Source organism: Engystomops pustulosus, chromosome 9 (genome assembly GCF_040894005.1).
Source record: "Engystomops pustulosus chromosome 9, aEngPut4.maternal, whole genome shotgun sequence".
In the NCBI taxonomy this organism is placed as follows: Eukaryota; Metazoa; Chordata; class Amphibia; order Anura; family Leptodactylidae; genus Engystomops; species Engystomops pustulosus.
Window position 1 is genome coordinate 94,635,183 of NC_092419.1, and position 112,523 is coordinate 94,747,705.

At 44.1% G+C, this 112,523-nt stretch overlaps 4 protein-coding genes and 1 long non-coding RNA gene across 8 annotated transcripts; 3 read left to right on the plus strand and 2 right to left on the minus strand.

Moving 5' to 3' along the window:
* Window positions 1–344: 344 nt before the first annotated feature.
* On the plus strand, window positions 345–30,584 carry STXBP1 (syntaxin binding protein 1). 2 transcript variants are annotated; one of them, XM_072123879.1, is made up of 20 exons: window positions 345–503; window positions 7,187–7,236; window positions 7,336–7,417; window positions 8,476–8,552; window positions 10,949–11,027; window positions 11,143–11,246; window positions 16,166–16,314; window positions 16,892–16,976; window positions 17,615–17,745; window positions 18,344–18,451; window positions 18,537–18,597; window positions 18,693–18,758; window positions 19,318–19,398; window positions 19,785–19,923; window positions 20,177–20,286; window positions 20,451–20,552; window positions 21,229–21,314; window positions 21,412–21,566; window positions 24,625–24,757; window positions 29,302–30,584. In XM_072123879.1, the coding sequence occupies exons 1-19, from the start codon at window positions 467–469 to the stop codon at window positions 24,732–24,734; spliced, it is 1,812 nt and encodes a 603-aa protein (XP_071979980.1). In that variant the 5' UTR covers window positions 345–466; the 3' UTR covers window positions 24,735–24,757; window positions 29,302–30,584. The 2 variants fall into 2 exon arrangements, with proteins under 2 accessions (XP_071979980.1, XP_071979981.1); XM_072123880.1 differs by lacking the exon at window positions 24,625–24,757.
* Window positions 30,585–31,431: 847 nt separating this feature from the next.
* PRICKLE3 (prickle planar cell polarity protein 3) lies at window positions 31,432–49,488 on the minus strand. Its single transcript, XM_072123885.1, has 8 exons — window positions 49,324–49,488; window positions 38,329–38,414; window positions 36,059–36,239; window positions 35,860–35,973; window positions 34,751–34,891; window positions 33,596–33,799; window positions 33,319–33,505; window positions 31,432–33,209 (listed from the first exon to the last, which is right to left on the minus strand). The coding sequence occupies exons 1-8, from the start codon at window positions 49,354–49,356 to the stop codon at window positions 32,521–32,523; spliced, it is 1,635 nt and encodes a 544-aa protein (XP_071979986.1). The 5' UTR covers window positions 49,357–49,488; the 3' UTR covers window positions 31,432–32,520.
* A 6,429-nt stretch (window positions 49,489–55,917) lies between these two features.
* Window positions 55,918–69,178, plus strand: SMC1A (structural maintenance of chromosomes 1A). Its single transcript, XM_072123888.1, has 25 exons — window positions 55,918–56,157; window positions 58,710–58,898; window positions 59,018–59,130; window positions 59,262–59,465; window positions 60,111–60,349; window positions 60,448–60,706; window positions 60,800–60,940; window positions 61,042–61,124; window positions 62,504–62,711; window positions 62,812–62,997; window positions 63,141–63,320; window positions 63,868–64,014; window positions 64,120–64,257; window positions 64,346–64,462; window positions 64,553–64,659; window positions 64,817–64,958; window positions 65,190–65,335; window positions 65,540–65,693; window positions 66,113–66,223; window positions 66,318–66,474; window positions 67,168–67,322; window positions 67,404–67,555; window positions 67,641–67,710; window positions 67,798–67,908; window positions 68,653–69,178. The coding sequence occupies exons 1-25, from the start codon at window positions 56,049–56,051 to the stop codon at window positions 68,734–68,736; spliced, it is 3,702 nt and encodes a 1,233-aa protein (XP_071979989.1). The 5' UTR covers window positions 55,918–56,048; the 3' UTR covers window positions 68,737–69,178.
* A 24,122-nt stretch (window positions 69,179–93,300) lies between these two features.
* LOC140077047 (protein Wnt-7a-like) lies at window positions 93,301–106,201 on the plus strand. 2 transcript variants are annotated; one of them, XM_072123901.1, is made up of 5 exons: window positions 93,301–93,660; window positions 93,934–94,086; window positions 98,733–98,959; window positions 102,989–103,260; window positions 103,416–106,201. In XM_072123901.1, the coding sequence occupies exons 2-5, from the start codon at window positions 94,013–94,015 to the stop codon at window positions 103,893–103,895; spliced, it is 1,053 nt and encodes a 350-aa protein (XP_071980002.1). In that variant the 5' UTR covers window positions 93,301–93,660; window positions 93,934–94,012; the 3' UTR covers window positions 103,896–106,201. The 2 variants fall into 2 exon arrangements, with proteins under 2 accessions (XP_071980002.1, XP_071980001.1); XM_072123900.1 differs by having other exon boundaries at window positions 93,303–93,660; window positions 93,930–94,086.
* LOC140077048 (uncharacterized) lies at window positions 97,884–101,163 on the minus strand. 2 transcript variants are annotated; one of them, XR_011849692.1, is made up of 3 exons: window positions 100,515–101,163; window positions 98,674–98,975; window positions 97,884–98,582 (listed from the first exon to the last, which is right to left on the minus strand). It is a non-coding gene; the product is annotated as an uncharacterized lncRNA (long non-coding RNA). The 2 variants fall into 2 exon arrangements; XR_011849691.1 differs by having other exon boundaries at window positions 100,452–101,163.
* Window positions 106,202–112,523: the final 6,322 nt, after the last annotated feature.

The window sequence follows — 112,523 nt, forward strand, 5'->3', positions numbered from 1 at the left end:
AGATATGAGATAGATACATAGATAATACAGAGATGGATAGATATGAGATAGATACATAGACAATACAGAGATGGATAGATATGAGATAGATACATAGACAATACATAGATGGATAGATACATAGACAATATATACATAGATGGATAGATAATTAGATACATAACAGACAGATGGCTAGATATGAAATACACAGATAATTAGATAGAAGTGAGGAGGCTAGATCTAGATGGCTATGAGATGCATCCTCCATGCTAGCACTGTACATGTAGGTGATGGTACAGCTGTCACCCCCTCCCCTCCCTGTGCTGCAGCCCCCCTCCCCGGGTCAGCTGATAGCAGCCTCCTCCCTCCTCCTGCTCCATCCTCACCCCCCTCCCTCCTCCTGGACCTCCAGCTCTCTCCTCCCTCTCCCCTGCAGTCGGTTCTCTCTCTCTTGGATCGGGTCTGACGCTTGGATCGGGTCAGGATGGCACCCAGCGGGCTGAAGGCAGTGGTGGGAGAAAGTGAGTGTGGTCGGGGGAGGGTGGGCACAGGTGCAGGGATGCTATGGCTGGGTGTGCAGGTCTGTGCATGGAGACCCCTCCCTGTGTCCTGCGGATGTGCCTGCATCTTGCAGCAGCCCTTGTCTTCTGCCTCCATCTCCTCTCCTGTATACCCTGTGTAGCCTGTATACCCCATCCACCCTCCTGGTACCTGCATCTCCATGCCATGCACTTGTCACCATCATCCCCTGTAATGGCTGCAGCATCAGTCATCCATCCATGCCATCCCCTCCCTCCTCCACCAGTCTCCCCATCATCCATGGCTCATCCCATACTCCATCTTATCCTGCAGTCCTGTGCCATAGATGATGCCAGGATCCCCCCTAGTAATAGTAGAATATCATAGTGCCACCACCACCATCATCAATCATGAGACCTGACTCCTCCTCATCCCCTCCCCATTCCTGTCCATATATCTCCTCATTCCCATTATCCCTCTTCACACATCACTGGTCCACCTCCCACCCCTGCCCCTCACCCTACATCTCCAGGAGGTGCTCTATTGGGGAACTGTCACCCATATACTATTATAATGTTTATCTCCCCTACTATATCCCCCATGTATAACATTATTACATGAGACAGTAGAAATGCACAGGCCACAGGGTCCTAATTAAGGTCACACTGTCCAAGGTGACTTTAAAGGCAGTCAATGATGTATTCTAATGTATCTTTGGATGCTGCAGAACCTCTTTGATGAGAGGATGTTTGTACATTGTACCAAATACTAATTGATTGATGTGATATTCAATTGAACCTGTAATTGAACCTTAATATGTAAATACTTCACAAAGTATCTGATATGAGGTTCTGCAGCAGTTGGAATAGCAACATTGAATCATTCTGGGTGTGATTTGGGTATTTTTAGTTTCTATTTTATTTGTATTTCTTTTCTTGGGTCAAGTCTTAAAGGGATAACGAGTTTTGTAGGAAGATTGTTGGGTGCGATGTTGTTGGCACAGTATGGCCGTGGAGGAGCATTGATGGGTATTTTGTATTGATGTATACTATGACTCTGTCTCTGGATATATAGGAACGGTCATACTCCCCGCACATCCTGAGGAAGGTCTGAGCAGATGTTCTGCTTCTCCATAATTTATAACATGGAAAGCGTCATACAGCTGGCCCTATGTGTCACATGCTCCGCAGTCAGTGCGTCACTATTATTGATCGGACCTCCAAAATCTCAATTAGTGAGACATAAGAAATTGGCTTAAAGGGGAGTTCTTCACAGTTATTATCCGTTGACAGGGTAGCTTATTAAGACTCAATTGCTGGAGTCCTTGCTGCTTGGACCCCAGTCCCAAGCCCAAGCCCCTCATTTTGAAGTAATCAGGAGGCTGAATAATGCAGTGGTCAGACATATTCAGTACTGCCCCATTCAGTGACTCATGGCTGGCCAAAAACATTGTTTGGCTGTTATGTTCTAGTTTATGGTAGTACACGTGCAAGACCACTGCCCAATGCAGGCCTTACCTTTGGTGGCCCTATTCTAGTGTACAGTGGAGGCCATTGGGCCAGATCTATTAAACTGGCTGTGCCAGTTTTTTGTCGGACTGTGCACTGGAAAAAAAGTCTTTGGAGCTTGCACATGTATTTAAGAAGTGTTTGGGCCAATTTTGTGTTGCGGCTGCACTGTGCCAACAAGAAAGAAAAAATAAGAAGGGGATGTTAGAGCTTAGTCAGAGTTTGCGACACATTTAAAACAGTCTCGACTGAATTGTGTTGCACGTTGTATGTTAAAGGTGCACCCAAAAAAAATATGATGCACATTCCAGAACAGTGCAGGGTGCACATTCATGAGGCAGACGGCACTTAGTCACTTTTTATAAATCTGGCCCATGGTGTTTAATTTCCTTAAGAATCACAGAATTTTTGCATAAAAGTGGCAAATCTTATTTTGTGATAGTTTTGCTTCCATCGGCAAATTGTGCCATAGCTTGTGAATTTTCAGTCAAGAGAGTGCGCAGGCATGGGGTATGAACGCCCTGCGTAAGGCCCACTTACCTGCTGACCTCGCCACGTCTACTTGATGTGGTAGTGGTGTAAAAGGGGATATCATTGCATTTACTGGTGGTTTGCTAGTAAATGTGATTATTTCACTCAGATTATTTGCAATCAGAAATTTTCTGCAGATTTTCCCATTGAAGTCCCTCAAGGGCAGCCATTGATTTCTCACAGGAGAAATGAGGTATTACATAGTTCCCATTCATATAAATGGGTTACCTTGTAATATGTGGTTACAGTAAGTCCCTCGGAAAGAAAAATACTTTTTAGAATGATTTAAAATAGCTTTTTTTTTTCACTGATCTAGTTACTTAAGTGGGTCATAATAGCCCATAGGTCAAATATGCGAAAAATTGTGCAAAAAATACAGTTTTGACAGTGTTCAGGGGGCGTAACTCTATGGGGTGCAGTGGTATCGATTGTAGTGTTTTAGATGACTAGGGGCCAAGGGGTTTCTTGTTACTGTTGTCTATGTGAACTCTAAGTGTAAACGACAACAATGTTGTGGTCACTGGAAAAATGGATGCCTTGTGAATTCTCTAATTTTACTAGAAGAGAAATATGACGAAAGCTGGAATGTGATGTTCACGTGTGAAATAATATTATCACGGTGTAGAAGACTTCAAGGGCGATGCATGAGCTGTAGCTACTATTATAGCGGCGCTATTAGGCCAGAACTACACCGTACTGGGGTAGCAGTTCTGCTTGACTATTGAGTGGCAGTCTTTTAATGTATCATAAAGGCAGACATATATATATATATATATATACCAGTCAGCAAAAGTAGCCCCACTACACAAAAGTAGCCCCATAAACCCATTTTAATAAGCCAATGGGGGAAGCAGGATCCAGCGTCCACACCTCTGATTACATATGTGCCTGAGACATAACTGCATGGTGCAGTACAACATTGCTGTCTCGGCGCATTATTTTATATATTTTTTTTAATAGGTGTACAAACCGCAGTCTATCATAGTAAAATTTTTTAAAAAGAAATAGAAACTGGTCTGTGTGAAAAACATTGACAGAACACAAAATCAGTGATAGAAATTGGAATAAGCCCTACGGTGGGGTTTTCATGTGTTTGATTTTTAATACAATATTCCGACAGTTTTGTTTGATGTTTTTGGGTTTGTTGGGTTATACTTGCTGTAGACGGGATGGAACAGCTGTGTCAGTCTCCTCTCCACAACACAATCATATTACCCTCTATCAACCCCATTAATGACGGATTGTAAGCGGTTAATCAGCTTGAGCTCAGAGGACACAGCCATTAATCACCTATATAGGGCCTCTTCCGTCATTGCTCTTCCTCCATTCTGTAATCATGGCCACCACAGATAACACTGGGCCATGACAGCACATATCACAGGGCCTTGCTGTTTGTATGCAGTGGGTGAATAAACAGTATTGTTATATGGTCTGCTTTGTACACATTACAGGGCGAGCTGTGTTATCCAGAGCAGGTGTTCATCTCTATTCATCCTCCTCAGATCAAACAAAATGGCTGACACAGATGACACAGACAGGCCCTGTCCTTGTTTACATATTTTAGGGTGACTTTACATGCACCTTACAGAAACACCACTACAAAATGGTGGCCTGAGGTGGTTTTATCTATTATTTACTTGTAAAGAATACAAGCATTTTTCCATGTAATACCTTAAACTCACAGAAGGTATTACTTGACTTAAATTAACAAATCAATGAATATTTACCTCGGAGAAGTTGGGATGCGTCAGTAGGACAGTGCACTGTTTACTTAGGGAGCAGGGACCCCTAAATAAAACTTTAACTTAAAGAGTTGCCTTAAATACACATCATATTAATGGTGTGACTACCTGGTAATAACTGCAGGGATCATACATGATAATAGACAACTCTTACTCTGGAAATGGCTGGGTACGTGACCGTCACTCACAATGCCAATTAATAGCTTTGCCCAGGACCGCTGAGTTGGATAATGTGGCGCACTACGCCTAAATTTAGTTCAGATTAACTTCTAAAAGAATTAACATGGTGTTATCACGGTAATTTAATTGTGGCTTTCAATTGGCAAAGTCTTCATTCTTGATGCGGGAAGATCTGTTGATTTTACAGTTCTTTTTGTATTTTTTTTTGTATTGCTGATGGTTTCCTTCAGGTTTTAACATATGCCATTGTATAGGCCTCCAAACCCCCCATTGTATAGGCATACTGTGGTATAGGTTGCCCCCAAAGGCTCCCATGATAATGCAGGTCAAACAAAATGGCTGACACAGACAATGTCCTTGTTTAGGTTTTTGAAACAGTTTACTATACAATAAAATCACTGCAAAATGGTGTCCTAAGGCAACTGTTTCCATATGCATATATCACCTCCTTCAAAATCCTTATGTTTTTGCTATTTTTACTGGTGATGTTTTTTATACCCCCAAACTCACAGAAGGCATTCCTTTACATAAATAATCAAATTACTTCATGCCAGGAGTATTGCCTGACATATAAAATATTTTGGCATATGTGACATATGTTGACAGTGGCGTTGGTAATGCCCCAAAGACTCCTCTTTTAATACAGATGAATTAAAGGGGATGCAAAGGAGAATGCACGCCCCCTCAGGTTCTGCCTTGCGACTTCAAATTGGGATAACGTCTTATTACCATAATAACCCTTAAAGGTAAAAATATCTAAGTTTCAGACACCTCCTTTAAGTAAACAAGGACCAACACTGTGTTGCTTATTCACATTGCACGATCTGGACCGACCCATATTGCCGGGCGTGTGGTACCATTTTTAATACGTGGGTGGATTTGCTTCTTAATAAATAAAATCTCCCCCGTGACATCCCCAGCTGCAGTGTAAATTGTAGAGTACAGATATTTTTATGTCATTTCTTGTTTGTGTAGGAGGGACATGGAGTCGGGATGAGAAAGAATGAGGTCACATATTAGCATAGCTGGAGCGCGTGTTACCGGAGCTAAGCGCCTCTGCCAGAAATGTGACATTCCCCATACTATGCTATCTATTAGGGTGGGATGATGAAGCTTATGGCTGACGTACCATAGTGCGGCTTCTCATCGCACCTCGTTCTCAATCCTTTCCCCTCCAAATCTATTCTTATGATTTGTGCGCTATCATGATAATAGGGGCCTGCAGGTGCTTCATATGAATAACTACATGCCTTACCATTCACTTCTATAGGAGTCTGATGCATGCTAACCAGATCAACATTCATATGGGCACTCATAGGCCTCTGTTCTGGGGGTCCCAGTGGCTGGCCCCCAAGCTGTCAAACACACGTTCCCCATCTTGTGCATAGGAAATAAATACACTTAGCGAAGAAAATACTAAGCGTTTTTTTTATTTCTTTTTTAAGCATGCAGTTTTTGACTGTTTTTGTCAGTTTTTTCCAGTTATCTTTATAGATAAACAGGTTGTAATCAGCCAAACGCATGGTAAACAGTCAAAAACGGATGCATTTTTAAAAAGCATGTGGTTTTAAAATGGACTGAGAACACATGTTTAAAAAAGGACCAAAAACGGCAAGCGTGGCATCACTCTAAGGGTTGGGGGCACATGTATCACAGTTTTTTGGCTGCCACTTTTTCAAGTTTCCTGAACTTGGCCTACTTAATCATTGCAATGTATCTTAAGTTTTTCCCTTTGTGACACATGTGATGAGTTGTTGTTTAGTCTCACTTTTGCGACTTTTTGGGCTGTGCGACTTTTTAGTCCCAAATAATAACTGCGGAAGTAAGATTGGGTCTAGCATGCTCTGTTTTGCAACTTTAGAGCCCAAAATCGCACAAGTTGAACAAACATCTGGGCCACTGCATTCAATCCTGGAGGCAGCTAACTTTGGTACGCTACTTCATTCTGCGCCTAAAAAGTCTCAAACTGTGAAAAGTCTTACAAAAATTTTTAAAAAAAAAAGGAAGAAGAAAGCAATGTTAGTGATACATGTTCCCCATAGAAATAAATGCTTGAGTGTCCCACCCTGATGAACAGGAATAACAAAAAAAGAAAAATAGATTGTAACCACTTCCATAACTCCCATGAGCATTACAGAAGCGGCATATCCTATTAAATTAGTAATGGGAACTGCATACATGTGTATACTGTTTGCTTCCCCCTTGTGGTTGGAGCATGCATCCAGAATATTATCCTTGGGTTAGCCATACTGTAATATTCCAGAAAAAACCTCAGTTGTGTCACATTGCTTTTTTTTTTTAAAACATAATGGTGCCGTAGATGGGTTAATGCCACCATTAAGTTTTTAAAGTTGTTTCTATAGCAATGTTTTAATCTTCCTAGAGAATATTTACATTTTAAAAATATTTCTTATATTTTTGCCTGGATGCTGGACACATCACTGACCCTAGCTTAGAAGTATGTGCACCGGCAGCAGCTTTGCGTGGAACCAGATGAGCTGAATCATCAAAAATACTTATTTGTTACATTAACATTACCTTGCATTGGTCATACTGTTCTGGGGGTCCCCATACCCTCAGCTAGTATATGAAAGTATATGGGACCTCATTCTTGTGACTATTAGGAAGCTACTGATTATTAGACCCTGTCTTTAGAGGTTGGTTTCATGTCAACTGCAGCATTTTTGAGAGATTTAACCAAAAAATTTTTTCTTTTTCTTGCAGAGATCATGCACGATGTAATACGGAAGGTTAAGAAGAAAGGAGAATGGAAGGTACTGATGAAGGGGTTTCATGTATTACAGAATGGGGATGTTATAGCCATCCCTTTTGGACTGTAGGGTACTGATATTTGCTGTGGTTTGTTCCCGCAGGTGCTGGTGGTGGATCAGCTCAGCACACGCATGTTGTCTTCCTGCTGTAAGATGACAGACATCATGACTGAAGGAATTACAAGTAAGCGGTGACATCAGAGGATTGTTCCATAAGCCGACAGGGACTTATATAACTGTAAACACACTAAACCTAATGTCTGCCTCATCGTAATTTTCTGGGCAAACAACTGCTCCCTTTTTCTACTTTATCAGCCTTTTCATGTAGGGTGATGACTTGCACACTCAGTTTTTTGATTAAATAGCATCTGTCTTTTATATGTTAGCAGGCAAATATTTGAACAACCGTTTATAGGGCTGTTGTTGTGGTTAAAGGGCTTTATAGGGTTTTTTCCTGTAAATACACTTCCTATCCTCTATCTGGGAAATAAGTGGTTAATGGGGGTACAATCGCTAGGAACCCCCTGGATCAACAGATCATGTGTCTGCAAGGACTTCTCATTTGCGCTGTACTCACTTCTATTGTCCCTAAAGTACCATAAATATAAATTAAGCATTCTTAAGGCAAGCAAACAAGTCATTTATTCTTATGGTACACTAAGGGACAATCGTGGTCGACCAAATTGGGGGTCACAGTATTTGGATCCCCCTGCAGACACTTATAAGCGGACATATTAGGGAGACCCATATAATAACTTGAGTATAAGCCAACCCGAGTATAAGCCAAGGCACCTCATTTTCACGAAAAACTAGGAAAACGTATTGACTCGGGTGTAAGCCTTGGGTGGGAAATGCAGCCACTAGTCTATAATAAAATGTCCAGTAGTTTCCCCTTCATGAATAAATGCCCACAGCAGCCACTCCAATTAATAAAATGTCCATCAGAGTACCCCCATTAATAAAATGTCCAGCAGAGTACCCCCATTAATAAAACATCCAGCAGAGTGCCTCTATTAATAAAATGTCCACTAAAGAGCCCCCTTAACAAATAAACTTATTTTTAATAATAACTTTATTTTTTTATATACCTGAGTATAAGCCAAGTGGGGCATTTTCAGCACAAAAATTGTGCTTAAAATCTCGGCTTATACTTGAGTATATACGGTAAATCACAGTCATCATGTGTAAGATCATCATAGCAATTAGCAAACACTTTAGTCATCTCAATAATTTGTTTTTCAGTTGTCGAAGACATTAATAAGCGGAGGGAGCCGCTTCCTAGCCTGGAGGCCGTGTATTTGATCACACCCTCTGAAAAGGTAATATTACCACTGTCTATGATGCCATGCTATTAACGGATCTAATGACTGTGCCCCTGCATTAATGAGGAAGGGTCCTCCGGGTGCGGTCACACGTTGCAGTTAAAACTGCATCGCAATCAGCTTTGAGGTGGTTTTAGGTGCAGTTTTGTCAATTTCACAGGTGAAAGACATGAACTGAAGGAGTGAATTTGATTTTGAAGGGGAAACCTGCTCCACAAATGTCATTCACCTGTTCAAAAACTTTCACCTGTTAAACTGACAAAACTGCACCTAAAACCACCTCAAAGCCGATTGCGATGCAGTTTTAACTGCAACGTGTGAACGCACCTACATAGTTCTGCTGTGCCAGTAAGGACATGCAACTCTTCAATCATTTGTATGACTGCTATACACTCACCGGCCACTTTATTAGGTACACCATGCTAGTAACGGGTTGGACCCCCTTTTGCCTTCAGAACTGCCTCAATTCTTCGTGGCATAGATTCAACAAGGTGCTGGAAGCATTCCTCAGAGATTTTGGTCCATATTGACATGATGGCATCACACAGTTGCCGCAGATTTGTCGGCTGCACATCCATGATGCGAATCTCCCGTTCCACCACATCCCAAAGATGCTCTATTGGATTGAGATCTGGTGACTGTGGAGGCCATTTGAGTACAGTGACCTCATTGTCATGTTCAAGAAACCAGTCTGAGATGATTCCAGCTTTATGACATGGCGCATTATCCTGCTGAAAGTAGCCATCAGATGTTGGGTACATTGTGGTCATAAAGGGATGGACATGGTCAGCAACAATACTCAGGTAGGCTGTGGCATTGCAACGATGCTCAATTGGTACCAAGGGGCCCAAAGAGTGCCAAGAAAATATTCCCCACACCATGACACCACCACCACCTGCCTGAACCGTTGATACAAGGCAGGATGGATCCATGCTTTCATGTTGTTGATGCCAAATTCTGACCCTACCATCCGAATGTCGCAGCAGAAATCGAGACTCATCAGACCAGGCAACGTTTTTCCAATCTTCAACTGTCCAATTTCGATGAGCTTGTGCAAATTGTAGCCTCAGTTTCCTGTTCTTAGCTGAAAGGAGTGGCACCCGGTGTGGTCTTCTGCTGCTGTAGCCCATCTGCCTCAAAGTTCGACGTACTGTGCATTCAGAGATGCTTTTCTGCCTACCTTGGTTGTAACGGGTGGCGATTTGAGTCACTGTTGCCTTTCTATCAGTTCGAACCAGTCTGCCCATTCTCCTCTGACCTCTGGCATCAACAAGGCATTTCCGCCCACAGAACCGCCGGTCACTGGATGTTTTTTCTTTTTCGGACCATTCTCTGTAAACCCTAGAGATGGTTGTGCGTGAAAATCCCAGTAGATCAGCAGTTTCTGAAATACTCAGACCAGCCCTTCTGGCACCAACAACCATGCCACGTTCAAAGGCCTCAAATCACCTTTCTTCCCCATACTGATGCTCGGTTTGAACTGCAGGAGATTGTTTTGACCATGTCTACATGCCTAAATGCACTGAGTTGCCGCCATGTGATTGGCTGATTAGAAATTAAGTGTTAACGAGCAGTTGGACAGGTGTACCTAATAAAGTGGCCATTGAGTGTATATCTACTTATTGGGAACAGCTATTCCTGAGTCACACTGGGGTGTGGTGGATGCCTCATTTGATCAGATCCTTGCTTTAATAAGCTATTGGTATGACCAAAGAGTAAAGCATGTTTGATGCTATATATTAGGAACACGGTTTTGCAGGTAAGAGAGAGGTACAGCACAGACTTACCTGCAAATCCGCAAGGCCACTGCCAAACATTTGTCCATAAGGGTCCCCCCAGGGAAGGCCATATGTAGTATGCACTAGTTGCAAGACGTACCTATAGTTTCCATTTGTAATAATAGCAATTAGAGCTAAGGCCCCACAATTATTTCATGCCAAGTATGTCTATATCGCACATAGAATGGGCTCCCTTATATGTTATATGTTACTCTGTTGTGTCTTTTCATTCGTGTCTGTGCTCAGATTAACCCTTTACTTATACACTGCCTCTTTACTAACTTTCACTTCACACTTTCACAATTTGAAGAGATTGTATATCCTATATGTTTTACTAATTCATACCAAATTGTGAATATACTGTATAATCTAGGCAGTGATGATGATTTAGCTACTCCCTCCCTCATGTCATCTTAATTCCCCGATATCCTTATACATTTCTGGAAAAAATACTAGGCTATGGAAATAAAGATTGTAGCCTATGGTCATTTGAAGAATAAAAAACAAAAGATTCTTCAGCAGTGCTCAGCATCTTCCCCCGAAACCCCATATTTTTGCCCATTTGACATGCACTTTCCTGGCCCCTGTCTCTTACACTGCTTCATTCTCTTGCAGTCTGTTCATTCTCTCATCAATGACTTCAAAGATCCTCCATCAGCTAAGTACAAAGCCGCACACGTCTTCTTTACTGACTGTAAGTGTATCACTAACACCAACCTTCCTTCAGTCTCCCTCCATGTATTGTGTCTCCATCATCCCACTCTCTATCTTTTCCACGGTTGACTTTTGGGTAACATATCTCTCCGCAGCTTGTCCAGACAGTCTATTTAATGAGCTGGTGAAGTCACGAGCATCCAAAGTTATCAAGACCTTAACTGAGATCAACATCGCATTTCTTCCGTATGAGTCTCAGGTGAGTCGTGCTTCATTCTGTGCAACTTTCTGTTACGTGATCATCTCCTTAAAAGCAATTTTAGGCTCTACACGTGATCGTAAAGAGGGTCAAGCATGCTTACCCTCCCTCTGTTAGAGTATATGAAACAAAGTTTAAAAGTAAATGAAAAAACTATTGGTTTACCCACAGCTAGGTAGGTAGATTTGTTTAGATCTTCTGGTCCAACACTAGAGGACTGAGGCAGGTCACCGGTTAACCACTGATGGCTTAGCGACCTGATTTAGAGTCTCCTATGCTGGAGACTTGCTTTCGAAACAGCAGAAAGTAATAACAATCTTTATTTATATAGCGCCATCATTTTCAGTATCGCTTTACAAATCATAGGGGACATATACAAATATAATATTACATTACAGAGTACAAACAGTCATATGGTACAATAGGAGTGATGGCCCTGCTCACAAGAGCTTACAGTCTATGAGGATGAGGGGTGACACAAGAGCTTACAGTCTATGAGGATGAGGGGGGACACAAGAGCTTACAGTCTATGAGGATGAGGGGGTGACACAAGAGCTTACAGTCTATGAGGATGAGGGGGTGACACAAGAGCTTACAGTCTATGAGGATGAGGGGTGACACAAGAGCTTACAGTCTATGAGGATGAGGGGGGACACAAGAGCTTACAGTCTATGAGGATGAGGGGGTGACACAAGAGCTTACAATCTATGAGGATTGGGGGGGGGGCACAAGAGCTTACAGTCTATGAGGATGAGGGGGTGACACAAGAGCTTACAGTCTATGAGGATGAGGGGGGACACAAGAGCTTACAGTCTATGAGGATGAGGGGTGACACAAGAGCTTACAGTCTATGAGGATGAGGGGTGACACAATAGCTTACAGTCTATGAGGATGAGGGGTGACACAAGAGCTTACAGTCTATGAGGATGAGGGGGTGACACAAGAGCTTACAGTCTATGAGGATGAGGGGGTGACACAAGAGCTTACAGTCTATGAGGATGAGGGGGTGACACAAGAGCTTACAGTCTATGAGGATGAAGGGGTGACACAAGAGCTTACAGTCTATGAGGATGAGAGTGTGACAGAAGAGCTTACAGTCTATGAGGATGAGGGGTGACACAAGAGCTTACAGTCTATGAGGATGAGGAGGTGACACAAGAGCTTACAGTCTATGAGGATGAGGGGGGTGACACAAGAGCTTACAGTCTATGAGGATGAGGGGGTGACACAAGAGCTTACAGTCTATGAGGATGAGGAGGGACACAAGAGCTTACAGTCTATGAGGATAAGGGGGCGACACAAGAGCTTACAGTTTATGAGGATGAGGGGGTGACACAAGAGCTTACAGTCTATGAGGATGAGGGGGTGACACAAGAGCTTACAGTCTATGAGGATGAGGGGGTGACACAAGAGCTTACAGTCTATGAGGATGAGGGGGTGACACAAGAGCTTACATTCTATGAGGATGAGGGGGTGACACAAGAGCTTATAGTCTGAGGATGAGGGGGTGACACAAGAGCTTACAGTCTATGAGGATGAGGGGGTGACACAAGAGCTTACAGTCTATGAGGATGAGGGGTGACACAAGAGCTTATAGTCTATGAAGATGAGGAGGTGACACAAGAGCTTACAGACTATGAGGATGAGGGGGTGACACAAGAGCTTACAGTCTATGAGAATGAGGGGGGACACAAGAGCTTACAGTCTATGAGGATGAGGGGGGACACAAGAGCTTACAGTCTATGAGGATGAGGGTGTGACACAAGAGCTTACAGTCTATGAGAATGAGGGGGGACACAAGAGCTTACAGTCTATGAGGATGAGGGGGGACACAAGAGCTTACAGTCTATGAGGATGAGGGGTGACACAAGAGCTTACAGTCTATGAGGATGAGGGGTGACACAATAGCTTACAGTCTATGAGGGGTGACACAAGAGCTTACAGTCTATGAGGATGAGGGGGTGACACAAGAGCTTACAGTCTATGAGGATGAGGGGGTGACACAAGAGCTTACAGTCTATGAGGATGAGGGGGTGACACAAGAGCTTACAGTCTATGAGGATGAAGGGGTGACACAAGAGCTTACAGTCTATGAGGATGAGAGTGTGACAGAAGAGCTTACAGTCTATGAGGATGAGGGGTGACACAAGAGCTTACAGTCTATGAGGATGAGGAGGTGACACAAGAGCTTACAGTCTATGAGGATGAGGGGGGTGACACAAGAGCTTACAGTCTATGAGGATGAGGAGGTGACACAAGAGCTTACAGTCTATGAGGATAAGGGGGCGACACAAGAGCTTACAGTTTATGAGGATGAGGGGGTGACACAAGAGCTTACAGTCTATGAGGATGAGGGGGTGACACAAGAGCTTACAGTCTATGAGGATGAGGGGGTGACACAAGAGCTTACAGTCTATGAGGATGAGGGGGTGACACAAGAGCTTACATTCTATGAGGATGAGGGGGTGACACAAGAGCTTATAGTCTGAGGATGAGGGGGTGACACAAGAGCTTACAGTCTATGAGGATGAGGGGGTGACACAAGAGCTTACAGTCTATGAGGATGAGGAGATGACACAAGAGCTTACAGTCTATGAGGATGAGGGGTGACACAAGAGCTTATAGTCTATGAAGATGAGGAGGTGACACAAGAGCTTACAGACTATGAGGATGAGGGGGTGACACAAGAGCTTACAGTCTATGAGGATGAGGGTGTGACACAAGAGCTTACAGTCTATGAGAATGAGGGTGTGACACAAGAGCTTACAGTCTATGAGGATGAGGGTGTGACACAAGAGCTTACAGTCTATGAGAATGAGGGGGGACACAAGAGCTTACAGTCTATGAGGATGAGGGGTGACACAAGAGCTTACAGTCTATGAGGATGAGGGGGTGACACAAGAGCTTACAGTCTATGAGGATTGGGGGGGGACACAAGAGCTTACAGTCTATGAGGATGAGGGGGTGACACAAGAGCTTACAGTCTATGAGAATGAGGGGGGACACAAGAGCTTACAGTCTATGAGGATGAGGGGTGACACAAGAGCTTACAGTCTATGAGGATGAGGGGTGACACAATAGCTTACAGTCTATGAGGATGAGGGGTGACACAAGAGCTTACAGTCTATGAGGATGAGGGGGTGACACAAGAGCTTACAGTCTATGAGGATGAGGGGGTGACACAAGAGCTTACAGTCTATGAGGATGAGGGGGTGACACAAGAGCTTACAGTCTATGAGGATGAAGGGGTGACACAAGAGCTTACAGTTTATGAGGATGAGAGTGTGACAGAAGAGCTTACAGTCTATGAGGATGAGGGGTGACACAAGAGCTTACAGTCTATGAGGATGAGGAGGTGACACAAGAGCTTACAGTCTATGAGGATTAGGGGGTGACACAAGAGCTTACAGTCTATGAGGATGAGGAGGTGACACAAGAGCTTACAGTCTATGAGGATAAGGGGGCGACACAAGAGCTTACAGTTTATGAGGATGAGGGGGTGACACAAGAGCTTACAGTCTATGAGGATGAGGGGGTGACACAAGAGCTTACAGTCTATGAGGATGAGGGGGTGACACAAGAGCTTACAGTCTATGAGGATGAGGGGGTGACACAAGAGCTTACATTCTATGAGGATGAGGGGGTGACACAAGAGCTTATAGTCTGAGGATGAGGGGGTGACACAAGAGCTTACAGTCTATGAGGATGAGGGGGTGACACAAGAGCTTACAGTCTATGAGGATGAGGAGATGACACAAGAGCTTACAGTCTATGAGGATGAGGGGTGACACAAGAGCTTATAGTCTATGAAGATGAGGAGGTGACACAAGAGCTTACAGACTATGAGGATGAGGGGTAGACACAAGGGCTTACAGTTTATGAGGATGAGGGTGTGACACAAGAGCTTACAGTCTATGAGAATGAGGGTGTGACACAAGAGCTTACAGTCTATGAGGATGAGGGTGTGACACAAGAGCTTACAGTCTATGAGAATGAGGGTGTGACACAAGAGCTTACAGTCTATGAGGATGAGGGGGTGACACAAGGGGTATAAGAGCCTGTATAATAGTTTAGCCATTCTTTATAAGGGAACAGATAAAATAATTTAGTAAATAAACATTCTGCTGCTTGGACCAGCTATCAGCCGCCATCTTATATACAATGTCCAAGGTCAATGGGACTACAGAGAAGCCTGGAGCTTGGTATATATCTAGTGTATGCCAGATAACAGGTGGGTGGATGACACAGATTGGGTAAGTAAAGAGAGAGTTGCAGTTAGCAAGTGTGATAGGCTTGCCTAAAGAGATGGGTTTTAAAAACACCATTGAAACTTTGGAGGTTGGGCATTACAGAGAATTGGTGCAGCTGTGGAGAAGTCCTAGAGACGTGAGTGAAAGGTTCGAACTAAAGTAGATAATAATCTAATATCACTGGCAGATTGAAGAGCATGGGTTGGGCGATAGACTGAGATAAGAGAGGAGAGATAGGGAGGTGCAGCATTATGCAGAGCTTTGTGGATGAGGGTTATTATTTTAAACTATATTTGGAAGAAGACAGACAATTAGTGCAGTGATTGGCACAAACTGAAGGCATCCATGTAGCGTTCGGTCTGAAAGACAAGCCTGTTTTATTATACTACTCTCCCCAAGCTGACCCTCTTTTGGGCCTCATTCACACACCATGTTTGAATTGCGTTTTCAAATGGGAAAAACTTCTCCTGATTGTAGATTGGTTTGAACCTAAACACTTAGGATTGGGAACAAATGACACATGCTTTTTTATGTTTACCAGCAAAACATGCGTTGCTGGTTACAGTTGTTTAGGTCGTGTCTGGCCTCAGAACATGGCCACAGTATTATTTTACTGAAATTAATTTTGAGAATAGTTTTTTCTTTTACATTTTTTTTTACATATTCTAGGTTTTCTCCTTGGATTACCCTGACTCCTTCCACAGTTTTTACAGCCCCCATAAGGCTCAGATGAAGAACCCCATTCTGGAACGTCTTGCGGAGCAGCTTGCCACCTTGTGTGCTACTTTGAAGGAGTATCCAGCTGTACGCTACCGTGGGTGAGCAACGGCAGGACTCTTAATAGTATTTTATAGCAAGCAGTTTATATTCCCTAGATGAACAGAAAGATTCAATCATGGTCATCCATTTGGCTTCCCATGATGCATACATCTATATAACATAGTTAAGGAGTTTTGGTTCGCACACCATACACTAACCCAATTCAGGACAAGAAAAAATTACTATATTAAGCAGCAGGATAATCCGTTGTCAAACCTTTGCAATCCTTTTGAATAGGAATTGCCTTAATCATAGGGATTATTAATACCCCCTATCCACAGTACTCCTGCTCTTATAAACTGCCTGGGTCCGTTCCTGTGACTAGGTAGGGGTTCCAGCATTGGATGCCCACCAATCAGATATGGTATCTACTATCCTGGGAATAGAGGATTAAAATATAACTAGGGGCAACCTCTTAAAGTTCTCATCATCCATGGCATTTGCATAAGATGACTATAGCACATATGTTCTAGTATAAGGCACGGGTCCTAAGAGGGGTGGAGGGGGCTATCTGTGTGATTTGTTACCTGCATTGGTTATATAAGTGTATTAATTACCCGCTGTGTATCTCCGCAGAGATTACAAGGATAATGCAATGCTTGCACAGTTGATCCAAGATAAGCTTGATGCATACAAGGCTGACGATCCAACTATGGGGGAGGTGAGGCACAGACTAAATGATATTTGTTGAAAAACAGGTTTTGCTTAAATACTGTGAATTTTGCAAAACAAATCTAAAAAGAAAAAATCAGGTACAGATTTGGCCCATGGGGCCCCCAGTTGCCCTACTTGCCTGTTACGTAACTGGTAGTCATCAACATTGTTTTTGATAAGAGCGATACAATTACTGGCTTATCATTCCACAAGAACTAAAGTCCAGAATGGGGGATCCCCTCTCGCACCTCCACCTGTCAGGACAGGCTTGTAACTCCATTTGACTTCATTGGACACACATACATGTACAATCTCTTCTCTAATGCATCTTCTCCTGTAAGCGGCTGTCTCTGGCCATCTTTGTCTGTCTAACCAGGATTAAGGAATCTCCCATTCTTCCAATAGATGTGATCCATGAGGTATCTGCCCAAAAAAGACACAAAAAGTGGCTTTCATATGAACCCAGATATGGATATGCCCTCTACAGAGCCCCCAAATATACGACCTGCCACAAGACCCCCATAACAGAGCTATAAATCCTACAACAGGGCTCCCTTTATAACAACAAAGCCCCTATTACCGGTTGTTCCCTGGTGGTGGTGCTTCCATGGGGCTAGTTTTGATTGATCTCTTCTCTTTGCACAGGGTCCTGACAAGGCGCGCTCACAGCTCATCATCTTGGATCGTGGGTTTGATCCGGCCTCTCCAGTCCTGCATGAGTTAACATTCCAGGCTATGAGCTACGATCTTCTTCCAGTGGAGAATGATGTCTATAAGTAAGAACGGATGCCATTTTGCCTTTGTATTTAATATACTACATGAAGTTGTGGTCTCTAAATTTGTTTTCTCTATAGTAAAATATTTGCCCCCACATTAATGCACCCTGCTCTCCATTCATTGAAGTTGGGACTGCCGGAGTTGTCCAAGTGATGTACTCTGTGATAGGTGTCAGTCCCATAGACTGTGAATGGAACAGCAGTGCACCTTCCTGTGTTAGATGGGTGAATAGGACCCCATTTTCATGATTAATGGGGGTCCCAGTTGTCGGACACCCACCATCCTTTAGTCTATGGATAATGTGAAAAACTTAAAATCTTGTGGCAACCCTTTTAAATGCCGTGTGGAACAATGGTATCGTATAATACACTGCAGCTGCTGAAGAACCCCTTTAAACAAAGAACTTTCTGCTAAAGCTGCCTGTGATTGCTCCTGCAGGAGATAAGCATCTTCTATGTAGCGCCACTTATCTCCTCATAATAAGCATCTTCTATGTAGCGCCACTTATCTCTTTATAATCACAAGACAATGTTTATACACATATTTACTCTCTATACTGTCACACTATAACCACTATGTTGTGAAACCTTCTCCTAGGTATGAGACCAGTGGTATCGGGGAGCAGCGTGTCAAGGAGGTCCTGTTAGATGAAGACGATGATCTCTGGGTGACCCTGCGTCACAAGCACATTGCTGAAGTGTCCCAGTGAGTATTTTGGCCTTGTTTCCAGAAAAAAAAACATGAAGATCTATCACATGTGATCTAATGATATTTTTGCACTGCTATCCAGAGAAGTGACTCGCTCTCTAAAGGATTTCTCATCTAGCAAGCGGATGAACACAGGAGATAAGGTAAGGGGATGTATTATAGCTGTGCATGGGGTTACCACCGAGAGGGGTCATGTTGTGCCTCCTGGTAATGGACGTTCTTCTACCTCTTCCCATAGACCACCATGAGAGACCTTTCCCAAATGCTGAAAAAGATGCCCCAGTACCAGAAGGAGCTGAGCAAGGTGAGCGCATCATACATGAAATAAAGGTGTATACACATACATGCAGTATATGAGCCCATACATACATGAAATATAGGTGTATACACATACATGCAGTATAGGAGCCCATACATACATGAAATAAAGGTGTATACACATACATGCAGTATATGAGCCCATACATACATGAAATATAGGTGTATACACATACATGCAGTATAGGAGCCCATACATACATGAAATAAAGGTGTATACACATACATGCAGTATATGAGCCCATACATACATGAAATATAGGTGTATACACATACATGCAGTATAGGAGCCCATACATACATGAAATATAGGTGTATACACGTACATGTAGTTTAAGAACCCATACATACATGTAACATAGGAGTATACACAAACATGCAGTATACGTATATTACATACATGTAATACACATGCAGAATATTAGCATATACTGTACATACATCACACTCACAATATATATATATATATATATATATATATATACTGCATTTATTTTGCTTATATATGTCAATGTACAATTGTCAATCCATTGATTTCTCTGCAGTATTCCACTCACCTACATCTGGCGGAGGATTGCATGAAGCACTACCAGGGAACCGTGGATAAGCTGTGCCGCGTGGAACAGGTGAAATATACCTGGAGGGTATAAAGTGTGGGACACTTCTATGTATAGATCATAACGATCAGGTCTGCAGCCTCCAGCAGAGATGGTAACACGAACAACAGATATGGAAAAACAGCTCCGTTCTCTGTGTAGTGACTGGACCCTAGAACTGCAGCTCAGGTCTTATTCGAGTGAGCTATAGTTGCTTAGCACTTCCACTACACAGAGACTGGAGCTGTGATTTTCCTCCATTCTCTGTATTGCAGCATCCTATCCTATGTGAATAAGTTTCCTCTCCATAGAATGCGCTAAAAGCCACACACTGATGACCTCCCAGAAATCTCCATGTGAACGTACCCTTATATTTGTGTCAGTGTGCAGAGCTAAAGCATGTCATCATTCCCTAGGACCTTGCCATGGGCACAGACGCAGAGGGGGAGAAGATTAAGGATCCCATGAGGGCCATTGTCCCTATTTTGTTGGATGGAAATGTCACCACATACGATAAGATCCGCATCATTCTTCTCTACATCTTCCTCAAGAATGGTAAGGTGCAGCTCTGTGCTTCTTGGCAGACACTTGGCCATGTTTCTTAAGACCTATAACAGATAAATGAAACTTTGTACTTATTGCAGAATTATGCGTCCTCCTCCTCTTGTTAGGCTTCTTTCCTCTCCTTCATGGGAGCCTCATACAACCACATAGAAGAATTTAGAATCTTTTATATATGACAAAGATTCTAAAATTCCCCTCAACTATATAGCTGGAGGTAAACTTTATGTTTTTTTCCTTCTTTCAGGGATCACTGAGGAGAATCTGAACAAGTTGATCCAACATGCACAGATTCCACCAGAAGACAGCGAGATCATTACCAACATGGGGCATCTGGGTGTTCCCATCATCACTGATGTATGTACATTTCTGACTGGTGGGGGTTATAGAACTTTCTATACTTGAATGGAGTGAGGTTAGCCGGTGTGGTTAGTCAGGATGGATATGTGCAAATGTGGATGGTTCAGTAAATCTTGCTGAATGGCACTTTGGCAAATGTTAACAATGTATTCAATCTTTAGTCCACACTTCGTCGCAGGAGCAAGCCGGACCGCAAGGAGAGGATTAGTGAACAGACCTATCAGCTGTCTCGATGGACACCAGTTGTCAAAGACATCATGGAGGTATGTGAGCAGACCGAGAAAGGACAATGTCTCCACCATCCTTTATGGGGCCTCTAGGCGGTCTTGAGTGTGGGAGTCTCTTGTGACCTCGTATGAATGGAGTGGGTGGTTGTACATACCCGCACACTCTATTCATTTCTATGGGATCGTTGGAGATTGCAGAAGCCTAGAGAGTGAATGAAGCCACTACTGGACGCACACTGACTATAAATCCTTTATTATGATGGTCTCTACAGACAGACCTCCAGAGAACAGGGAATAGGTGGTAAAATCATCTTTTTGTAAATTGGAGTTCAAAACTGAAGTCAAGCTCTCCTGTCTCAGAATGCTGTCTTCACTGTAATTATAGTCCTGAGTTCAGGGACATCATTGATCAGATTTCCTGAAGTCCAGCGCTTGATATCAATCACATGGGACTGGGCGTTCAGAAGAAGGGAGAGTTTAACTTTGGTGATAAACTCTCCGCCTCCCTGACTTTGTACATCCAACTTAAATCTCACTTCAAAGTTGATTTTCTGGATAATGCCACCACCCAGGGCCATGAAAGAAACATGATATAAAACCTGCTCAGCTGCTTGACAAGATACTGGTTGTGGTTTATTTCTGATAAATCAATCTCTTTCCCATTTTCTTACAAAACCCTTTCTTATTTTGCAAAAATATCCCATGAATCTAGGACACCATTGACGACAAGCTGGACACCAAACACTACCCCTACATCTCCACACGCTCCTCTGCTTCTTTTAGTACAACAGCTGTAAGGTAAGGTCTATTTCTGAAGACTTAAGTCTAAGAATAACATAAGTAGAATATATGTCATCTGATGAAAGGGTAAACTTTTCATTATCTTCCCCTGCAGTGCCCGCTATGGACACTGGCACAAGAACAAGGCTCCAGGGGAGTACCGGGCTGGCCCGCGTCTGATCATCTTCATCCTGGGAGGAGTGGCTCTCAGCGAAATGCGTTGTGCATATGAGGTATCACAGGCCAGCGGTAAATGGGAAGTTCTCATAGGTGAGTGGCGGACATACCTCTGTCTACAGGGCCGTTTACTGGGATCATGAAATGTTTTATGACAAAAATCTCCCTATATTGTGTGTATGTTATTAAGTATGTTTGCCTATTACAATATATACACTTGCCGTTATTCACCATGTAAGTATATGTGTGCGTCATTCTGCTTGTGTGTCTGCAATATTCTATGTGATTCTGTGTATATTATATGTATGTATGTTGTCTGTATTTAGCATGTGTGTCTTATGTTATGGATGGCTACTAATATATTAACAGTCTTGCTGCACCTAAGACGTAGTAAAAACTGTCCACCTCTATATCTTACATCTAGTATTGCACAAATACAATCACATTTACGTAAGAAATTATTATCAGGCATCTGACCCCCAATGGCTGCCAGCGAATAGGTCACTTGGCTACCTATTTGAGGTTATAGTAACATGGCTGACAGCTCACATCGCAGTGCTACAGGGGATTAGCATTCCCTACCTTTCATACAAATTGTAGTCTACAGCAGTCTGTATTCTGCATACAGCGGACAGAATTATATCACTATATCCCTTAGGGTACATTCAGACAAACGTAATGGGGACCAACATTTGGCCGCACCATTTGCAGCCAGATATTGTTCCCAATTGACGCCTATGGTGCAAAGAGAAATAGAGGACATATATATGCCCGGGCGAGCATACATTCGTCTGAATGAACCCTTATCTGTATTGGAGTCACAAGTCTGCTTACTGTATACATTTCTAGCAACCTGCTGAGGCTAGGTTACCACTCTTGTCCATAAGCAGTATCAGGAATTGCAACTCAGCTTCAATAACTGAAATGGCTTATAACTTTCCCCCACACAGAGGGTATCTGTTTCAGTCCATTCACATAGATGTGCCATAAATGCCTGCGTGCCTACAGATGTAGGGAGAGAATGAATGTGTTTGTTGGAGTGTATGTCCGGCTGTGTGTACTGTACAGGTCGTCCCGGCCTCTATGTCCGTCTCTTCCTTACTGAAATTCCTGTCTAAAGTCTGTCTGTTCTTTAACTGTCCTTTTGCAGTCTCAGGAGGTGCAAAAACTGTAGTATTAGTGACCTATAATTCACGTGTCATAGTAAAGCAATGGGATGTAGAGTGTCCAAAGTATTTGGTGTGGATATATACCAAAATGTAGCTCTACAGTGACTATAATGATAATATTACACTCCAAATAAAAGTAACTGTGACTGCTCCGCGGGGGTGGGGCTTCTTGAATCCCTCTGCCAAGTTCAACCCCCTCGGGTTTCACATTAGCTGCTTTCTTCGTTGTGTTTTTATAGAGTTTTTATAATATAAAATCTTCATCTCTATAAATAGTAGCACAGTTTTTGCGCCTCTAGAGAAATGTCTTAGTAGTGTCTTATATGACCCTTGTTCTTGTCTGTCAAGAGTTTTGTCCTTTGCTGTCCTTTGTCCGCTTCTGTCTGTCCCACTTACAATGTCTCCCCTCTTTTCTTACTAACCTTTTAATCCACTAACCATCTACTCGCCATCTAGCTGTGGTTTACATATTCTTTTCTTTTTGACTTTCTAGCAGTTTATTTTATGTTGAACTCTTACTTTGAGACCTTATTTTCTGAGTCTATTCTCAGTGGCTTAATCTCACTTGCACCTTTACTACTCTAGAGCTTTATGTACATGTGAATTAAGCAGGACATACAATTTAGGTAGCTCTTGGTGAAAGACAACCCCCCAATCTCCCACATAGACATAGACACTGGGCTCTGCTGAGCATGACTGTGAAGTAAACAAACAGTGGACAACTTTGAAGGGATGAATTTCAGCATGTCCGATCCTTCTTTCCCCAATATCCTGATAAATGGTTGGTCAATCCGGCCAAAGTTGGTAGGTGTAGCCGACATTCTTCTTTGTATGACCACGCTTTGATGTGCGCATAGGACTGGCTGCCTCTGCTCCGTCCTATTTTACAGGCAAGTTTTGAGAACCTTTATGTCCAGAGCTTAATGACCAGTGCATCAAAGTAGATGATCCTGCGCTGGACATTCACAGTAGTTGTCATTCTGGATACTACTCCTTTAATACCTGTACTTAGCTCCAGACATCTGCTTTTCCTAGAGGATTCTAGACGTATGTATCCCCAGTCCCTCGCCATTTCTCCTACATGGAGGTCATTTAGGTGAATGGACAACCCTCTAGTACAGTGATGGCTAACCTATGGCACTAGTGCCAGAGGTGGCACTCAGAGCCCTTTCTGTGGGCACTCAGGCCATCACCAGAGATGACTCCAGGTAACTTCCTGCAGTCCCAGACTTGCTGAGCACAGAGCTATTTTAAAGTGACAGCTCCACCTGGGACTATTTTCTGCTTTATTTGTGTCCTCAGGTGCTGGTATCAATTAAACTGTGACAGAGAAGGAAGTATAAATCACAAAATAAATTATTGTGTTGGCACTTCGCGATAAATAAGTGGGTCTTTGTTGTAGTTTGGGCACTCGGCCTCTAAAAGGTTCGCCATCACTGCTCTAGTACATGAGATGCTTCCAGGTGCATAATCCAGAGAATAAGACCCCCACATCCTCTTTAAAGCAGTTTATTGTGAGACAACCCCTTTCACCAGTAATAGCATGAGATCCCTATGTAGAGTGGTTTGTAGTCTGCATAGGGATCCCAGAACATCATTGAGTCCATACACACAAACTCCAGGTATCTCATTCTCATTGGTGCCCTGCTGTATTTAGAGGCCAAGTTCCATAAAATAGATCTAAAGGTAATGAGGCACGTCAAGTTAGAATTTTTTAATTACTATTATTTTTGCATAGTGTTTTTCTTCGTGCTGCTTGTCCTTTTCTATCCACCTTTCCGTTTCCTACAGCCTCTCACGGTCTCATCATCTGGATCTTCTTCTGCGTTCATTCTTCTCATCTTCTCTGCTTTTCGCCTCTGCCCCCCCCCCCCCCATAATCTTCTATCTGTGTTCTTTCTTCTACAGACCCCTTTCTCCTCCCCCCCTGCTCCCTCCTATCCGTGTTAGGCCTTTGTCAGCCCCCCTCTCTTCTCTCACAGGTTCCACTCACATATTAACACCCATCAAATTTCTTCAAGACCTCAGACACCCAGACTTCCGAGACAGCAGTCGGGTGTCATTCGAGGACCCGGCTCCCATCATGGAGTGAGGTCTAGCGAGCTGGGACAAAAAGTAAAGAGAGACTTTAATACCCCCAAACACCTCCCCCACCCTTCCTGGATTTCTCTGCCCCACTCACCCTCAGCTCGGACATCACCAATTTATTTCACTTTGTTACGATAAGAAAATGCTTGCTGGTTTTTAATTTTTTGTTGGAAATGTCATTATAGTAACTGTTGAAAATGTGTCCTGTCACCTTTCGCTGATCATGACGTGTCATGATTGATCTGTGCCTTTCCATTGAGCTTGTTGTATCATGATGTCATAACGCTTGCCCCTGCTCTGCTTTCAGGTTACTATGACTTCTCTTGTTTCCATCCTCATCATATGATCTTTCCATTGCCATAAAAAATTCATCTTCCTTCCACCTCTATCAGGAGAACACAGAGGTGGTCAAAGACCGACCCCACCATTAACATTAAAGGAGAGGTTTTCTTTCTCTATTGAAATCAATAGGAGGTCCTAATAATGTATTACTCAAGTGTATAGTATTTAAAGGGATTCTCTATACCCTGATCAATGCTTGATACTGATGATCTCTCCACATGATAGCTCCTCAATATCTGGTTAATGGGGGTACAAAACCTATACACCGCACTGATCAAAACCTATACACTGATCAAAACATATACACTGATCAAAACATATACACTGATCAAAACATTTACACCAATCAGAAGCTATACAACAATTGGAACGTATACACTGATCAGAACCTATACACCAGTCAGAACCTATACAACGATCAGAACCTATACACTTATCTGAACCTAACGAATAATCTGAACCTATACATTGATGAGAACCTTTACAGTGATCATAATCTACAGACGATCTAAACCTATACACTGATCTAAACCTATATACCTATCTGATTCTATACACTGATCAGAATCTTTTCATTACTTGGAACCTATACACTGACCAGAACCTTTACATAGATTGGAACCTATACACTGATCAGAACCTATAAATAGATTGGAACCTATACACTGATCAGAACCCATGACCTGATCAGAACCTATACATAGATTGCAACCTATACACTGATCAGAACCTATACATTGATCTGAACCTATACACTGATCAGAATTTTTACACTGATCAGAATCTATACATAGATTGGTACCTATACGCTGATCGTAACCTATACACTGTATAAAGTATAGTGGTGGCCCAACAGGGGCGTAACTAGGAGAGGCAGGGCCCCATAGCAGATGTTTGAATGGGGCCCCATACACCCTTACAAAATATACACATTTGTATACTCAAACATTTATAACATTTATACGCTCTAAGGCTACATTCAAACACATGTATGGGGGACGTATGTACGGCCGATATACATCCCCCATACACTTCTATGGGCTCACGGCCCTGTACAGGAGCGGTACGGTGCAGCACACGTGCGGCACCGTACCGCTCCGTAGCCCGGGAAAAGATAGGACATGTCCTATCTTTTCCCGTGATAGGGCGCCGTGCGCTGTATCTTCCTATGGAGAGGGGCCGATGTACGGTACGGCAGGCATACATAGTGTGAATGTAGCCTTACACACATTTATGCACTGATAAATATGCTGTACAATGTGCTGCATAAAATGTATATAATGGTGCCCATCTTCCATTCATCAATGTGTCACATCAGATGCCAGGGCCCCCTGACACTGTGGGCCCCATGGCGGCTGCTATGGCTGCTACCGCTGTAGTTACGCCCCTGTGGCCCAAGGAACTGTAGCACATCTCCCTCTAAAATGAAGCTGTCCTACAATAAGCCCACAAGCCCCAGTGTATCTTGTAGAGTGGTCTCCTCTTACAGCACCTGTGCCAATCCCACCTATAGATAGGATATTAGTGTCAATTATTTATCAAGAACCAGAAAACCTTAAGGCAATGCATAGTCATTTTGTATCATATAATCAGAGTGGAATATAAGGGATACATTGTGAATCAGGAGAGCTTTGACCATATCATATATAATACATATTTAGTGCTGCTCTATTCAGATGGGGGTAAAAGAGACCCCCCTATGATCATGGTTGGTGGGGTCCCTTGCTCTCCCATGAGCCTGGGATATGGGGGAGAGAATCTAATCTCTTACATGTATTTGCTCAGGACACTGATAGAAGTCACTTCCCTCCCTAATTCCATTACTTTCCCTTCTCCATCTTTCATCCATACATCCCTGTGTCATCTTTTTTTCCATGGGACAAACATTTTCAAGCATTTTGCTCAGCCAGCGGTTCACTTGTCAGCCCCGACAACAATCTTTGTAAGTTTGATGTACAGAGGGGCGGATGCAGCTCACCCCCCGGCAAAAACATAAAAAATCTAAAACATTGCCACTGGTTTGCATGAAGTCATGTTTCACCGATCAAAGGCAAGGAACGCTCGCTCTTAACCTGCTGTGGTAGAGAAAGGGTTAAGGTCGTAGTAGTCAATGTGAGACCGATTTAACCTGCGCCTGTCACCTGCGCGGAAAAAAAGGCACCAAATTCTATGGAGGATTCCTGGGGTGAAGACATGAGTACTTAGTAAATTAGCAGTGTGACCATTGTCTCTACAGCGCGCAGGTGACAGACATGTGTGTGAATTGGTCCCTGTTACTGCAAACCAGGCCGAATGTCACCTTTTTCCGATACCCCATGTATGTATCATAATTGGCTACCATCCCAATTCACTAAATTGTAATGAGGGTAAGTCATCGCCACGTATGCTATAAAGGTGCCAGTCTCCTGGTTTGGACTACCATCTCCTCATTGATCCAGTGATATCTGTTCCGTTAACCCCTTCTCTCCATGGGGAGGTGGCAGGTATCGGGCTATAGCTCACGCAAGTCACTTTTTAAGTTATCGCTCGTTCACGGGATCTGTGCATGTCATGGATTCCACGTCAGCAAGCATTGAATATGGGGGGGTGGGGGTGGTTGGTATGACACAAAATGTTATTTTCTTATGGGGGAGTTGGGAGGGATATCCAAAAGGGACATTGCATGCTGGAGTCTACCAATGTGTATGATGCTCACTATGTCAGCCACACTTAGAACACACAAAATCCTACAAAAAAAACTTGTCCTGCTTCCAGGCCTCAGTAAAAGTTTGGGTCTCTGTGGGATATGCATTAAAGATGCTACCAATATTTTTCGGAAGCTACTTGTCCCAGTGCCATTCTTCTTTAAGGCCGCATGCACATACCCATAATTCTGTATGGCAACTCATAGATCCCCTATAGACCTGCATTATAAAACCTTTGTGCCGCCATACGGTGTCTTCAAACTTCTGGCCCAGAATAACGCAGCATCATCTGGGCGTGATGCATTGGGAGACACATAGAAGTATAGTATTGCCATGGGGTTTTATATATATATATATATGTGCATGAGTCCTTAGAAGAAGCTTTTTCCGCACTTGATATAAATTTGAGGAAACAATCATCTGGAGATGAATAACTGTAGGATGTGAATCTAAGTGAGTCTGATACCTTGTATACTGTAATACACTGACTAGTAATTCCTTCTGGAGGGAATAAAGTGATGGCGAAAGCAATGTAGTAAAGTAGTAAAAAGGAAACCTTACTAAACGTGATCTTAATTTATATGCAGGTTAGGGTCTAATAGGGTCCAGTGCACCCATTCTAGCCCAATTTCCATAGGGAGCAGGGTGCTGTCAATCAAGTCTAAGTGGGAACCATCAGACATAACAAGAGGGGGTGCACCGGACCTAATAGCCAAGCCCAATATATAATACATATAAATATGTAAATCTCTTCATTCAGACCACATGTTCTCAAAGAGCATGCCTATCATGCAGGGCACTTAGAATTTATGTAAAGATACTAGACCTCATTTACCCAAGCCTATTTGGTTCCTGATCTAAATTTGCTCGCCCTACGAAGACTATTCGACATTTACTGCAGAAGTGGAGTTATCCAAAGCGACCTGTTAGATGCATCTTTTATTGTTGTAGTACAGATTGAAAATTGCTGTAATTTGTTAATCCATAGCTATGACAATGGTCCAACCAGCTACTCACAGTGCAGCCAGGTATCACATCAAGCAGACATTGACCCGACCACAGACTAAGTTCTCTGTGAGTCTGTATATTCAGCTGGTGTGAAATGAACGCCAAATCTAGAAATACATGATAGACGCAAGCAGTAGAGGATCCTTCCCGCAGGTTTTCTGCATGAACCAGGAACAAACTCGTCTTGTAGAAATCCTGGTCCTGCAGGCGGGTGGGACTTATCTCCTGCAGACAAGGCAATGGAGGTACAGAACTCCCGCTGCAGCCAGATGCCTTACAGAAAGAGAGAGGAAAGGAATTTTCTTCTATTGTTACACTTTTTGTATCTTTTTTCAGCATTTAGTGTTCCTAAATCTGCCTGCACTGTGTCTAGGTCATGTTGGCACAGAGGCATGTAACTTTTCTGGATCATAGTAGTAGATTAGGTAGCCAGTCCCTCCACCACCACAGTCTAGTATGTTGTTCAGAAGCCGTCTCTCTCTTGCTTTATACTTACTTGTGTTTCCTTCTCTTTCTTCTCACTTTATTCCGTTGCAGGCTCTACCCATGTCCTCACCCCTCAGAAACTCCTGGACACTCTGAAGAGACTGAATAAGACAGATGATGAAATCAGCAGTTAGGTTTCCCCTAGACTCCCCAAACTGTTCTAGCTTTCCCCCAATATCATCTTCTTCCCGTTCCTGCCCCATCCAGCTGTTGAGGACCGGTCTTCTTCTGTTCTTTGCCCCACCAGCAGTTAAGGAGTGCCCCCTCCATACCCTTCCCCACTTCTAAACCAATGCTAAATACTGGCCTTCAATCGAGGCTTCCTATCATTAAGGCATGGATGTATTTTTGGCCATTTTGTACGACCCCCGTCCTTCCCTATTGCACCTTGCATTGTGGAGATTGTATCTATCTGTTCGTCCTGGAAGTGTAATGACACCAGTGAATTCTGGATCTTGTATTTTGGATTATTGCTGAATTTTCATGCGTTACATCCTGGGTCAGGCACACGTGTACACACGTTGCGCTGGGATTTTCTTTGTTGCACAGACCCTTCTTAATGTGTAAACACAATGGAAGTCCGACATTGCTTCTCTTTATGTCTTTTTATGCGGTTTCCCAAAATGCACTTTTATGTTTTCGCTAGACAGGCAGAGGAGCATTGCAGAGCGTTTCGGCCTGCAGCGGCCCCATATGTGATAACACGGACACATATAACAGGGGGGTAATTATCCGGTGATGCCATGTATCTCCATCACAGTCTAGAACATGCTGCACCCAGTGGCCATATACTGATAAAGTATATGTTTACATAGCAGAAAATACCATTCGCAAACCTTCCCGACCCTCAACCCACCAACCGATTTGTTATCTGTTCAGGAAATGCGTGTTTCTGTATTTGAGTGAGCTTGTCCTACCCCACTACTTGGAAACGAATGCTTGCATCCTTATTGTGTGTAGCAACCTAAATGTATGAGTTTGGTTCCGTCCTATATATAATATATAAAGAGATATTTATGTTTCTAGATAGAAGGGGTGAGGCTAAGGCCTTGGCTGCGCCAGACTGCAACTTTAACTTATTATTATCACTATTTTGTGTATTTCATGTAAATAATATCCGGAAATGAATCGCTTACGAGATGCCGTCTGGAATGAGTGATATTACACCAAGTTTTATTCCTTATGGATAGATTATAGACTGACGGCTTATATAGAGAAAAGGGGATACATCTAGGACAGGACCCTCAGCCTCACTCCTCACTTTCCTGTAATATTTGTTCTGTGATACAGTTTGTCATTTTTGCCTGCAAATAATAAAGAGATTTTAAAAAGCATGATAAAAAAGGCTTCATTTATACGTAAAATGACTAAATATTGTTACTGGGTTATGTAGATGGAATTGAATCACTCTTATTGTAAAGATTAGAACAGGGACACCCCTGTTACACGGCCTCCAATCCATCAATATGTCCTGGTCCTGCGGGGCGCACTCAACACCGGGCCTGAAGTTAAAGTCCTGACAGTGCAGTATAGGTAACAGCATGTATAAGTGTTGTCTGTACAATCACTGTATTATACGTGAACAGTCAGATCATACACATACTTGTGATACAGTGATCTGTACACGTAGAACACCAAGTTTGTTCACTTATTTCTCTGCAATGACATAACAAGTGACCTGTCAAGACTTGTCAATTGGGCCTCATGCACACAAACATGTGTATTTTGCGGCCTGTTGCTTGCAGCCTTTCTGACAACGATGGATGGAGTCCTCTCCCCCCATAGGAAGTGACTGCTGGCTCCGCAAACTCGGGCAGGAATAGGACCTACCATATGTTTTGTGGTGTGGGCAGTGGGAACGTTCACAGGCAGTGGTACACAGTTCCTTGCTGTTTATGCAACGTACCATAGACATGCCCAGTAGAAGGCAATGGGGTAGAGAGTAAGCCACAGTTAGTGCGTTTACCTTACCTTTGTGCATGAGACCTTAACCCCACAAATTTTCTTGGAGCTCAAAGAGAAGAGCAAGGACTGGGGCAATGTGAAATACAATACTGGGACACTATTGCATCCATTTTAGTTGGGCAGTAACCAGACATGGTGGTGGGGAACTGTACTGGTTATATACCTCTTCTACTTTCGCTTACCCTTTCATGCTTCCAATAACGGGTGCATTTTATGGTCACCTTTTCTACTGTATTTCAAATTCTTCAGGAGTTCCTGTTGGTCTCTACTTCCTGTTTCCTCTTTAAATACAGGAAATGACTCATCAGCCAATCACTGGTTGAAGCCGCGACCAATGAGCTGGCAGAGAAGTTATCGAGGGGAACGAAAGGATCAATGTTATTTTTTATTGCCCATGACAACACATTGCGACAATAAACAGTATGACATCATATCCTAGTGCAAACCGGAACACATGAAGATAAAAGGCACCATAAAAATGAAATGGAAGGATGCAGCACATTCACATTGTAGCACATGGTCACCAACGCAGCACACTATAACCATAACATATTCTGGATTAGGAGTACACATTCAAAGTTACCATGATATATCTTGGACTGATGGCTGTGATGTCAAAGTCCTAGAACAGTGATGGCAAACCTTTTAGTGACAGAGTGCCCAAATTACAACCAAAACCCAAATATTTTTCGCAAAGTGCCAATGCGTCAATTTAAGCAGTAACGTTATTACTCCCTGCTCTTTCACAGGATTAAAGTATATAGGCACCTGAGGACACCAATACAGTAGAAAGAAGAAGACGTTTGGATTATCATTGTAGCTGTCTTCTAGGGTCCTGGGCTCTCTGGGACTGCAAGAGGCCTTGAGTCCTGTCTGGCGAACTCTGTGCTGGGGTGATGGCTCGGGTGCCCATAGAGAGGGCTTTGAGTGCCACCTCTGGCACCCGTGCCATAGGTTCGCCATCACTGTCCTAGAAGGTGCTACTTGACCTAGAAGGATATACGTTAAATCTTGAAAATGGTGAGGAATTACAAACTATGTCCATATGATATATAAGCGTTCTATATCTGGAGGTTATAGAAGCCCCATATAGATAATACTTGTAATGGCCCTGGTGGACCTCTCCCACCTACACAGAGCATAAACAGGTTGCATCAATATAACTGATGAGAGCACCCAAATAAATAATTTTCGGCCACACATCTGGATCCCAGAGGTGACACTGAAGTTCTAAAAAAAAGTCTGAGATGAGAATGTAACATTGGTGACATTTAATGGTCTCTGGGTCCCTGAGCTATAAATGGTTCAGGACAGGTTACAATTCTTGTCTTTCTTCTTTGCTTTTGGGGGAGGATTGGGAGGAGCAGGATATCCCTGAGGTCTCATAAAAGCAGGCAAAGGAATGGGTTCTCCTAAGAAGTAACCATCCTCCTCATCATCGGAAGACGAAGACGATGTGGAGGAGAACGATGGATAGGTGAACTGGATGGGTTCCTTCAATTCTGTGCTAAGAGGAATTTTAAAGGTGACTCGAGGGCCTGTCCGATTCTGACTCCTGAGGTCAGGCAGAGAGCGTCTTTGGGAACAGTCACGGGAGAAGTCACGTGGCGCTCCTCTTAAACTGGAGTGTATGGATCTTACAGGAGTTATGAACGAGTTGCCGTTTTGGGGTGTCCCGGAGTGATCTATCATAGACATAGCTCTTCTTCCACCTCCCATTCGTCGATCTTCAAAACGTTCCCCTTGGGGCTCTGTGTTGGTAGATGTGCCAATGTCTCTTGTTTCCTTGCGTGGAGATACCTCTGAGAGGACCGGACTGATGGACCGCTCACTGTTAGCCCGTGGCAGACTACATGCCCTGGAGCAGTAAATTTGCCCATGACGAGGTAGAAATGGCCTGCCCAGAAGAGATGACCCACACCTTCCACAACAGAAGCAGCTTTCAGATGCATGCCAGTGCTGCCCCCCATGAGATAGCTGTCCTTCATCTACACCTGGGGACAAGGAGAATATTGAATGATCCATAAGTTCAATGCCCCCTTAACTTTCAAGTGCAATCTCCTACAGTCCCATTTACTTTAATGGACTGCATAGTTTACTTACCTATTATCTCACCGCAGCTGTCACAGTACTGTGCATAGAGCCTCTCATAGCATGAGGGACAGTACGAGCGCTTGTCTTTCATGATATAGCGCTGATTTACAAGGGTGCATTCACACTCAAAGCAGCAGAAGTGCCTGGTGTGCCAATGGTGACCCTCAGCCTGCGTGCACTCCACCGAGAAGATAATCTGAAAAAGCCAGAGAATAGAAAAACACATCAAGTTTATCAGCAATTCATAGTAAAAAATAATATGTAGGAAGGGGAGGGGGGCACGTACCTCATCACAGGCCAAGCACCTTGGTCGCTGAAGTTCGGCATGGTGACGTCCACAGTACACTTGTCCTCCATGATAGAAGTAGACCAGGTCACAGAGTAGCTCCGAGCACTTGCTACAGGTGAAGCACTGAGGGTGCCAGCACGAGCCTAACCCTGCTCTCGATGCAAATACGGCCACATCACCCCCGCTGATCTGGTGTCCACACTACACAATGATATGTACAAGTGTTATAGGATATGATTTTTATTATGTGACACTTTCTAGATAAAACAACAAGGAGTTCTGGTGGATGCTACCATTCCCAACAAACACCTCCCTGGATTTCGGCCTATCCTCCAGCGTATGCACATGACCTCTCTTCCGGCCCATTTTATGACTTATGTTCTACATTTCCCAGCAGCTCCCCCCTCTGTGATATGTATCTTTAGTTTATAGTTCTCTCTGTGCATTTGGATGGAGAGCTAGCTGCTGTGATTCACAGCCTCCACCTTTTGTTTACAGTCCTTTCTGTGGTTTTGATTGGAGATCTAGCTGCTGTGACTCACTGCTCCCACCTTTAGTTTACAGTCCTCTCTGTGCTTCTGGATGAGATCTAGCTGCCGTGACTCACTGCTCCCACCTTTAGTTTACAGTCCTCTCTGTGCTTTTGCATAATGATCTAGCTACTGTGACTCACTGTTCCCACCTTTAGTTTACAGTCCTTTCTGTGCTTCTGGATGGAGATTTAACTGTGACTCACTGCTCCCACCTTTTGTTTATAGTTCTCTCTGTGATTTTGGAGATCTAGCTGCTGTGACTCACTGCTCCCACCTTTAGTTTACAGTCCTCTCTGTGCTTTTGCATAATGATCTAGCTACTGTGACTCACTGTTCCCACCTTTAGTTTACAGTCCTTTCTGTGCTTCTGGATGGAGATTTAACTGTGACTCACTGCTCCCACCTTTTGTTTATAGTTCTCTCTGTGCTTTTGGAGATCTAGCTGCTGTGACTCACTGCTCCCACCTTTAGTTTACAGTCCTCTCTGTGCTTCTGGATAATGATTTAGCTGCTGTGACTCACTGCTCCCTCCTTTTGTTTACAGTCCTTTCTGTGGTTTTGATGGGAGATCTAGCTGCTGTGTCTTGCTGATCCCACTAGTTTAAGTGTTTTCTCTTACCTTTTGGCAAACGGTTCCACTCATGGTTCTGGAGACAGGTCGAACAGATCCACGGCCCAAATTTTCAAGTCTCCGTTTCTGGCTGAAGAGCGTTAGCAATTCCTCTTCTTCCTCTCCCTGCAAAGAGCAGCAGTACCGGGCCTGGGACAGGTCCGGGCTTACAACTAACAGCGGTACTGGGCCTAGCATAGAACAAACAGCAGCACTGGGTCTGCCACAGAACCATGCAAAGAGTAACGCAAAGAGTAGAGAAGAAAGGAGCAAGGACACTTGGCCTAGCTGACATCTACAGCCTAAGGTGGAGCTTAAGAATCTATATAATGGGCTAAAATAAAACAAAAAATGGGTCTCGGAGCCAAATTTAGGCTAACATGGCCATATTTTGAGAGTCCATATAACGTTGATCACACAGATCTTTGATTAACCCAGCAATGGACACTAAAGTACGGTAAGTTATCTATGGTACCGTAGCATCAAAGAAGCCCTGAAGTGCAAAGGAAGGAGGAAATTATCCTAATTCTTTCTGCCACATCTTTCTTGTGTTGTAGACCTCAGCTCATGTGTGCATTCACAACCATCAGGTTGGGTTCACATCCCATTTTTTGCATACGGCTGCTGGACATTTTTTTCACTGAAAAAAAAACCTAAAAAAAAAAAACGTGTACTATGGCGAATCCACTCATGTCTGTGGGCATGACGGATGCACAGTCTACGTTTGCATTGGATACATCTAATAGATGCACAAAATAAAATGTGAACCCAGCCTAAGGCAAAATCGTGTCTATGGAAGCCATTGTCCTAATTTGCACCTCCTATTGTCTATCTCTTCCCTACAATTCTCCCGGTTATGTTATGATGTCCACACTACAATCCTATGGAATGGAACTATGCCAAAATGTTTAATATGGTGAGAATACATGAGGCTTATATAAGGTCCTAGTTGAACACCATCACACATAAGCCCCTTGGGTAACTGGTATTTCTACCCTTCCAAATCCTCAGTTGTCTGGATGACCACCCTGTCTACCTCACTTGTGTGCCATATTTTGTCAGCAAATAATAAGAAGGTAAGATTAAGATATAGTATAACCCTCCATTATCCTCCTTACCTCGCAGTCATGCGGTGGTAGTTGTCGGAGAAACTGTCTCAGCCTGTATTTTTCTCCTATACTTTGCACATATGGGACCTTCTCCTCGGGAAGACATCGGAAATATTGATGTACCTGAGACATAATTCCATGACACACATTTTATTGACTGTCATGACATATTGGACGACCAATTGGCAAGATGGATGACAAAAAATACCTGCTCCGGGGTGAGGCCAGGGGGTACCCATGCATATTTCTCAAAGGCAGAGTCAGAGCTGCTTTCACCCGAGGACAGGCGTTGTGCCCCTACCATTTGGCACAGAGATCTCTGTAGATCCTGAGGAGACGCCGCGCTCCCATGATCTTCCCATGGACAGTGACAATGCTGGCAGATCTTCCTGGAATGCATTATTATAGAAGAATTTGAACTCTGAGGTAAGATATTGGGGTTTGTCAACTTCTGAACTCAGTTGGAATAACACAATATGGTTTGGCAAAACCATGATACATCTATTTCAGGGATGAGACGTAATGGGCTAGATATGGCTGGGCGCTGGTTATTGAGGGGTAGACTGGTTAGGGTGGGAGCTATTGGGGTAAAAGTGATCCTATTGATTGTATAGACTGGGCATTTGGTTTAGACTATGGTTCAAGGCTGGTAAAAACATGGACAGAGGTTGGTGTTGGTCTTCTTTATATTACTATAGGGTCCACAATGTAGACCCCTGAATATATTGCCACCTTTTGGTACAATACTCAATATTCCACAATTATCAAGCAATCAGCGCCAGAATTTTGGAGTAGGTTGCACATAAATATATGTACAAACAGCTTGCACATGTATTTATGAAGTGTTTGCACCATTATTGCGTTGTAACACAATACTGTGCACCTTAAGGGGCATTCCCATGCGTCAGAAATCCAACATAATTGTGGCCCATGCCCCTTAAACTGGTGCACTCAGTCCATGTACCTTGAGCGCACGCAGGGTGGGCCATATTCGTGAAGACCATGCTCCGTCGGGCGCACCCTCCACAATAGTGAGGAAAACTACACATAGTGCACTTTGCCTCACTATCAATAAATGTGGGCCAATTTTACATACAGGGGCTCATTTACTAAGGGTTTGAACGCTGCACTTTCGTCGGGTTTCCTGAATATTTCTCTTTTGCCCTGAATTGCCCCAGGTTTTTGGAGCACGCAATCGGATTGTGGCGCATCGGCGGACAACCCGATGGATTCAGACATACCGCACCGGGAAGAAGAAGGTGAACTCCGGCGGACCTCAGCGCAGAAGCGACACAGGCAAGAACTCGGACGCACGATCTTAGTGAATCGCGCCGGACCCGAATCCTCGTCAGACATTCTGGATCGGTGGCGTCAACGGAACGGTTAAGTAAATGTGCCCCACAGTCTCTGGACTCTGGAGCTGGGACTAAAGTTATGTCAACCATTATGTAATTTGTGGCATTGGGCAGCATTGAGAGTATAAAACGGCTGCACCAGAAGATACAACTATGCCCTGGGTACCCAAAATAGCTCATTTGCATTAAAAGAAATTTCTGAAAATGTCAGACAGCTAAGAAATGTCTACAAACCTATAAACGTGCCCTACAATTACATATGAGCCCCTTCCCCCTAACCAGCAGATCTTTTCAATGATAAGATGTGCCAGAAGAGTTGGCAAATATAAAAGTCTTGTTATTATAGTAAATGAGCTGCAGAGAAAGAGCCCATTCAAGAGTAAAATATGATGTGCTTGTAAATTCGCTTTATGACCCACTTACACCTTATTTTGGGTTTATAGGCAATGTAGATTTATGGAACGTCAGTCAGTGAACAGTAAGTTATTTTAGTTCCTGGGAGGAATGTGGCACATCAATGACACTGCCTGACGTGAGATTAGCCCGGTATTGTCACCATGGCTAGAGATGAAGATGAGGATGATGTCTCTGACATAGGAAGAATATATTCAGTTTTATATACAGCATATAGTATCTTCCTATGGAACATGTTCATCTGACAAAGGACCTAACTCGAGGAGGTGCAGATGGAACAGTTGTACCCGGTCTCAGAAGCCTTAGGTGACCCATAATTTGTATGTTCCCAATACGGGAAGACCTGGGTCTCTTCCCATGATTGGTCAGGGCCTCGGCTGTCCAACCCCCAACTGCTGTAGATAGGGTTAACCCCTTTAAAGTAAAACATTGGAAAAAAAGTTACTTTGACATTGACTCCTAGTAGGTGGCAGCCCAGTTCGTAGTCAGAGAGCAACAAGTTCTCCCTAAGCCTGGGCTTAGTATTACAATGACCCCCGTAGGTCTTCTAAGAGTTGGGCAAAGTTATTGGAAGACCCATCACCTTTCAGAGAGGCTCAGGAACCTTGAGTAGTTTTTTTTTTTTGCAGCACTAAGATGAAAGAGAGTCCAATTTCAAAAGACAAAAAGTACATTAATGGACCGGGAACATAAAGAAGTGTTTACATACCTCCACCTGTGTGCAAGGAATCCGGGGCAACGTTCTCTGCAGGAGTAACATGGTTGACCTTGACCTGTGACATTAACCTCCACTCCCTGATACAGAAATAAAAATGATTAAAATGATTTACTTGTTTTTTCAGGTTAATATTATTGATGATGTATCCATAGGATAAGTTATCAAAATCCAAACAATGGATTGAGAAGATTCAAAATTCCCAATAATTCTTCTGCACTGGTTAAAGGAAACCTACCACTGCTGGCATGATAAAATCATGCGAGCAGACCACCTGTTAGGCTATTTAATACTGATGCCGGCACATACTTTAGTTAGGCACGGCGATCGTTAGTTTAGATAAAAAAATGTTTTACTTACCTATGAAAATATTCCTCCGGTGCTACCCCTACGTCATCTTCGGAAGGGAGATGTCTTCCGATCTTTAATTATTCACGCCTCCTTCATTGTAGCCGTTTCCTTCGGGTGCCGAGAGCCGTGACGTCACCAAGCTCTCGGCACCTATCGCTGTCCGGCTGTGTGAGAGTTAGTATCTGCGCATGCGCGATAGGTGCCGAGAGCTTGGTGACGTCACGGCTCTCGGCACCCGAAGGAAACGGCTACAATGAAGAAGGCGTGAATAATTAAAGATCGGAAGACATCTCCCTTCCGAAGATGACGTAGGGGTAGCACCGGAGGAATATTTTCATAGGTAAGTAAAAATTTTTTTATCTAAACTAACGATCGCCGTGCCTAACTAAAGAATGTGCCGGCATCAGTATTAAATAGCCTACCAGGTGGTCTGCTCGCATGATTTTATCATGCCAGCAGTGGTAGGTTTCCTTTAAGGGAGAGTCGCTTATAGTCCCATTATACCAAAACTATATGTGGATATACTATTGCCGAAACTCCCATCGATAAAATGTATGTAATGTGTATAATAATTACCCTTACAGAAATCTTATCTGTGACCATCTTTTCAAAACCCCAACTTTGTATATCTACAACGTATATAAAGACAGCAAGAAGAAATCCCCGGAGAATTAGAAATCACCATGACACCCTATATCTCCTGCTTGTGCAATTCCCTGATGTATAATATAAGATTCGGTTCACTAAAGGTGAATCTATGGTTTCTAAAATGTTTGGGCTTGAATGTTCACAGAGGAGCAATGATTAGGAAAGAGATGAGGGGCGAAAATGTCTAAACTTGAAGAGCATAACACCATACCTGAGGTAGGAGGAGGATGATATAGGTGCGGAGGTAACACAAACCACAAGAATGATACAGTTTGAGAAAAACATTCTCAGCATCAAAAGCAAAACTACAACTCATGTATAATTGAGTGCGCCATACAAGGCATAATGAGGACGGCTCAAAAGAAGTACATGCGTGCCCCCTGGCCGTAACATCTGCCACAGCTAGTGGCCTAGAATTATAAAAGGATACATATTTCCCGGATGATGCTGCAAAAATGCCTAAATACTATCATAAAGTAGTGTAAGTATAGCCCACGTTCTGACACATTATAATGGGCCCAGTGTCAGACTGACTCACCAGAGAATCGGAGGATCCATTTTCACATGGCTTTGGAAGAGATTTTTTTGTATGGATAAACAGGTGAGATTTCACAAATAAGAGAGAATTCTAGAATGGACATTTCACATTCTCTAATTCACTGTTATTAACAAAAATACAGCATTTCACAGATATAATTCCAACCTGTCTATCTGTCCTGGTGTTTACAATTTTGGTTGCCCCTTGATCCTACTGTAAATCTTCTGACTATGGTTGGATTCTTCTCATGAATAGCTTCTCTTGTCTGCCCACTGCAGTGCTCTCTACCTCATGCCCCTACACCCTGCATTACAAGACCAGGTCAGACACTAGCACTTCCTGCCAGCAAGCAGTATGCAGAGACTAAGGCCTCTTCCACACTAGCGTTGCGTTTCACGTCAGAGTGCAATGCGTGAAAAACTGACGTTTTTGGCTGCATTTTTGTTCCATTTTTACTTGGAGTAATTAGCGTTTTTGCGTTTTTCACGCGCGTGTTGTTAGCGTTTTTTCGCGTTTTCGGCGCATTTTTCACGCGCGATTCAATGGGAGACTCGAGCATTTTTCAAAGGGACCATGGTTTGGGATTAAAATGTGTTATTTAATTGAAAAATAATGTCTTCTGATAAATTGCAAACATCTGCGATCTATTCTTCACTGTTCCGCGCGTATATTATCTCCCGACAATTTAGCAGATGTGAAGAACAGTGAAGAATAGAATAAAATCATTGTACACAGTGAACACAGTGAACACAGGATCATTTAAGATAAAAACACAGTGCAGAACACAGTGCAGAATAGATTACAGATGTTCGGCACATCTGCTTACTTGTCGGGAGATACGCGCGGAACGGCGCGAACAAAATAGCGTGTGAAGAACAATATATGTGTGTGTGAAGAACACATTGCAGATGTTTAAATACATCTGCAATGTGTTCTTCACACATATATATTGTTCTTCACATGCTCTTTTGGGCGCACTGTTCCGTGCGCATCTCCCGACAAGTAAGCAGATGTGCCGAACATCTGTAATCTATTCTGCACTGTGTTCTGCACTGTGTTTTTATCTTAAATGATCCTGTGTTCACTGTGTTCACTGTGTACAATGTTTTTATTCTATTCTTCACTGTTCTTCATTGTGTTTTTTTAATTAAATGATCGATCGCGAGCAGGGGAAATAATGTTATTCTGGTCACCTAGCAACCCTTACGTTTAAAACGCATTGCACTCGCATTGCATTTGCAATGATTGCGAGTGCAATGCGTTCTTGATGCATCTCCATAGACTTGAATGGGGCGTGAAAAACGCGCGTGACCCGCAAAAATAGAGCATGCTGCGATTTTGACGCGCGTGTAAACGAACGCAAGCACGCGCGTTAAAAACAACGCTAATGGAGAAAGACCCATTGAATACAATGGGACAGAGTGCAATGCGAGTTCTGCGCGTCAAATGCACGCGCAGAACTCGCGCGTGAAAAACGCCAGTGTAGAAGGGGCTTAACTCTACAAGCTACAAACAGATAAGGTCTTTGTATGGGAGCGAGGCATATAGCAGAACTGACTCTGTGTGTTTTATATCCATCTCTCTTTTTTATGTGTTAGGTACTAGTAGAATGTTCAGAAACTAAATGAAAGTGTAGATAAACCCTGTACCCTGATAATCTAAACACATTGTCAGCACACAGCATCTCATAGCACAGAGGGATCATGAAGTGTCTTCTTAGAGAGTCCCCGCCCACACTCTGGAATATTACACTGACCTTCACTGAGAAAGATTGTAACGCAAGGTGTTAAGCATCACTAGGGGGTTGAGATTTGAGAATTTTTTTTCAAGGGCAAACCCCTTTAAGGATAAGTATGTGGAGCAACTTCCTTGCTAGTTGTGGCAGAATTGTATATTGCTGCCCTGCACAGTCTGGTATTGCACACAGTATCCCCTCCAAATGATTACACCCAGTTGGCAAATTACTCATTGATTGATTCTACTGTAGCAGGAATAACAGAGAAGCGACATAACATACAGAAGAGGTTAGAGGTCCTTTGCTTCATCAAGCAAAGAAAGTAAGAAACACTAAAAAAACTGCGCCACCTAGTGTTTAAATAGTCATGAAAATCAGATGCAGTAAATTTTAACTATTATGCTATTTCGAAAAGAGTACACCTGTCCTTCATATAATATAATATAATAATATGATGCTTTACTATACAGACAAGCAGCAGCATATTCAGGATTATTTGGACAAGCTCGACCTTGAACAGATAGAAAGCCTCATAGACAAAACATCAGACACTCTGGATTCAAGATGACCTTATTTTGGTACATCTATATAAATCACGAATACAATTTAACCCTTACTCCACTTTAACCCCTTACCAGGCCTCCCTCCCTACAAGACATTGCTGCTACTACTAATGTCATTGTTCCTTCTGCCTGTAGAACCGCTGCCAGAAATTGCTTGTAAATGTGTAAAGCAGTATATTACATTCCCCTAAAATAGTAGAAATCACACATGTACACCATCTTGCCCCAGGCACATCATGTTGGCACAAGTCCCCCCTCCATACCCCAAATACACACCACAGCAGGAACGGCGGGGTAGATTTATCAAGCTGCCTAAAAGTAAGAATGTTCTTAGTTGCCCATGACATGACCAATGACAGCTCCCCTTTAAAATATTCATGTGCACTGCCAAAATGAAACCTGAGTTGTAATCGGTTGCCATTCGCAACTAAGAACATTCTCACTTTTAGACAGCTTGATAAATCTACCCCACTGTGTCCTATAAGGAGTCCCTAGAAACAGAGGCCCATCATAGAAGTCGGTAGCACAAATATCAGATGATGTGCTATGAAGAGATACTATTTTTCATTGTGGAGATCCATGCTATGAGCAATGCTTTATGGGAAAGAAAATGCAATTAAGCTCTCAATCAGAAGAGCGAAAAAGCTAAAGTGCCACCAATAAGATACCTTGTGAGGCCCCTGTCACATTAGTAGGTGGCGCTATGCTAGGATACGGCGGCCACAGAAGTGCATTGTGCGTGGCCCGGTATGGTGAGCACACATGCCACCGTACTGTGCCATCACCAGAATTTTGAAACAATTTTCCAAATTTTTAGATAGGTTTCAATACAAGATTTTTTTATATTTAGCATGTTATAGAGCAGGAGGAGCTGATCAGATTGTGCATTCTGTCCTATCTGCAGACAACATGTTATAGAGCAGGAGAGCAGATTGTACAGTGTCCTATCTGCAGGCAGCATGTTATAGAGCAGAAGGCTCTGAGCAGATTATACATAGTATCCTATCTGCAGGCAGCATGTTATAGAGCAGGAGGAGCTGAGCAGATTGTACATAGTGTCCTATCTGCAGGCGGCATGTTATAGAGCAGGAGGAGCTGAGCAGATTGTACATAGTGTCCTATCTGCAGGCAGCATGTTATAGAGCAGGAGGAGCTGAGCAGATTGTACATAGTGTTCTATCTGCAGGCAGCATGTTATAGAGCAGGGGGATCTGAGCAGATTGTACAGTGTCCTATCTGCAAGCAGCATGTTATAGAGCAGGAAGACCTGAGCAGATTGTATATAGTGTCCTATCTGCAGGCAGCAGTTTATAGAGCAGGGGGATCCGAGCAGAATGTACATAGTGTCCTATCTGCAGGCAGCATGTTATATAGCAGGAAAAGCTGCACAGATTGTACATAGTGTCCTATCTGCAGGCAGCTTGTTATACAGCAGGAGGAGCTGAGCAGATTGTACATAGTGTCCTATCTGCAGGCAGCATGTTATAGAGCAGGAGGAGCTGAGTAGATTGTACATAGTGTCCTATCTGCAGGCAGCATGTTATAGAGCAGGAGGAGCTGAGCACATTGCATATTGGGGTACATTTACTTTCCTGTCCAAGGAGTTCACCCGAAGTGCATTGCTCCAACAATAATGCATTGTGCCGCGATTCACTAAGATCGTGCGCCTGATATCCTGCATGTGTCGCTTCCCCGCTCAGGTCCTCCGGAGTTCACCTTCTTCTTCACGGTGTATGTAAATGCATTGTCTTGCGACACAATTTTAAAGTTAAATCCCACGCTCAGTCCGAATCCGCGTCTGACACAATCCCCTTCTAAATACCTGTCCCAGCTGTGCAATCCCCGAAAACGTTGTGAAGTCCGGCGGAAATGCGATCCGTGGACCCTTAGTAAATAAGCCCCATTGGGGCAGATTTACTTACCCGGTCCGTTCGTGATCCAGCGGCGCGTTCTCTGCGCTGGATTCGGGTCCGGCCGGGATTCATCAAAGCAGTTCCTCCGAAGTCCACCAGGTGGCGCTGCTGCGCTGAAGTCCGCTGGAATGCCTCGAAATACACCGGCCTATCCAGGATGAAGGTGAGTGAAATTTTTTTAAAATGCAGCGTTTTTTCCGAATCCGTCGGGTTTTCGTTCGGCCACGCCCCCCCCCCGATTTCCATCGCGCGCATGCCGGCACCGATGCGCCACAATCCGATTGCGTGCGCCAAAATCCCGGGGCAATTCAGGTACAATCGGCGCAAATCGGAAATATTCGGGTAACACGTTGGGAAAACGCGAATCGGGCCCTTAGTAAATGACCCCCATTGTGTCTTATTTGCAGGCAGCATGTTATAGAGCAGGAGGATCTGAGCAGATTGTACATAGTGTCCTATTTGCAGGCAGCATGTTACAGAGAAGGAGGATCTGAGCAGATTGTACATAGTGTCCTATCTGCAGGCAGCATGTTATAGAGCAGGAGGAGCTGAGCAGATTGTACATAGTGTCCTATCTGCAGGCAGCATGTTATAGAGCAGGAGGAGCTGAGCAGATTGTACATAGTGTCCTATTTGCAGGCAGCATGTTACAGAGAAGGAGAATCTGAGCAGATTGTACATAGTGTCCTATCTGCAGGCAGCATGTTATAGAGCAGGAGGAGCTGAGCAGATTGTACATGTAAATTAATATATAGTTATTTACTACATATTTTCCTAAAAAAATGTATATCATTCTGCTCTGCTCCTTGTGCTCTGTAACATTCTACATGAGCCTTCTGATAGGTTCCCTTTAATAAGAGGATCACTTTTAGGATAATGTGAGTACCTGCACTATATTCCTCGGGTGACTGTGTGCAGAGGCAGATATGAGGTGTAATGGCCACAACACACCAGTAATTCCGGTCGTGTGAATCTCCTGAGGGCACATTCCCTGTTATCAGATCTCACCAGACATCAAAGCGGAATAATGTGAACAAGTCACAGGAAAATTCTGCTTAACTAAATACTTAAAAAAAAAAAGAGGGAAAAATGAAAAGGGCAATTGTAAGTAGCAGACGTACTAGGGGGCACCGCACATATAATGGAGGGGGGGACATGTCAGGAGTTGTTACTATGTTACTAACAGGAAATGGAATTTACAAATGATGTGGAATAATTAATAGTTAACTGCGTCATTAACAAGTCACCAGATGATACATTTCCAACATGGGAACTATAAAGGCCATACATGTGCGTCACCCTGACTGCATGGGCATAGGTGATGCACCTGTATGATCACTGTGGGAGCCCGGATTATGCCACATCATCAGAGGGCAGCCATAACTACAACTATTTAACCCCTTCCATGCTGTGGTCAATAACACTACAGCTGCTAAAAGATTTGTCACAGGAGCTTACACCCCAATAATCCCTCTTCCCTTTGCATGTAGCACAATCACTAGGGACCAATGGATGAGTATGACCCTCTTGGCAATTTCTGACACTCCCATACTATTAAATGGAGGGAGAGGACGCATGCCCAACCTGCTTCTCCACCCTTTAGTGAGAACAGGATCCCAGATTGCTAGGGGTCCCATTCTTGTCATTGCTAGGGGTCCCAGCAGTCGGACCCTCACCGATCAGCTTGTTATCCTTTCGACAGGGGAGAAATTGTACAATCCCTTTAAAGTATCTATATAATCTTAAGGCTCATGCACTGAGGGTCACAAGAAGGAAGGGGGATGTCGCCCATTGGAATGAGGTCTTAAAGTCACAAAGTCATGGAAGTGTGTCCATGGGGGCCGCTGTGTTAATGAATGATCGAGCCATTCCATCTACGCTGCTACTTATTATCTTGCAGGCTCTGGATCCGTGTGGGAACCTGAGGACAAGTCTGTGGATATCTGTGGACTGGGTTGGGCTGAGCTAATATCTTGATAAGGTTTCCTAGGACCTGCATTGCTAGCGCTAGTAGGTGCAAGGGAGTCTGAGGGCGCGTTCACACGTTCAGTTTTTCAGATGCAGTTTTTGAAGTAAAAAGCAGGTGTGGGTCACAATGGGGGAGAACACCTGCTTTTGGGCTACTCCTCCTCTTTTTTTGACTCCACTCCTGGTTTGGACATCAAAAGCTGCATCTAAAAAAACTGAACGTGTGAACACACCTGTAAGGTGCTGAGTTTTTCCGTTCAGGTTTTCAGATGCAGTTGTATGTCCAAACCAGGAAGAGGGAGTAGCACGTCTCAATGATATGTTCTCACCCATTATGATCCACACCTGCTTTTGGCTTTGAAAACTGCTTCTGAAAAACTGAACGTGTGAATGCACCCTTACTACTTGCGTTCTGCAGATGCTGGATGATGTCCTTGCTCCAGATGACTAGCTGCACAATGTGAGAAACTAGGATTTCTCACATTATGGTGCACTATTGTGCCATTGGAAAATACTTATCCAACATAAAAAAGCAAGCCTTTATACAGCATACAATAATGAAAGAAACAAACTTATGGTAATATAAGTCTGATTTTTCTTATGACGCACCGATTAACATTGTGTCGGGATAGGAGGGAGACCTCACTTCACACAATATCAGCCCATTGGACTACTGCTTTGATGTGGCCTTCATCAGACTATAAAGTCTTCTGCACCAGCAGCACATAGTGAAGGGTCTCATTGATGATTATCTGATGTGTACTTACTGGTACCTGCATATCCTGCCGGGATTGTTACCTCTGAGTATGTAAGAGATGAGCATGATACAGTAACAAGTCCAAACAGATCATCTGTACATACCCTATGCTGCCTTCCACACCATGTTATGACCTCATGTCTTATTAGCTGCCATCACTGTCTATAATTATGTCACTAGAGCTGATACTACACATGATCTAATGATAGCTCCAGACAGCTGCAGTGTACTGGTACTTACCCACTGAGCCACATGAAGGTGGGAACCCCAGACATAACTGGCCAAGGCTTCTGGTCCCATTGGTTGTGTTGGACTGTTGTGTAGATAACCACCTAGATTTGTGAAATCACATACCTAACATTTCAAGGCTTGGATCTACACGATGGCGAAGCTGTGACTTGTACTGCCTGATGGAAGAAGTTTGGCAGGTTGCGGGTGTTCATTGTTTATTGTGGATTAACTACAATAATGTCTTTATTGCAAAAAATGCAGGATCATAGCGTGTGGGCTAATAGGGCGAGGGGGATAAGGAAAATCCAGTTTTACTCACTAGAGACATATAAGTAAGAGTTCTTATGGAGAGTTTGCCAATTAAGGTCACCTTATAGCCATCAATGCTCCACTAGGGGATTCTGGAAAATATGCAAATATGTTTTCCACATTGGGAAAAGGAAAACAATGCCTCTTTTTGCTACCGTTAAAAGGCACCCCCCTTCAAGCATGACTTACAAGAAGCCTAATGACATGTAAGCCATCTTTTACTTATGTCATACAATTCCCTCAGGGCACCTTCCAATAATGGGCCCAACAAGCGAGCCTAAAAACCCAATCACTGAGCATGTATAACGTCATGCTTCCTTACATCATTAATATGGACCAAAAAGGTCATCGTTGTCAAGTGCGATCAATGCTGAGTTCTGTAGATCAGCTCCCATTCAAGTAAATTAGTCATCAATAAAGCTGAAAACTTCCTTTAAATGAGATACACCTCCAACCAAGGCTTGATACATTAAGAAATCTTACTCTTAGGGTGCAGCCACACGTTCAGTTTTCAGATGCAGTTTCATCAGATGCAGTTTCATGGTCATCCCACGATCATACATCTCCGATACTGATCAAGGCTACTTACATTCAGCAATCATCTCCCCTGTCCAATCAGCCAGTAGCTACAAAGAGAATCTATAGAGAACCCAGTACATCCATGGACATCCCAGGATCATACAATGCAACGGTGTCATCCATGGACATTATCATCCATTGTCATCCCAGAATGATACATCTCCAACCATTACTTGTTACAATCAGAAACCATCCCCTGAAAAAGGTCCCTAAGTCTAAGCAGTGAGTAGCTGCAAAGAGAATCTGTAGAGCTCCCAGTACATCCATGGTCACCCCAGGATCATACAATCCGGCTTGGTTATCCATGGACATGATCATCCATGGTCATCTTAGGATCATATATCTCTGACCAAGGTTTGTTAGATGTAGAAATCGTCCCCTGTAAAAGAACCTTCTGTATAAACAAAAATAAAGTGACTACAAAGAGAATCTACAGAGCAGCCCGTACATCCATTGTTATCCCAGGACCATACATCTCAGACCAAGGCTTGTTACATTCCCTGTCTAATCAGCCAGTAGCTACAAAGAGAATCTATGGAGGACCCAGTACCTCCATGGTCATCCCAGGATCATACAATGGAACGTGGTCATCCATGGATGTTATGATCCATAGGCATCCCCGAATCATACATTTCTGACCAAGGCTTGTTACATTTCCTGTCTAATCAGCCAGTAGCTAAGAATCCATGGTCATCCCAGGATCATACAATGGAACGTGGTCATCCATGGATGTTATGATCCATGGGCATCCCAGAATCATATATCTCAGACAAAGCTTGTTACATAGTGTAAGCAGTAAGTAGACATGAAGAATATCTCTGGAGGATCCAGCACATCCACAGTCATTCCAGGATATTGTGTGACCTGAGTTTCAGTAGAACTGTGTTACGGTACAGGGTTCCTCAGTCTGCAGAAGTTATTGGTGAGGGCTCCTGATTATTTTGGAATACGGCATTTATTAAGCAATCATCAAACCTCACAATCTATTCTTACAAACTAAATTATGATAAACACAATCATTCCAAAAATATTCTACAGTCGATCGGAGAATACACAGTCCTTCACCAGAGGAAGGAGACAGATGTCACAACATCTTATGATGGACATTTTGGATCTTTTTGAGATCTTGTTGCATTCCTAATACTCCGCCATGTAGATGGCTGTATATCTATGACGATATAACTAATACCTTATAAATGAATCATATTTCTGATACATCTTAAACAACACTACCAAAAAAATAGCAAAAACTTATGATGGCGAGAGAGGCTTTTAGGTGATGTGTCCAAGGCGAAACAGTGGCACATGTCTGTGCTTACCATAGTCACATAGACAAAGAACATGAGTCAGACTATAGGAAACACAGTATATGGACCCGCATGAGCTGTCCATCTCACCTGAGACCGGCGCCTCCTGGAACTGCGGAACATCCTGACCCTTCGGATGCCTACTGAAGACTCTAACAGTAACTCTTTCCTGGTCTTCAGTTCCGTTCACCTGAAACCAGTCCACACCCCTACACATCACTCAGGACCTCCCCAGGGGCCAAACAGCCCTACCTGCAAGAGGAGAGGACACTCCTAGGCTGGGAAGTGTCACCACCCCCGGAAGCTGCATTCATATTACAGCACACAGTTCTCTCTTTAACCCTTTTGTGCCCGGGGTTAGGCATTTACAAAAAATAAAAATTTTAAATAAATGCAAGTCATGATCTATCCATTCGGAAAACAGCTGGATAACTTCTTCCATCTATTGTTCTCTATTTGCACATTAGATTTTTGTAAAATGGCATCAATTTATTTTCTATCATTTGAATCAGCTCATGTTGGCAGAGACTGCATACGGTAAAAAGACGTCCTTACTACAATCTGTGCGCAGATAGGTAGGTTACATACGTATTTACTCGTAGATTGTAGAGATTATCTAGATGCCTAATTGAGTTCCAAATCTGCACTGTGTGTCAAAAATCTCGCAGTGCGAACAGAAGATTTTTAAAATCGTATAGGTTTAAAACCATGTAACAGATTTTCTAAAAAACCACATATAGGGGCACTTTTACTAAGGTGCTTGCGCCTGTTTTCTGTCAGACTTTGCACGTTCTCTCATGTGCAAACTGGTTGCACATGTATTTAAGAAGTGTCCGTGCTGAAGGGGTGTTCCTGTCGGACCGTGTGCCACATTTATCATGCACAGTTCGACAGAAGTGTGTTGCACCATGTTAACCATGTTAAAGGTGCACCAAACTAATGTTGGTGCACTCTGTCAGAGCAGAGAATCTGGCGCCCCCTGCACAGTACACAGGACACTGCACATATTACAGACTGCATTGTTATTAGTAAATGTGCCCCATTGGTCCAAATATATGAAAACTAGTACACTCTGCTTAGTGCAGTTTTCGCCAGATAATCCAGTAGTGTCGCCCACTCTTAGTTTATCTGGTCAGTTTTCAGAATGCGACACAGTTGTATCTTTTTTTTCTTGGTGCACTTTGCTTCATGCTGTTGCGAAAAAACGCCTGCAAAAATCTGTGAGGACCCACAAAAAAAGTAGCGTTATCATTATTTTATTTTCCGCATTGGGCAACAATTTCACAGAAAAAAATGCATTGTCTACATTACTTTTTCCAAATCACATTCACTTTAATACTACTGTATTCCGCTGGGGATTTTCCACACCAAAATCCGCACAGAATCCGCAACGTGTGCAGATAGCCTCTGGGTGCATTTTTAGATGCATAGCAAAATGCATACATTATAAAACAAGTGCGTTTTTGCATGTTTACCATTTTGTTTGGTTAGAATCCGTTTTTTTTCATTTCTGGAAGTGTAAGCGGCTGTGTTAACATTTTCACAGCTGCTTACAATTCCAGAAATGAAGAAAAATAGATTCAACCAAGCCAAATGCATGGTAAACATGCAAAAATGAATGCATTTTAAAACATGCACCAAAAACGCACCCTCTAAGTAAGGTGAGAAGTGGCAGCAAGCAGAAGTGGTCAGAACCCTGCACATGTAGTTGCCTGTATAGGCATCTGGTGCAGGGGTTTTAATAAATGTGGCCTCAGCCGTGATTAATTCGTCAAATGTTCTTTTTGCAAAACATGGCACAACTGAAGTGTCACTGCAAAGTGTGAATACAACCCAAAAAGACGACATTGTGGTAAATGGTCTGTGCTACAAGTAAAAGGAATAAATCGGGGGCGTAACTCAAGCGAAAGGTAAGATGCTAAAACACAATGGCCTTTTACTTCTACACAATGAGGCAACAATTCCAGTAACACACCCACCTACATGTAACCTACAAGACAGAGAAAACCTCACTATTCTCCCGTGTCTTTCTTATGAATGTTCCCTTTTGTTAGATTGTGTAAAAACCCGGCAGCAAAATCCTTACAAGAAAGTGAATGGATGTAACCTCTGTGTATGCGGGGCATGTCTTAGTGCCGGAGCTTGTTGTAGCTCGCTTGTAGGCCCTTCAGTACATAACAATTGTCTACCACCCATGCAAACATACTCAACCAACAACTAAAAGTGCAATGTGTGTATGTGTATGTTTGTGTGTGTATGTATGTGTGTATATGTTTGAGTTTGTGTGTGTATGTGTGTATGTTTGTGTGTGTATGTTTGTATGTGTATGTTTGTGTGTGTATGTATGTGTGTGTATGTTTGTGGGTGTGTGTATGTATGTGTGTGTATGTTTGTGGGTGTGTGTATGTTTTTGTGTGTATGTTTGTGTGTGTATGTATGTGTGTGTATGTTTGTGTGTATGTATGTGTGTGTATGTTTGTGTGTGTATGTATGTGTGTGTATGTTTGTGTGTATGTATGTGTGTGTATGTTTGTGTGTGTATGTTTGTGTGTGTATGTATGTATGTGTGTGTATCTACGTGTGTGTATCTACGTGTGTGTGTGTATGTTTGTGTGTGTACGTATGTGTATTTATGTGTGTATGTTTGTGTGTGTGGTTGGGGTGCCTGGGTCTTTGCAAAGAAGATGATAGTTAGGCCCCTTATGCACAGGGGATGAGAGACCCACCAGAGTGAAACAGGTAGAGGTGTATTTCATGTTGAAACTTCCTGGCCCCATTGCAAAATCTGTACCAGGCCCCCAACTATAATGTACAATTTGTCGTCTCCTGCTATAGGAAGAAGATGTCTCTAAGGGCCATGTCACATGAGTGTTTGTCATGCACGTGTCTGTGATGTGCAGGAGATCCTCCCACACTCCAAAACATACTGGTAGGTTGATTATATTGTGAGCCCCATTGGGGACATGGACTTATTTGGGAAGATCTGTGCAGCGCTGCGTAATCTGTGTGTGCTATATAAATAAAGGATTATTATTTATCGCTTGTGAAGCCTCGCACCTCCAGCACCGCTGACTACATTAAGAGGTTTGGGTCTCCTGATGTATCCCGTGGGTGGCTCTGGTGATGCCAGCTAACATCTGGCGTAGTTTTGCGTAAAAACCGTGCAAGTGTTCTAGGTCTAGGTAGTCTACATAAGTGCACAAAAAAAAGAGCTGTCACGGGTGCGCTGGTGGTGTACTTCTCCCAAAAATTCAATTACTTCAACAAGCCTGAAGATGATGGATTTATTAAAAAAAGTAAAATTTCATAAAAAATTATTACATAAAAGACAAAAAACTTAAGCAGTCCTTCGTAACGTGTTTCGGGTTTTCAACCCTTTATCAAACATAGGACAATCTGACAGAAAACTGATTAATTTTTTGGGGGGATGGATCTTTTTAAGAGATTATAGTAAATGCAGTGTGTCACAGAGAACTGGCAACGTTACAATAGACTGCATTAGGTTCAAATACAGGTGTTCTCCTATTTAAGGACACCCAACTTACAGACAGACCTCTGTGACCTCAGGAAAAGCTCTCTGGATACTTTTGTCCCAGGCTGCAATAAGGTGTCTGTAATGAAGTTTTATTGACAACCCATGTTCCCTTTAAGGGTGCGTCCACACATTCAGTTTTTCAGATGCAGTTTTGGAAGCCAAAAGTAGGTGTGGATGACAATGTGTTGAGACAAATAATTGAAAGGTGCTACTCTTCAGCCCCTTCTACACTGGCGTTTTTCACGCGCGAGTTCTGCGCGTGCATTTGATGCGCAGAACTTGTATTGCACTCTGTCCCATTGTATTCAATGGCTCTTTCTTCATTAGCGTTGTTTTTCACGCGCGTGCTTGCGTTCGTTTGCACGCGCGTCAAAATCGCAGCATGCTCTATTTTTGCGTTTCACGCGCGTTTTTCACGCCCCATTCAAGTCTATGGAGATGCATCAAGAACGCATTGCACTCGCAATCATTGCAAGTGCAATGCGAGTGCAATGCGTCTTAAACGTAAGGGTTGCTAGGTGACCAGAATAACATTATTTCCCCTGCTCGCGATCGAGCATTTAATTAAAAAAACACAATGAAGAACAGTGAAGAATAGAATAAAAACATTGAACACAGTGACCACAGGATCATTTAAGAGAAAAACACAGTGCAGAACACAGTGCAGAATAGATTACAGATGTTCGGCACATCTGCTTACTTGTCGGGAGATGCGCACGGAACGGTGCGCCCAAAATAGCATGTGAAGAACAATATATATGTGTGAAGAATACATTGCAGATGTATTTAAACATCTGCAATGTGTTCTTCACACACATATATATTGTTCTTCACATGCTATTTTGGGCGCACCGTTCCAAGCGTATCTCCCGACAAGTAAGCAGATGTGGCGAACATCTGTAATCTATTCTGCACTGTGTTCTGCACTGTGTTTTTCTCTTAAATGATCCTGTGGTCACTGTGTTCACTGTGTTCAATGTTTTTATTCTATTCTTCACTGTTCTTCACATCTGCTAAATTGTCGGGAGATAATATACGCGCGGAACAGTGAAGAATAGATTGCAGATGTTTGCAAATTATCAGAAGACATTATTTTTCAATTAAATAACACATTTTAATCCCAAACCATGGTCCCTTTGAAAAATGCTCGAGTCTCCCATTGAATCGCGCGTGAAAAATGCGCCGAAAACGCAAAAAAACGCTAACAACACGCGCGTGAAAAACGCAAAAACGCTAATTACTCCAAGGAAAAATGGAACAAAAACGCAGCCAAAAACGTCAGTTTTTCACGCATTGCACCCTGACGTGAAACGCAACGCTAGTGTGGAAGAGGCCTTCCTCCTACTTTTACTCCAATCCAGGTTTGGCCATTAAAAACTGCATTTGAAAAACTGAACATGTGTCCCCACCAAAAATCCAATTGTCACGGGGACCAAAAAATTTTTTTTCTGGAATTACAATTATAAAATATACCAATTACGACTTACATACAATTTCAACTTAAAGGGAACCTGTCATCAGAAATTGGCTTAGTAAACTACTACTAGTATGTTGGCAACCAGCTGAACAGCTTTTCAATCATATTTCTTTCGTGGCCCAGGTTGGTGGCATCATCAAGAAAATCAACTTTGAACTCAGATGTTAAATGGTTGCATAAAGTCAGGGAGGCGGAGAGTTTAACACAGAAGTCCAGCTCTCCCCACCTCTGAACACCTCATCCCCTATGATTAACATCATGCACCAGACTTCAGGAGATCTGGTTAATGATGCAGGACCAACAATTACAGTGAAGGGGCTTTCTGAGGCAGGGAGATCTTGACTTCAGTGTTAAACTCTACACCTCCTTGACTTAATAACACCAATTTACGCCTCACTTCAAAGTTGGTTTTTTGTATGATGCCACCACACTAGGCCATGAAAGAAATATGATCTGAAAGCTGTTCAGCTGCTTGATAACATACTGGTATTGGTTTACTAGCCCAATTTCTGATGGCGGGTTCGCTTTAAAGGGGTTTTTCCACAAAGCAAGTTAGGCCCTATCCATAGGAGAAAAACCTGCAGACCCTGGGGAGAAGGCAGGAGCGATTTATTACTATAAATTACAAAAAATAGCAATTTTATCCACTTTTAACCCCAAATAAAACTAAAAAGGAGAAAAAAAAATATTTGAAATAAACACAAAAAAAGAAGTTATGGCCCTTATACGCCATCAGGGCCGGATAAAGGGTGGTGGGGGCCCTTGGGCGCAAACTGGTAGCATACAGTCTGTCAGCCCCCTGTAGTATACAGCCTGCCAGCCCCCCTGTAGTATACAACCTGCCAGCCCCCCTGTAGTATATAGCCTGCCAGCCGCCCTGTAGTATACAACCTGCCAGCCCCCCTGTAGTATATAGCCTGCCAGCCCCCCTGTAGTATATTGCCTGCCAGCCCCCTGTAGTATGTAGCCTGCCAGCCCCCTGTAGACTTTAACTGCCAGTCCCCTGTAGAAAATGGCGATCTCGGCGATCTCCCCCAGCGAAGGCAGCTGTGTCTCACTGACATTGCTGTCATCCTAGACCCCTATGTGCGTTGCGGGCGGCCACGGGCCGAGACACAGAGCAGAGCTAAGTCACTGACTGTCGGAAACTGGTGGGGGCCCCTTTAAAAACTGAAAATGGTGGGGGCCCCGGGGCTTGAGCCCCATGAGCCCCTCCTTTAATCCAGCCCTGTACGCCATGTACGAAAATTCCCTAAAAATGCCCCGGTTACTAGAGCCTTTTCAAGGCCGCGTCATTAAGGGGTAAATCTGAATACATTTTGTTATTGTTGATACAGAATATAAATGGGTGGGTAGAGAGGGAAAATTTGTAAATACTATGAGATTTGAGAATTTGTATCATGTAATATATAAATATGTATAGTTTGACTATTATAGTTCTCAGAATGACACAACAGCTAAACATTAGCAAAGCCAACAGCAAAAGCCACTGCCGGAACTAAATATTCAATATTAAAATTAATGGTGAAATAAATTAGGATGCAGCTAAAAGGACACCTGCACTGAGCTCCGGCATCGTCCTCTAACCCACCAACAAAATGGCCGACTTTCACAGACCGGCGACAAGTCGGTACAGTAGCGATGTGTGTTTATGTGGTGGAGCTCCGCCCCCTCGGCAGCAGAGTGCTGACGTCACTGCCAGGCGCGCTCCCATCGACGAGCGCAGAATTGGCGGCCTGCGGCCCCGGGTTTACCGCAGTACCGGAGGGGCCCGTGCACAGCGGGAGCGCCTAGGCCGCAGACATGGGTTTCCTCAAGTTAATCGAGATTGAAAATTTTAAGTCGTACAAGGGTCGGCAGATCATAGGGCCCTTCCGCAGGTTCACCGCCATCATCGGCCCCAATGGATCCGGTAAGCGCAGACCGGGGGCTGCCAGCAAGTCGGGACCTCGGGGGGACACAGGGGGTGGTACTGGGGGGCACCGGGTGTTACAGAGGGGAGATCCACATTCAGTTTGTTATTGGGGCGTTCAGGAAGTTGCTTCAATTTCAAGTATTTTCAATATGCGGGAGGTCAGGCTCAGGGGTGTGCAGGGGGCTGCCCCAATATGCGGGAGGTCAGGCTCAGGGGTGTGCAGAGGGGACTGTCCCAATATGCAGGAGGTCAGGCTCAGGGGTGTGCAGGGGGCTGCCCCAATATGCGGGAGGTCAGGCTCAGGGGTGTGCAGGGGGCTGCCCCAATATGCGGGAGGTCAGGCTCAGGGGTGTGCAGAGGGGACTGCCCCAATATGCGGGAGGTCAGGCTCAGGGGTGTGCAGGGGGCTGCCCCAATATGCGGGAGGTCAGGCTCAGGGGTGTGCAGGGGGCTGCCCCAATATGCGGGAGGTCAGGCTCAGGGGTGTGCAGGGGTCTTCCCCACTATGCGGGAGGTCAGGCTTAGGGGTGTGCAGGGGTCTTCCCCACTATGCGGGAGGTCAGGCTTAGGGGTGTGCAGGGGGCTGCCCCAATATGCGGGAGGTCAGGCTAAGGGGTGTGCAGGGGGCTGCCCCAATATGCGGGAGGTCAGGCTCAGGGGTGTGCAGGGGTCTTCCCCACTATGCGGGAGGTCAGGCTTAGGGGTGTGCAGGGGGCTGCCCCAATATGCGGGAGGTCAGGCTCAGGGGTGTGCAGGGGGCTGCCCCAATATGCGGGAGGTCAGGCTCAGGGGTGTGCAGGGGGCTGCCCCAATATGCGGGAGGTCAGGCTCAGGGGTGTGCAGGGGTCTTCCCCACTATGCGGGAGGTCAGGCTTAGGGGTGTGCAGGGGGGCTGCCCCAATATGCGGGAGGTCAGGCTCAGGGGTGTGCAGGGGGCTGCCCCAATATGCGGGAGGTCAGGCTTAGGGGTGTGCAGGGGGCTGCCCCAATATGCGGGAGGTCAGGCTCAGGGGTGTGCAGGGGTCTTCCCCACTATGCGGGAGGTCAGGCTTAGGGGTGTGCAGGGGGCTGCCCCAATATGCGGGAGGTCAGGCTCAGGGGTGTGCAGGGGGCTGCCCCAATATGCGGGAGGTCAGGCTCAGGGGTGTGCAGGGGGCTGCCCCAATATGCGGGAGGTCAGGCTCAGGGGTGTGCAGGGGGCTGCCCCAATATGCGGGAGGTCAGGCTCAGGGGTGTGCAGGGGGCTGCCCCAATATGCGGGAGGTCAGGCTCAGGGGTGTGCAGGGGGCTGCCCCAATATGCGGGAGGTCAGGTTCAGGGGTGTGCAGGGGGGCTTCCCCACTATGCGGGAGGTCAGGCTTAGGGGTGTGCAGGGGGGCTTCCCCACTATGCGGGAGGTCAGGCTCAGGGGTGTGCAGGGGGGCTTCCCCACTATGCGGGAGGTCAGGCTCAGGGGTGTGCAGGGGGGCTTCCCCACTATGCGGGAGGTCAGGCTCAGGGGTGTGCAGAGGGGACTGCCCCAATATGCGGGAGGTCAGGCTCAGGGGTGTGCAGAGGGGACTGCCCCAATATGCAGGAGGTCAGGCTCAGGGGTGTGCAGGGGGGCTTCCCCACTATGCGGGAGGTCAGGCTCAGGGGTGTGCAGGGGGGCTTCCCCAATATGCAGGAGGTCAGGATCAGGGGTGTGCAGGGGGGCTTCCCCACTATGCGGGAGGTCAGGCTCAGGGGTGTGCAGGGGGGCTTCCCCACTATGCGGGAGGTCAGGCTCAGGGGTGTGCAGGGGGGCTTCCCCACTATGCGGGAGGTCAGGCTCAGGGGTGTGCAGAGGGGACTGCCCCAATATGCAGGAGGTCAGGATCAGGGGTGTGCAGGGGACTGCCCCAATATGCAGGGGGGCTGCCCGGGGTATATGGGTTTGTGCAGGTGGCCGCTGTCGTTTACGATGGGAAGAGTGCAGGTGGTCCCATGACATGAACTGCTGAATAGTAAGAAGGCATAAGGAGGAGTAGATAGGAGGGGCCAGATGACAAGACATGTCCCCTCCTAAGAGTTGTCATGGTGTCCTTTGTAGCATTTTTGAATAAACCATGCTCCAAAATAATTTAATCACTAAACATGCATATCAGGAGAGGGGCCGTGTTTTCTGTAAACGGTCATTATTAGATTTTGTGTGAGTTTCAATTATCAGTGGTGGCTCTACTTCACAGGCTAGAGAAGTCGTCTTCATAGGTCACATGTACATCCGCTACACAATGCACAGAGCTGTGTAGCGAGGGTGGAGAAATGGGGGATATTAAGATTAAATTTGCAGTGTTAATTGCATGTTATGAGGCAGCTGCCCGTATGGGGGCGCTGTTGTAATTTTTTTCCATCTATAGTTGTCATAAGACTTTGCCTGAGTCTCATAAGGTTCGTGCACATTGGGTAAAACTCAATCAATCCTGCTGACCAGCCGGTTCTAAGTCATGGGCTGTGGAGTGGGGTCCAGTGGGGGCGTTATCTATAGCTCTGACGCATTTAGACTGTTTATATTGCATTGTGATCTACAGGGAAATCCAATCTTATGGACGCCATCAGTTTTGTGCTGGGGGAGAAGACCAGCAATCTGAGAGTAAAGACCCTCCGTGATCTGATCCATGGAGCTCCTGTGGGGAAACCTGCTGCAAACCGAGCATTTGTGAGCATGGTGTATGAGGAGGACAACGGCAAAGAGAAGGTTTTTTCCAGACATATTATTGGTAATAAAACAATACCCTCTAGGTTTTGTAGGTGGCCCCATCATAATAGAGGGGTCACTCTACTGCTACGTTCATTATGCGAGTCCCATCTGAAATTGACTTTGCTTATGTCTTGTTAGGCGGCTCCTCTGAATACAGAATCAACAGCAAAGTTGTTCAGTTGTCAGAATACAGCGATGAACTGGAGAAGCTCGGGATCCTTATTAAAGCCAGGAACTTCTTGGTGTTTCAGGTAAGATGGTGGGTGACGACTGTTATAAAAGCTTAGGACATTGTTCTATTGTACAGGGCAGTTTATTGAATGACATAATTCTGGAGGAGAACCTGGTTCTCTTCCTCTGACCATTTCCTTATTTTATACAGGGTGCAGTAGAGTCCATCGCCATGAAGAATCCCAAGGAACGTACGGCTCTGTTTGAGGAGATCAGCAGGTCAGGGGAGCTGGCGCAGGAATACGACAAGCGCAAGAAGGAAATGGTAAAAGCGGAAGAAGATACGCAGTTCAACTATCACCGCAAGAAGAACATCGCCGCAGAGAGGAAGGAAGCAAAGCAAGAGAAGGAGGAGGTTAGTGAATTCTGCTCTTTTAATCCCTTAGGCTAAAAGCACAAGATTCGCAAATCACGAACCTTGCATTTGCCGAATTTTGCAGATCAAGTACAGTAGATAGCATAATGGTGTGATTTGTGATATAAGGAGTACCTTCTTCCCTGTTCTTATCATGATTATGGTTGGCCGCTGATGTTCCGCTACGAAGAAGGGATTCCTTGTAACATATATCACCATGATGCATGGAGACCGTCCTCTGCATTGTGGTTGATCCGTAAAACGGGAGATTGCATGGACTGACCACACTCCTCTAAAGTGAAGCGTTTGGGCAAAACTTTAGAAACTTTGTTTCCTCCTGTATGTTCAGAAAACGTGGGCGGCACGGTGGCTGAGTGAGTAGCACTTCTGCCTTGCAGCGCTGGAGTCCTGGGTTCGATTCCCACCCAGATCAACATCTGCAAAGAGCTTGTATGTTCTCTCCGTGTTTTTATCCGGGTCTTCCGGTTTCCTCCAACACTCCAATTTGACATGCTCTATGCTGTGCTGCATAATCTGTGTGCACACATAAATAAAGAATTATTATTATTAAAACAGGGAAATCTGATTAGTTGCCACTGTTATATACACCTTCAGAGGGGTCTAATGTCATTCTTCTGTACACAGGCTGAACGCTACCAGCGTCTAAAGGATGAGGTGGCACGAGCCCAGATCCAGATGCAGCTCTTTAAGCTTTACCACAACGAGTCTGAGATAGAACGGCTGAACAAGGAGCTGACCAGTAAGAACAAGGAGATTGACAAGGATAAGAAACACATGGACAAAGTTGAAGAAGAATTAAAGGATAAGAAAAAGGAGTTGGGCAAGATGATGCGAGAGCAGCAATCCATAGAGAAGGAGATCAAGTAAGTCCTCTTCAAGACACTGTGTGAATATTTTTTTTTATCGTGTAATAAGATGTAGCTCATCTTTATATACTTGTTGCTTATTCTTCTACGAATAGGGAGAAGGATGCTGAACTGAATCAGAAGCGTCCACAGTACATCAAAGCCAAGGAAAACACTGCTCACAAGATCAAGAAGCTGGAAACGGCCAAGAAATCCCTGCAGAATGCCCAGAAACAATATAAGAAGCGTAAGGCAGACATGGACGAGCTGGAGAAGGAGATGCTGTCTGTGGAGAAGGCCAGGCAGGAGTTTGAAGAAAGAATGGAGGAGGAGAGCCAGAGCCAAGGTCGGGATCTTACATTGGAAGAAAACCAGGTAATGGCCGCTTCCTTCTCTCTTGAGACCCATTATCCCTGGTGGATTTGTGGAGATTCTTTGTGATTACGTTTTGTAATTATTGTCTTCTAGGTGAAGAAATATCACCGTCTGAAGGAAGAAGCCAGCAAGAGAGCCGCAACACTGGCCCAGGAGCTGGAGAAGTTCAACAGAGACCAGAAAGCTGACCAGGATCGCCTCGATTTAGAGGAAAGGAAAAAAGTGGAGACTGAGGTAAGGAGGATTTAGCTTCTTTGTATCTTCAATCTGATCTGTGCCCCTTTTAAGGAGTAGCGTGATTTGTAGCTTGAGTCTTTACCATATAATTGTTTTAGGCAAAAATCAAGCAGAAGCTGCGAGAAATAGAAGAAAACCAGAAGAGAATAGAAAAGCTGGAGGAATATATTGCAACCAGCAAGTGGGTAGCACTATGTGTTTTTTTGTATATTTGGGTGTTATTTTGGAATCGACATTATGTTACATTCACCTTTACGGATACATTTGGTGTATATGTCAGGAAAGCAGAAATGCGCTAAACATATACATGTGCATCCATGTGCACAGTGTATGTTGAATCCTACTGGAAACACGGGATGGAAAGACACAGGAAGCTGCACCTTTCCATAATTACTTGATGTATGGTCTCAATTGAGGACATAATGGCCTATGGGGGATGGATGCAACTGTATGGCATCCTTTACTGAGAGTACACTCTAGGAGGACCCTAGAGGGGAATTGCCCAGGTGTGGAGTCTAACAGGAGAACAACTCCCACTCTATGTGCATACTATGGGATCCTAACTCTCCGTTGTAAGGATACGTTGGGAATCCTCCCAACGTATCCCTACGACAGAGGGCCAAAAATGAGAAATTAACAAAATGACATTCCTGGTGACAGGTTCCAGTAGCCTATGCTATGCTGATTTTAAAAATGCTTTTGAAGCATTATGAATTATTCCAGTAGTTTATAATGGTTTATGTTACATTTGCTGCTGGCAGGGATCCATGTATGTGGTGTGTCCCAGGTGAGGGGCGGCTGCAGCCTGTGCACCCCCCTCCCCTGCCTGCTCAATGCACAGGACAGGAAGAGGGGAGGAGGAGGCAGCTGCATGAGTGAGGAGAAGAGACTGACACAGGTACAAAGGCTTCTGCAGCTTCCCCCCTCCTTAATAGCACAGGCTATTGGAGCCTTTCACCAGCTAAAAAGGACATTCTTGGTGACATGTGTGTTGTAAAGGTGCTGTCATCTCCATGAATCCTCAGGATCGGTCATCAGAAAGTGATAAATAGGTTTCTGACACCAAGCGTCCAAACCTACACAGAAGATTGGAGTATACTACTGCAACAAAGTACAGGCAGTCCCTGGGTTACGTACAAGATAGGGTCCGGAGGTTTGTTCTTAAGTTGAATTTGTATGTAAGTCGAAACTGTATATTTTATAGTTGTAGATCCAGAGAAAAAAAATGTTGGCCCCAGTGACAATTGTAGTATAAACATTTTTTTGCTGTAATGGGGCCAAGGATTATCAATAAAGCTTCATTACAATCTGGGACTATAGTAAAGCATTCAGAAAGCTTCACCAGAGGTCAGAGGGGTCTGTCTGTAACTATAGGTTGTCTGCAAGTCGGGTGTCCTTAAATAGGGAACTGCCTGTAGGGGATAGGTTAAGGTTGCAACATCTGGAGGCAATGGCTAATGATTTGTCTAAAGTCACCTAAGCAAAAAGAAGGGGCATGTGCCACTTTATGCCATAAACGGAGCAGTGTTTCACCAACCCAATGTTTTATTGCTCTTTCAGGCAGTCTTTAGAAGAACAGAAGAATCTGGAAGAGACTCTTACTGAAGATGTGGAAATGGCGAAGAGAAGAATTGACGAAATCAACAAGGAGTTGAACCAAGTCATGGAGCAGCTGGGCGACGCCAGGATCGATCGTCAAGAAAGCAGCAGACAGCAGCGCAAAGCTGAGATCATGGAGAGCATCAAGAGGCTGTATCCCGGGTCTGTGGTAAGTGGTGTAGACCAATGCATGGCGTGTATGTAATTATGGGAGAGCTAGGAATTATGAACTGGACACCTATGGTGAAGCTGTTTCCTTATATTATCAGTATGGCCGCCTGATTGACCTCTGCCAGCCCACCCAGAAGAAGTACCAGATCGCAGTCACTAAGGTGCTGGGAAAGAACATGGACGCCATCATTGTGGACTCTGAAAAGACAGGAAGAGACTGTATCCAGTATATCAAGGAGCAGCGCGGGGAGCCAGAAACCTTCCTTCCTCTGGATTATCTGGAGGTATTGCTTCCATTTCTAATTCTTGTATTCTGTTATCAGGCATTTCTGGGATGATCTGCTGAGGTTTGTGACTACTACTGTATAAACTCACCTTTTTCATTTATCTCTTTTTTTTTTTTTCAATTTTTCTTTTTTTTTTTTAGGTGAAACCTACTGATGAGAAACTGCGTGAACTAAAAGGGGCAAAACTGGTTATTGATGTAATCCGGTACGAGCCGCCACATATTAAGAAGGCTCTCCAGTACGCCTGTGGTAACGCACTGGTGTGCGACAATGTAGAAGATGCCCGCAGGATCGCCTTTGGGGGACACCAGAGACACAAGGTACATAACATCACATCCACTGTATGTGGTTTTCTTACTCACACTTGTCAGCCACCAACCCATAGCATCTCCCTTGATACAAACTAGTAGAAGGTTTCACACCTTGCGCTCATGATCCCATAGGACAGTGATGGCGAACCTTTTAGAGACCGAGTGCCCAAACTACAACCAAGACCCAATTATTTATCGCAAAGTGCTACCACAGAAATTTAATTTGTGATTTATACTCCCTTCTCTGTCAGTTTTCATTGATACCAGCCCCCTGAGGACACCAATAAAGCAGAAAATAGTCCCAGGTCGAGCTGTTACTTTAAAATACCTCTGTGCACAGCAAGTCCTGGGCTGTCTGGGACTGCAGGAAGATACCTGGAGTCATCTCTGGTGATGGCCTGAGTGCCCACAGAAAGGGCTCCGAGTGCCACCTCTGGCACCAGTGCCATAGGTTAGCCATCACTGCCATAGGACATGACATATATATAGAGAATTTATCGCTTTGTAATACTACAAAGCAGAACTTTGTTTTCCAATTGTCGCTTGTTTTTTACAGACCGTGGCTCTAGATGGAACCTTATTCCAGAAGTCTGGTGTCATCTCTGGAGGTGCCAGCGACTTAAAGGCCAAGGCCAGAAGATGGGATGAAAAAGCTGTGGATAAACTCAAGGAAAAGAAGGAAAGATTAACAGAGGAGCTGAAGGTGAGCTAAGGACACTAGAAGGCTTTCTTCCAGCCATTGATAATGGTAGCAGAGCCGAGCCGGTTTAGTATTACAGATCTATCAACACTTTCCATTGATTTACAGGAGCAAATGAAAGCCAAGCGTAAGGAGGCAGAGCTGAGGCAGGTCCAGTCCCAGGCTCATGGTCTGCAGATGAGGCTGAAATATTCCCAGAGTGATCTGGAACAGACCAAAACCCGCCATTTAGCAATGAATATGCAGGTACCAGTCAATCTCGGCTTTATACAAAAGTGTCCTTCATATACAGTATGTGTTCACAGTATTCACTATGTTCTTCACTTGTGCCCAGGAAAAATCCAAGCTGGAGAGCGAGTTGGCAAACTTCAACCCACGGATCAATGACATAAAGCGGATCGTTCAAAGCCGCGAGAGAGAGATGAAGGACCTCAAGGAAAAGATGAATTTGGTAAGTAGTGGAAAAGATGTGTATAACATAAAGGTGTCTCCTTCATTATGTTACCCTGCACTTATAGTAATGTATACTTGTACCCACCAGGTGGAAGACGAGGTGTTTGAGGAGTTCTGTCAGGAGATAGGGGTCCGTAACATCAGAGAGTTTGAGGAGGAGAAGGTCAAGAGACAGAATGATATTGCAAAGAAGAGGTATTCACTTTATTTATAGCTGATATGGTCAATGGAGCTGCTTATGCTTTGCAGTCCTTGAAAACTACAACCCTCATCTGTCAGGCCCTGATGGGTGCGGTTATTTACGAGCCTTGGATTGGAGACCACAGTAAATAATTGTGCGGACCTTCTGCAGGTTGGAGTTTGAGAACCAAAAGACCCGTCTGGGCATTCAACTTGACTATGAAAAGAATCAACTGAAAGAGGATCAGGGGAAGGTGCAGACGTGGGAGCAGTCCGTGAAGAAAGATGAAAACGAAATCGAAAAACTGAAAAAGGTAAGTGCAAAAGATGCTTGTGATATCGAGTCATCCGCATTAGATTGGTAGAGAGAGAGGTGGTGCTGGTTGTCAGACCCACGCTTATTCCATATCAGGTATCGCCACCCATACTTGTAATGAGTCCTAGGTCACACTTCTGGGTCTTCTCTCATAGGAGCAAAGAATTTTGTTAAGTCTACATCAGCAGAGCGACTTCGTGTTAATTTGTATTTCTTATGGTATCTATAGGAGGAGACTAGACACATGAAGATCATCGACGAGACAATGGCTCAGCTACAAGATCTGAAAAACCAACATTTGGCTAAAAAGTCCGAAGTAAATGACAAGAACCATCAAATGGAAGAAATCCGGAAGAAGCTAGGGGGCGCCAACAAGTCAGTATATAGATCACCAGCTTTGTTTTTTCAGTGATTTTTCGTTGTTGGCTTTCACTTTTTAAAAATAATCTGTATGCTAACTTCTAGTTATATTATATATATATATTGTGAAATTAAAATCTTATCAGACTAACAAAGATATATATATATATCTTTGTTAGTCTGATAAGATTATAATTTCACAATTTTGTGCTTCTTCAGGGAAATGACACATCTGCAAAAAGAAGTCACTGCGATTGAGACGAAACTAGAGCAGAAGCGCAGTGATCGACACAACCTGCTGCAGGCCTGCAAGATGCAGGATATTAAGCTTCCCTTATCTAAGGGCACGATGGATGACATCAGCCAGGGAGAGGTGAGAACTTGGGCGGATGTTCTTGTTTTGGGGGTACGAAATGCTTGGTGGTCCATAGTTGGTTATTATGGAGGCATCGGGTTTACATGAAAACCACAGGGAATATACAGGCGGTCCCCTACTTAAGGACTCCCGATTTACAGACAACCCCTAGTTAAAGACGTACCCCTCTGCCCACTGTGACCAACAGCAAAAATTTTTGAAACTCGAATTGTCACTGGGGCAAGAAAAAATGTTTGTCTGGATCTACAATTATAAAGTATACAGTTTCGACTTACATGCAAATTCAACTTAAGAACAAACCGATGGACCCTATCTTGTACGTAACCTAAATTGAAGGTTTTTTTTTTTTTTTGGTTTATGTGTCTGTCTGATGGGTTGTGTCATACAAGACTGAACATGGCTTTATCTATTTTAAGGGTGGATCTCAAGGAGAAGAATCTGTCAGCAGCTCCCAGAGGACCTCTAATCTTTATGCTCGTGAAGCCTTAATCGAAATAGACTACAGTGAACTTTCTGAAGACCTTAAGGTAAAGCTAAGAAGTGTTTTCACTTTACAAGAATACAGAATTACAGAATCTTCTGATTCTGAAAGGTTTGCTACATGTAATATTTTGCTGTCAGGACGCTGTGGCAGACGACGACATTAAGCAAGAAATGAGCGCTCTGCAGCAGAAGCTCAACGAGCAGCAAAGTATTCTGCAGCGGATCTCTGCCCCCAACATGAAGGCCATGGAGAAACTGGAGAGCGTCAGAGATAAGTTCCAGGAGACGTCTGATGGTAAGATCCTCATAGTACTAGTGATTTGTGCTTAAAGGTATCTACACGGCCAGTTCTCTCTCTTGCCAGAATTTGACAAAGCTGCTGATTTGGTTATATTGCTGAAATATTTTCCATTTTCAAACAAGACAACTGAGCACTGTGCAAGGGGAAGGTCTCAAAAGCTTCATGGCTAGCCCTAATGCTTAAAATCTCATGACTTCCTATACTGCAATCTTCAAGCACTGTAAATGACCCATCGGAGTCTGGGTCATTGCACAGTGTTCAGTCCTTGCCCCACATAATGTCTGTATCTCATGAAGAAAAAACACAGTCGTATCAAACCAGGCTTAAAAGACATCTACCACCAGGATGAAGAATTGTAAACTAAGCACACTGACATGCAGGTGTGTTCCCCCTCGGGCAGGATCCTCCCTTGTTTCTAAATGATGCAAATGAACCTCAGGTGCTCCAGGCTCCGTTAACACCTATGTAGCTTGGAGCCCCTCAGGCTCATTTGCATAATTTTTGAAACTTTTTTTTGTCTTAAAAACAAGGGCATAAGAAGCTTAAAGAGGAACAAATCCTGCCAGAGGGGCACAGGCCAGTATGTCAGTGTGCTTGGTTTACTATCCTTTACACTGGTGGTAGATGTCCTTTAACCTTGACTATTTACCTTTATATCAAAGGCCCTGTATTAAACCCTTTTTGCAGAGTTTGAAGCAGCTCGTAAGCGAGCCAAGAAAGCCAAGCAGGCCTTCGAGCAGACAAAGAAGGAGAGGTTTGACCGCTTCAATGCCTGCTTTGAGTCTGTAGCTACCAACATTGATGAAATCTACAAAGCCCTCTCCAGGAATAGCAGTGCCCAGGTATGTACTTATCCCTGTGATGCTGAATTAATCTTCAGCCATCCTTTATCTTGCTCATAATGACTTGCCTAATCCTTACAGGCTTTCTTGGGGCCAGAAAACCCAGAAGAACCTTACTTAGATGGCATCAACTACAACTGTGTGGCTCCTGGAAAACGGTTCAGACCCATGGACAACTTGTCTGGAGGAGAGAAAACTGTAGCAGCACTTGCTTTGCTTTTTGCAATTCACAGGTAAAGGGCCACTCTTGCTCTTCCTGGTAATGGGTCTCTGTATGTTTCCATCCACATAACCTGTAGCTTTATATTTCATCCTTAGTTATAAGCCATCCCCATTCTTCGTACTGGATGAAATAGACGCCGCCTTAGATAATACCAACATTGGCAAGGTGAGAAGATCTGCCAGATATGTCCCACATTTGCTCTAATGATTATTATTATACATCTGCAATGTAACTGAGGTCCTCCTCTTTTAGGTGGCCAACTACATTAAGGAGCAGTCAATGACTAACTTCCAAGCAATCGTCATCTCCCTAAAGGAGGAATTTTACACCAAGGCAGAGAGCTTGGTTGGAGTATATCCAGAGGTAAGTAATGAATCTGGGGTTTACTTGTTTCTGAAGTTTCAGATTTTTGATGACTTTTAGGCTCACGACCATTATTATTCATGCATTCACACCCCCCATCTGCTCTCTGACCAGACACTGGCAAATGAGGTGGAATGAATGTCTCAAGTGCCGCAAAGGATAGGACATATACTATATCTCTCCAGATTGTGGCCACTTGGCTTTATATGCAGGGTGGGAGGGGTGAGGAGTATTCCCCCCTCCCCTTTTCTGCACCTGGTTGCGTGCTCGCCCCTTGAAATGGCTCGGGCAAGCACACAGCCGTGTGCATATGTAGCCTTAGTCAAATATGTAGTGAAAGGAGTCTATTTCTTCATTCCACTGGATTTCAACAGAAGTGACCCACAAAGGATCCAGCAGATATGGCTACAAGATTTGGAAGGCACAGAAGCCACTTGGCTATTGACTCTCCTATAGACATATTGAATGCCATGTGACTTACATTATGGTTGATGGTTGCAATGTTTAGGTGATTTACCAATCAACTTGTTTAAGTGTGTGATGCACATTTCTGTGTTCCATCTTGGAAACGCGTTCCCTATGCCTGCCATATCCTGAAGAACCGTATACTGTATACTCCTCATACCGACCCTACACCAATGTATTGTAGTGGTAACCTACCCTGCTCTTATGGAGGAAAGGCCTTTGTGTATATGCATATAGTGCTGCTGCTGTTTTGTAATATGTCACTGGTCTTCTTTGCAGCAAGGAGATTGTGTGATCAGCAAGGTCCTGACATTTGACCTCACCAAGTACCCAGATGCCAACCCCAATCCAAACGATCAGTAGACGCCTCCCCCTCCGGATGTCTCCTATGTTTTCTACTTTTGGGCGGTCTTATCTTATCGGAGGTGGAATGTTTTAATTTATGAATTTTACCTTGGGCTCCCTGATCATTGTATTATGTATATGGACATGTTGGTACCATCCGGTTGCACTCCGGAGGGGCCACACAGCCTTTACCCTTCCCCCCCGTCCCATGCATATTTTGAGTTTTCTTTCCATCATGGTGTAATTATCAGATTCTTTTTCCATATTTTTATCCTTTTACTCCTTTTGGCATTATTGTGGCATTATTGTGTTTAGCGCTGATCTTTCCAAGTTTTTAGAAGAACGCTTTTTACAACTTTTATTATAATGTCTATGACGCTTTTTATTATTTTAGTGTCTTACATATTTTTCTGTCTGCAAATATGTCTAAATGTTTTGCAATAAAGAAATTATAACTTTATGGGTGTCCAAAAAATACTTAGAGAAAGTCCAGAGCAGCACATTGAATGCGAAGTGGGTGCAAGCCTACAAATGGAGAGAAGGCAGCACTCCAGGGTTCCAGTGAAAAAATGTAAGTCCTCTTTATCTCGTATCCCAATACAGCAACGTTTCGGCTCAATGTGAGCCTTTTTCATGCCAAGTGCAAATGGTGCATATATATACAAGTACAACTGAATCACATGATCATGATCAATTGGGTCACATGATCACACAAACCCATCCCACTTTTTAATACATTTCATATATATATATATATATATATATATATATATATATATATATATATATATATATATATATCTATCCATGAATAAGTACATAATTATAGAGTAATTCCATAATACTTTGGTGCATAATTATCCACTTGTTATAAAGTGCACACATGTATGTAAAGTGCTAGCGCATTTAAGGTGTCCTGTGACTACAATAGATTAAATCCCAAGTGTGTTTTTATATTGATGATTCAATCTGAGAGGGTACATAGGCAACTCACCACCCATTCGCTGTATGTTGGCTAAAAAAAGTAAAAACAAAGTACTACTATTTGTTTATGGGTGTTCAGATATGTTAAAAATCAATAAAGGAGGAGGAATTCCCTATTAATTTTGTTACAGGAGCCCTGTGAGGGTGAAGTAAGGGCACCATTGTAAAGACTGATGTCGTGTGAGTAGCTACAGGTGATCATAACTCCTTAGGTTGCCTTTTGCATTGCAATATAAAGAGGTATTACTAATAAGTCAATTGCACACAGTGTAATTACTTTACTGAGTTAAGTGGTTTTGCTGAAAAAAAAGAAAACAGCATTCAAAACTGTGGGAAAGCTGGGTCAAATGGAGTTTAGTCAAGACATGACTAATCAACCTGAGCTGGATCACTCATACACAGCAGCTGGGGGATGGTGCGGCAATTGATTATTCTGCCTTCAGGCACAACCCAGGGATTACATCATCCTCTCCTGCAGAGAATTGCTGACAGAGCTTCATTATCATAATTTTTTATCTGTGTTATCAGCAAAACCACTCAGCTCAGGGATTAACCAAGATATGATCCTGCATCAGTGTAGCTACAGCATTATTCTCAAGGTATGTTTGCTTCATAATGCATCAAATCAAATGGTAGGTTTCTTTTAAAGGGATGTTAAAGGGGTATTTCCATCTGGGCATTTACATATGGCAAATTAATTTAATTATATGAACATTTCTTTAATTGGATGTTATTAAAAAAAAATGTTCCTGTGTGAAGATAATTACTCATAAATGTAGCCATGTTGACCCTTAGAAACGAGATAGCTTCCTCGAATACGACCACGCCACATTTTGGCAGCAGTGGCCAGACATGCGCTGTAGAGTCCTGCCTGACCACCTGGATTCAGCGTTCATTACCACAGGACGTCTGTGGGACCTGTCCAGTAACTCCCGGACATTTTAATATTTAGAAACCTTTTGTGCAATCACTCCAGCAGACGTGGCCGTATCCAAGGACACAGTCTTGTTTCTAAGGGACCATATGATTACATTTATGAGAAATTATCTTAACAAAGGAACATTTTTTTTATAACCTCTAATTGAAGAAATGTTTATATATGGCAGATTAATGAAACAGAATGTGGATGCCCAGACGAGAATACCCCTTTTAAAGTTTCATTATAAAAAGAGGTTTATCACAAACACCACTTACCCAGTGTTTATATGATAGTGAATTGGTGTCAGATTGTTAGGGGGACTGACCAACATGAACCTCTAGTGATTACAGAAAGGAAGGTCTCCCGTCTGTAGGAACAGAGCAGTAGTGTGCCCGAAGGATTCCCTTCCTCTGGCGTAACTAGATGCCTCTGGGCCCCAGGGCAAAATTCCCAACAGGCCCCCCCCCCCTCGCTATGCATAAAAACATTGAACACCATCTACCAGTAGCCATAATTATTGCCCCCCCCCTCACCAGTAGCCATAATTAACGACCCACCAGTAGCCATAATTAAAGACCCCCATAGGTAATATCCCCCCCAAATAGCCATTTCCTAACTTTCACCTATGCCAAGTAGAAACAGGGCCCCATATATTTAAACAAAATAAAAAATGAAATTCTTACCTTATTCCGCCCCTTTTCAGGCTTTCTCTCCTCTGGGGACGGCTGATGACATGTCTACCAGGTCAAGTGCTGGGTCATAGACCTCAGCAGACCCGGCGTGGCAGACGCGTCATTAAGCCTGTGTCGGCCCAAGTGATCGATGAGGTGGGTGGGGACAGTGGGCGGATTGGGGGCCCGTTCTAATTTTGAATTGGGACAGCTCCGGGCCCCCCTGATCCAGCGCACGGACCAGATCCAGAACAGTCCGTACGCTGTAACGGGAAGGCCTGCACCTGTCACATTTTAAAACGTCCTCCCGCAGTGCAGCGCGACCCCAGCGACCATAATCGGTACACCCCTGTCCATGATACTGGAGGATATAGCGCATCATAGGACTGTCAGTCTATTAGTGCTCTCACATTCTCATAATTGTAGCGGAGATTGTGGTAGGACCCCCTCTAGTTAGACTCTTATCCCCTATCCTAAGTTGTTTTCAGGGAAATACAGAAGGTATGTTAGACTATTCTATAATAGGATTACATCTATTAACAAATATGCGCCTCCTAGTGGTGGCGCGGAGGTGCGGTTTCCCTAGTAATTGTGATGTGTAAAGGATCTTGAGGTAAGTCCTATAATTCTGCTTTAAACACGCTCTATATCGCTACCATGCTATAAGCCACCACTGTGCGTTACACCATGTATAGAGGATGTAAATAGGGTCCATGTCTATAGCTACAGGTAGCTACATGGGGTGCACAGTTCTGTGAGCCCAGCACAACCATAAGGCTGGGTGGGGGTGTGAAAAAAAAATTTACAATGTATTTTTCTCAATGCCACCAACAAAGCTTCAGCAAATGTTTGGTGTCTTCATGATTTGGCTGTGCAGGCGATAAATAAAATCCAGGGTAAGATGTGGGCAAAAGGAAAGGTAATAAAAGATTTATCATCTTGCTTTAAATTCCTGTAAGTGGATATTGCTTTTCTGCAAACCTTTTCCCAAACTTCTGTGCCCCTATGTGTGTAATTATACAACTTTCCCTTCAAGACTCTTTATTGTCTATAGATGGCGCTACAAGCTCTGCTACATCCTCACATGGCCTGATACAAGGATGAAAGGACATAGATCTGGCTTACTCTCCTCCATGTATTTTTTTTGCTCCGCCCCTTCCACTAGTCGTATCTTTTTTTATTTTTCCATTAACAAGCCTTCCTATACCTTTGCAACCTGCAAAGTAAATTGTATTTTCTAGTGGCATCATTAAATATTCTGTGCCATGTACTGGAAAGCTGGAAAAAAATTCCTAATGTGGAATGTAGTGGAATTGGCCCAAAAAATGTGAAAAATACAGTAGCGCCATATTGTGATGGGCTTTTTTTTTTTTTTATGGCTTTCAATGTGCGGTTGAGGTGACACCTCCGCTTTATTCTTGGAGCAGTACACTTATGTCCTAATACTTTAAATAAAACCTTGCATTAAAAAAAGCCCTTGCATCGCCATGTTCTGACACCCGTAAATTTTTAAAACTTCTATAAACGGAGCGGTGTAAGGTCATTGTTAGCAGGATGTAATTACGTTTTCATCTATTTTGACAACCGTTTTTTATTTAAATTTTTACTGAAGGAAAAATGGAGAAAGAGCGTCGATTCGGACGGTCAGGTGATATTTTCTGTTGCAGGGTTCACTCCTGGAAATATTTAGTTTTTATACTTTGATACGATCGGACGTTTTGGGATGTGGCAATACACATTGGGGCAGATTTACTTACCCGGCGGCAATCCCGCGGTGCGTTGTCCAACGAGGATTCGGGTCTGTCGCAATTGTGACTAACATTGTGCGCCCGAGTTCCTGCATTCGTCGCTTCTGCCCCGAAGTCCGCCTGAGTTCACCTTCTTCTTGGCGCATGTTAGGATATCGTTAGGAAACCCGATGAAAATGCGTCCGACGGACCCTTAGTAAATGAGCCCTAATATGTTTAGGATAGAGACGATAATAATAATAATGCTTTATTTATATAGTGCAAACAGATTGTGCAGCACTGCACAGAGCTTGCCAAATCAGTCCCTGTCCCCAATGGGGCTCACAATCTAATCAACCTACCCGTATGTTTGGAGTGTGGGAGGAAACCAGAGGAAACCCACGCAAACAGGGAGAAAACATACAAACTCTTTGCAGATGTTGACTCTGGGACTTGAACCCAGGACCCCAGCGCTGTAAGGCTGTAATGCTAACCACTAAGCCTAGGATCTTCTAGGAAGAGGCAGAGGATCCCCAAATCCTGGTGTGAGAAACTTGTATCATCTTCCCAAGAAGACTCCTGACTGCACCAGCTCCAAAGCTGCTTCTACTCAACACTGAGCAAAGGTGCTGAATACTTATTAAGGTTTACACCAGGTGATATCTCAGTTTTTCTTGTTTAATAAATTGGCAAAAATTACTACATTTCTAGTTTCTGTTTCTGTCAAGATGGGGGCAGCGTTCACATTCCCCAAAACCAATTAATAGCAAAGATCCTGTGCACTGTAACATTGTACAGTAAATAAGCAATTTATCATAAATCCATGACAAAATAATTAGCAGATCCTGGTATATTTGGGATTGTCAAACGATACATTTTCTGAGAACTTCCTTTTCGTGTCGGTGCAGGCCTGAAATTACACCGCGACTATTTGTATCAAATTCCAGAATGGTGACAGCAAAATCTCAGCCGTTTACCTATGTCTCTGCCAAAGTCATGTGAAAATGAGCAGAGAAGAGTCATATTTGCCTGTGATGAGTCAATTTTAGAGGCTGTAGGGGGTATGTCACTTCAGACTCCCAAATCTTCTGTTATATAGTACTCTAGAAACATGCTGGTGGCATATTAAAGATAAGAAGTTACTCTTTTTCATTGCATCAGGCTTGTGGTTCTGTGATCCTTCTCCCACAATCCTGACGAGATCTGAAAGATAAGCTTCTTATCTTCAAAATAAAAGTTCTGAAAGATGAGATTCTTATCTTCAAAATAACACTAAAATCATAAAAAGTACTGTAGAATTGAAGATGGGGTGACTGAAGTGACTCTTCCCCGGCAGCCCCTAAACTTGACTCATCTTAGATGAATATGACTCTTCTCTGCTAGTTTTTATGTGGCTTTGAAAGATAATTTTTATAGGTAATCTGGCGAGTTTGGTGACCGAGCCCTTTAAAATCTGTTCTCTTTTGCTGGCCCCAGACAAGACCCTGTGGTGCTGTGTCTGTTAGTTAATATGATTAATTTTCTTAATTTTTTTCTTGATCTCTCCAAACTTTTTGCAATCTTTGCTAAATCTGCCTTAGTTTCTCAAGACAGACTGTCAGCTCACCAAAGATTTTGATTACAACTCTCCATGGAAATCTATAGAGAATGGTGAAGCAATTAGAAGTTGAACACTGACAGGGGCTGCTGCAGCTGTAAGTTTTCTATTCCACCCCTAGTGCTTTATTCACATGCATAAATCCTATGTATCCTGCAACACAAGGGAAAATAAAACACTGGACCTCTTTTTTGCCAACATAAAGGAGGCATATAAGTCATCAGCCCTACCTCCCTTGGGAAGAGCAGATCACAACATTGTGCACCTATGCCCTGTGTACCTACCCCTTGTACAGAGAGAACCAGTTGCTATCCGCACAGCGAGGATATGGTCTGCGGAGGCTGAAGAGGCTTTGAGGGATTGTTTCAATACAACTGTATGGGAAGTCCTGCAGGATTCTTATGGGGATGACATTGATGGCCTAACACACTGCATAACGGACTATATTAACTTCTGTACAGAGAACACGGTACCCACAAAAATGGTGAGGTGCTTCTCTAACAACAAACCCTGGATTAACCCTGATATAAAAGCTCTTCTTAAAGAGAAAAAGAGATTTTTTAGATTAGGTGACAGGGAAAACCTGAGGATTGTTCAAAAGGAGCTGAGGCGACAGATAAGGGAGGGGAAATCCAGATACAAGAGGAAGATAGAGGAGCAGATGCAACAGAAAAACATCAGTGGGGTGTGGAAAAGCCTCAAATCAATATCTGATCACAGACAGCCTGTCTCTCAGGTTACAGCAGATAAGGAGTGGGTTAATGAACTTAATCTATTCTTCAATAGGTTTGATCACACACCTGCCTCTCCCACCTCACAGGCTTCCCTCCTGAGACAACATGAGTCCATGTCATCAGGAAACCATTCTATTGTCTCCTCCACACTCAATGTCTGCCCCACTAGATCCCCTGCTGTTAGCCCTCATCCTCAGATCAGTCACAGCTGTCAGTCATCAGGCTACAATTTGATCCTTACAAGTGCCCAGGTGAGAAAAGAGCTGAAAAAACTCAAAGTGGGCAAGGCTACAGGACCAGATGGTATCAGTACAAGATTAATCAAGACCTGTGGTGATCAGCTTTGTGGTATCATTGCACATATGTTCAACATGAGCCTGGAGTTGGGAAGGGTACCACAACTGTGGAAAACATCTTGTGTGGTACCAGTTCCAAAAACACTTCACCCATCGGACCTCAACAGCTACAGACCGGTGGCATTAACATCCCATTTGATGAAGGTCTTCGAGAGGTTGGTTCTCACACATCTCCGCCCTCTAGTGAGCTCATCTATGGACGCCCTACAGTTTGCTTATCGGCCAGGCATTGGTGTAGATGATGCCATCATCCACCTTCTACACCGAACTCTTTCTCACTTGGAGAAACCTGGGAACACTGTGAGAATAATGTTCTTTGATTTCTCCAGTGCTTTCAATACCATACAGCCAGGGCTACTAAGAGACAAACTGGATCTGGCTGGAGTGGACCACCATCTCTCTAGTTGGATCCTAGACTACCTCACAAACCGACCTCAATATGTGAGAGCCCAGGATTGTGTGTCGGATACTGTGATGAGTAGTACAGGTGCACCTCAAGGTACAGTTCTGGCTCCCTTCCTCTTCACATTGTACACAGCAGACTTCAGGTACAATTCATGTAGCTGCTACCTCCAGAAGTTCTCTGATGACTCTGCAATAGTAGGCCTCATTACAGGCGAGAACGACAGGGAGTACAAAGAACTGATCCGGAAATTTGTGGACTGGTGCCAGCGAAACCACCTTAGGATTAATGCTGGGAAGACCAAGGAGATGGTGATGGACTTTCGTAAGCACAGTCCTCCTTCTCAACCGGTGGTCATCCATGGGACGGACATTGAGACAGTGAAGTCCTATAAGTACTTGGGTGTCCTCCTCAACAATAAACTGGAGTGGGCAGAGAACATAAATGCACTTCACAGGAGGGGTCAGAGCCGGCTACACCTGCTGAGGAGGCTGAGGGCATTCGGAGTGCGGGGGGGCTCTTCTTAAGACCTTCTTCAACTCTGTAGTGGCACCAGCCTTCTTCTTTGGCATAGTCTGTTGGGGAAGCAGCATCTCAGCTAGGGAAAAGAGTAGACTGGACAAACTGATTAGGAAAGCCAGTTCTGTCCTGGGGGGTCCTCTTGACACAGTGCAGGTGGTAGCTGAGAGGAGGACACTGGGTAAGTTGAAGTCTATTCTGGAGAATAGCTCCCATCCCTTGCATGAGACTGTGGTGGCATTGGGGAGCACCTTCAGTGACCGACTGCTTCACCCCAAATGTGAGAGGGAGCGTTATCGTAAGTCATTCCTCCCCGCTGCCATCAGGCTGTTCAACAAACAAGGCCCAAACAGAAGTAACCTGCGCCCCCCATCTAACCAGTCCCTGCAGATCCCATCCACAGACTAAACATCAAACTGCCGATCATTGCTTGTCTCTTTTATGTCTTTTTATCCCCCTTTTATTTTTGTTCATTTATCCCTGATATTATTGTTGTCATAGTTTGTACTTCACTCTCTGTACCCTCTCTGCTGCTGTAACGCTGTGAATTTCCCCACTGTGGGACTAATAAAGGATTATCTTATCTTATCTTATCTTATCTTATAAAAGTCAGGATTGTCTTTATACTGTTCAGTCCCACTTCGCTATCCTCTAGTGTACAGTAGCGGAGTGATTCCTTATATTGTGTACCGTATTTTTCGGATTATAAGGCGCACCTGATTATAAGGATGAATGACCAGCAGGTGGCAGACCTGTGCACAGTTCAAGGCAGCTGTTGTCAGTAAGTACAGTTCATATATAAGGCGCACTGGACTATAAGGCGCATCTTTGATTTCTGAGAAAATCAAAGGATCTTTTGTGTGCCTAATGGTGATGCCACACATGACGTTTTTTTGGTCTGTTTTTAGTCAGTTTTTTCCCAATTATCTTAATAGATAAACAGGTTGTAAGCAGCCAAACGCATGGCCAAAAACGGACTGAAAACGGATGTTTAAAGACGGACCAAAAACGCCATGTGTGGCATCACCCTTATAATCCAAAAAATACGGTATTTTAGTAAGAAGCGACTAATTCTAAACTGTTCGGGACACAGTTGGCGGACGTACCGGGAGAAATTGACATGAACACTAGGGGGCACCATACTGAGTATGTAACAGCAATATCTACAGAGAGACATTTTTTTTTAAATGAATCAATTGTTATCATAATAATTTTTTTTATGTAATACAGTTATAGGATTTTCTTTAATTTACAGAATCTGCACCACTCCAGGTCCACAGGCCGTGCCTGGTGCTCAAGTGAAGTGGCCTTTGCTTCTAATCTGAGATAAAGCCCTTAATCCGTGTCTTCAGTATCCGTAGTCTTTCACATGGATACTTGGTTTCAGGAGAGCAGATCCAAGGATGGGTGCAATAGAATAATGTGTTTTCCAGACTGAGTTATGTAGCTATCACAGGCTCCTGAAACCCAAAACCACAGCCTCTTACGACGGGTGAACACTCCCGGGGAGACTGATAAGGAGGGCCGGCGGCCAGCTCAGCGGCTTCTCTCACTCACCTCATTCTCCCCTCAGAGAAAGTCTCTTTGTTTCACCTCTTTTCTCAGATATTTCTGGAGAGAGATAACCTTTGTTCTAATCTCTTCTTTATGCCAGGAGTAACTTCAACAGATTGGGCAACGCCAACATACCCCAGTGTGTGCCCTCCGAGCAGGTATCTGCGTGGTTACTGCCGGTCTGGACGGACGTCTGGAAATATTCTAATTTCATTTATTATGTACATTTTTTGTAATGGTGATGTTTCCTTGACATTTTGCTTAGAAATTTCCTTATTTTTTCAAAGAAAAGCACATTTTCTTTTAATGAAGCTAACATTAAATGAATCATAAATACCCTTGATTGTTAATGTGGTAAATGACTATTCTAGTTGTAAACGTCTGCATAGGTGTATATAGGCTCTTCTCCTACAACCATCACTCCAGTTTTTTAATGGTATGTTTGCGAACTGTGTAAGAAAGCTAATGAAAGTTTAGAAAACACTTGTTCAAGTATGCTAGCACAGCTGAAAACAGTTATAAAACTGACCATCCTTTGAGCAGGTTAAAAAATCTGGAGCATCACATTTTTATTTTCTATGAAACTCTCAAAATGGCCAGAAAAAAATAAGTTTCATGTGAAACTTGACAGTCTATTCTTGTCCTTAGAAATGAAGGCCATTCCATGCGACAAATTGCCAAGAAACTGAAGATTTCCTACAACGGTGTGTACTACTCCCCTCAGAGGAGAGCACAAACAGGCTCTAACCAGAGCAGAAAGAGAAGTGGGAGACCCCGCTGCACAACTAAGCAACAAGACAAGTACATTAGTGCCTCACAGGTCCTCAACTGGCAGCTTCACCACCAAACGCCAGTGTCAACCTCTAAAGTGAAGAGGTGACTTCAGGATTTTGGCTTTCAGGGCAGAGTGGCAAAGAGAATGCCATATCAGATACTAGATAATACAAGGAAAAGATTAATATGGGCAAATGTACACAGACATTGGACAAAGGAAGATTGGAAAATTGTGTTACAGACAGAAGTGTTTGGATCACACAGAAGAACATTTGTGAGACGCAGAACAACTGAAAAGATGCTGATAGATGCCTGACCACATCAGTCACCATGGTGGAGGTCATGTGATGGTATGGGGTTATTTTGGTTCAGGTAAAGTGGGAGATTTGTACAAGGTCAAAGGGATTATGAATAAGGAAGGCTATCCCTCCATGTTATGCCATGCCTGTGGACAGCCCTTGATTGGAGCCAATTTCCTCGTACAACAGGACAATGACCCAATGAACCTCCAAATTATACATGAACTATTAAGGGAAGCTGTTGTGGGGGCAGCTTGACCTTATGGTACACAAAAAGTGCCCATTAAGCTGATCCAACTTGAAATTTTGGATTCCGGCAAAGATTGGGGTGCAGATATGTGAATTATTACAGGTAAAGTGCTTCATAGGCAATTTTTGGTTAGTGTTCCTCTTGGTGAGAGAGTTGATTGCTAGACATGCCTCTAGGAACTAATTGGGGGAGGGGGACCCCCATGAACTACATGAACAGGGGTCTGTTGCACCCCCAAATGAATAGAGAAGCTGATCCCTCATGTGGAAGACAGCTGAGCGCAGTACTTGCCTACAGCACCCAGGGCCATAGACCAGTGGTAGCAGCCGCTAGCGGGCCAAGCCATTCGACCTGCTACACTGAAGAATGGAGGATGTGCACCATTATATACATATTATGCTGCACATTGTGTGAAATCTGCCAGACAGTGAGTATATACATATGTGTGTTTAAGTGTATGGTGTGTATAGACCAGTGATGGCGAACTTTTTGGAGACAGAGTGCCCAAACTACAACCAAAATCCACATATTTACGGGAAAGTGCCAACATGGCTTTTTAAGCAGTAATTTATTGCTACCTGTTATTTCACATCTTTCAATTGTATCGCCCCCCTGAGGCAACCAATACAGTTGGAAGGAGAGCAAATTCAGACTCTCGTTGTAGCTTCTCTCCAGGCTCTCTCTGTAGAGGAAAAATGGTTACTCCAGCAAGAGGACCTCCAAAGATGACGCGGTTCTGTCAACACCTTCTCACTTTCCCTGCAGTTCCAAACAGCCAATGAAGTGTCGCTTTAAAATAGTGCTGAGAGCAGCATGTCTTATGTTGCCTGGGACTTGGTGGATTTGGTCCTATTTGGTGAACTCTGTCCTAGGCTGATGGCCTGAGTGCCCACAGAAATGGCTCCGAGTGCCACCACTGGTATATACTATATTGGGGAGAGTCAGAACTGTTCTAGTTGCTCTTGGCAACCAATCAGAGCTCGGCTTTCATTTTCCAACAGCTGTTTATAAAATTATAGCTGAGCTCTGATTGGTTTCCAGAGGCAACCCGAAAAGTATTACTTCAGACATATCTGATAAATCTCCCCCTATTAATGTATCTATATGCTGTATGTGTGTGTGTATATTCTCTACATAACGGGAGATTTATCATCAAGTTTCTGAGGTAAAACTGTTCTAGTTTCCCATGGAAACCAATCAGAGCTCAGCTTTCATTTTATAAACAGCTGTGGGAAAGTGAAAGCTGAGCTCTTATTGGTTGCCATGGGCAACTCGAACAGTTCTACTCTCAGAAACCTAATAAATAAATCTCCCCATTATATGTTTATATACTGTATGGGTGTATGTGGTGTGTAAATGCTTCATTTATACTGTATAGATGTGTGTATATGGTGTGTATGTAGTGTATGTGTAATAATATGATGTATATATATCGTATATACCTGTGTATTTGATGTGTAAATACTGCATGTGAGTATGTGGGTATAAGTCTGCCATGGGGCACTGCCTCTCCTAGTTACACCCCTGAACAGGACACCCAGGGCCGATTCTAGCTTTTTTGCTGCCTGAGGCGAAAACTGAAATGCTGCCCCCTCCCCCCCTTTAAAAAAAAAAAAAAATCCTAGCCCTGATCTCCTTCTATATACCGCCCACTGAATGTACATACGCAACTTAACTCCTTTTGGACCGCCCGCTGACTTTAGACGTCAGCGGGCGCAGGTCCGGAGTCTGCAGCGACGTCTTTAGACGTCGCTGCAGTTTCTGCTGCTCCCGCGCTAATCGCGGGAGCAGGACCCGGTCTCCGGGTGTCAGAGGCACCCGGAGACCCTAGGGAGAAGGGAGATGCGGTTCATTACCGCTTCTCCCTTCTCCGATCCTCCCTGCATCGCGCTGAATGAGCGCGATGCAGGGAGGAGGTGAGCGGCGCTGCAGCCGGCTCTATAGACTCGGCGGTCACGTGACCGCCGGGTCTAAAGGGGTTAATCAGAGCTGCTGGGTCTAATTAGACCCAGTCCAGCTCTGATCACCTGTCCCCAGTGACAGGTAGTCATTTCCCCTGTAACTGAGGATCTTATAGATGCCTCAGTTACAGGGGAAAACTTGGGATAGAAAAAAAAAAAGTAAAATGTAAAAAAAAAAAGTGAAAATGTCCCCCAGGGGTCTTTTATGACCTCATGGGGGACATAAAGTAAAAACACTTACACACACAAAAAATTAACCCCTTCACGCTCTGCATCCGATATATCGGACGCTGAGCACAGTAACACAACGCTCAGCGTCCGATATATCGGATGCGAGCGCTTCTTGCATGGCAGCAGGCGTAGCGTGGAGGAGCAGGCGTAGCGTGGAGGAGCAGGCGTAGCGTGGAGGAGCAGGCGTAGGGTGGAGGAGCAGGCGTAGGGTGGAGGAGCAGGCGTAGGGTGGAGGAGCAGGCGTAGGGTGGAGGAGCAGGCGTAGGGTGGAGGAGCAGGCGTAGGGTGGAGGAGCAGGCGTAGGGTGGAGGAGCAGGTGTAGCGTGGAGGAGCAGGCGTTCTGTGGTGGAGTAGTAATAGCGTGGAGGAGCAGGCGTAGCGTGGAGGAGCAGGCGTAGCGTGGGGGAGTAGTAATAGCATAGCAGGAGTAAGCGTGTGGAGGGGCAGGCGTTGTGTGGAGGGGCAGGCGTTGCGTGGAGGGGCAGGCGTAGCGTGGTGGAGCAGGCATAGCGTGGTGGAGCAGGCGTTCTGTGGTGGAGTAGGCGTTCTGTGGTGGAGTAGGCGTAGCGTGGAGGAGCAGGCGTTCTGTGGAGGAGCAGGCGTTCTGTGGTGGAGCAGGCGTAGCGTGGTGGAGCAGGCGTAGCGTGGTGGAGCAGGCGTTGCGTGGTGGAGCAGGCGTTGCGTGGTGGAGCAGGCGTTGCGTGGTGGGGCAGGCGTTGCGTGGTGGGGCAGGCGTTGCGTGGTGGGGCAGGCGTTGCGTGGTGGGGCAGGCGTTGCGTGGTGGGGCAGGCGTTGCGTGGTGGGGCAGGCGTTGCGTGGTGGGGCAGGCGTTGCGTGGTGGGGCAGGCGTTGTGTGGAGGGGCAGGCGTTGTTCTGTGTTGTTCTGCGTAGGTTGTGTACTACCCCCACCATGTCCCAGAAGTCATACACTGACTTGGAGGTATATAATTATATGGCCTCCGATATCGAGTCTGCTAGTGGGGACGAGTGTGGGGACATTTTGTTTGTGTACCTCTTCCTCATAAAGCGTCTTGATCTTGATTTGCATCATGATTCTTGGGGTGTTTATCTCCCGTGGCAGGAGCTGGGCACAAGATGACATAATAGATATTTTGTACTATCCATTATGCATCATCCTTGGGGTTAAAATGCTCACTACACCCCTAGATTAATTCATGGAGGGATGTCGTTCTCAGGGGTTCCTACTGTACTGATCCCCGAGGGCATCTACAAATGTTTTATGGTGCCAAAAAAAATGTAAATGTACTCCAAATGCCATTGTCTTCCGAGCCCTGCCCTGTCTCCATCTTTGTAGATTATTGGCATGTACCCGGGAGAACCTGCATGATGATTTTTGGGGTGTTTGCCTCCAGTTGCATGAATTGGGTAAAATACTTTTGACACTACAATTACAAACTTAGAAAAATTGCAAAGCAAATTTTACTCCACACCGTTCAATTTGTGTTACATTTGAGCCAGCATCTTATGGGTTAAAATGCTCATACAACCCTAAATAAATTCTTTGAGGGTTGCTCTTTCCTAAAATGGGGTCACTACACGGGGGTTTCTATTGTACTGGTACCTCAGGGGCACCCCAACACCATTCTAGTGAAACGGGTGCTCCAAAAGCTAGATTTTGCTTGTCCCTTCTCCGGCCTGCTGTGTCCCCAGCCTGTAGACTATTGCTACATATGGGGCATTTCCATACCCGAAGTAACCCACTGAATGATTTTTGGGGTGTTTATCCACAGTGGGATGAGTTGGGCTGAATACATTTCTTCCTACTTTGGCACATTTGAGAAAACAATGCAATTTTTACACTGCCCCCATAATTTTGTATTACATTTGACCCAGCATCTCAGGGGTTGAAATGTTCATACAACCCTAGATAAATTCTTTGAAGGCTGCCCTTTCCTAAAATGGGGTCACTTCTTGGGGGTTTCTATTGTACTGGTACACCCCAACACCAGTCTAGTGACAAGGGTGCTCCAAAAGCAAAATTTCGCTCCTTCCCTTCTCAGCCCTGCCGTGTGCCCAGCCTGTAAATTTTTGCCACATGTGTGGTATTGCCGTACTCGGAACAACCCAAAGAATTATTTTTGTGGTGTTTGTCTGAAGTGACATGAGTTGGACACAGTGGGGCAGATTTATCAAGCAGTCTGAAAGTCAGAATATTTCCAGTTGCCCATGGCAACCAATCACAGCTCAGCTTTCATTTCACCAGTGCTCATAAATATTTTAAAGGGGAGCTGTGATTGGTTGCCATGGGCAATTGGAAATATTCTGACTTTCAGACACTTGATAAATCTGCCCCAGTAAATTAGGTGCTAAAATGACATTTTTGAGATAAAAACGCAATTTTTAATATGCACCATTTACTTTGCATAAAATTTTGACCATCATGTTGGGGGTTAAAATGCTCACCACACCCCAAGATAAATTCTTTGAGGGGTGTAGTTTCTAAAATGGTATACTTTCTTGGGGGTTTCTATTGCACTGGTACCTCAGGGGCCCTGCCAACTTGACATGACCCTCGAAATCCAAACGTGTGAAAGCGGAGCTGCAAAAGCAAAATTTCGCTCCTTCCCTTCTCAGCCCTGCCGTGTGCCCAGCCTGTCAATTTTTGGCACAAGTGTGGTATTGCCGTACTCGGGACAACCCAAAGAATGATTTTTGGGGTGTTTGTCTAAAGTGGCATGGGTTGGGCACAGTATATTAGGTGCTAAAATGACATTTTTGAGATAAAAACGCAATTTTTAATATGCACCATTTACTTTGCATTAAATTTTGACCATCATGTTGGGGGTTAAAATGCTCGACACAACCCCAGATAAATTCTTTGAGGGGTGTAGTTTCTAAAATGGTATACTTTCTCAGGGGTTTCTATTGCACTGGTACCTTACGGGCCCTGCGAATATGACATGGCACTCCAAATCCAGACAGGTGAAAATGGAGCTTCAAAAGCAAAATTTTGCTTCTTCCCTTCTCATCCCTGCTGTGTGCCCAGTCTGTCAATTTTTGGCACATGTGTGGTATTGCCGTACTCGGGACGACCCGCAGAATGATTTTTGGGGTGTTTGTCTAAAGTGGCATGGGTGGGATACAATATATTAGGCAGTAATATTACATTTTTGAGATAAAAACACATTTTTTACTCTGCACCATTTACTTTGCATTAGATTTTGGCCAGCATGTTGGGGGTTAAAATGCTCATCTCCAACCCCAGATAAGTCTTTGAGGGGTGTAGTTTCCAAAATGGTATAATTTCTCGGGGGTTTCTATTGCACTGGTATCTCACGGGACCTGCGAACATGACGTGGCACTCTAAATCCAAACGTGTAAAAACGGAGCTGCAAAAGCAAAATTTCGCTCCTTCCCTTTTCAGCCCTGCTTTGTGCCCAGCCTGTCAATTATTGCCACATATGTGGTATTGCCGTACTCGGGACAACCTGCAGAATGATTTTTGGGGTGTTTGTCTAAAGTGGCATGGGTTGGGCACAATATATTAGGCACTAAAATGACATTTTTGAGATAAAAATGCATCTCTCACTCTGCACAATTTACTTTGCATTAGATTTTGGCCAGCATTTTGGGGGTTAAAATGCTCACCCCCAACCCCAGATAAATTCTTTGAGGGGTCTAGTTTCCTAAATGGGACATCTTTATGAGTTTTCTATTATACTGTTACTTCAGGGGCTCTTCAAGTACACTGTGGCACCACAAAACATTTGCAGTCAAATTGGCCTTCCAAAAACCCAATGGTAAAAACTCTGTTCTGGACATCACTGTGCGGGGAAACAGCAGCTGACATCCACATGTCTGGTATTACCGTACTCGGAAGAAGCAGGGCAACAATTTTGGGATGTATATTTACCTCAAATTCCTTCTGAATTTGTCCATTTTAGGGCTAAATGAAAATAATCTTATTCAAAAATAGAAATTTCAAAATTTTCAATCCATTTTTGTTTGCTTCCAGAGAAACATTTAAAGGGTTAACAGACTTCTCAAATGCTGATTTGAATAGTTTGAGATGTTAGGTTCATAAAATGGTGTTACTTGTGGGGGTATATAGTACAGAAGCCTTTATAGGGCACTTCCAAACTGAATTGGTCACTAAAAATTTAGCATTTTTCAAATCTCTTGAAAATCTGAGAAGTTGCAACTAAAACTTGAAACCTTCTTAGATCCGTAAAAAAAATGGAAATGTAAAACAAATTATGGAAATAAGAAAAAGACCAATGGCAAAAGGTTTCTACAAAAAAAAATTTGTGTTATGACTTTTTGTCTAAAAAGTATAACATTTGAAATTTGAAAATTGTCATTTTTTTTCAAATTTTTCCTATATTATTGAATTTTTACCCCCCAAAAAAGAAACTGATCACCGAAATGACACTACTAACATAAACTACAATATCTCACGAGAAAACAATCTCAAAATCACAAGGATATCTTAAAGTGTTGAAAAGTTATTACCACAGGAAAAGAAACTGGTCAAATTTTAAGAAAAAGTCTGAGCATTAACTTAAAAACAGGCTGCGTCATTAAGGAGTTAACACTAGCGCTGTGTTTACTAACATAGCACTAGTGTACAGAGGTGGGTCTTGGCCCGATCACGTATAGGTTTCTATGGAAACGCATGCGATCGGTAACCAGAACCCGGTCTCTTGCAATAAAACAATACAAAACGAAATTAATTTAACCGGTTCGCGACCGCCCGCCGTGTATCCACGGCGGCGGTCGCGTCGTGCTGCATGGAGAGGGCTCACGGGCTGAGCCCTCTCCATAGCCGGTAAGTCTTTGCTGCATATTGCAGCAAAGGCTTACCGGTAACATCCGCGATCGGTGCTAGCACCGATCGCGGGTGTTTTTACAGCGTGGGCTGCCGGCAAAGCTGCCGGCAGCCGCAAACAGATAGCGGCGCATGGGCGCCGCCATCTTACCTGGGATCGCCGCTCCCCGTGACGCACATTGTAATGAATGAGGAAGAAAATCCCGAAAAATACTGCCATACTGTAGTATGGCAGTATATAATAGGATCGATCAGACAACCTAGGGTTAAAGTACCCTAGGGAGTCTGAAAAATAGTATAAATAAAAATAAAAAAAAGTTTAAAAAAAAAAAATTATAATAAAAAAACCTAAAATTTCAAATCACCCCCCTTTCCCTAGAACTGACATAAATATAAATAAACAGTAAAAATCATAAACACATCAGGTATCGACGCGTCCGAAAATGCCCGATCTATCAAAATATGATAACGGTTTTTCAATGCGTTTAACCCCGTAACAGAAAATAGCGCCCAAAGTCGAAAATGGCACTTTTTTGCCATTTTGAAAAATCTAAAAAAATCTATAAAAAGTGATCAAAAGGTCGTACAGTCCTAAAAATGATATCACTGAAAATATTATCAAATTTCGCAAAAAATGCCACCATGCACAGCTCCGTACACCAAAGTATAAAAAAGTTATTAGCGCCAGAAGTTGGCAAAATCAAAAAAAAATTTTTTGTACAGGAGGTTTTAATTTTTGTAAATGTATGAAAACATTATAAAACCTGTACAAATTTGGTATCCCCTTAATCGTACCGACCCAAAGAATAAAGTAGACATGTCATTTGGGGCGCTCAGTGAAAGACGTAATATCCAAGCCCACAAGAAAATGGCGCAAATGCGTTTTTTCACCATTTTCATTGCATTTGGAATTTTTTTCCCGCTTCCGAGTACATGGCATGAAATATTTAATACCATCATTATGAAGTGCAATTTGTTACGCAGAAAACAAGCCGTCACACAGCTCTTTACGTGTAAAAATAAAAAAGTTATAGATTTTTGAAGGTGGGGAGTGAAAAATGGACATGAAAAAACAGGAAAGGGCCCGGTCCTTAACCGGTTAAATAGTAATAGAAATTAAATAGTATTTACACTAAAAGTACATAAATACGCGAAACATTCTATCTGTACATATATATATATGTACATACAACTTACTACATTAACATTCCACATTAATAGACATTTTTAATCTATACATACATCAGCCATATATATGAAATAAACCACTACTCCTATAATGAATCATGACTTACCCATTTTTCTTCAGAGGATCTTGCTGGTACATCAGCAGGTGGTAGATGGAGGGGTCAAAAGAGTAACTGAGGGGGTCAAAAATAAGTAAGCAGGAGGACCATACACAGCATCACATACCGCAGGCAGCAGCATACACACCGCATCATACACACACTGAATATACATGCAGCATACACACAGCAGGCAGCAGCATACACAGCATCAGATACAGCATCATACACACAGCATATACATGCAGCATCATATACAGCAGGCCGCAGCATACACTCCGCGTCATACACACACAGCAGACAGCAGCATACACAGCATCATACACACACAGCATATACATGCAGCATACACACCATCAGATACAGCATCATACACACAGCATATACATGCAGCATCATATACAGCAGGCCGCAGCATACACTCCGCATCATACACACACAGCAGACAGCAGCATACACAGCATCATACACACACAGCATATACATGCAGCATACACAGCATCATACACACAGCATATACATGCAGCATACACAGCATCATACACACACAGCATATACATGCAGCATCACATACAGCAGGCCGCAGCATACACTCCGCATCACACACACACAGCAGACAGCAGCATACACAGCATCATACACACACAGCATATACATGCAGCATACACACAGCATCACATACAGCAGGCAGCAGCATACACAGCATCACAAACATGAGGAAGCAGCATACACAGCATCATATACACACAGCATATACATGCAGCATCACATACAGTAGGCAGCAGCATACACAGCATCACACACAGCAGGCAGCATCATACACACAGAATATGCATGCAACATATACACAGCATTATACACAGCATACATACAAAACAGCATACACAGCAGGCAGCAGCATACACACAGCAACATGCAGCATACCTGTAGCTTACACACAGCAACATGCACAGCAACATGCACAGCAACATGTACAGCATACACCCAGTATACACCCAGCAACATACCTGTAGCTTACACACAGCAGCACACATAGCTGCTGATGAAGTTCAGGAGCTCTGAGCTGGTGGGCGGAGCTTGCTCATCGGAGCTTCTACAGCAGGAGCAGAGAGCTCAGCGGAGGATACTTTCTGGCTGCCCGGCTGTGGTGGAGCAGCAGCAAAGTGATAACTCTCTATCTGACTGCTGCTCCACCAGCCAGTGAAGCCTCTGCACAGGCTTCCCGTCTGACCCTTCTCCTTCATCAGCCCACTGGGAGCCAGCCTTCCCCCTCCTCCTGCCAGCAGCGCTGCTGTTCATGTGCGGACCTGCGCTGCCTCGATTCCTCACAGTAGCGCTGATGGAGGACACAGGCGGCGTTTGATGATGTCATGCCGCCAGCGTCCTCCATCAGCGCTACTGTGAGGAATCGAGGCAGCGGCAGGTCCGCCCTGCTTGTGGGTGATTCGGGCGAGTGCCCAAATCACCTACAGCTGTTTCGCCGCCTGCCTCAGGGCTCCGCATCTGCCGCCTGAGGCGAAATTTTCATCCCGCCTCATGGCAGATGCGGCCCTGAGGACACCCACTTTAATGTTTCACCCGCTGAGGCCAGATCAACACCCAGTAGATAAGTGGAAAATAAAACAAGTTGTTCACTTTGGATAATCCATATCTGTTGGAAGGGTCATTAATATTCATAGTTATCCACTAAAGGGGAACAATCTGACCACTAGGGGTTCAACTGCTGGTCCCCCTCAACCTGCACAAACGATTCAATACCATCAGAGTGTAGAGATTGCAGAGCACCGTGCTGGACTGTCTCTGGCACTCTCACAGACAGTGAATGGGCCAAGCTCTATTTCGGGGCTCCCATAGTATTGAATGGAGAGTCAGGACCCTGTTTTCGACCTTGGTGAAGGTTCTGATTGGTGGGACTTCCAGCAGTCTGACCCTCACCCATCAGGTTGTTGTGTTCTCTCCTATGGATATAAGGGATAACAGACAATCTTGGTACAACCTCTTTAAAGGACACCTGTCATCAGGTCTCTGCCACTAGTCCTGTCACCTCTACCTGTTGGAGCAGCTCACAAGGATCCCATCCCAGCCTTTATCTAGTTATTTCATACATTAATCATTGTAAAATCATCTATTCTTTATCATGTAAATGAGGCTGGTCACATGGTCAGAGGCAGTGATGTCACCCCTGTTACCCCTCCCCTCTCCTCCCCCTGCTCATGTCTGTGTGTAATGTATAGTAAAGCATTGCTAGTGTGTGTGCTGCATCTGCTGACATGCTGCATCCTCCTAATATACAGGTGAGAGACACAGACATCAGCTACACATGAATCTGACATGTTCTGCTGTAACATGGCTGCCTGGAGCTGCTGTATCTCTCCTATACACACACACATGCACACACAGGCTGCAGGGGGCATGGCCACCAGCACCAGGAAGCACATCATTATACAGCCTCACACCATTATACAGGCTGTCAGTCATGCACTGGGGGTGTGGCTGTGCCTCCCACTCATGAATAGAGTGGACAGCTTGAATATGCTAATGCTTCATTGGACATTTCACAGGTCATTTGCATACAGCTTTAGGACCTCATTGCTTAGGTTTACAGGCATGTAGAGGGACAATAAAGGGATAGAGGCAATGCTCTCTAATGGCAGTTTATGAAAATATATTTAGTTTAGGGGGGTTATTTTGCATGACGGGTTCTCTTTAAGGTTCTGCATTTTCCCTATAGCTTTCCCGCAGGAGCAATGAAGCATTACACATTTCCAGTTGAATTTAATGGACTGCAATAGAGATATGTTGGGTCTTTCAGTATAAGGGCGCATTCACACTGCCGTTTTCCTGCGTACCGTAGCAGCGGGCAGACTGCGTCGTCGGGGAAAGGAACATGGTGCACGGCAAAAGCATGTGTTCTGCACCGTACCGCTCCCGTAGGGTGCCGTGCGCCCATTTGCCATCTATGGGGGACACGTATAGGCCGTATATACGTGCCAAATACGGCATTGTGAATGCAGCCTAAGACTTGTTAGGGGTAGCTGCTTTCTGCAGTAAGGCTTAATAACTTCCCATAACATACTGAAATTTCCAAGTAAAAATAATTAATTATGGAGACATAGTATATCATGCAGGAATTTATATCGCTATTTCAGCCCCCAGGTCAAGAGGGTGTAACCAACCTTCTAGTCCCATCAGTAAGTACTGTACATCCTAAAGATCTGACGCTTCAAGTTATGACAAGTCAATGACCAAATGAAGAAATCGAAGTTGAGCAATAGATAAAAAAAATATTATGAAAATGGAACATGCGATAATATATTAGTAAATGTAGACCAGCGTTTCCATATTAGCACCTCATGGGTGGCATGGGCCCTGGGAGGTTATTGGCCCAGTATTTTGAGATGCTAAACCTCCCTTTACAACAGTGGGTAACAGCTCATCGGAGCACGGTCTTCATGAATGTGGCGCACACTGCGGGCACCCAAAGTGCATGAACTGAGTGCACTCAGTGTAAGGAGTGTGCAGCACATGTCAGACTTCCGACATAAATGTGGTGGCCGATGCGAATACGTCCCAGAACGCAGGCCTGACACAATACTAGCGCAGACACTTCATAAATACATGTTCAACCAGTTTGCACATGTATTTTTGTGCAGTGTACGCCGCAGACTGCATAATACGTGTGGATCACAATTTTGTAATTGTAGAAATTCTGCAGAGAACATAGGGGTGATTCTCCTGTTGCCCAGTTCCATCTTCATCTCCTTAAACTCTTACATCAGCCAACAGTCTTACAGCAGTTGTCTAATAGCAGCCAGTTTTCTTGCAGCAGACAGTTATCTTACAGCAGCCAGTTGTCTTGCAGAAGATAGCTGTCTTACAGCAGTTGTCTAATAGCAGCCAGTTGTCTTGCAGCAGCCAGTTATCTTACAGCAGCCAGTTGTCTTGCAGCAGATAGCTGTCTTACAGCAGTTGTCTAATAGCAGCCAGTTGTCATGCAGCAGATAGTTGTCTTGCAGCAGACAGTTATCTTACAGCAGCCAGTTGTCTTGCAGCAGATAGTTGTCTTCCAGCAGTTATATAATAGCAGCCAGTTGTCTTGCAGCAGACAGTTATCTTACAGCAGCCAGCTGTCTTGCAGCAGATAGCTGTCTTACAGCAGTTGTCTAATAGCAGCCAGTTGTCATGCAGCAGATAGTTGTCTTGCAGAAGACAGTTATCTTACAGCAGCCAGTTGTCTTGCAGCAGATAGTTGTCTTCCAGCAGTTATATAATAGCAGCCAGTTGTCTTGCAGCAGATAACTGTCTTACAGCAGTTGTCTAATAGCAGCCAGTTGTCTTGCAGCAGACAGTTATCTTACAGCAGCCAGTTGTCTTGCAGAAGATAGCTGTCTTACAGCAGTTGTCTAATAGCAGCCAGTTGTCTTGCAGCAGACAGTTATCTTACAGCAGCCAGTTGTCTTGCAGAAGATAGCTGTCTTACAGCAGTTGTCTAATAGCAGCCAGTTGTCATGCAGCAGATAGTTGTCTTGCAGCAGACAGTTATCTTACAGCAGCCAGTTGTCTTGCAGCAGATAGTTGTCTTCCAGCAGTTATATAATAGCAGCCAGTTGTCTTGCAGCAGATAGCTGTCTTACAGCAGTTGTCTAATAGCAGCCAGTTGTCTTGCAGCAGACAGTTATCTTACAGCAGCCAGCCGTCTTGCAGAAGATAGCTGTCTTACAGCAGTTGTCTAATAGCAGCCAGTTGTCATGCAGCAGATAGTTGTCTTGCAGCAGACAGTTATCTTACAGCAGCCAGTTGTCTTGCAGCAGATAGTTGTCTTCCAGCAGTTATATAATAGCAGCCAGTTGTCTTGCAGCAGATAGCTGTCTTACAGCAGTTGTCTAATAGCAGCCAGTTGTCTTGCAGCAGATAGCTGTCTTACAGCAGGCACTTGTTTTGGAGCAAACAGGTGTCTTACAGAAAGGTAAATAAGGCTGTGCAAAAGATTTGCTGTTGGGGCTTGGTTAAAGTAAATGGGTGGCTACCAAATATTGGAAACATTAAGCCCCAAGTGGAATCTAGGTAGATTCCCCTAGAAACACAGTGCTTGATGTAAAAAATTTCCTGGCTGAAAATCCTGTTAAAGTCAAGTTACATTCAGCTCTACTGAACAGCTCCATATCCTCTCTGCTCTGGCTGACTGTTGTAGCTGGAGATGCCCTTTAAATATAGTGACATCTACCTTGGTGTCACAATAGTAACACATCCATGTAATCTTCTATCAGGATTTGCTACTTGTATAATATTTGGCATCATTTACAGCGCCCCCGGCTGCCTCCAGGTGATTGGTTACATATCTAGCTATAGCTTCCACATAGATATAAATATAAGGTGATATGTAGCAGAGGATGTCAGCAAGATTCATGATAACAGTCCACCTCCCCCCTCCCTCTCTATCTGCTGACAGCCCCACGGGCTACAATGCCTCCACCTTGCTTTTTTTTCTCTCTTTTTTAGCTCCCAGGGGCTTGATCTGAAGACAACCTCGCTGCTAGCACCATCATAGTAAGCAATATCCCTTTGACAGTACGTCCCACCCAGTGAGCTATCCCCCCCTTTCCCAGTCCTCCAGCTCTTTCTACAGGAGGGGCAGGTGCTGGAGGAATGAATAGGAGAGAATATTTTTTGGCAGGAGTTAGTGAATTGTTTAACCCACCTTCTCCTTCACCCCCCCCCCCCCATGACTATCACACGCCTCCAAACATTTAAGGTAAAATTAGTACAGGGCAGGGACTAGTGCGAGGATCCGCTCATCTGTAAGGTATGGAGGCTGGAGCCACCTGTCCACAGGTGACCTGACGTCCATCCCGCCAGCTGTCCATCAATGGAGAAGGTACCAGCTCTAGGTAATACACTGCTGAATATATTATCATGGATCTTTACAATGGCAGCTGTCACAATAACGCATTGCTAGAGGTGGGCACGGAGCTCCTTAGAGATTTCGGAGGCGTTCAAGGACGCATCAGGGGAGGGAAGCAGCAGTGTCAGACACCAGTGGCATTGTGCCGTGCTTTGCATCTGGAAGGAACAGTGACAGCTCTGTCGCTATATACATCGCTTTTCATCCAGAGCCTCCTTGTGCGCCTCCCTGATGACACACTTTCAATTCGCGCAGGTAGAATGAGTTTGGAAAATCGCAAAGAAGAAAAATCTCCAACAGACTGACAAGTGGGGGTAAAGGACGGGTCTGGATACAGTATGAGACTGAAGCTGAGCGTGTTGGACCTGTGTCACACCGTGATCTGCATTGGCTTGGTGCTTTGCGGAGAGGGGTAAGGACATCTCACCCAATTCTGTATTGTTCTATAGGTATGTAAGAACTGTGATGGCATGTATGATGTCCACGGATCTGCCCCCTTTATGTGTATATCTAGTACTGAATGTAGGGCAGGGTGTGCCAATGCCAGCGCTTACCCACAATGGGCAGTGTCGCCACAAGTGATGTTTTGTGACAAAATACCACCTAGCGCCTCCCCCGGAGAAGCCAAACAAACACACCTGTTTCTACAGCAACCTATTTCCCTGCCAGCAACCTGCGCTCTCATATCTTTCATTCCTCCTGGCTTTGTATGGATGTGTATGTGTGTATGTGCAAGTCTAGAGCAGATTGTTCTCAAAGAATGCAACAGTCTGGCAGCTGTAGTGCGCTCCTCCTGGCACAACTGGTCCCCCCACCCTCCCCTGTCCATCACTCCCCTCCGGCAGGTTCCTCAGTGTGATGTGGGGATGGTCCTCTTCCGGGTGCCTCTGTGGGTGCCCCTGCACCCACCCTGTACAGCTCTACTACTCCGCCAGCTCCTGCCAAATGTGATCCAGGGACATGTGTAACAAGTATGGAAATTCATCTACCTGTGCAGCAGGTAGTTGCATAAATAGCAGTTCCAGAATAAGGCAAATTTGCATTTGCAGCGGAAAAAAAACACCCAACAAAGTGTTAATGATAATAAATAAAATACCTCCGGGCTGGGTCCAGCTCAAACTCACTGGTTAATACAGCAGAATTTAAAGGGAACCTATCACCAGATTTTAACACATTAAACAACCATCCCTCTCGTATGAAAGGTATGAAAGCTCCTAGAATTCCCTCTTTTGTGTAAATTTCACCCATTTACCTATAAAAAAAAATCTACTCAAAGGTGGAATAATTGACTGAAATGAAAAGATAATGGGGCACATTTACCTACCCGTCCTCCGCAATCCTCGAAAGTGCATTGTCAGAAAGATGCACATCTGCCACGATTCACGAAGATCATGCGCCCGATATCCTGTATGTGTCGCTTCCCCGCTCTGGTCCGCTGGAGTTCACCTTCTTCTTCCCGGTGCATCTAAGTGCAATTTCTTGCGACAAAAATTAAATGTTAAATCCCGCGCTTAGTCCGAATCAGTTTGATCGTCTGACGGCCCGTCCCCCCAATTTCTGTCGATTGCGTGCGACACAATGCCCCTCCTTTAACAGCGTTGCAAATTCTGAAAATGTTGGGAAGTCTGAAGGAAATGCAATCCGCGGACCCTTAGTAAATTAGCCACAATAATCTCATCTTTCAGAACATATCAGACTTGTGGTTCTGGGAGATTCAGAACTAGATATACAGGCAGATACAGATATTCTGAAGGATGAGATTATCTTTAACATGACACCTGAAGCATGTTTCCCACCCCCACCACCACCACTGGTGACACCTAGTTGTCACCTTATTCCTGAATATGTGGGAGTAATTGGAGAGGAACAGTACAGTTATAGAGATTGTAATGACATGTGGAATATATGTATTTAGTAAAATAGACGCGTCCTTTGAGGTTTTGATTAGTGGAACCCAGCGTTGTAGCGATTGTTTACGTAATAGTACGTAAGAATAAGGGTATACTAGATGATTGGTGAGGGTCTCACTGCTGGGACCCCAAACGATCACAAGGGCTTCTATACTATTGAATGGAGTGTCAGGAGACGTGCTCGTCGTGCCGCTGCACCTGGGACCCGTTCTCGTGATCAGTGGGGGTTCCAGCAGTTGGACCCTCACTGATCAGCTGGTTATACACTATTATGTGACATGGGATAACATGGGATCATTCATGGCCAGGAAATCTGGAGCCACTAATAACAAATGTCATAGGTGAAAGTGTACTTGCTCTATTGTGCATTGCATAAAGGGGGTATCCTGAGCATTGCCCCCCCCCCCCATTTATAGTGCCCATATGCATATGGCAAGGTGGTGCTCCCATCAGGTAAAGTAGCTTATATAACCAGATGTACCCAGCAGCGATTAGAGAATAGCTATACAGGATCATATAGCTTCCCCTTCATTCGTGTATCTTGGCAAATGCGCCCATGATAGACATGGCTTTGATATGTGGGCACGTCCCAGACAAGTTATACCAGACCAGACAGAAAACTCCGAAAATCAATCTTCATTAAACATGCGACTGCCTGGAAAATGGGCGAGGCGTATCATTGTATGGAGATGTGATAGATGACATGAGCTGCTGATAGCTATGCACATAATCCAAACCACAACCTGCCATGGCTTCTTATACAGTTTCCAAATATACATGTTGTGTCCCCAAATCTCTGCTTGCTGTCATTGACTAAAAACTTTCAACAAGTTGATAAAAATCTGCCCTGGTTGGACACACAGATGCACCATATGGGTATCATCCGATCACCTGCGAATGGCTCATTAAGTCAGTTATGGTTCCTTGTTATTCCCTGGAAGTAAGCAATGAAGGATTCTAGTCATTGAAAGCAAGCAGAGATAAAGTGTTTAACTTTTTCCCTCTTTAAACAACAATTCTTGATCATCTCCTATATCTCTGCATTATATCCATCCCTTTGTCTCTGATTGATCATACAATCCCTCTGTTATCCCTCTAAGAAATACAAAAAAATAAATTGCCAGCAGGGTGTTATCGGTTGGCGTGTGGCCATGCAAAGTCTGATATTGTCCAATCAGCACTGAGGGTGTCAAAAGACATCTTTTGGAGAGGTGATGGTCCCCTTTAAGGTGTGCCGTCCCCCCTGAGTGCCTCCCTCCTGAGCTTTGCGCTCCCATGAGGCGCAGTGAGCATCCCTTGTATTCCGGGATAAATAAATAAATAAGAAAGTGACGTTAGTGATAATTGACAGGGCGCTTGATCTGTTAGTGGGACACAGGCGTTTTGTTCTGGGCGGCCGGCAGAGAATGGGCCCTTGTGTAGTTTTGGGGAGTTCAGTTACAGGCTGCGGATGGATCGATAGAGGATTTCATGACCTGTTATCTGCCACCATTCCAATTTTTTTTTCTCTCCCACATCTTTGCCCGGCTTGGCACAACAGAGAAGGTTCCTCCGGTTAACCCGATCATGCCCAAATTCCTACAGGGTAAATTTGGTACACGGACCTGCAGCATCAAATTTATCAGAGCAGAAAGTGTCCCCACCGCATATGGCGGCAGATTTTATTCCACAGGGTTACATTTGGATAGAGGAGCCCATGGTCTCATTACATGCCTATGTTGTGCTATACCAATATACATATGCCTGTTTTTTAAATTGTACTTCTTAGATACAGTAACCAAATCAAGCTACTTGGGAATGGAGGGGTTTCCCTATTGTCCACTTTCATTTTTGAGGACCTTCATAAAAGCTTTGAAGGTCCTAAAAGTACTCTATGGGGCACATTTACTTACCCGTCCGTTTCCTGCATGTGTCGCTTCCCCGCTGAGGTCCGCCAGAGTTCACCTTCTTCTTCCTGGTCCATGTGAGTGCTGATCTTGCGACACAATTTGGATTTTAAATTCCGCAGTTTGTCTGAATCTGTCGGGTTGTCCGACGTCCACGCCCCCCCCCCCCCCCCCCCCGGGGAAATTCAGAACAAATCGGAAAAAATTGCGAAACCTGACGGAAATGCGTCCGACCGACCCTTAGTAAATGTGGCCCCATGTGTGTTGAGAACGCATGTATGAGGATTTCATGGCTGGTTGTCTCTCTCATTATCTCTACAGGAAATTATCAAACTTGGTGATTTGTTTAGGTGGTCATGGGCCCCCTAGAAATCTTGAGGTTGTTGCCCAAACAGCCCATATTATAATCTGCTACTGCCGATATATGGAGGAGATTATAAATATTTTTTAAAAATGTTATGTAATTGTCCTACTCTTGAGGATGCCCCCTCTAATGCCTAATGGCAAATAAGTGACAAATGACAACTATGCTAATGTTAATGTAACAATATGAAGGTATTTGGCAAGTTACATATACTGTAGATGTGTAGTATCATATAACCCATTCAGCTTCCCGAAGCAAAACAGGTTTACAAGAGGGTCTATCAGTTCATCGGGATAGTCTAGCTCTGGGCATAAGTTATACTGATCTTATATGGATATAAGATTCCTTGAAGGCTCCTGGCGGATGGTACATGATCTGCTTCAAAGTGACTGGCATCATTCTTGGTACCACACTAACCATTTATACAATTTGTCCTTTAGGCATTACCCCTTATTATAGTTGCACAGTCCACCCATGCTTTTACATACACCATGCCAGGACTATTAGGCTGTGCACTTATCATACACTGTGGGGACCAGTAGCTTCTATGGATGGTGAATGACCCATAGTTCTCTGCAGAATCAATATTCATGAGGTTGTCATTGTATGGTCTCAATACTCCGGAATCGAGCAGCGCTGTAGAGATGACAGTGGCTGTTCATGGTGTTATATGGAGTGAAAGGAGCAGGTGCAGGCCGCTTGTCTCCACGTATGATTTCCTCTGTAGAGAATCTCAGTGTATGTCCTCCTATAATACAGCAATAACAATGATGTGACTTCTATGCAATATCAAACACGCTAATCTCATATAACCCCCTATTCATTTACAGGAATTTTACATTTGATTTCAGGTCATCACAATCCTTAAATGTTGTGTCATTTGTCTTCTCTTTGTCAGAGGGGTGTCTTCAGTGCTAGCTCTTGGGGCCAGTATTATCTGCCGAAAAATGCCAGGACTTTCCCCAAGACAGAGAAGCATCTGTGAAGCCCGTCCTGATGCCATGGTCGCCATCGGGACTGGCGCACGACTAGCCACTGATGAATGCCGCTACCAGTTTCAGCATAACCGATGGAATTGCAGCTCCTTTGCAGAGCCTAGTCTATTTGGACCGGAGCTAAAAGTAGGTACGTGTGGAGATACCTGTAATATACAAGAAATGGTTAACTTTTGTCTATAGAAGCCTGATATGAGCCATATTGGTTATCTAACAGCCCGCTTTATCTGACGCCCAGCAAGTTAGTAGAGTATGGCCACCTGTATTATACCAATCTAGGTGGTGAGAGTTCAGCCTATTTATACCTTGGAATTTGCCTCCTTACGGCTCTTCTAAGTGAGCTGGATCATTAGGCTCCGCTCACTAAGAAGAGCTGGCTCTACTGGCTCCTGAAAGGCTCCCTGTTAAATATATAATAGGGGGCCGAAGGCCAATAAGACACCCCGCACCACTTCATTTTTAACCCGATTGTATTGGGTCAAAGGGGGAGTGGTGAGCCGGTTAAAGGGCAGGGTTAAGTGAGCCATTGGTTGACTAAGGGGAGCCGGTTCATTCACTAACAAGAGCTGGGTCGTTTGCGAACTACACATCACTAAGCTCCAGAGTTCGAACAGTCTAAGCCTGGAGTTTTCACAGCACACAGTGCCTGCAGAGATAAGCAGCCTGCTGCTGCTGTCTCCCCTGAGAGGCCTATCCTCTCCTTCAGGCCTGCAGCTCTGCCTCTGCTCAGAGTCTGCCTAAAGTTGCTGCCAAGCAGCCTACTTCTTTCTCCAGCCCTAAGCCAAAGGATGTGAGCTACATCCAGACTGAATCCAACAACCAGCTACCATGTGGATCTGGCAGAAAGGACCTGTTGGAGTCTTGCAATACAGAAACTGTGAGTTTTATTTTCATAACCTCTCCGAGTCTCCACGTGTCATCTCTGACTGCCACTACCATCACGGGCCTCCCTCCACCATCTGTCCAGTGATCCCTTCACCACACATATACAGGGAATTCCCAAGGGGGACCCTTCCATTACATCATGGCCTATTCCATTTCTTGCATTCCCTCGCTTGCCCTGCCTACCTGGACCAAGCTACCCTTGCCCCGACTACGCTGCGCATCAAGCCAGTCACTCCGGTACCAGGGGAATCCACACCAAAAGGTCAGACCATGGTGTGTTACAGTTAGACCTACCAAAATTTGCTGCGTTTGCCAAGTATGGCCACTTTTAAAGAACAAATTTGAAAATTTTTCCTATTCATTCGGTAGTAAGTACATCCCCAGTTATGTACCTCCAATGCCATTAACATTGCTAAAGTCCAATAGTCGGAATGTACCAGAAATCAGATGCAACACATCTAGTGTATATGGCCAGGTTAGGGCTCATATTAGTCGAATGTGATTTCTATTCATTCCTAAAGTCTACATTGCATGCAGCATTGAGTTGCTAGTCTGACATACTTGTTGGGGGGTCCAGGTACATCTTTGCCCTGGGTAAATCATTAAGCAATTTATTTAGATAAGAATATTATGAATAAAACATTCCTAATCCTTTGCTTACCAATGTATTGCACCATTGTCTGGACATATATAACAATATGAAATGTATACATTCCCCGCCTGTTATCATAACTCACGTCTCTATAAATCCTATACTGGTAAATGGAAATATTCAGGCACCCTCTGGTTTTATTATCTACCTCTGTCCAGAATCTGTAACAACAAGACAATGATGAAATGCGTTTCCAAATTCCTTTGTCTCCAAGCAGTAAATCACCTGTGAATGCAGCGTTACAAGGTGTGCACTAGATGGCGGTTTCTTTCGCAGAAGGTTTTATATAGAATCCGGTATAATTTCAGTAATTTTATGTGGTGGATACAACAGGGGGCAATCAATCAATGTTATACATATCAGGGGAGATTTATCATAAGTCTCTTAGAGCAGAACTGTTTAAGTTTCCCATGGCAGCCAATCAGAGGTCAGCTTTCACTTTTCCACAGCTGTTTATAAAATTAAAGCTAAGCTCTGATTAGTTTCCATTGGCAATTAGAATAGTTTTACCTCAGAAACATCATAATAAATCTCCCCATTCAAGTCTAACGTTTGTGTTATGCTGTTAACTTGGGACAATTTAGAAATATTCAGTGCTGGTCAGCAGTGGTCCATGACATGTAGTGAAAATAATACTGAAATTCATTTGTTAACAATGCCTGACAGGAAAATAGGCCTTGTTGTCCATAGCAGCCAATCAGAGCTCAGTTTTTATTTCTTAGACTGCTTTGGAGTGATGCAAGCTGCACTGTGATTGGTTACTATGGGCAAAAAGGCCTATTAGTCTTCTTTGCTGAAGTAAATCTTGAATCTGTTAGGCCCCGATAGGCCTGCACCAACCTTGTGTCCTATGTATAATGTCCCATATATGAGGAGCCCTGTATGTGCACCCATTACAGCTACACCCAGTTCTATGGATATGGTTTTGCATGTTATTTGTAAATCCATATCTCATCCATTACATATAAATCCCCTACAGTAAAATGGTTGTTACTGTAAAAGCTTCATATATTAATGGCATCTGGGCTTCAATCAATGAAGTCTTAAGGGATGAGGAGAATCCTGATAAATGTTGATGACAGCTGATAAGTGTTATCTGGATAAGGCAATCCACCTGCACAGACATTATTATTCTATGGATAATCTGCTCCATATAGGTTAGAATTGAATAGAATAAAACTTTATTTATCCCAGTGGGAAATTATTTCTAGGTCGTGGTCTGACTGCAGACAGGGCTTCCTCCTTAAAAAAGAGAGGACTCTACGCATATCAGATGGTATCCCAATGTTGTAACTATGTGGCTGTATGGTACAGTAAACCACAAACCCCTAAGTTGCCTGTCAATGATGTCCCCCACAAACCCCAAATAGTAGCAGCATTCCTCCAAAAATCACTTTTATTTAGACAGCAGGGCAGGTCAACCATGAAGTGAGGCTACTCACTGCCTCGCGCATGCGCAGTGCTACTGTGAATTCAGTGCTGGCACTGCATATTTTCACAGCTGCATCACATACAATGTGCGGCCTGGGAGCATTTATTAGCTAGCTATCCATATGATGGCACATGCACGGTGTGTCTGCAAAAGCGACCAGAGACACGCAGAGTCGGTGTGGAACTCACAGATACACTGTGCATGTGCCAGAATTTGGAGAGGATGCTAATCAAATGGTTCACAGTGCCCCTACACAGAAGCCAATAGTGAAAGCCATTCACAGTATCCAGTAATCACAGCACCAGCTCCACAGTAGCTAATAGCAACGCCAGCAGCCATTAGGTACAGTTCCTGTCCCAAGTAGCCAATAGACACAGTGTCTGCCCCATAGTAGCCAGCTGTCACAGTACCTGCCCCCCAGTAACCCCAGTGTTTGCTTCCACTAGACAGTAGTCACAGCAATGTCCCTAGTAGTCACAGTGATGCCCCCAGTAGCCCCTTTGATGCCCCACAGTAACCACAGTGTTGCCCCCAGTAGCCAGTAGTCACAGAATCCATTAGTTACACGGATGCCCCATAGTAGCCAGAAGTCACAGTGATGGCCCCAGTAGCCACAATGATGCCCCCCAGTAGCCAGCAGTCACAGTGATCCCCCACGATAGCTCCTCTCCTTGTGGCTTCTCGCTTCTCTTTGCGCCTTCTTCACCTTGATGCCAGAGCTGTTGTGCAAGGGATGCATGGTGATATCACCTGGACAAGGGAGTCCGCGCCTCAGCCACGGTCTGTGTGATGGAGCTGTGTCCTTGCTTCATCACACAGACCGCTGTAGGTTGGGATGGGGCAAGGGGTGGTTCTCCCCAGCTCAGTGAGGTGGCCATTATTTTAACACCTGGCATGCCTGAGCCAGGACAAACCTTTTGGATCCCACCCCTGATGCTTATTAAAGAACATGCCCTAAACCCAATTCAACTGGAACGTGTGAATGCAGCTTAGGTTAGGGCACAGAAGCTGAAAGAAGGAAAACTGGATTGTCTAAAAGATATAAAACATACAACAAGATATACAACATTAGACCATTTGGAAGTAGACAACGAGATACTGGGGTTTGTGGGTGAAATTTGAGGTAACAGGTTCCTTTTAAAGTACAAAAATTTACAATTCTAACCAAATTTTTCATTCTCCAATGACAGGCACCCGAGAAACAGCCTTTTACTATGCCATCCTTTCCGCTGGCATTGCCCATGCCATCACCAATGCCTGCAGTCATGGAAACCTGACCTACTGTGGTTGTGACCGGGATAAACATGGAAACCAGGATCCTGATAAAGGCTGGAGATGGGGAGGGTGCTCTGCCGATGTGAAACATGGGATACGCTTGTCCAAAGAGTTCCTGGATGTCAGGGAGGTCAAGCGCAATGCCCGTACCCTCATGAACCTGCACAATAACCTGGTGGGAAGGAAGGTAATAGAAGATATATTTAATATTTTTTGTCTTAATTTCATGGGACAATCCCTCTTATCTGAATGTGAATAAGGCACCAATAAGCCTATCTTCTATCGTCCTGTGAATAATCCCAGAGTTGATGTCTTGTTTCTTCTTCTGTCCATCATCTCCAGCTCTTAGAGAAGAATGTCCGCTTGGAGTGTAAGTGTCATGGCGTCTCGGGCTCGTGTACAGTGAAGACATGCTGGGTCACTTTGCCTCATTTCAGAGAGGTGGGCTACATGCTGAAGGACAGGTACAAGGAAGCCGTAATGGTGGAACCAATAAGGGGAAGACGTCAGCAACTCCCAACATTTCTCAAACTTAAGAATCCTCAGAGCTACAACAAACCGGCCGAAACTGACCTGGTGTATGTAGAGAGCTCCCCTAACTTCTGTGAGAGAGACAATACCACAGGAAGTATGGGAACCCACGGACGTCTGTGTAACCGCACATCCTCTCTGTCAGACAGCTGCGAGCTCTTGTGCTGTGGTCGGGGATATAAGACCTTCCAGTATACCCACACATGGCAGTGCCACTGCAAATTTCACTGGTGCTGCCACGTCACATGCAATACCTGCAGTGAAAGGACGCAAGCCTACACGTGCAACTGAGAGGGCACATAGGCGCTGGTCGGGTAGGCAACTGGGTCCATCTTGTATATGTAAGAGCTTGGATTGCTTGGTCATGTTGCCAATTTTTCGCACAGTTGAGTCACTGGATACAGAAGACTACAAAGACACAGATGAACAATAGACATGGATTCACCGATCCGTATCAAACACTCAGTCATACATGATCATGCCACGGGTAGCTTTCCCAACTTATGGCTATGGTGGTCTTCTACTAAACCCTTACATTCAATGGCACATGTGACATGGAAGCTACCCAAATGTATGGATACCATAAAAGAAAAACACCCCGCAGTTGAGTGGTGCAGTTGTGGAGTACCCAGTCTGTCATTTTAGGGTGCGTTCACACATGGCGTTAACGTATGTTTTTTCAAAGGTATCACAACAGCTGAGGAAAGGAGATTTGCCTAATTACATTGTTGTCAGCATTGCGTTTACAAATTGAACACGTTAACACCGCATTTAACCCCCCTCACGATATATTGAGTGGTTTAATTAATTTGTCAGCATGTAATACCATTCTTTACCTGCAGTGGCCACTCCAGCTTCACCTGGTGACCGCTGATCGCTCAGGGTGCGTTCACACGTTCAGTTTTTCAGATGCAGTTTCCGATGTCCAAACCGGGAGTGGAGTGTAAAAAGGAGAAGGTGTGGCACCTCTCAATGATATCTTCTCAAACAATTTCATCCACACCTACTTTTGCCTTTGAAAACTGTATCTAAAAACTGAACGTGAGAGCGTGGTCACACATACCACTTGGCGTCCGTTCATAACACTATGCTAGCGCACAGGGGGCGGTCCTCGGCTCAAACGCACATGCGATTGATACGCCGATCGCATGGGTTTCTCTGGAAACCCCCCTGTGGGCTAGCGTCGCGTTATGAACGGACGCCGAGCGGTACGTGTGACCGCAGCCTGAATGTTCCAAGAGCTGCAACAATCACTCTATCACTTAAAAAGTGGTTGTCTTCATTGCAAAGTCAGACAGGGAGATCTCTGTCGTTACTCCTTGTTGGTTTACCCCTATGTTATTTGCATAGAAATTTTTAGGTTTTGGTCAGTGTTATTAAAAAGTAAATGAATGAAAATTCAGCTTTGTCCAGTTCAGGGTCAGTCTATTCCCAAAAAGACAAAATAACACATTCTCTAAATCAGTGATTTTCAACCTTTTTTGAGCCGCGGCACACTTTTTATACTTTGAAAATCCTGGGGCACACCACCAACCAAAATAGCACAAAATGACACTAAAACAGTCATATTATACATATAGTTGATAATATAGATTCTAAATTTATTTTACTCAGTGTGAAACTTGGGCCTGTTTCGATATACACATAAGGGATATCCTGGCAGGAATGGTGGAAAGACACACACGGAGCTCTTCCTCAACAGTTCTCAGTTTCTCCCTGTTTTTAGTATATGGTGCTGATTATTATGTGGCTCATATAATGCAAAATAAAGGGGTACAATGAGAAGTACTATGGCCATAAAGCCAGAGTACAAGTGCCAGCTCATATACTCAGCATATGAGCTGGTACTTGAAGTACTCCAGCCTCATGACTATAGTATTTCTCATTTTACATTTCTCTGGGAAACAAAACACAGGGGGCACCATAGTTTGGGGAACTTTCCCCACGGCACACCCGACCATGTGTCGCGGCACACTAGTGTGCCACGGCACACTGGTTGAAAAGCACTGCTCTAAATCACTGTTATGAACAAAAATACAGCATTTCACAGATATAAGTCCAACCTGTTTCTTACCAGTCCTGGTCTACACAATTTCAGTTAACCCTAGACATGGAAATTTCAGTTAACCCTAGACATGGGAAAGCCCTACAGTCCAAGACAGAGCTCACACACACACACTGACCTCTATTGATGAGCTACAGACAGATAAGTTCTTTATCTGGGGAGGCAAAGCTCATCTAATTTGTTGTAGAATAGCAGAGATGTAGGAGAGCTGACTGTCATTGTGTGTAATTTCCATCTCATGGATCTCATCATTTCTGATCCGTCTCATCTCTCTTTCTATGTGTCAGATATTAGTACAACATTCAGAAACTAAATGAAAGTGTTTATAAACCTGTACCTTGATAATCTAACCACATAGTCAGAGAGATCATGAAATGTCTGGTTAGAGAGTCCCCGCCCACACCCTATATTCTTACACTGACAGGCTTAGGGAGTGATAGGACCTAAAACAGCAATAAAACCTTGTAAAAATTGTGAAGTAAACAGTTAAAAATTATCTTTATTGTTAACATCACTAGGGATTGAAATTTGAAATTTTCTTATATGGGAAAACCCCTTTAATAAAATAAATTCCGTTCCCCTCGAGGTCCTGGTGAGCTCCTGGCCTGCTGTCATGGGAATGCAACTTTTGTACAGTATTGTCAGACTCCAAAAAGTCCTTTCAGAAAAACCCATATCTGACTGATACTATCCTGGACTGAATTCAAAATCGACAATCATGTCTTGACCCAGAATAACATACAGGTAATGTATGCAAAGTACTTCACTAAATGACAACAGCGCCAACATCTATCCACAGGTTGTGTGTAGTATCACAGTTCATTTCCCATCACTTAAATGTAGAAGAAAAGCAATACCAGACACAACCTGTGGACATGGGTGGCGCTCTTTCTAGCCCTGTACATGCTCCTGTCTATGGTCATGAATGTATTAGTGTAATTGTACCAGAAATTGGCAATCGGTAAGTTACCTCTCAGGGTAATTGATCTCTATACCTTCTTGGCCTGACAGACCTATTTTTTGGGGGAGACTGAGCCTGGGTGACGCCTGCTGACTATGAATCCCGCAGGGAAAATAGAGCGCACCTGGGAGGTGAGGTCAGCACCTGCCTCTTCCCTTGTGCAGGATGATTGATATGTGGAATAATATGGAGCAGCAGAAAGCTGGCTGTCATTCATACAGATTGACTCGATGTACAACAAGCCCGGGCAGAGCCCGCGTTCTGGAGCCAAGGACTTGAAACAAGACGGGGCGTCTGCTTCCTTGTGTACCCTCAGGGGGCGAAAACTCAGACATAGGAGGACACATGCTATAGCAATGGTACACGCTATGAGGGTCTTTCCACTGACACACACTGTTATTTGAGGCAGGGATAGACCCTCGGAAAGAAACGACAATCTCCTCCGAACTCCCTCTGAATTTCTGTACCCACCCAGCATGTGAATGTGGCCTTCTTGATAACACAAACTTCAGAGTGATGCCACACATGGCGTTTTGAACCTGTTTTTGGTCCGTTTTTAAGCTGTCCGTTAAAAAACGCATCCGTTTTTGACCATTTTTAATTAAGATAATTGGTAAAACCTGTCAAAAACGGATGCGTTTTCAAATACTTACCAAGAACGGGTTCAAAACGCCATGTGTGGCATCACCCTCACTCTGACTTCTCTGTGGAAATCCGTTTTGTTAAAAAAAAAGTTTAGTAGAATATCAAGAGGTTGCGTTCACAGATGGCGCTTTTATTGAGTCAAAACGTGTGCGTCAGAACGCATCCATTTTCAAATGTTACAATGCGTTTGGCTGGTTTCGAAGGGTTTTTCTTCATTGCTGGAAGTGTTAGCAGCTGCGTAAATATTTCCACAGCTGCATCTTGACTAAAAAAAAAGGCCACGTGTGGACACACCCTCATCGCGGATTCCCGTGTGATGTTTTTGACGCATTTTTAAAAGCATCCAAAATGCAATGAAAAATGCAGGGGAAATGCATTGCACAAAAAAAATGCCACATAGGAACCCGCCCTCCATGAAAGCGCATGGCGGTGGGCCAGGGCCCGATCTCATATGCGTTTAGTTTCTAAATACCGACAACTATTTTTTTGGTCGGCAGGGCATATCCCCACTATATTACTGTGCCCATTAGGCCGGCGGCACACGTGGCGTTTTGAACCCGTTTTTGGGCTGTTTTTTAAGCAGTCCATTAAAAAACGGAATTGTTAAAAAAAACACATCTGCTTTTGAAAAAAGATTGCGTTTTTTGAAAACGCATCCGTTTTTTGACCTGTTTTAATTAAGATAATTGGTAAAACTGGTCAAAAACGGATGCATTTTGAAAATGCACCCTTTTTTGACCGGTTTTTGCCAATTAACTTAATTAAAATGGGTGAAAAACATAAGGGGGGACATTTACTATGGCGTTTCCGCCAGTTTTGTGGCGCTCTCAGCACATGTTCTGCTCTCAGACCTATTTATTATCTGGCGGCGCCAGAAAAAATGACTTTTTCCGTCTGCTCCGACTGTTCTCCGAAAAGGGGCGTGGCTTTGGCGGAGTGGAAACTCAGACACAATTACTATGTGTCGCAGCCCTTTTTGGGCGGTGTAAACTGACGGAAAGTAGACCAAAAGAAAATTGGTCTAGCAGGGACTGTTGGACACATTTCTGGTGCTCGGGACAGATTTTGGTCCCAGGGACAGAAAATAGTCTCGGCGCCAGAAATTTATCTGCACAGCTACACAATATTAAATGTGTATCTTCTTACCGAGAGCAGGTCGGTAACAAAGCCAATGCAGACACCGACACTGTAAGTAAATGTCCCCCAATGGGTGAGAACATATAATGGAGATGCTACTCCTCCTCTTTTTTCACTCCACTCCTGATTTGAACATAAAAAAATTGCATATGAAAAACTCAAGGTATGAACACACCCTCAGGACTCGTTCACACGTTCCGCTAGCGTCGCGTTATGAACAGGGGGCGGTGTTTGGGGCGATCACATATGCGTTTCCAGAGAAACGCATGCGATCGGGTTATCAATCGCATGCGTTTCCCAGGAAAACTAAAAACGGCCCAAAAACGGCCTAAAAACGCCATGTGTGTCTTCACCCTTAGGCTGCGTTTTCGCCGCTTTGTCTGCATTTGAAAATGCAAACAAAGCTGCGCCTACCGGGGCGGGCCATGGCCCGATCGCATCAGTGTTTCTATGGAAACGCCTGCGTTCGGAAACAAGACACCGGTGCTTTGCATTAAATTAAAGCAAAACACCGTCGGCTTTTTCCCGATCGCAGGCGTTTCCATAGAAATGCCGATGCGATCGGGCTGCGGCCCGCCCCAGTAGGCGCGGCTTTGTCTGCGCTTGCGTTTTCAAACACAGACAAAGCGGTGCGTGTGGCACCAGTCTTAGGGTGAAGACACACATGGCGTTTTTGGGCCGTTTTGGGGCCGTTTTTACTAAGTGCGTTTTCAGATCGTTAAAAACGTATGCGTTAAAAAACGCATCCGTTTTTAAAAACGCATGCGTTTTTGTCCGTTTTTCATTGCGCAATGGAAAACGGACAAAAACGCATGCGTTTTCAAAAAACGCATGCGTTTTTAAAAAACGGATGCGTTTTTTAACGCATGCGTTTTTAACTATCTGAAAACGCACTTAGTAAAAACGGCCCAAAAACGGCCTAAAAACGCCATGTGTGTCTTCACCCTTAGAAACGCTGATGCGATCGGGCCATGGCCCGCCCCGGTAGGCGCAGCTTTGTTTGCATTTTCAAATGCAGACAAAGCGGCGAAAACGCAGCCTAAGGGTGAAGACACACATGGCGTTTTTGGGCCGTTTTTGGGCCGTTTTTACTAAGTGCGTTTTCAGATAGTTAAAAACGCATGCGTTTAAAAACGCATCCGTTTTTTGAAAACGCATGCGTTTTTGAAAACGCATGCGTTTTTTGAAAACGCATGCGTTTTTGTCCGTTTTTCCGAAATTGCGCAATGAAAACGGACAAAAACGCATGCGTTTTCAAAAAACGGATGCGTTTTTTAACGCATGCGTTTTTAACGATCTGAAAACGCACTTAGTAAAAACGGCCCAAAAACGGCCCAAAAACGCCATGTGTGTCTTCACCCTAAGGGTGAAGACACACATGGGGTTTTTAGGCCGTTTTTGGGCCGTTTTTAGTTAGTGCGTTTTCAGATTGTTAAAAACGCATGCGTTAAAAAACGCATGCGTTTTTGACAGGTTTGACCAATTATCTTAATCCAAACTGGTCAAAAACGATGTGAAAACGCACTAACTAAAAACGGCCCAAAAACAGCCTAAAAACGCCATGTGTGTCTTCACCCTTACATGACTCGGAAAACGCCGGCTGTTAGGTGAAAGGCGCGGAACAGAAAAATGTATCACACTGTAAGGTGGCACACGCACCGTTTTGTGTGCGTTTGCATTAATTTAATGCAAAACACTGGCGGCTGGTTCCCGATCGCAGGCGTTTCCATAGAAACGCCGATGCGATCGGGCCGCGGGCCGCCCCGGTGGGTGCGGCTTTGTCTGCGTTTGCGTTTTCAAACACAAAGCGGTGCGTGTGGCACCAGCCTTTGTATGTTCTCTCTGTGTTTGCGCGGGTTTCCTCCAGTTTCCTCTCACACTCAAAAACATACTGGTAGGTTGATTAGATTGTGAGCCCCATTGGGGGGCTGATTTGGCAAGCTCTGTTGTGGAATCTGGGTGCGCTATATAAATAAAGAATTATTATTATAGATGGGAGTATGCCACCCAGCACCCATATCGCTATCTGCAGTAGTTGTCAGATTTAGCTATAACACAGAGATTGTAGACAGAACAGTGTCCAGAGGATCAATGGTTTTCCCATTGCAGCAAATTCTTATAATTTATTGCATTATAAAAAGTTATACAATTTTCCAATATAATTTCTGTATTAATTCCTCATGGTTTTGCTGCAATTATTATATAGGAAGCTTCTATGTTTAGGGCGCTGTCCCACGTTGCGTTCGCAAACGCAGACGCATTCAAAACCGCGCCCACCGGGGCGGTCCGCGGTCCGATCGCATCAGCGTTTCTATGGAAACGCCTGCGATCGGGAACGCAAAACACCGGCGGCTCGTACCCGATCGCAGGCGTTTCCATAGAAACGCCGATGCGATCGGACCGCGGACCGCCCGGTGGGCGCGGTTTTGAATGCGTCTGCGTTTGCGAACGCAACGTGGGACAGCGCCCTTACTCCAGTGGACAGAAACCTGACCATGGTCACACAGGTGCACGGCTCGTTAGTATCATAGAGAGTAATCAGAGCTGTGTGATATAACGAGCCGTGCACCTGTGTGACCATGGTCAGATCTCTGTGCACTGGAAGTAAACCTAGAAGCTGTCTATAGAATGACAGCAAGCAGAGATCTAGAAAATCACAAGGAATTGATACACAAACAGTACTGGAGTCTATACTTTTTTTAATTATAAAAACATTATAACTCATTTGATGAAATGGAAATACCCCTTTAATACTGGACCAAATAGATACTGCAGTAAACAACCTAATTTGTAGGCTATCCGGGCATGATCAAGGGTGGGCCCATAGAGTAATTTTATCTGGTGGGCTCAAGGATCCCCAGTCAGGCACTAAGGCCGGCGGCACACATATGGGCACATTTACTAAGGGCCCGAAATGCTTTTTTCCGCCGGGTTTCCCTAATTTTTCTGATTTTTACGGCTTTCATGCGACACAAAACGGGAGCGTCGCCGTCGGACAACCCGACTGATCCGGACAAACCGCGTGATTTAACTTTCAAAATTGTGTCACAAGACACACTCTTACATGCAGCGGGACATGAGCGGGGAAGCGACACATGCAGGAAATTGGACTCACAATCTTAGTTAATCGCGGCAGCTCCAAATCCTCGACGGACAACGCACCTCGGGGATCCCGACAGGACGGGTAAGTTAATATGCCCCATGATATAGGAAAATATTGCAGTTTTAGTTTAGACCAGCAGGTGGCAGTAGAACCAAAAAACTATGGAAGTGCTTTCCTATTCCATATATAGTACCATTTTATGTTATTGATAGAGGTATTAAGTGAGTATTATTTAGTCATAGTATATATTATGGTACTTGATCTTCCTGATGTATCCTTTGATCTGTCAGGCACTGCAGGATAAGATGGTGCCATATAAAGATTTATTATAAATTCATCCATAATTCTAGACACCCTGAACAAACACAGATGGCCCATAGCCCCTGAATAAATACAGTTCCTGGACAAGCAACACAGATGTAACTCAGAATGTGAAGGTTCATAGGTGATGAAACATCCTACAGGAACTCAATTGGGGGGATCCTTGAGTAGTGGTCATGTTAGGGGCTTACTAGTCTGTATAATGCCTGATTGGTATGGGGGTATACTGCCTAATTGGTATGGGGCTGCCTGATGTGGGGGGTCCAATGCTGACACACACCTGTGGGTGTGGAGTCCACTGGTGTTAGGTATTGTCCCTGGTGAGTTATGTAACTATACATTTTTGGGTGTCGTACGTAGCAGCAGGACTGTAAAAAAAGCATTTATATTCCAGGATTGTAGCAGGACTTGGAGCACATGCAGAGTGTCTTCACACTGTTGTGTTCTTTGATTTGTGCATCCAAAACTACGCCCCAGCCCCTCCCCTCTGCTGTAATATCTAACCAGAATCCTGCTGTAGCTCTTACTCAGAGCAGAGGACAGGGGCAGTGATGTGTTCAGTGAATAGATCTCATACACCAATCCAATCTCCAATACCTAAAACTGTTTTATTACTACCCTAACATCTTCCATTTTTTACATTACATTATAAGATCAGATCTGAAATATTGCAGAGATATGGGATAT

Excerpts from the sequence above, each read along its gene's own strand:
- STXBP1 (XM_072123879.1), top strand. The coding sequence starts at position 467 with ATGGCACCCAGCGGGCTGAAGGCAGTGGTGGGAGAAA. Across the intron at positions 8,553-10,948 it reads TGATCACACCCTCTGAAAAG|TCTGTTCATTCTCTCATCAA; the intron begins GTAATATTACCA and ends ATTCTCTTGCAG. Across the intron at positions 21,315-21,411 it reads TTTAGTACAACAGCTGTAAG|TGCCCGCTATGGACACTGGC; the intron begins GTAAGGTCTATT and ends CTTCCCCTGCAG.
- PRICKLE3 (XM_072123885.1), bottom strand. The coding sequence starts at position 49,356 with ATGTTCCGCAGTTCCAGGAGGCGCCGGTCTCAG. Across the intron at positions 34,892-35,859 it reads TACCACCGCATGACTGCGAG|GCCCGGTACTGCTGCTCTTT; the intron begins GTAAGGAGGATA and ends GACCTGTCCCAG. Across the intron at positions 33,800-34,750 it reads GTGGAACCGTTTGCCAAAAG|TGTGGACACCAGATCAGCGG; the intron begins GTAAGAGAAAAC and ends ATCATTGTGTAG.
- SMC1A (XM_072123888.1), top strand. The coding sequence starts at position 56,049 with ATGGGTTTCCTCAAGTTAATCGAGATTGAAAATTTTAAGTCGTACAAG. Across the intron at positions 62,712-62,811 it reads GGCTGTATCCCGGGTCTGTG|TATGGCCGCCTGATTGACCT; the intron begins GTAAGTGGTGTA and ends TTATATTATCAG. Across the intron at positions 63,321-63,867 it reads GGGGACACCAGAGACACAAG|ACCGTGGCTCTAGATGGAAC; the intron begins GTACATAACATC and ends TGTTTTTTACAG.
- LOC140077047 (XM_072123901.1), top strand. The coding sequence starts at position 94,013 with ATGAGACTGAAGCTGAGCGTGTTGGACCTGTGTCACACCGTGATCTGC. Across the intron at positions 98,960-102,988 it reads TGGACCGGAGCTAAAAGTAG|GCACCCGAGAAACAGCCTTT; the intron begins GTACGTGTGGAG and ends CTCCAATGACAG. Across the intron at positions 103,261-103,415 it reads ATAACCTGGTGGGAAGGAAG|CTCTTAGAGAAGAATGTCCG; the intron begins GTAATAGAAGAT and ends CATCATCTCCAG.